The sequence below is a fragment of the Pseudorasbora parva genome, chromosome 15 (assembly GCF_024679245.1).
Source record: "Pseudorasbora parva isolate DD20220531a chromosome 15, ASM2467924v1, whole genome shotgun sequence".
NCBI lineage: Eukaryota > Metazoa > Chordata > Actinopteri > Cypriniformes > Gobionidae > Pseudorasbora > Pseudorasbora parva.
The window spans coordinates 40,714,035-40,858,213 of NC_090186.1; the positions used below are offsets into that span (position 1 = coordinate 40,714,035).

Consider the following 144,179-nt stretch of genomic DNA (forward strand, 5'->3'; position numbering starts at 1 on the left):
CCACATAGCTAAGCCTTCACAGTTATCACGTCAGTAATCAACTTGGTTGGCTTTTACTTGTGTCCAATATATATATATATATATATATATATAAAACACACATACTGGCTGTGCTCGTAATAACTTGCTCTGGCTTAGATTAATCTCACTTCAGCACAAACAGCCCCTTACGAAAAGTGTTTTTAGGTCACCATAATGAAAGCAGCATAAAAGAATAAAAACTTTTCAGTAAGGGCCTTAATGTTAAAAACGCTGCTTATTAACAAAGAAATCCAATTCAGCATCAGATAGAAAACAGAAAAACTAAAATACATTCTTACAAAAAGATGGTGTACCATGATACTAAATGAGCTATGAGCATACATTACTTACAAAAAAACGAGTACCGTAGAAACACCGTGTTTTCTTATGGACATTGCACCATGGTATTTTTGGAAACACACTGGAATAGCACCATGTAAATAAATACCATGGTACATGAATTTCAGTACCATGGTATAAAATAACTATGCAGGCTATAATAATATGAAACTTTTTTTTCTTTTTTGTAAAACACTGTTCCAATCCAAAGTACTTCAAAGTATTATTATCATTGTACATGGTAAAACATGGTAATACCATGGTATTGGTGTCAGTGCATTTTTTGAGTTTCTCTTTCTGACTTCCTACACAATGACAACGGAAACACAACACGACACACACGTACCAACTGAAAAAAAAATCTTCCATAAACACACAAATACACACGAAAAGCCGAAATCTCTCCTACGAACATCTGACGTTGAATAAGAAGTTGCAGTTTTAGGATGTTTCGCGTTTGTTGTTCGTTTAACGGAAACGGTTGCATGCGCAGGAACAGATTTGACCAATCTACATGTAAATAAACCCCCAACATCTACATGAGTATGTTATATAGTCAATAACTATTACAATGACTTTATGTCTTTAAGTTACAGGAATGAAGAGATGAAAGCGAGCAGCAGCCATGTTGTCAAACATTAGTTCACTTCATTCAGAGTTTCTTTCCTGCAGATGCGAGCACGTTTTTATAGTTTATAATGCTATATTTTCAGTTATAGCGGTATATTATCGTGTACAGTTCTAGGTTTTGGTTTGTAGTTGTGTGTTTAATGGAGATTTACTGAAGTGACGAGCAGAAGTTCGGTTTTGACTCACCGGAGCGAATTTCCGCCGCTCTGATCCCGTTAAAAGCCTCCAACATCAGACTCTCATCTCAGTCTGTAGTTTCTCATTATATTCTCATTGTATCAGATGATTCAGAGCTGTTGAGTCACGATTCATTCACGAGTTCTCCGGTGTAACGGCAGAGCGACTCTGAGTGAACGCCATACTGGTCTCTCTCTCTCTCTCTCTCTCTCTCTCTCTCTCTCTCTCTCTCTCTCTCTCTCTCTCTCTCTCTCTCTCTCTCACACACACACACACACACACACACACACACTGTTGCACTCCGTTATTACACATAATATTGCCAGAATATGACAAAATAGAGGCCATTATAATAAATAAATAAAATAATGTTATTTATTTTAGATTTTTTTAATTAAATATTTATTATTTCTTATATAGGATTTTTTTTAACATAAATTGTATTATATTAGCTAATAATAGGACAGTAGTGGAGTATTTTTACTTTCTACTCAAGTACATTTTTAAGTATATACTTAATCAGTGTTTTTCTTTGTAAAACTTTTACTTCACTGCATTCCAAAGCATAATATATAATGTCATACTTTTTACTGCACTACATTTCATAAATAAAAGTTGTTGTTTTCTTACCTCTAATACTTAATTACATTAAAAAAATTACTTAAAACTTACTCAAGTAAAACTTTGAATTACTTTTACATGCGTAAAAGTATACAGTACATTTTTATGTAATTAAGTATTAAATGATATTCATTATGAAATGTATGGCAGTAAAAAGTACAATATTATGTTTTGGAATGTTGTGAAGTAAAAGTTTTCCAAAGAAGAACACTGATAAAGTACATACAGTCCCTGACAAAAGTCTTGTCGCTTATCTATTTTCTAGAAATACCTGATATTAACCTGACTTTTAATTAATTCATTGGTGTTAGAAATAGCTCATATGAAAAGCTAAAACCCTCCCAAATGATGTTTAATGCACTGAAATAAATAATGTTCACAGAAAAAATATTTATCATTTAATCAAGACGGAAAGGTCAAATTTTGGCAAGACAAAAGTTTTGTCGCCTATACAGAAATTGAACAAATTTACTGCAAATACAAAAATATGTCAGCAAATTAAGTTGTGGTGCTTAATTAAAATCCAAATTTAATATCTTGTATGACTTCCATGAGCTTGAAGGACTGCATCCATGCGGTTTGGCAAGGATTCATACAATTACATACATACATACCCCAGACCATGATTTTTCCGCCACCAAACTTCACTGTTTTCTGGGTGAATCTCGGATCCATTCGGGCACTAGTAGGTCTCCTGCAATATTTGCGGCGACTGTGGTGTAATTCAACAGAAGATTCATCTGAAAAATCCACCTTTTGCCACTTTTCCTGCGTCCATTCTTTTAGCATGCTGTGGGCCTTGGCAAATGCCACACGGTTTTTCAATTGTCTTTTGTTTAGTGCTGGCTTCTGGGCACTGATTCGACCATGGAGGCCATTTCGAGACAGAATCCGACAAACTGTTCTGGTTGACACAGGGACTTCAGGTGACCAGGTCTCGTGGAGCTCTGCTGCAGTGGAAAATGGGCTGGCCTTGGATTTTCGAGCCAACAAACGGTCCTCTTGAGCAGTTGTCTTGCGGTGTCTGCCTGACCAGGGCTTGTCAAAAACGTCTCCAGTCTCTTCAAATCTTTTTTTTTATCCTCTGTACTTGACGCTGAGACACATTGAAGGTGTCTGCCACATCAGCAGTGGATCTGGTCTTCAGCCTCCTGATAATCAAAACTTTAGTCTCAGGGTGAATCTTAGGCATGTTTGCAGAGGTCTAGTTGCAGTTGATGTGAAGGTCTAGTGTACTGGGGTTCTTTTTATACACACTTGAGACCTAATTGATCCATTATTAGTCACAGGTGAAGCTCATATGACAAGGTGACAACACGTATGTCTTTGCAAAAATTGACTCAATGGGCTTTACCAAGCTGTGAATATTAGAATACTTTTTGAAAGTTTAGTTTTTCACTGAAACATTATCACAAAAGCTGGTGGGATTAAAATGAGCCATTTCTTGTAAAAAAAAAAAAAAATCTTGATTAGAAATATATTTCAGCGGCACTTTAGGTCAATTTGTACACAAGCGACAAGACTTTTGTCAGGGACTGTATACTTGAAAAACAACATTACTTGGAAAGAAAAAGTACTTCAATACTGTGTGTGTGTGTGTGTGTGTGTGTGTGTGTGTGTGTGTGTGTGTGTGTGTGTGTGTGTGTGTGTGTGTGTGTGTGTGTGTGTGTGTGTGTGTGTGTGTGTGTGTGTTGCTGTTGTTGTTCTTGAACCAGTAATATCTGGATGTATTATTAATATAACTGTCTGTATTGGTCAGTGTGAGTATAGCAGCAAAATGCAGTGCTTGTTTAGACTGCAAGAGGCTTATAAAGTAGATGTACTATTGTTCTTGTAAACCTCATGCAATTCCATTCCATTACTATTTCTGCATTATTTACGTTCTTCTGTGAAACACAAATGCAGATGTTATTCAGATTGTCCAATTGAAGAACAGATGATCACATTTACACTTTTTTACAATCGTTTTAAAAGTACTATTTTTAATTGAACACAATTGTGAAAGGCATTTGAGAGCTATGGCAGAGGTGAAGATGATTAGTGAATTAATATAACGCTATCGTATGCCTTGGAGTAATGAGCCATTGCTTTTATAGCGTTTCTTGGCTTTGGCATCTCCTTTTGTGTTTCAGTGGAGAAAGAAAATTATACCGGGTTGGACCAACATGAGTGTATTTTTGGGTGAACTCTTCTTCTGTGTTTATAATGCATGATGTCAGAGGCAGAGCTCACCCACCCATGCTGTGAGATATGTTTAGATTCAAGGGTCAGACTAATGACTGAGATGACAGAGATCTGCATGTTTACCAAACTTATATCTGAACTCAATGAGCCGAAACAATCATCATTACTGGGTAAACATCAGTACTGAGCGAGTTCAAAAGATGTTCTGTTTCATTTGTGTGTGTTTTTACAATGAAACAGCCTCAGTATAAAATCAAATCTTTGGGATCTTTCCCCCCAGAGCCTACAAATAGCCACAGATCAAAATTTTAAATATTTTTTTATTCATGTTATTTACTGATGTTGCTGTAAAAAAAAAAAAAAAAAGTATAATTTATCTATTTTGTAATGAAGTAAAGTAATGGGAAAAACCAAAGCAGCTTGCAAAGGGGGCGGTCATTGTTCTCTCAATTAGCCACTCCCCTTATAATTAGCCACACCCACCAGCATTCACAACATCTTCAGGATTGGCCGCACCCCTAATGTACATCAGTGACTGAAACCTGACCTGTGCAAAAGCCTGCAGTGCCATTCAAACATTCTTCTGTGTTACATGATATCACTTTTGAACATTTCTGATCATTAATCACAGTCCTCCTCTTGTGTGTGTGTGATTGTGTGTGTGTGTCTTCCTGTTGTTGTGTCTCGGGGTCTCTTCCTCTGTCTCTCTCTCTCTATGGTGAATCATTGTCTCAGTGAATAAGCTGCAACATCTCTATTTTGAACAGAAATGCATCAGCACATCTACAACTATACCTGTCCCGCAGGGCTAAGATTTCTACAAAGAAGAGATTATTTTCCTGAATCATGAACCTCAATGTTGTCATTATTTAAAAGATATTTTCTTGTTTGTAGATTGTAGGTTGTGTAACATCCCCAGATGAATTACTGATGAGAAGCGAGGTTATTTCTGTGTCCCCGTGACATCCTAGAAGGGCAAGAACCCGTGTAGAATGTGATCATGTGGATAGAGATCAACAAGGTTTCCCTTCAATCTCTTCACCTCACAGATGAGTTGAACATTAACTGTGCCGCTGCCCATAAACTGGAGCTTTCCAAGGGTTTGGCACAATAAAAACTGTTACATTTAAGGAAATCTGCAGAGCAGACAAGCAGGCTTTAGCTTCACACATGAAACTATCTGGAAAGCCTGTTATCTGGTTGGAGAATCAGTGCTTCTGTGAACACAGTACTAGTAGCTACTACTGCAAAATAAACAAGCCAACACAAAGGTTTTTCTGCAAATTAGATTGTAATGTACTGCAAATTAGATTGTAATGTACTGATTGTGGCCCTACTTTAGAAGATTATTTTGGTATACTAACACAATACAACAAGACAAAGGCGGACATTAAAAATTGCATCATTGATTCTTACTATGAGTGAAGAAACATTGACCGTTCCAATATGGCGGGCGCCATATTGGATGTGGCATTTTAGCACTTTTGATACTTTTTTAGCACACCAAGGAATAGGCCATATTGGAAGTCCAGCTTAAGCCAACCAAGACCAGTAAACTACGCTTGTTTAAGATGTTTCTGTCCCAACAAAGGAGATAAATGCCAAAATAGAATAATTTTTTTCTATGGTGCAGTGTTCACTGAAGGTCAGTCATGTCATGTTTGAATGTGTGCTGCCTTCTAGCGGTCAGAAGCGGTACCAGCACTTCATTAATGGGTCAATCAGGCAGTTTTTTTGTGTTGTTTTTTTTTTTTCTTCCAGGCAACACAGTTTTCAGGTAACATATATTTTATCCACTAAATATTGATATCTTCTTGTTAAAGATGTAAATATCTGTCTAAAATCAAAACCTGGCGAGATTATTTTCATGAACATTAGTCATTATGTGTTTTATCCAGCAGAGGGCACTGAAAGTTCGGTGGTTTTCAGTGAACTGATGTAGAATCATAAATAAACGTCAAATTAATACGCTTATTTATGCATTTGTTTTTAAAAATCACCATTGCTTTATTAATAATATGAAAAAAACTCTCAGACTAAATACCAATACAAAAATTAGGTTGTATTTCAATCATAAGAATTTTTATTTTACAATAGCCTATACATTAATCATTCATTTGCCTGTGTGTGTGTGTGTGAGAGAGAGAGATAAGGTGCGTGTGTGAGAGAGTGGGGGTTTATGAGAAAAATGTACAATCCAATGACCAAAAAACATGTTGTCATGGAAACAGCGATGGATTTCTGGCCCATTCCCATAGTGAGCAATTCATACCTGATCCTCTTGGATTTCCAGCCTTTTCCCCGTTTCCCTCATGGTAAGTTTTACTTGTATTACTTTAGTTCACTGTGGCAGCCTACGTGATAAGCAAAAATGTCACTCGGGGCATGGAACAATAAGGGCTTGAATGTGAAATTGACCTCGTTCAGTTCGGTCCAGATCTCCATCAGAGAACCCCTCCTTTCTTAAAGTGTCCCGTCAATCATGAAACCGACCCGCACGAGTGTTTAGTGAGCAGTCCTTTAGTCGGTGAAGTGACACTGATGAAAGGGAAATGACCCTCATGTGGGTTAAACAGAACATGACACCAGCACACCGTGTGCACGCGACCTCCAGCCTCTCCCGGTTAACCGTAACGGAAGGCGCCGCGTTGGCCCGTGCGTTAATTATTCAGAGAAGATCGAGATAAACTGCATCAGCAGCCCTACTGTAAACCTCCATCCAGACTGAGAGAGAGAGAGAGATTGTCTTACTCGTGTCCTCAATGACTCCATGTGACATTTAAAACGCTTCAGCCAAAATCATAGCCTATAGGCCTACTGTTCAACATTTTGGCCCTGATGCTCAAAGTAATTAACTGGTTTGAGTAGGGTAAACTTAAATTACACAAATTAGCTCATTCAAATGAACTTTTATGAGTATTTAGAACTTTTTCCTTTGAGTTCACAAAACGGATGGATTTTAGGTAATTTAATTGTTTAAAATTTTTGAGCTTTATGAAAATGATTACATTTTTGTTCATTATTATCCATATATTATATATAAATTATTTAACTGAAACTGGGCTGGGATTTCTATTTCCCAGCATGCTTTGCCATGACACTTGAAAGGGAGAGTAAATGCTAACAATAAGTGACGAGTTAGCATGAGCTTAGTTTGAGAGAACAGGTTTATATTAAATGTGAGTATATTAAATGTTATATTCCATGTGAGTGGCTAAAACTTAAAGGGTTAGTTCACCAAAAAATGAAAATTAGCCCATGATTTACCCACCCTCAAGCCATCCTAGGTGTTTATGACATTCTTCTTTCAGACAATAGTTATATTGAAAATGTCCTTGCTCCTCCCAGCTTTATAATGGTAGTGAATGGTTGTGTCGTCCATAAAAGTGCATCTATCCATCATAAAACTGCTCCAAATGTCTCTGGGGTTAATAAAGGCCTTCTGAAGCAAAGTGGGGCTTTTGTGTAAGAAAAATATACATATTTAAATCTTTATGGAGCTTCCGTCGGTCAGTGGTAGCAAGTCGACTGAAGTAATATTAAAGCGTTGTGTGACAAAAGCCTGCAATCGAATTTATTATTTACTGAAACTTACTGGTGCAATTTCAAGCATCTTGACAAGCCATATATGAACATTTGCATAAAAGAGTAATCCTATTTGAATAGGAAGAACTATCATTGTATTCTGGAGTAAGTTACTGTAATTATAATTTTATGATGCTATTGTCATATGTTGGGCTTTGCGGAAACATCCAGTGTGAGCACTAAACTACACATCTTCATTTTTGTTCCACAGGAGAAAGAAAGTCATAGGCTAAGGGTTAGGAATGACACAAATAAATGATGACACTGTTCTTTTTTTCGTTTTAGTACATACTGCATTGAGGAACGTTCACAAATAGTCTTTTGCGAGAGAAACGCTTTTTTAATTCCATCCAGTGAGAGCAGCTCCATTAGCCGATAACACACAGATCATCATCTGACACACATAAACACGCAGATCTCCTGTACATAAGGAAAGTCCACATATGTTCATAATTACAGGAGAGGGGCATCCGGCTGGAGAACATGGCTGCTGCTTTGAGTCAAGTAAATCAAGTAAGCAAGGCATGTGCGTGTGTGTGTGGTTGTGTGTATGAGTGTTTTTGTCTTGTAGGTCTATGGCGTCTCAATGCTTTAAGTTAGTGCAGTGGTTTAAAGGTCTAAGCAAAGGCCAGCTCATATAGTACATGCTCTGCTGTTTCTAGAGCTCATTCTAGAGCCTGGGTTCCCACAACTTTAACCAACAAATTTCCATAATTTTTATAATAATAAAGATGGGATTTTTGATTTTCACACACACACACGCGTTTGTTTTTGTGAAATGTGGGGACATTTCATAGGCGTAATGGTTTTTATACTGTATAAACCGTATTTTCTATCCCCATACACTGTCCATATCCCTAAACCTACCCATCACAGGAAACATTCTGCATTTTTACGTTCTCAAAAAAAATACTCATTCAGTCGCCTATGATTTATAAGCATTTTCTCCTTGTAACACACATTTGTGTCATGATATTTCACAAGCACGCACGCACGCGTGTGTGTGTGTATGTAAAAATCCAAATTCCCATCTTGTGTGTGAATTATATATATATATATATATATATATATATATATATATATATATATATATATATATATATATATATATACACACACACATGTAATGGCCACTTCATTATGTACACCTGTTCAACTGCTTATTAACACAAATATCTAATCAGCCAATCACCTGGCAGCAACTCAATCCATTTAGGCAAGTAGACCTGGTTAATGACGAATCAGAACAGGGAAGAAAGGAGATTTAAGTGACTTTGAATGTGTGTGTTTTTTGGTGCCAAACGGGCTGGTCTGAGTATTTCAGAAACTGTTGATCTGGGATTTTCACACACAACCAAAATCTCTAGAGTTTACAGAGAATGGTCAGAAAAAGAGAGAATATTTAGTGAGCAGCAGTTCTGTGGTAATGCTAGAGGTCAGAGAAGAATGGCCAGACTGGTTCAGATGATAGAAAGGCAACAGTAACTCCAATAAGCACTCGTCGTTACCACCAAAGTCTGCAGAAAAGCATCTCTGCATGCCTGAAGCAGACGGGCTACAGCAGCAGAATACACACCGGTGTTACTCCTGTCATCTGAGAACAGCAAACTAAGGCTAAAATTCACACACACTCACCAAAACTGGACAATAGATTTGGAAAAAAATCTCATGAGTCTCGATTTCTGCTGCAACATTCAGATGGGAGAGTCAGACTTTGGCGTAAACATAAAGAAAGCATGAGTCCATCCTCCTTTATATCAACGGTTCAGGCTGCTGGTGTAATGGCCTACCTGAGTATTGTTGCTGACCATGTTCGCCCTTTATGACCACTGGCTACTTCCAGCAGGATAACACCGCATCACAAAGCTCAAATCATCTCAAACTGGTTTCTCGAGCCTGACAGTGAGTTCACTAAACTCAAACGGCCTCCACAGTCATCAGATCTCAGTCCAATAGCGCAGTTTTGGGATGTGCTGGGACGGGATATTCGCATCATATGCAAATCTGCAGCAACTGTGAGAAGCTCTCATGACCATATGGACCAAAATATCTGAGGAATGTTTCCAGCACCTTGTTGAATCTGTGGCACAAAGAATTAAGGCAGTTCTGAAGGCAAAATGGGTGCAACCCGGTACTAGCAAAGTGTACCTAATAAAGTGGCCGGTGATTTTAAATAGATATATATCTTATGATACATGTCTGGAAATGTCTGGTATTTTTTTATTAAACATTTGTTTATTATATGTTTATATAATATTATGTTTTTGTTTTTTTAAATGCATAAATTAAATCTCCTCAACTTCTGACATTTTATTAATTTCCATGACTTTTCCAGGCCTGGAAAACCAATCAAAATCCCTGACTTTCCAGGTTTTCCATGAGCCCGTGGGAACCCTGTAGATCCTTCCTCCAGCCAGTCAGCCGCCTCCCATCCAGAACCCTGATCATAATCACAAAGACACACACATACAGTAAGACATGCAGATAGAAAGAGAGACGTTCCTCTTGCTCAGCTCTTTTCTTTACAGCAGGGTGAGCGATCGCAAAGCCCCGTCCGTTTTGGCTTCCATCATTCGAGGTGTGTGTGTGGCTCTACTCCTGGATCGGACTCGTGCAGGTCAGTACGTAAACACTGAGGTTGACCCACGGTTTCGGAAGCAGCAGAATTAATGAACATAACTAGTTTAACTAGCCTCAGGTATCGGGTGAGGCAACACTATCCAGTGCTGTTGATGGTGGTCATCAAAGTGTCTTCACTGTCCTGAGGAGCAAAGAGCAAGAGAGAGAAGGAAAGGGTGAATAATTTTACTAATATTGATCGTTTCATTGGTCCTTATGAGTTGTAATGGATCTAGTCCCACGTCCACTGTTATATGAAAGTGCAGATCAGATCGTGAGCAGGTTTCCATCGCTCCAGTCTTTGTTAATGGTGAAGGACGGTTCGTCTCACCCGTCTTCCTCGGTCTATGTTGGATTGATTGACTATTGTTTATGCCTTACTGGGGGCGAAAATATGGTAATTCCAAGTCTCATTCCTGGGCTGTTGCCATGGTGATGTTTTGTGGGTGTGGCAAGCTGTGGGACCCTGAGGATGCCAGAGAGAGGGCGGAGCTTGAGGAGGAGATGACTTGCGGAGACTGGCACCTGCGAACACAAATTATGTTATTTTGAGACCAACAACATACTCGTATTACTTTTATACACAGTTAGTACACAAATTAATGCACAAATACTCAGATGACCTACTATAATTTGCAAAATGTGCTACACAGTAAACCCTAATGCTCAAAATAATGAATTGGTTTGAGTAGAGCTAACTCAAATTCCAACAAATGAACTTTTATGAGTATTTAGAACTTTCTTTTTCTTTCGAGTTCACAAAACTGATTGATTTCAGTGTTTTGAGTTTTATGAACTTGTTTTGTTTTTTTTAAACTCAAATTCAACAAAACTTGGCTGGACGTTCTACTTCCCTTCTATTTTCCCTTTCCTTTGCCACTCAAAAGGGATAGTAAATTCCAAAATGAAGTGTTATATTATGTTTGTTTTTTTTGTGCCAGATTAATATTAAGTGAGAGATTTAGTGGTGTTTCATGTTTTCTTGTGCTCATTTAGAAGAGTTTCTGTTATGTGAAGTTTTTGTAGGTTTTCCATCATGGTGACGAGTGGAGAATGAGTTTAGTTTGAGAACAGATATTAAAGTATAAACTGCTGTCCTCATTCAGCAATTGCTATGCTAATGCTACCAAAGCCTTGTGTTACCAATTAGTAAGGTGGAATGTACTGAATTAGCTAGTCAAGTTTCCACTACTAAAAATGTTGCATTACATGATATTAAGTTAAATGTATGAATTAGCTTACTCAAATATTTCACGTTCAGAGCAATAAAATGATTACAAAATAAAATTCTGCCAGTTCTCCTTACTTAATATTTACATTTCTTAACTTAAAAAAAATTGATTTTGCCAACTTATTCAGTTTTAAAGTGTACAAGTGTTTAAAAATAATTGTAATTATGCAACACTGTGGTTTCATTTGGTTTGTGTAATGCGGCTACTGGAGCATCAAAGGGTTTTCGTTTCAATACAAAGGGGTTAATACAATTTTTAAATCAAATGGTCTTTATTTTTGGCAGCCCAATCAAAAAATATGATTTAAGAAATAGATATATACTGTAAAGGGGAGGTCAAGTCAAGCACACTGCATTGTGTAGCAGGTCTTAGTATTTGATGTGTAATAGTGTGATAGTATTATATATAATGTAATGTAATATTTTTACAAAAATGTGCAGAAATCGTATGAGAAATATGCAAGTATTCCATTCTAAAAATAGTGCATAAATACTTGAGAAATCTGCACTGAGATTCAACTATGTACACATGAGCACTATGTTATAGAGATTATAAATTAATCTTGGATTACCATATAGACCGTATCACACTATAATCCAAATCTAATCTTATCACACAAAAAATCCTTAAAAAACCCTAATCACTCAGTTTTATAAATTATATAACATTATATATATGTGTGTGTGTAAATATTTATATCACAAATGTAAACTTGTATATATATATATATATATATATATTTATGTGTGTGTGTGTAAATATTTATATCACAAATGTAAACTTGTGTGTGTATATATATATATATATATATATATATATATATATATATATATATATATATATATATATATATATATATATATATATATATATATATATATATATGAGACACTTTCAAAGTGGGATAAATCACCTTTCTTCCCCAATCTGAGTTTGAACTTCAGCAGATCGTCTTGACCATCGCTGCGTCCAAATATGCCTACTTTCATACTGTATAGTAGGCGAAAAACAGTATGTGACAAAAGAAGTATGTCCGAATTCATAGTATTCATAAAACAGTGTGTGAAAAGTACCCAGATGACCTACTACTTCCGGCGAGATTCTGTAAGTGTATTTGAATGCCACTTTACCATCCCATGAGGCCACGGGAGAGGATTTGTGAAAACAGTCAAGTGACACACCTGACACCGGCGGGTCACACGACAGTGACAACATGGCCAATCTAGTTTGTCTGATTTTCATTCATGCTACACACACTCGTACTATAGGTTGAATGCAGTTCCTACTATAGAATATGTTTTTGATTTTAATGAGTTGCTGCCATGTGATAGGCTGATTAGATATTTAACAAGCAGTTGAATATGCGTATCTTTGAAGTTTTACTGACCATGACTGAGATTTTCTGACCCGTCCAGACGCTGATTTCTCTCTGTAACTGCTGTTGTCCAACAGAACATCTCGAGATGGTTCCTCCTCTGATCCGGACCTCGAGAGGTCCAGCTGAAACACTACAGGGGGAGTCATGTCCAGTTCCAGAACCATTATATTCTCCGCCTATGGAGGGACACAAGGGACAAACAAGTTGAATGCACTTCTCTCAACTAGTATTAGCGCTTTTAAAAGTAAAAAAAAAATGTCTAAACATCCGTAGCACATTTTTTTGCAGTGCACGTAATCACATGGCTCCAGCACATGAACTCATTTCAACCATTTTATTTGACATTTTCTGGCTGCGTTCCACTTTTTCTTCCTACTCTTCCTTTTCTCTCTCTCTCTCCATAAACCTACCCTGTATCTGGAATGAGCTCCCATCGCTATGGCAACCCTGGCGTACTGGCTGATTGGTCGCTTGTATCCCACAGCGGAGATGGGTCTTCTCTTCATCTGCGTGAACTTACTGTCAGAAACACAGAAAACAGGCAAGAACATCAACGTCACTATCAGTATGTGAGCGGTTCTGCTCAATAATTCACTAAATCATAGCTACATAAAAATATTATTGGTTTAACTTAAAAAAGTAACCTGGTTGCCTTAATTGTGAGTTTATTGAAGTTAAAAATTTGAGTTGATACAATGAAGGAAATTGGTTTAATAAACAGAAACTCAAAATATTGTATCTGAACCACATAAAAATATAGATAAATCATGAAAATAGCACAATTTGGCATGTTTCACTGCGTCATCACAAATAAAACACACACAATTATCCAAAATGCTTACAAAATCTTTTAATAATATTTGAATAAAGGTTGTCAATTCTAAAAAAAAATCATTGTATTAACTCAATTTTTTTATTTCAATGAACTCAAAATTTTAAGGTAACCAGGTAACTTATTTTTTTAAACATTTTTTTACAGTGTGTACAGTAAAATAATGAGCTGGTTGTGTAAATGCTGATGTTATCATCTGATGCATCTCATATAAAGATGGACGTTCACTCACTTCTCTGCCGGGACGAGAGGCTGAAACTTCCACTGGTCTTCCTCGGTGTCGAACTGAAGTCTGTTCATTATTTTGTTCTTCTCTTCAGGAGGTATAAAGTTCTCTATAATCAGATATCTACAGAGACACAGACACATGAGCTGTAAGCTCTATATACCGCCGTATGGCCAAACGATGTCGTTTGGTCTTTTAGACTCACTTGAATTTGAGCTCTCTGGTCAGTTCATTCTGTGTTTGTTCCAGCTCCTGTCGGCTCCTCACGTGCTCATCATTCACATCCTGGATATCAGCCTTCAGAGACTGAAGCTTCGCATACAGCTGTGCGGAGAGAGAGGGAGAGGGGGAGAGAGAGAGGGAGAGGGTGAGGGAGAGAGGGTGAGGGAGAGAGAGAGACCATGTGATCATCCATCCACCCATCCCTCCTCCTCATCATCATCCTTTCATTCGTCTATCATCATCTATCCTTCATCATCATCATAATCATCATTATCATCCATCCTTTACTATTATCATCATCCATTCATCCATCAATCATCCATCCTTCTTCCTCTATCCTTCATTGTCTATCCTTCATGGATGGAGGATCCAAATGCAGTCCATTTATATAAATGCTGTCCATCCTTCATCATCATCATCATCCTTCATCATAATAATTATTCTGTTCTTCTTCATCATTATTATCCATCCATCATCTTCTGTCCTTCTTCAACATCATCAACGTCATCATCATCATCGTCATCATCCATCATCATCATCATCCATCCTTTATCAATTTATTTCCAACATCATCTATCCTTCATCATCATCATCATCATAAATCCTTGACTATTATCCATCCATCCATCCATCCATCCAATCATCATCTATCCTTCATCATCATCATCATTATCCATCCTTCATCATCATAATAATTATTCTGTTCTTCATCATCATCCATCCATCATCTTCTGTCCTTCATCATCCATCCTTTATCATCAACTGTCATCACATCTATCCTTCATCATCCTCACAATTATCTCTCCATCATCATCATCCATCCATCATCATCATAATCCATCCTTTATCATCATCGTCATCATCATCATCATACATATTTCATCATCATAATAATTATTCTGTTCTTCATCATCATTATCCATCATCAACTGTCCTTCATCATCATCCATCCTTTATCATCATCATCATCATCTGTCTTTGATCACCATCCATCATCAACGGTCCTTCATCATCATCCATCCTTTATCATCATCATCATCATCATCATCTGTCTTTGATCACCATCCATCATCAACTGTCCTTCATCATCATCCATCATCAACTGTCCTTCTTCATCATCATCATCATCATCATCATCTGTCTTTGATCACCATCCATCATCAACTGTCCTTCATCATCATCATCATCATCATCAGTCTTTGATCACCATCCATCATCAACTGTCCTTCATCATCATCCATCATCAACTGTCCTTCATCATCATCCATCATCAACTGTCTTTCATCATCATCCATCCTTTATCATCATCATCATCATCAGTCTTTGATCACCATCCATCATCAACGGTCCTTTATAATCATCATCATCATCATCATCATCATCATCATCATCATCCACCGTCATCTGTCTTTGCACCATCCATCCACAAACCATCATCCATCCTTTATCATTTTCATCATCTGTCCTTCATCATCATCCATCCTTTATCATCATCATCATCATCTGTCTTTGATCACCATCCATCATCAACTGTCCTTGATCATCATCATCATCATCATCCACCGTCATCTGTCTTTGATCACCATCCTTCCACAAACCATCATCCATCCTTTATCATTTTCATCATCTGTCCTTCATCATCATCATAATTTGTATTTTATCATCATCAATCCTTTATTATCTTTCCTTTATCCTCATCATCATCTGTCCATCATCATAACCATCTATCCTTCATCCTCATCATCATCCATTCTTCATCATCATCATACATACATACTTCTTCCTCCTCATCTTCTTCATCCATCTATCTCATGTCATCAGCAGCTCTCATGCTATGACTCAGTGCTCAGTCAGTGTTAGTGTGAGACGTCCAGTGTCACGCAGCAGGGGTTAAAGGTCAAGCTGAGGTCAGGAGCATGTACTACATTTAATCCATTACTGCTCAGAGTCAGAACCCAACAGGAAGTGGCGTGCAGATGGGAACGGTGAAGCTCAGTCCTGTTTTGCCTTCTACTATTGAGAATGAAATCTCTGACGTCATCAGAGATTCAGAAAGAGGGTTTGGTGGTTAGCATGCCAGCGGGAGCCATGAAGATTAATGCAGGTTGACTTGAATTAGTTGCTGTGAAAGCGTTTGTGCTTCGTGACGCTTTAATGCCAAGACTAGCGTTCAGCATTAACCTCGAAGCCTCTCACAGTCAGCAACCGAGCAAGTGTAAAACAAACTAACCTTCTTGTACTGATAAAAGGTGTTTTATTTTCACAGGGAGGTGGGGTCAGGGGTGTTCCAGGGGTCAAATGTCAAAGGTCCAGAATTAAAGGGGAGCAAGAGGAACAGAGGAGTTAGGGAACTCAGTGCTGTTATATTTATATATTATCACTCAATATTCAGTGGTTGCTACAGTCTCATTCAAATGAGTCGTGATGTAACGCTTGTTAATGAGCGGTACTGTTAATATTGGGATGGGCAAAGTTTAGGTCAGTAAGATTTTTTTAATGTTTTAGAAAGAAGTCTCTTCTGCTCACCAAGGCAGCATTTATTTGATAAAAAATACAGTAAAATTATGAAATTTTATTTTAAATATAATTAGAAATAACTTTTCTAATTAAATACATTTTGAAATGTAATTTATTCCTGACTTTTCTGCATCTTTAATGCATGTGATTGTTTTTCAGTTTAACACATCCAAAACATTTACTGCAATTAACACAGCATCCGTTTTTTTCTGTCATCCTTTGGCTAGCATTACATTATATATCACTCTCTTATTAATGCAAATGCCACCAAACCATTCAAGCGTGACAAGACAAAAGAGAACGCAGTGCAGTCGCACATCTGTGACACACGCACGACTCGTGTGTCCCTTGCAAGGAAAAAGACACACAATTATGCCAAAATGCCATTTGACAAGTATCCTTGCAAGCCTTTAGTCTTTAATGAGCGTTAAGACAAACTTAAAGTGACAGCAGCCTAATAAACCTGCTGCCAAACTAAAGGAAATGACTCGCTGCTCTTGACTGAATAACTTCTGTAGCTTTAGAAGGATTCATCTATATATTTTATGTATAATTTATAAAGTGAAGACTATGAAGTGTTTGATAACTTTAATCCATTTTGGTGTATTCCTACCTGTTGGACCCACCTGAAAAAGGCTGCATGGGTAAAAAACAAAAACTTTTTGTGCATTTTTGTGCACAGAAAAAAATTGCCCTGAAATATTAAAGGGCACAGAAAAATGTGGCATTTATTATAATTGGTTTATGTGAAGATTGTTTCACTTAAAGCTGCTGTCTGTAATTTTTAAAATAAAAATGTACAACATGAATCCATTTTCCAAACCGTGTTTTTGTCTTACCCTGAATCATTATGGTACGCTTATAATAAGTGTTTATATTGGGACTATTTCAGAGCGGTCTGGTAGGAGCCGCTGCGGAGGAGCACAGTCCCTGCGTGATCCGCCACAGACATTAAACAGAGAGAAGTAGATCCGGCTGCAATGTTCTTTCCGCAAGACGCATTCAGTTCTGTTTGTTATCCAGAGCACAAAAAGTTACGGACTGCAGCTTTAAGTTAAGAGTTGATATATTTTTTAAAGCCTAATAAATGTTAACATTTTTAGCTTTCAATTATACTGTAATGCAGAATGGCATTTATTAATGGATAAAATTGAGGGGGGAAATCAATTTCATAGACATTGGTATCAGTAATTCTGGCCTTTAAAAAAAAAAAGATGCCATTAAACAAACATTTAAAATATAGGCTATTATCTTTATGTACATTCATTAGGAGATTAAACGTTAAACGTTAAACGTAAAATTATTATAATATAAATATATATTTAAAAAAACTGTAATGTTAGGTGTGATTAATCACGATTAATTACAGAAAAATGTGCAATTAATTTGTTGTTTTTTAATCAATTGACAACACTAATGCATATATTATCTTTGTGGAAAGATTTATTTTTACATTATGTACATGTGGGAGCGATACATAAATATAGTGGACTGTAAAAAAAACAATATGGGACATTCATTTGTTCTGAATAATCTGCTTTGCATCCATCAAGTTCCAAATAAAAAAACAGAAAGTAATCAAATGAGATGAAGTATCTCACAGTTGTTTAATACTGAGAGCAGCTGGTGCCAAAAGAGCGATGTTCTCTTGATTAGCAACCTCTGAATGTGAAGCCATCAGCATATGAGCTTTTACTATCGACGCCACGCTTCCCCTTAGTTCAGCTGTGTGTGTGTGTGTGTGTGTGTCTCACCTTTTTGAGTTTCTTGGTCTTTGCTTCCACCTCCTGTTGCAGTGAGGAGAACGTTTCTCTGAGCTCTAATGTCTCCTCATCCTGATCCAGCATCTGCTGCTGTATTTCCCTCTCTCTGCGTGTCTGTTCTCACACACACACAGTGATGTTACAGAACACAGAATACCATATGCTAAAGGTGAAGTGTGCTGTTTTTGTGTGTAATGTAAAACATTAAACTGTGTGTGTTTTACCTGTTCAGCAATCTCATGTCTTTTCTGTTCAATCATCTTCTGTTGCTCATTAGTGTGATCAATAATGTTCTTCCCACCAACCAGCAGCTTGCTCTCCATCGCCTAGCAACCAGAAGATCACATGTAGAGGTCACACACACTAATTAGGACATATCATAGACTTCAACAGCTTTTGAATAAAGCGCCTTATAATGACTGAAGACATTACTAAACCTGAAGAATGATTTATTTTAGTCTCTTCTGCTCACCAAGCTGCATTTATTTGATCCAAACCATAGTAAAAACAGTACAATTTTGAAATATTATTACAAATTAAAATAATTGTTTTTCTATTTGAATATTTTTTTTAATGTAATTTATTTCTGGGATCAAAGCTGAATTTTCAGCATCATTACTCCAGTCTTCAGTGTCACATGATCCTTTAGATATGATTTGATATGTTTTTAACGAAAAATGTCTTATTATTATAATTTTTGTTATACCATTATTATATTTTAAATCAATTGTATTATTAAATTATTAATGACTAAAATGGACAAAATTATTAATTTAGAATAAAAAAAATTTTTTTACAAGAGAGGATAGGAACTTTGAACCAATGAGAGCTCGCTGTGGGCGGAGCTACCATTGCTCAGTGTGATGCTGCTCAAATATAAAAACTGCTCAAATTTGTTGCACCACAAAGAATCCCTGTCACTCACATCGTCTGAAATCAGCAACTTTCATTGATAACGGCTACAAATCGCTGTCAGTGTGAAGGACCTTTCCGAATGCGTGATGAAAATAACCTCGGCGTCCTCCCCCACCCGTCAACACAGAGCTCTCTTTGTGGACAGCAGCGGCTCTCAGCTTTAGCGACACACAAAGATTATTGTCAAAAGGCCACAACAGGGACAAGAACAAAGACTGAGTCCAGAACTACAGCTGACCCGCACGGCCCATCAAACCAGCCCTCATAACATCCAAAACACGCTGTCAGAATACATCACACGTCTCGTGGTTTACACACACAGAATACAATTCATTTCTCTCTCTGTCTTTGTGATCACGGGACTGGAACGGAGGAGATGAATAGACCAAAAATAACAGAGACATTGAAAGATGCAGAGAAAGTGCTTTTTGTCCCAAGGGATGAAACCAAAACCTTTCTGCGTTAATGTACAGCCACACAGAGGGGTGGAGGCAGTTCTAAACCTCATCATCATGCTCATGAATATTAATTAGGTGGCATAACATTCGGCCTAGTACCGCTAACTGGTCTTAAAGGGTTAGTTCACCCAAAAATGTAAATGATCCCATAATTTGCTCACCCTCAAGCCATTCTACGTGTATATGACATTCTTCTTTCTGTCGACGAACGCAATCAGAGTTATATTAAATAATGTCTTGGCTCTTTCAAGCTTTATAAAGGGACGGGAGTGACCTGACATGTGATGTAGCTCCTCTTCTCTTAAATCAAAAACCTCAGACATTTTTTATTTAAAACTCCTCGTTTTAGACTTCTAATTCCTGACCAGCATTATGTTTTTGCTCTATCCTCTGCGATCATCAATTCTCAACCAACCTGAAGCTACGCCTATGTCATAGGTCGGGTCAGAGGTCATCTCGTGAACGTGTGTACGGCTGCTGCCGGAAGCCAGGGATTATAGTTCATAAAGTTTTAAATATAGATATTTTTCTTTAAAAACTCATCACTTCGCTTCAGAATGCCTTTATGAATCCCGCTGGAGCCGTGTGGATTACTTTTATGATGGATGGATGCGTTTTTTGGAGATTCAAAAAGACACTCTGAAACTGAAGTAAATCATATTTTGAATTACGGTAATCTTTTTTTAATATTGTTGCTAAAATGTAATTTTATTATGTATTTTATTTGTATTTCAGTTTTAGTAACTGTTTTAAGTACCAAAACAATTACAAAACCAGTCTCACAGTATATTTGTGGCAATACCCAACAATACATAGTATGGGTCAAAAATTATAGATTTTTCTTTTATGCAAAAATCATTAGGATATTAAGTAAAGATCATGTTTCATGAAGATATTTAGAAAATGTCCTATCGTAAATATAGGCTATCAAAAGTTTATTATTAGTAGTAATATGCATCGCTAAGGACTTCATTTGCATGGACAACTTTAAAGACGATTTTCTCAATTTTTTTTTTTTTTTTGCACCAGATTCCAGATTTTCATCAAATATCCTAACAAAACATACATTAATGGAAAGCTTATTTATTCAACTTTCAGATGATGTATAAATCTCAATTTTTAAATAAAAAAAAGGACTCATGACTGGTTTTGTGGTCCAAGGTCACAAATGTTATTCACAAAATGAAATGGAAAATAAATTTAAATAAAATGGATCAAAGCCCTTTAGACTGCTTGTACATGATATTTAATATTACAATAGTGATGGAACATAACATACAGTATAGAGAAAGAGAGAAACAGAGAGATGCCTTTTCCTGCCAGTTTAAAATAGACGTTTGCCTCAGGGGAACCGTCAGCATGACGCTGCGTCATCACACACACACACACACACACACACACACACACACACACACACACACACACACACACACTCACTCATCTCAGCAGTGAAGATGCTCTCGTTTAACAGAGACCTTTCCATCCAGACCCCCCCACACTCCAGTCACCATGGCAACAGAGCTCAGGACGAGTCTGGCTCATTATGTATTCACACGGGTGAGAAATTCATTGGCCAGGAGCTTCAGACGGTAGCTCCGCCCATCTGCACATAGACGCTGACGCATCAATATTTCAGCAAAGCATCCTGGGAGAAAGCCAATGACTGATGTTTACTATCAGCACTCACAGACTATGTTTGGAATTGAGTACTAGCTCATACTATTATAACATATTATATAATGATATATTGTGAAAAACAGCTGTGTTTCATGTTAAATTCAGCAAGTGGTGTTCAGTTATAAAGGTTAAATGTACAATGGCTGTTTGTGTAACTTTTGGCTGCCTCATCAAATAAGTCAAGAAGGAAATGTTTAGTAGATCATCTGGAAACTCCATTTACAAAAATACAGCATAAATCAGTGTTATTCAGTTGAATTACCTATATATATATAACTTGAAGCCCTGCCCACAGCTCATTTGCATTTAAAGGGACACAAAAAAGGTGCATTTTTTGCTAACCCTTAAAAAGTGACAATTTTAACATGCTATAAAAAATTATCTTTAAGGTAAAACTTCACATATACACCTTGCGGACATCCGAGACTTGTTTTATATCTTGTAAAAAAAGGGCATTATAAGACCCCTTTTATATATTAACTATTCCCGGTTTCACAGACAAGGCTTAAGCTAGTCCTAGACTAAAAGACATGTAAAAAGCAACTTGCACTGACATATCTTAAAATATGCCAGTGCCATTGTTTTGTCTCAAGTTTTGTCTTTTTTTTTTCTAATACATGTTTAAAAAAAAGCCACTTAACTGCCCTAATTGAACCATGAGGCCTAATCTTGGCTTAATATAAGCCCTGTCTGCGGAACTGCTCTCTGGCTCAGCGGCAGATTTAATTGTTCTGCTGTGATCAGAATTGTCATTGGTTTAATAGACAAAGACGAATTGCTGTCATTTAGGAATAATATTGTGTGTTTGAATCAAGACTGCAACTCATGATTAATTCTGCAGCTCTTGTTTTGGTTTTGTTATATGTGTTAACCATAAATACACTGGTACTACATACTGTGTAAATAGTGAAAGTGAAGACCAAGGCATACTTGGAATTTGTCCTCTGCATCAAACCCATCCAAGTTAGTGCACACACATTAGGAGTAGTGAACACACACACACTGCAAACCGTGGACACACACAAACTGCGAGACGAATGGAGGATAGGTGTTGGTCATTTCCAGTCGATATTGAGAATCGAACCGGCAACTAGTCTGACTCTCTAACTATTAGTACTGTAGATACTCTGCTACTCCAAATACAGCCACACACACACAAACAACCCCAGAGAACACAGTATAATTAGGTTTCTTCCTGTCTGTCTGTCTCGCCCCCACGTCCTTTCCTTAAATGTTTTCTAGTTTATAATTAAACTAGAAAACAGCGTTGTAAACAGACATTAAAGGCTAAAAGTGTATGTGAAGTGGTTTAGTCTGATCCACAGGTAAAACAAGGACACGAGCGCTGGGGATTCTCAAATAAAGACAGGAGTAGCAGAATAAATCTGGGGCAAAAACTGAGTCATGAGCTATGTTTGGAACGGCACCATACTACTCATACTATATGTGCAGCATGTATACTGGCCATAGTATGCAAATATTACGTTAGCATACATTTCCTACTGTACATTTTCGTAAATAAACACTGATCAAAAATGTGTGTAGTTTACTATTTTTTTTGTATACAAAGAAACAGCAAGCAACACATTGAATAAAACATGACATTTTGAAGTAAAACGACTAATAGAAACACTAATAATCTTTGTTTTACTTATAACTTTGAAAAAAAAACTTTTAGGTAACAATATTTAAGAAAATATCACTACTGCACTGTTAAAAAAACAATGGTAAAATGTTTCGATAACAGCACATTTAAATAAAATTTTCAGCAAAGGTTTCTATTGACATCGTGTTTTTGCAGGATTGAGCACTGTAACATGTTTTTCTTGGCTTATTATTAGACTGGACAACCAAATGGTAAAATTTGTACACAAAAATGGATTTAAAATGTGAAATAACTTTTTATATTTCCAAGATGATAACTGGATGTCACACACATGCAGCTTTAAAATGTGTATAATCCCTTCTATTACTACTTTTTGTAATAAATATTTATATGATTTTTTTTTTTTAAATCAAAAACCCAGAAAATACACCATAATACCCAACATGTGAATCTTTAAAAAAAAAAAAGCTTATTCTTACAAGTAGCTAAATGGGACTACAGAGATTGCCTGCGACATTAAATGTGCCCTGCCACACAAAACCATTTTTACATGTATTTTTAAAAAAATATGTTAGGTCCATATGTGTTTGTGTTGTATCGTGAATGTGAAAATGAACTGCTACCTCCTCTTTCAGCTCTAAACACTAAAAAGAAATCAGTAATGCTCGTTGATCACGGCTCTTGTCCAGTAGAAAATACAGAGCAGTCTCCCCAGACCAATGTTCAATCTTAAATTGAGCTTGGTCTGGTGACAGCCAGTGTAGATTCGAGCATTAAGAACCCAAATTTATGAGACAACTGTTTTGAGATTTCATTGGTGATTTCAAATATGAAATTGAATCGTGAGCTTGGCAAACCATTTTGGAGAATTTGATGTTTCCCCTTCCCCATTCAGAAAGATAGGAGCTGCACTTACATGCCCGAGAGGCCTTTCAAAGATGGCCGCCGGGTGAAAGGACTTGTTTTAAAGCAGTGGTTCTCAAACCTGTCCTGGGGACCACTCACCACTGCACATTTTGGCCCTGTCCCAAATGGCACACTGCATGTGCACTTTCGGTCTTATGGACTTATAATGGCGATGCATGCGCGTGTCCATTAAGTCCACGAGACTGTATACGGGTCTAGGGTGTCCCATTTATCATTTCAGGTCTGAGAAGGGTGCTCGTGAGCGCCCCCTTTGCGGCCGTTATGCACACTCGATGCACACTTCTGCTGCAGTTACGCAGAGGACTTCTTCCCCGCAGACAAAGCGGCATTACTTCGTGAAAGTGCGGACGAAGACAGAGCTTTCCCAATCCGATTTTTTTCCCCCTCCTTTCAAGAAATATCTGCGTATACATGAGATCACTGAAACCGACTCAAAATGATGTCGTTTACATGCCAGACCAGTGTGTGGCGCTGTAATTCTGCAACAGAAATACACTAAAAACAGAGAAGAAGAGTTGTGGCTTGAAGGGTGTGGAAGGCGGTGAGGCAAAATCTCACAATAAAATAACAATAAACACATTTGTTACTAAATAGATGTGTTGTATTAACGCCTACACCTACTGCAACCCTAAACCTACCCTTACAATAATGCAAATACTGTAATTAAATGACGCAATATTGATGTGCGCATGACCAGTGCCCGTAGTTGTATCCCTTTAGTCTTTCACGTAGTGTGATGACATCACCGTTTCACAAAATATACGGATTGGCTGTACACACGAAAACTCAAGAATGTCGTTTTCAGATTTATCCGGACACGGTTTCAGAAAATATCATTCATGATTCATGCTTCCAAAATGCCTGATATGGTACAAAATTTTTATGTATACAGCTAAACGTGTCTCCCTGTGGACGGGGCCTCAGAGGAAGACTGTGAGGCTTTAGAGTGCCATTAGGGCCTTTGCATGTCTCCCTCATCACACATGCTGCGTCCCAATTCGCCTACTTATACTACGTCCTAAAAGTATGTACTCTTTTTGTGAAGAAAAAGTATATACTTTTGAGTGTGTAGCAGAAAAGTATGCAAGCTTCGGGACATACTACTTCGCCATCTTTAACGGACTCTGTCGCTTCGTTACGAGCATCCCGTCACCGTTTATCTGCCCTGTCAATCATCCTCAGATTCGTCACAGTTCAAATCCTCCACATGCAGATTAATCTCCTACCGTATCGGAGAGAAATGTAGCCGCTCGTTGATCTGCCATTTGTGGGTCTTTAATGCAGAGACTCTCCTCATGTATTTACAGTTGAAATATAATGATGCATTTAAAAGTTAATGGCCAAACGTGTCATTACAAAAGTTCTCAATGCTGCTGCGGGTGAAATATAATGTGAAAACACTGAATAAATATATTTTTGTCAGGTTAAATATTGATAGTTGGTCACTCAAACCCCTTTATCTAAACTTCTCTACTTAACCGTCGAACTCGCACATCCGTCATGTTTGTAGTTTTTTTAAACACTTTTTATCCGCGTTTGTAGTTCTAATCGAATCCTCGTCCAACTCGCAATGGGTTGTGGGCAATATCAGCCGTTAGAGTGCCCATCGATCCATACTGTGAATTCGGGCCGGAAATAGTAAACCATCCGGGAATCTTTGGAATACTCTTTTCAACATACTACGATTTGGGACATACTAATTCTATTTTCGAATACTATTTAGGATGGATAGTATGCGAATTGGGACGCAGGGACACACCCAATTCAAGTATTGCAGGTTTAACTAATGAGCTGATGAGTTGATTCAGGTGTGTTAGATGAGGTAGACATGCAAAAGGCGCATTGGTGGGGGGTCTCCAGGACAGGTTTGAGAACCACTATTTTAATGGTTTAGCTTTTTACTTCTGGTAATATACATATTTTGTATAATCCAAAAGCCAAAGGTAAAAATCGTACTGGGTTTTTGTCAAGGGAACCAGGGTGATGCGAACTTCCGGGCTGGCCCGCAAAAATACATCATGACCAATACTTCAGTCATGAGAAAAAATACGTCAGGAGAAACACGCCAGGTGTAGTCTATAAAAAAGGCATCTGAAATAATAAACTGAGGGCAATGTAGTACATTTTAACACTCATTTTCCTCAAAATAGATACACGACACCAGCTGCTCTTTCTCTCGCTCTCTCGTCTCTCCGACAGCGAGTTACACACAAACCCGCCTTCTCTCGTTTGTTCCAGATGAATATTGTTGGTGTTACAGGACTTGAATTTTGGCGTGGGAATTTGCATATTGTGCATAATTTTACTCATTCCCTTGACTTTGTGCTACACACAAAAGTGTTACACACATAAAGCCACACATCAGTACTAAACAGTGTTGTTTTTTGCTACGTATTGCTCTTAAACAATCGAATACACACAAAATAATGTCAACATGCTGGTCTCGTGGAGTATTCACATAAACAGTCAGTATTTTAAGTGAATGAAACAGTTAAGAAAGAAAACGCATGTGTGACAGTATAATAGATCCGTGCGTCAGTTCTTAAAGCAAGCTTAAATGCAATTATATGTATTATGTGATGTGTATACATAGATGTATATGTAAGTGTCTGAATGTACTGTATTTGTGAAATGTAAAGCGACCTTGAGCTATGGAAAGGCGCTAAATAAATAAAACTTCTTCTTCTTCTTCTTCTTCTTCTTCTTCTTCTTCTTCTTCTTAAAGTGACAGCAGTGACAAGCATATCTGATGCCAAATACTGAGATAATATAAAAAATATCTAAATGGCAGTTTTTCTCCATGGTATCTAACACAGAATTGTGGCCAGTGAAAATGTTGAGGGCTAACTTTGGAAAACTACGAGCCACAGTGGCTGTTGAGCAAAACAGTTCAAGTCGAGCCCCGGTCATGACTGCACAGCACTCACTCTACAGTGAGCAGTAAACTAATAAGCCATTCTGAACACAGTCCTGTTAGTGATCAGACATGCAGTGATGTGCGTCCTGTGTTGCTGTTATTGTTTGAGATTATGTGATGTGATTGGCTAACAGCACAGAGAACAGGATGAGGTCGTGATGAGTCATCACCTATCAGGAAATGACCCACCAATAATGATGGTTATTTATAAAACTAAACCCCTTTTAATCTTAAACCTCATCCTGTGTCTGCCCACAACTTCAGCAAACACCTTTGATATATAAATGTTATGAGAAAAGTTTTTTTGTGACACATATTTATACTAATACTGCACAAGTACACGTGAAGACGTGATGTCATGCATTCAGTCATCACAAAATGAATCCGATCACATGACTATTTCAGATAACAGTCTTCAGAAGAGCTAATTATTGCTGAATTGAACTTGGATGAACTTTACAGTTATTGAACTGAACGCTGAATATTGGATTTCCATGTTTTGTGGGGACTTTCCATAGACATAACAAACCACATATTCTGACCCATAACCCTAATAACAACCCTCACAGAAAACGTTCTGTATTTTTACATTAAAAAAATAAAATAATAGTGTGATTTATAAGCTGTTTTCCTCACTGGCACCAAAAACGTCATTTTGTCCCTGTAATATATAGGTTTACCAGTTCCACACACACACACACACATACACACACACACACACATAATCAATGCTTTTATACCACAGAGACTGCCTGGCTACTGTCTTTTGATTGGCTTAATGATGACCGAGAAAAAAGCTGTTAGGCCGTCTGTGATCGAGTCTGTTACCTCACACACACAGCCAAGGGCCTTTAACCTGTTATTTAATGCACTTTTCTTTTGTTGACTACATCAATAGGGAGAAACAAATGTGTGTGTGTGTTCAGCCAATATATAAAACAATTATTCATACCATTGTCATCCTCAAAAGTCAACAAACGATTGTGTTGAAACACGCATGAGAGCAGAGGTAAGGAATTCTCTCTGTCGTCATGGTTACGCTGTGATGTGACAGCCGAGATCAAAGCACATGGAAACTCACATGAGATTCTGTTCTCTGTTCTGAATCTCTGACACACAGAGTGTGTGTTGACCTCGATTTGATTCGATGCTGTCATTTGATCGATAACCAGCACGGCTGTGACAGACACGTCTGCTGCTCTGATTTTAACTTTTTGCAAGGCAGGATGAAATAGCGAAAGAACAATGGACATTACAGACATGCAGTTTTGTATCTATCTATCTATCTATCTATCTATCTATCTATCTATCTATCTATCTATCTATCTATCTATCATTATTAATGATTAAAAGCATTATTTCAACTTTAAATGGTATACAGTACATATTACTCATAACATATCTCTCTACCCAACAATATATATAATAACTTTTTGTGTAATATACAATTAAAACTCATTCTATACACACTAATCTGTGGAACTAATAAAGACACATTTGTTGATCACAACTCAAACACTCCTCAAGCATACTGACCTTGAACTTGGCTGTGAGGAGATCCGTGGCCTCCTGCTCCTTCTTCAGATGCCTCATCATCCTCTCTTTCTCCTCCAGGAGTCTCTGCTTCTCCTCCGCCACCAGAGAGTGGTCGTCTCTGATGGCCTCCTTCTCCCTCTCCAGGGTCTCCTGCTGCTCCTTCATGTAGTCCTGCGCCTCCTTCTCCACACTTTCCACTTCATCGTCATCGTCAACATCATCTTCCTCTTCTAGCTCTTCCTCGCCGTCTTCTCCAATCTTCCTCAGTCTCCTGCTCCTCCTCTTCCTCTTGGTGAGCATGCCACGTTTATCCAGCTGTGCTTTCAGCCGGGCGATCTCCTCCTGGAACTCCCTCAGGAGCGCGTCTTTGGGGTCTTCGTTGACGCGCGGTTTGTTCTTGATGTTCTTGGCACGGTTGGCGTAACGAAGGGTGGTCAGGGTCTCCTCGTAATTGTAGGAGGCCGGTCCCAGCGTGGCCACCATAATGGTCTTCGCGTTCCCCCCTAGTGAGTCCTGCAGCAACCGGGTGAGTTTGGAGTCACGGTAGGGCACGTGAGAACTTCGGCCATCCACCAGCGCAGAGATTACGTTTCCCAGAGCGGAGAGGGACAGGTTGATCTTAGTAGCTTCCTTCAGACGTTCACCTTGGGTGCCGGTCTTGGTCTGTCTCTCGCTGCCTGCCAAATCCACCAGGTTGAGTTTGCCCACGCGGATGTGGTTCTGTCCATCTGGCCCAAGCTGGCTGCACTCCACCGTGATGATAAAGATGGCATGCGACCGTGAGCTGTGCTCATTCATGTTGGTGAAGCCCACCGATCTGGTCTGGTTCCCAACATTCATCACATGCTCAATCTCCTTGACATTTTTGGTGACGAAGGAGGACAGATCTTTGATGTAGACCCCTGAGTCAGCGCTCTCCTTGAGCTCCAGCTTCTTGCTGTGGTCTTTGGTGAGCAGGTCACGGATCTCCTCTTGGTAGATCTCCAAATAGGAGGCCCGGACCAGGTACTGCTGGTTCTGAGAGCGCGAGATGTGCGTGAAGATGTGCTCGAACGAGTTCGGGATGACGCCGCGGCGCTCGGGGTCCAGCCACTGGCCTTGCATGGTGTACGTCTTCCCGGTTCCCGTCTGTCCGTACGCGAAGATGGTGCCGTTAAAGCCGCGCAGAACCGAGTCGATGAGCGGCCGGACCGTCTCGTCGTACAGGTCGCTCTGTTTGGAGCACGCATCGTAAACCGCATCGAACGTGAAGGTCTTGAGCAGCTCTCCCGGACCCGCCTTGGGGTTCCGCAGGGCAACCTGGCCCAGTTTCACATCCATCTGCACGATATTCTCATAACCCGTCGACTCTTCTTTACGGTTGATCGGGCGACAGCGAACCACCACCTTCACCGCCTCGCCGGTCTTTGCTTTCATGGACATATTGACTGAGATGAGATAAACGGATTACAAATGAGCGCAGTATTCCCGTTAAATCAGAAGGATGGTGGAAGATGGGAATGTCAGCAGCATCAGCATCCCCCGGTTACCGAGCGCATAATGTCAGTCACGGAGAAAATCTCTGCGCTCTCCACAAATCAATAAAATATAAACGCCCTTCCGTCATGAACACGTATGGATGAAATCATACGCTCAAAATATATCTCACCGATTTCCACTGAAACACAACCTCCACAAGCGCGTCTGACAGAGAGAGAATCACACACACATCAGCTGCGCTTCACTGCAGCCCTGCCCAAACACACACACACACACACACACACACACACACAAACACACACACACACACACACACACACACACACACACACACACACCAACACACAAACGCACACATTAGGGTTGCCAGATCTCGCATGAAAACAGCAACCTGAAAAATGCCTATTAATATTTCATATTTAGTCTTTTTTCTAAATGAAATGTATTCCTAAACAGATAGGATAGGATTCTGAAATGGGCCGGTTCCTTAAAGCTTATCCAATTCTATTAGCCTAAAGTCTTTACTTAATGTTAACAAATAAAAAATCTGAATTCAACAGAAATAAATTAAATTCGTGTGTTTACAGACTTTTTAATGATTTAAATGCATACATTCGAATCAATTCTTAATCAAGTATATTTGCTTTAAACACTAAACACCTATATCTAATAAGCAATAAAATAAAAAAGACCAATACTTTTTTATGTATATTAATCATCGGAACTCTTGCACTCTTCAGATTGATTCACTAAAAGGACAAGGTTCATTATTGCAAAGTAAATCACCGGAGACCTTTTTTTACACCTGTAACGTGATCATAATTAATAAGCAATTCATATAAATTAAATATAAATTAAAACAATATTAGAATATATAAACCACAAAGGGAATATAGACTGGCAAATGTCCCCACAAATATGGGCAAAAAGGTTATAAAGGATGAACATGGCAACACTGTAACACACACACACACACACACACACACACACACACACACGTTGCGTTTTCATGATTTATGCTTTCCATATACCTATAAAAAAAACTATGCATTTTCACATTTTCAAAACAAAAAACACTTGATTTTTATATGATTTTTTCCCACAGCTCTTCAAACAGTGACCACAGTCACATTTTTACATTCATATTTTGTACTAACATATGAATTATTAATTAGATGTAATGCACATATTGTACATGCATGTTTTACATTGTACATACATTTTAAAAATACCTGCATGTAATTACATCTTGTAATTCATTCTGTAAATACATTTTTAATTACACAGTTGACATGTCCCTTACACCTAACCCCTGAAACTACCCACACCTGACCCTAACTTTACCCTTAAACTACCCACACCACACCTGACCCTAACTTTACCCTTAAACTACCCACACCACACCTGACCCTAACTTTACCCTTAAACTACCCACACCACACCTGTCCGTAACTTTACCCTTAAACTACCCACACCACACCTGACCCTAACTTTACCCTTAAACTACCCACACCACACCTGTCCGTAACTTTACCCTTAAACTACCCACACCACACCTGTCCGTAACTTTACCCTTAAACTACCCACACCACACCTGTCCGTAACTTTACCCTTAAACTACCCACACCACACCTGTCCGTAACTTTACCCTTAAACTACCCACACCTGTCCCTAACTTTACCCTTAAACTGACCCACACCACACCTGACCCTAACTTTACCCTTAAACTACCCACACCACAACTGACCCTAACTTTACCCTTAAACTGACCCACACCACACCAGTCCCTAACTTTACCCTTAAACTACCCACACCTGACCCTAACTTTACCCTTAAACTACCCACACCACACCTGTCCGTAACTTTACCCTTAAACTACCCACACCACACCTGTCCGTAACTTTACCCTTAAACTACCCACACCACACCTGTCCGTAACTTTACCCTTAAACTACCCACACCACACCTGTCCCTTACTTTACCCTTAAACTACCCACACCACACCTGTCCCTAACTTTACCCTTAAACTACCCACACCTGTCCCTAACTTTACCCTTAAACTACCCACACCACCACACCTGTCCCTAACTTTACCCTTAAACTACCCACACCACACCTGACCCTAACTTTACCCTTAAACCCACACCACACCTGACCCTAACTTTACCCTTAAACCCACACCACACCTGTCCCTAACTTTACCCTTAAACTCACACACACACACACCACACCTGTCCCTAACTTTACCCTTAAACTACCCACACCACACCTGTCCCTAACTTTACCCTTAAACTCACACACACACACCACACCTGTCCCTAACTTTACCCTTAAACTACCCACACCACACCTAACCCTAACTTTACCCTTAAACTACCCACCACACCTAACCCTAACTTTACCCTTAAACTACCCACACCTGTCCCTAACTTTACCCTTAAACTACCCACACCACACCTAACCCTAACTTTACCCTTAAACTACCCACACCACACCTGACCCTAACTTTACCCTTAAACTACCCACACCACACCTGACCCTAACTTTACCCTTAAACTACCCACACCACACCTGACCCTAACTTTACCCTTAAACTACCCACACCACACCTGACCCTAACTTTACCCTTAAACTACCCACACCACACCTGACCCTAACTTTACCCTTAAACTGACCCACACCACCTCACCTGACCCTAACTTTACCCTTAAACTGACCCACACCACCACACCTGACTCTAACTTTACCCTTAAACTGACCCACACCACCACACCTGTCCCTAACTTTACCCTTATCCCACCTTAATATCAGCAAATGTGTTTTGCAATAAAATATGAAGACAATAAGTACATTGTACTTACTTTTTGATTTAAGTACATAGTAGTTAAAGCCACCTAATATTAAGCTTTCTCTTACTCCGACACAAACATAATAATAAAAAACGTATTATTATTATTATTATTATGTGTAATTTATTCTGATTATAAAAAATGAAATGCTATCAAAACTATTAGATGCAGCTGAACACCCACAAAAGTGTTAGTCTTTCAAATACATTAAAAGAGAAAACTTTATGAGTAATGTGTTACCCTAATGAGAATCACGGATCTATGTGGACTAACAGTGAATAATAATCGGTAACTGATGTCGTTCTTGTTTTGTTAAGACTGTTTACAAAAGAAAACATTGTATAATGTGTTGTGTTTTTAGGTTGTTGTTTTATTAATGACAGTGTGTTAGTTGGGTAAAACCCTTCGCTACATTGTAAAGAATAAAAATAAAAACGGAAAATGTCCTGGTAATTTTCTGCCAATAGCCTACATTATCCAGTAATTTCACGAAAATTTCCACTAACCCCTAAAACACAAACTAATGCAATGTGTAATTCAAAACACAGGTAAAACACCTGTAAAAAGAAATTAAAATAAAAATAAAATAAAAAATGGGAATTTCCTTCATATATACAGTAGTACATTGTGCTCTATTTTACGGACTTTTTTACAGTAGTGTTGAAGAAGGAGTTGATTTGAGACATGAATAAGTGTTCTGGTAGTTTTAGAGCATTTTAAATGTGACGTGACCTGAAAAAATGTCCCTCTACAATCAAATAGTTGTTGTGCTCTGGTTTGTGCATCAATGGCGCCATCTAGTGATTTTCTAAAGCAGTTTTCTTTTTCAACCACAAGAGGCTCCACATTTACAGTTTTTTAAGATTGCTTACGCACTGAAATTAAAATGAACACAGTTAGTGCACAACTATAAGCACATTTTCAGCACATTTACAGTTCGCCACATTAGACAGAAATCTAACCTGATGTCACTTCTTTGCCATTTCAAGGCACTGCTTTCCAGAATGCCACACCGATGAACCAGTTGATCAAACACATCCGTCAGGTGTGGAGACACAGAGGTGCTTACAGTTTTTCTCTGTTGTTTGCACACAAATAGGCCTAGACACAATGACCACAACATGTAACTTTTATTGCAACCCCCAGAACCAATTCTGCTAAACTACAAGCACAATTCCTGCTTTACACTCCAATTGCAGTTCTGGAACTCACTTTTTTCAAAACACTACACACAATTCTCTGCATTTGGCACAATTTTCATGCAGAAAATCTCTCGTTTTCACAAGGCCATTTAAATATGAAATATGCACACTGACTCATCACACGGGCAAACATCTGTCACAGTTTTACAATCAGTGAAAAGAGCTTTAGCATAAAATGGCAACAGGGGAGCTCTTCTGTTTTTGAGCAATAGTTGTTTTGTTTTTTACTGTAACTGTATTAGAGTAAATTATTCTGTTGTTTTGTATGTAGACCACTGTATGTTCTTATCTTTTTAATATTCATTATAAGTACAATGATTAATTATTTCAAGAGTCAAGAGATCCATACAGAGGATGCTTCAAGCACTTATATTAGCCTTACTGACTCTTCTGAGCCTTACACTATATGACCAGACCAGCTCTTGGGTTTCAAACGAGGGAAGAAGGTTTTGAGTAATCTATCAGAGGGAAGCCAAAGCACTTAGTGGAATATCTTGGATGAAATCAATCCACCATGAATTAAAGAAATTCAAGCTGATAGCAGGGCCTGTAATGACACTTCAAGACGATGCTCTTAGCAGTCAGAGATTCATGGTGATTCAACATATATACTTCACCTCAAAACCTTTAGACAATATCAAGCTATGTAAGGAAAGTATTTCAGTATACTATATTCTGTAGACTGCCAATTGTATAAGACACTGCTCTTTCTATAAAACAATACAGAACAATATGCATTGTGAAAAGTGCTTATACAAATAATGTGAAAACATTTCTGATAATTATTATATATCGAGAATATATCTATTTTTTATTGTTAATATTTTGTTGGTCCCCCTTTTGCTGCCAAAACAGCCCTGATTGAGGCATGGACTCCACTAGACCCCTGAAGGTGTGCTGTGGTATCTGGAACTAAGATGTTAGCAGCAGATCCATTAAGTACTGTGAGTTGTGAGGTGGGACCTCCATGGATCAGACTTGTTTGTTCAGCTCATCCCACAGATGCTCGATTGGATTGAGATCTGGAGAATTTGGAGGCCAAGTCAACACCTCAAACTCAATGTTGTGCTCCTCAAACCATTCCTGAACAAGTTTTGCTTTGTGGCAGGAGCATTATCCTGCTGAAAGAGCCACAGCCACCAGGGAATACCATTTCCATGAAAGGCTGCACATGATCTGCAAAAATGCTTAGGTACCCAGCCAACACACCCATGTGGGGCCCAAAGGGGTTGCACATGGGCTGATATCATGGGGCCCACCTGGGCTACCCAACTGGGACCCAGCTAATTTTGTCCTCAGTTTCCATGGAGGCCCTACATGGGTTAGCCCAGATGGGTTGATGACGGGTCTCTTGATGGGCTCATACTGGGCCCACATGGGTAACCCAGGTAGCCCCCATTTGGGGCCTGCATGGGTCTGCCCATACGGGTTAATGATGGGTCTCTTGATGGGCTCATACCAGGCCGATATGGGTAACCCAGGTCGCACCCATTTGGGGCGTACATGGGTCTGCCCATACGGGTTAATGATGGGTCTCTTTATGGGCTCATACCAGGCCGATATGGGTAACCCAGGTCGCACCCATTTGGGGCGTACATGGGTCTGCCCATACGGGTTAATGATGGGTCTCTTTATGGGCTCATACCAGGCCGATATGGGTAACCCAGGTCGCACCCATTTGGGGCGTACATGGGTCTGCCCATACGGGTTAATGATGGGTCTCTTGATGGGCTCATACCAGGCCGATATGGGTAACCCAGGTCGCACCCATTTGGGGCGTACATGGGTCTGCCCATGCGGGTTAATGATGGGTCTCTTTATGGGCTCATACCAGGCCGATATGGGTAACCCAGGTCGCACCCATTTGGGGCCTACATGGGTCTGCCCATATGGGTTAATGATGGGTCTCTTTATGGGCTCATACCAGGCCGATATGGGTAACCCAGGTCGCACCCATTTGGGGCGTACATGGGTCTGCCCATGCGGGTTAATGATGGGTCTCTTTATGGGCTCATACCAGGCCGATATGGGTAACCCAGGTCGCACCCATTTGGGGCCTACATGGGTCTGCCCATATGGGTTAATGACTGGACCCAGATAGGTTTTATGTAGGGCTCTTATGGGCTACAACGGGTATAAATAGTTGGGCTAGCATAGTTTCTGTATGAGTTATCTTATAGTGAACCCCATAATACAAACATTACAGGTAATCCTCTTAACCAGTGGTTTTCAAACCTGTCCTAGAGGACCACCAGTCCTGCAAATTTTGTATGTCTCCCTTATTCGACACACCAATTTAGTTCTTGCAGTCTCTACTAATGAGCTGATGAGTTGAATCAGGTGTGATAAATGAGGGAGACACAGGGCTGATGGTCCTCCAGGACAGGTTTGAAAACCACTGCTCTAAATTACACTAAAATGTTAAAGTTAATCAACAGAAACCAGTAGCTCATGCTATACTTTATCATGCAAGGGTTATTTAGAATAATTTGAAAACGATTAAATTACAGTTACAACTTTATTTGACAAAAGTACCACACACACACACACACAAAAAAGTAGAGCTCCTGACAGACATAATTTGACAAAACTTGTATTGTTTATATATGTACATCTGTCCACTCAAAGTTTATGTATTTCACAAACAAAAAGATAAAAACAGTGCAGCTCCTCACTCACTCCACCATAATCGCTCGCCCAAAAGCCCTTTCAAAATAATCAACCATTGTGTCACTTTTTTTTTTATTTATTCTCTTTTTCACATTTAAAGCTTTTTTGTGCCCTACATCCAGTTGATCTTGATGACATGGTCTGTAGGGTCAGACAAAAACAGATGGCAACGAAACGACACAAACTGCAAAATAATTAAGGTGAAGATTTAAGTGCCCACTTAATAAGAATCACAAGTGGATGTATTGTTAAAAGATGAAAATAAAAATAAATAAATTCGGTTATGGTTTCAAACCTGTCTTGGCGTACCACCAGCCCTGCAGATTTTGTACGTCTCACTATAGCTGACACACCCAGGTTTTGAAATCTCTACTAATGAGCTGATGAGTTGAATCAGGTGTGATTGATGATGGAGACACAAAATGTGTTAAGTATAAAGTAAAGATCCTGGTGTAACCTATTAACAATGACTCAGTATTACCTAACCCTGCAGAAGACATTCCAACTTATTTGGAACAGTATTCTAAAGCCATTACTAATCGGAAACTAGTGGTTCTGTGCCTAAATAAAATGTATTAAAGATTTATTCAAAATTAAACATTTGAGAAAGGAAATATTTCACTTAATGTGTACACTTTTATAATAAAAGCTAAAATTGACCCTGTATGGCACTGCTCTGTGATCACAAAATAAACCAAATAAAATTGCTATTGTGTTGGAATTTTTAAATTTTGATTAGATTAAAGTCACATTAATTGTGTTCAAGTGTCAAAATAACAATACATTTTTTTCAAGAGTACATATTTGTGTACTATCTACCCATGTAATCAACCTTTGAATTGTTTGACTGTGTTGTTTGACAAATTATTGACTGTGTTTGCACTTGTCTTGACTGTGAATGAATTACACCACTGAATAGCCCATTTTCCACCCATGTTCTCATTTCCCATTAGTGAACCAACTAGGTCCCACATGAGGAGCCCAGCTGGGTTTGCCCATGTGGGACCTACTTGGTTCACCCAAGTGGGCCCCAGATAAGATGCCCATTTTGAGCCCATGCCCACTCTGTACCCCTGTAGCCCATGTTTAATCCACGTGGGCCCCACATACACCTGTTGGCTGGGTAGGTGGAGCATGTCAAAGTAACATCCACATGGATGGCAGGACCCAAGGTTTGCCAGCAGAACATTGCCCAAAGCATCACACTGCCTTCGCCGGCTTGCCTTCTTCCCATAGTGCATCCTGGCGCCATGTGTTCCCCAGGTAAGCGACACACATGCTCGTCTGTTTGATCGGACCACACGGTCCAGCCTTTGCTCCCCACGTGCATCAATGAGCCTTGGCCGCCCATGACCCTGTCTCCGGTTCTCCACTGTTCTTTCCTTGGAGCACTTTTGATAGAGACTGACCACTGCAGACCAGGAACAGCCCACAAGAGCTGAAGTTTTGGAGATGCTCTGACCGTGGTCTAGCCATCACAATTTGGCCCTTGTCAAACTCGCTCAAATCCTTACGCTTGCCCAATGTTGGGTAAGTTACTCTAAAAAAGTATAATTAATTAGTTAATAATTACATCTTCAATAGTGTAATTAGATTACTGTACAAATTACTCTCTCCAAAAAGTATTTAATTACTTACGGTATTACTAATTACTTTTTAATTACTTTCTAAATCAAGTCAAGCAATTCAAGGTTAGACATGAAACAGCTCTTATTCATTCAAATACATAATATAAAACTACAAAAAATGACTCTTATTAACTGACCAAAGTATTACAAATGTGAGAAGGATACATAAAAACATGAATTTTAAAGTTAGACTTTAAATGTTGATGTTAAGTCCACTATTGAATTATGTATAATTATATTTAGTATTTAGTTCTATTACATCAGAAGTAACTGTAATTAAATTACAGAAAAAATAAGAGTAATCCCTTACTTTACTTTTTCAAAGGAAAAGCAATTAAATTACAGTAACAAATTACTTAGTAACTAGTTTAACCCAACACTGCACTTGCCCATTTTTTCTGCTTCTAACACGTCAACTTTGAGTACAAAATATTAAATTACTTAATATATCTCACCCACTAACCGGTGCCATGAGGAAGAGATAATCAGTGTTATTCACTTCACCGTTCATAATATTATGCCTGATATTGTGTGTGTGTGTATATTTAGACAATATATATATATATATATATATATATATATATATATATATATATATATATATATATATATATATATATATAATAAACTATATTTGCATGATTAAATGTTATGTAAATGGGAGTTAAAATTCTACTTAATAATTTGCATGTTAATGAGAAGTGAAATTCTGTTGAATTTGAAACTTTTGCCATGCACATTGGCACATCTCAGTTGCTGTGACTCAAACTCTGAATGACATCCGGTGTATTGAACAGAGCCAGATGTTTAAGTCCACTGTGACTCATATAGCAGCAGATTGACTTCCAGCCCTCACTACGCCTCTGCTGACTGTCTGTGTGTGTGTTCACTGGATTGTCGGACTAATTAAAACCCGTTCAAATGAGTTGAAGAATCCTGAGAGTGAGAAACTGAAAGAACTATTTAAAAGCTCACAAGTGGCATTTAGTGAGAAGAATGAGCACACAATAAAATAGAAAACATTCCTGTAATATTCCAGATTCATGCTGCGTTCGGCGGGACAGTTTAGAAAAAGGAAAATGGAGCTCCAGGAGTGACTCACTGACATATATAAAGGAACCAAATCTCCAGCAGCTCTGAGTCCCAGCAGGTTTCTGCATGTTTACAGCTGCATTTGGGAAAATATTGCCCAATGACTAACAAACAATAGCCAGATTCTTCAAATCTCACAGGACATGAGAACAGGACTCATTCCAAGCTAGTTTGTGGTCTGTTTTCCCCCATGAAAATGGTTTAAATGCATAGGTCATTTTGATTTATTCTCTTCATTTAGGATACAGTTGGTATCACGATACTTTGCACCTTTTAAAAAGAAAGGTTCCTTTATTGGCATCTACGGCTCCATGAAGAACCTAAAACATCTATGGATCCTTAACATTCCACTATAGTGAAAAAAATTTCATCACACACACACACACACACACACACACACACACACACACACACACACACACACACACACACACACACACACACACAAAAGAACAACAAAGAAGTGGACTTGTCACAACTCATTTAGGGCACATCACCTCTATTGTATGTCTGCAAAATGTTTAACTCACCCAAAAAATGTAAATCATGCTTCAAAATAGTCATTGTGTCAGTAATTTGGCATGCTGTTGTTGTTGTCATGTGAACACAAAAATGTTTCGCTGTTTTATTAGATTGGCAGTCAACCCTGGAAATGTTTGTAATATACAAACTGTGTTAAAATGTTATTTAGTCAATGAGTTTATTTAGCCCCAGAATTAGCTGAATTTAATTTGTAGTCCCTGGGCAGCAATAAAAGAACACAGGCACATATGGCATATAGTTCAAACGATACATAATACATTTAAAAAAACGCCTTAGACGTACATTACAGTTAATAACACAAGCTTACATCACCAATAAGGAAGAAATAAATAGATAAATACAATTATTTAGCAATATATTTAAAATACCATTTGTATTCTTTTCGTTAACTCTGTCAGTTTTGTCTAGTTGAATGTGTAGCACTGAGCTTTTTAGATTTTTATAAGCCTATATCTTTTGCACACAACACTTGCTTAGATAAACAAATCGTGTTAACAAAAAATGCTTTTTTTGAGAGAGAGAGAGAGAGAGAGAGAGAGAGAGAGAGAGAGAGAGAGAGAGAGAGAGAGAGAGAGAGAGAGAGAGAGAGAGAGAGAATCAAGGATTGGGCCAAGGCGATGGAGAAAAGGTTCTATAGGGATCCCAAAATTGCACTTTTAACGCCTTTATTTAAGAGTGCATGCTATGGTAGGCTACTGAAATGTGTGCCATGGTATTTGCAGAGGCTACTACACAAGTAAAGCATGTTAAATATACAAAGAAAATTAGTGTATGATAGTTTCATGGTTTTGACATGTACCATCGTGGTATTGCTATGTAGTAGCCTACCGCGTTTTAGCATTGTCAGCGGATAACTTTCGCCCTGTCGTATGGAAATGTTCTAAGAGGGACACACCCGGACTGACGTCACCCGGTTTGACTAAACATCTGGATTCGTCACGGTGACCCAATCACACCCCGCAGCTATGGTCCGGGCTGACGGAAACTAGCTGTCGGGCCACGAAGTGTCGTTTACGGGCCAGGTTCTGGGCTGCGCCAGCTGCATTCGCCCTCCCCGAAAGGCTACGTCAATGTCTCCGGACGGTTAGTGCTCCGTCCAATCAGCGTCCGAGATAGGTTTGAAAAACGGCGCGTTCGGCCAATCACAAACGCAGGCCCTGACGTAGGGGCGGGAAGAGAGGCGTGGCTCTGAAATCTAGGGTGTCGCCGTGGTGGCTCCATTCGAAGGCGACGGCGGTTGGTCGGTCGTCGGTGTGTTTGTCCTCTTCTAAACTCCATAAACGGACCCGGTAAGGACTGTCTTTTCGGAACCGGTTGTCAAACGAGATATATGCGGTTCGGCATCGCTGGGATGAAGCGGAATAGCTCACATTTGAATCAGATCGCTGGTGTAGTTTGAAGAAAGAGAGTCGGGCGGAGGAGCCATTTTGTCCCGACAGTGTGTGAGAGAAAGAAATACAGAGACATTAAAAACATCAAACACCACCATTTAAGAGGAAACACACATCGTAAACACCTCCTTAGGAATTTAAAAAGAGTCTACGGGGGAAATCAACGCAATTCAGCTGCGAAGAGACTGTCCGGTGTGTGTTTTAGGATAACACACACGCACACACACACACACTTTCCATTTAACACACACTTAGTCTCTATCCGCTTCTCATCAGTGTGTGTTTATAATAGCTCAGATGGCGAAGAAGACCTATGATCTGCTCTTTAAACTGCTTTTGATTGGTGATTCTGGGGTTGGAAAGACCTGCGTGCTGTTCCGATTTTCTGATGATGCCTTCAACACCACCTTTATCTCCACTATAGGTGAGTATCACACCGGCATCTACCCGGTCTGAGGGGTTTAGCTATTATTTTAGGTAAGAAATGCTGTTAAATGTGTGTATACATGGTGACTAGGCCTTGATTCTGGGCTTTAGCATGCTAACCGGCTAACTGATTCATATCAGCTGAGTGAATCACCTCAGTTGATTCAGAATCATGTTGCATAGTTGTGTTGGTTAAACGCCGTCCTGTCTGTTTGAAACAATGTTATTGATGAGGTTATTTGGATTAAGTTTGCGCCAACGTGCGAGTTGATTGACGATAAGCAAATTTTATGACAGAGAATGGTTTGTCGATGTGGTTATGTTGTCCAGATGAGATCGATGCATCGTGGATGGTTTAGGTTAAATGTTAAAGGTTCAAGCGGTTACATGCAGTAACTCCAAAAATCCATCAAATGGTTAAACCTGTTAACAGACCAGTACAAAACACATTTGCTGTGTCACTATTGCGTTTAACTTGCGTGTTTGTTGAAATAATCGATCATAAGATATTTTTAAAAAGCATAAACAATTCATTAATGTGGCGTCATCTGCTGCGCCAATGCGCATGCGCCTGTTGGCTCACGCCAATAGAGCTGTTGCCTAACTGTGTTCTCTATGCTAAACCTGTCGTTTCACTACTTCGCGGTGTTTTCTGTATGATATCATGGGGAATGCACATCTGATATGGGTTTTTTTTGGTCTGTGTGAATGTTTACTGTAGTTTTTGGATTATGGCCAGATGTGAGTTGCAAACTCTCAACACGTTCATTAAAAACAGGACTTTTGGAAGTGCCATTATATCACTTAAATTCTTATGCTAGGGTTTTTCCCAATGTACTTTTCGACTGGTCAGTGTCCAGAATCTATAGTAATACTGTGGTACTTTTTGTAAGCACCATAAAAAAGCCACATAAAATTTGATTTGTTGTATTTTGAGTGTAAAAATACACTCAAAATGCTTGGTTCATCATCTTGCATTTGCATGTGAATGCAAAATAGACAGCTTGTCTTGATTGTTGGACTGTGACACAATATAACAGACTTCCTATCCTCAATCTTCCTCTGTGTTCAGATGCCTGAAAGGTAAATGCAGTGTTAAAATGAGAAGCAGGCCGTACCTGTTAGATCACAGGAACTACATAAGTATGTCATTCAGCAGATGCTTTTGAACTCGGTTTACGTACGGCAGGGTCATTTCTCTGGGGGTAACAGGAGATCTCAGTGCCACACCAGTTCACAGGGCAAATTTAGACACAGCCGGCCCTGTCCGTTTTATCTTAAAGAACTGATCCTAGATGCTCTCTCTCTTTCGCTGACATTTTGTCTGATTTTTAAGAAGAAATATCCTGCAATTACGCAGAAGAAAAGCTTAGATTCCTGTTATTCACGTCAAGTCAAAATGAAAATCAAGCATTATTAGTATCATTTTATTAGGTATTCTATGTTGTAATTATTATTGTTTCTATATATTATAATTAAGGTCACTTTATTTTCTTTATATATTATTTTTGGAGATGATTATGTCTGTTAATAGTTCTTGTATGTTGGCCTATAACAAATTGGTTCTAATTTATGTGATGCATGTTCCTAAAAAGAAAAGATTCTGAAAGTAAGTTTAAAAGAAATCCAAATTACTTTCATGATACACATTTTCTTCCAGCCAGGCTGTTGTTAACGAGTCATCAGCGCTTGTTATACTCCAAAGTAAAAAGTTTTTCATCTGAAATGCCACCTCTGAAAGGACTTTACATTTTGGTTGACGTTAGTATTGGTTCATGTAAAATCGTTTTATGTTTGGAACAATCTGCTTGTTTTTTTAGCGAGGCATACTTCTAATAGCTCTTCTATAGAGGTTGACTGAAGTTACAGTCATTGGTTATGTTTTGGACTGGTAAAGTCCCCTCTAAAACCTGGATATAATTATGATTAGGAATGAAAACAAATATTGATCTGGTTTCAGGATGGGCAAGGGTGTGTGCCTGACCTTTACAATGGTGTTTTTATCTCCGTGCTGGTGAGTCACATGACTGCGCACGGTGTGTCAGGTGACCACATCATCAAACCTGTGGTTTCCTGTTACCATCAGCAAGTGTGTGTGATCAGGTGGCAGTTGTAAAGTGTGTTAGCACGAGGTTGATGTTCTGAACTGTCTGGAAACTGAAAATCCAGATTCACACTCGTATTTCTCGTCTAATCCATTTTTTTCGTTCTGTTTTTTTCTTTCTTTACTATTCCAAATAAATGTATAGTTTTTGCAGTCTATCATAAAAAAAGTAATAACTTGCACTGCAACCATTTTGTATTATAGCTGATGTCTCCAAGGCCATTTAAGTTTTGACCAATGACAATTTGTTTCGGAAACTTTCATTCCTGATGGATAAACTAAAGACCTGCCTTGCATTTTTCCCTTTTCGATACTGATAACTTTATTAATCCCCAAGGAGAAATTCACATGTCACAGCAGCACAACAAATAAGAAGAATACATAAATAACATTCGCAACAGCTACACACTTCTTCTCTAGTATCAATTTCACAAAGCATTATGATTGTATACAGCCAAGTAATCCTAGAATTGTACAACGTTTGTTGTACAATAGCGGTTGGTAAAAAAAAGACTTCCTAAAACGCTCCTTGTAACAGCGGGGGAGCTGTAAGTACTCACAAGAGCACTGTTTCATGAATATCCTGTCACTTAATAATAATATGGGTTATGAATGTCATTTCATGTTGATGTTAAGTCCATCACGCTCTCTCTTTCTTTCTGTAGTTCAGTGCCTTTAAATACTCACCGGAAACTCCCTGCAGTCCCAAGAGAAAGATCACCTTACACGCACACACACGTACACACATCTCAGCCATATTTGCCCTATTAAGCTCATGATTTATTGTCTTATAAACTTCGAAATGCATAAAAAGGAGCTCTTTTCCCCTCACTTTTCAACTTTCTGATTGGCAGTAGTGCATTCTTTTTCTTTGATTGACAGGATCTTGGCTCAGTTGGGCGGAGCTTTGCTCTTGACCCTTGAGGGGCCCCACAGCTGCAGAGGCTCATGGGAAGGGGTCTGATTGGCTGCCTGTCAGGAACCCTTCCATGTCCTTTGTGTTCAGAACTCGTATAACCCAAGTTTTAAACCAGACTCACATTTGGTGCTGTACTTTCTAGTATAAACCAGACTTCTCAAACAGTTTACTCTCCCTTATGACTCTTTAAACCGATGTATTATTTTCCTTTGTCGATGTAGGGCAGAAAATCCTGGCTGCTTTTTGTCATTTTTAAATCTCTTCACTTTCATTGAATGCAGTAGAATAGCATCTCTGAAACCTGCAGGTTTTGAAAGACGTGGAGGTGGAGTAAATGATGGCAGGATTGTCACATTTGCGAATGGTTCCTTTAAGGCCGTATGTAGCATTAGCGTGGCTCAAACTTTTTGCTCTTTAAGCTCGAAATATTAGACTGCTGTGTGTGTGAGCGAGTGTGACTTTGACATGCTTCCATAGGTTAAACTATGAGTGTGTGTCCTGTTTTTACATTCTCATGGTCATCTGCAGAGTTTTTACTTTTTAATTCGTTCCAACTCTGTTCTCTGTAGTGGTTTGTGTGTATTGTGTGAGAGTGACTCAGTCTTTGGCTGCTCATTTGTGTATCATTTCATAAAGCAGCTCCCACCCATAGTGCAGCTGTGTGTGTGTTTGGCGTTCTGTTAAGCATTACTGCTAAATATGTTGGTCAGTCTTTCTGCATGTTAGAACTTGGGGTGTAACGGTTCACACATTCATACCGATTTTTTATTTTTATTTTTTACAGGTCTTTTGTTTCGGCATGCATGTGTACTGAACGAATGCAGTTATTTTAATTACGATGCATGGAACTTTTTTGGAAACATTGGAAAAGTATGCTATCCAAGTTGTTATAAACATGAGACTTGCTTTATATTAAGTACATCAACGTTACAGATAAAGCGGCTGGCCAACGGAAGACTTGGTTTACAAGTGAAATGTAAAAGTGCCTTTAAATGAGTTTGTAATTTAGTGTAATTGAGTTTGTGTTGGGTGGGTCGACTAACACACTGTCCTAACTAGGGCTGGGCGATATGACGAAATATATCGTCTGGACGATAGAAAATGTCTATCATTTTATATTAGGCTCTATCACTTACGCCGCGATAAGGCGTTTACGGCAGAATTTTACTTAAAGATGCACCTCACGCCACGGCATGCCCATGCACGCTGCAATACATAAACAAACATGGAGGAAGACGGTAGTAGACGTGGTTCAGACCAGGGTAATTCTCAGAGTAATTATGCCAGAGTGGTGGCATATAAGCGCTCAAAACAAACTTCATACACAGACGCTGCAACGGGCTTTTACGTGTGGCACACCATATAGCCATATATTGAAATATTTTAATGGCAGGTGTAGGGATGGCGAAAACTAAACATTTTCTTGACCGACCACCGAGCCTCATTAGCCGGTTGAAACCGGTTAACCGATTAGTTTAAAATATGCTGCGCTATTTGAAATAACAGCCGCGAGCCGCGCTCCCTCTCTCTCTCTCTCTCTCTCTCACACACACACACACACACACACACACACACACACACACACAGTCCTAGCGCGTCCGCCTCCCTTCCACTCACATCACTTTTTTAAAATCCCTCACAGCGCGAAACACGAGTCCCGCAAACGCGCCGCCGAGGAGCTTGTTTGTAATCTGAGGACAATGGCTCCTTAGTTTCGAAATGGTTTGGGTACAAGGTGATCACGTTGAAAATAAAGAAATTTGTCTAGCCTTAGAAGCTCATTTGAAACATTGCCGCGGCTCATTTAAGAAAATGACAGCTCCGAAGAGACGCCGCTTTAGTGCTAACAATAATAAAGAAAGACGATCAACACCTTATGTGTTACCACTGAAATGTAGATGTATGTAGCCTACTATATTTCCAAAAGTAAGCCCATTTTAAGCGAAATGCATGCTTCATACTGTCGTCTGCCCTGGTTCAAACCTCGAGTGTTTTAGCCTGTTTACTTTTTGCAGTGTTTTAACCTTGTGAGCGTGCAAACCCAAACGCTGTGACCTCGCGTCAAATGTTTTTATTGGTTTATTAAGTACAAACAGACGAGTTATGAAAAATTGATTGCGAGGGATATGTTCACTTAACACAAAAAGATTTTGGAATGAGATGGCTAACTGTAGTAGCGTTTAGTCCACTGTCTATAATAGCCTAATTTAGAGATCACTTTTTTTTTTTTTTAAACCGACAACTTTGATCAGTTAACGTTGGTAGGGACCTAACATCCCTAGGCAGGTGTTAACTTTACCAACAGTCTTGCTTGAAAAAAAGGTTCTAAATAAAATAAAAATGTAGTCCATACTACCTTTATTTGTTTTGTATATTGTTTCAAACTGCATTTCCACATTGTAATTTTGTTTAGACTATTCATAAACTGAATTAACAGAAAAATTGCTGTATCGTCATGTATATCGTTATCGGGATATCAAATGAGCTATATCGGAATATGAAATTTTGGCCATATCGCCCAGCCCTAGTCCTAACTATGCGCGATACAAAGGTATCTTTTCCATGTTAAGAGTTTTTGTCCTAACCAGCCGCGGCACGCGACATCGTTGCTAGAATGACAACACAAAACATGGCAATGATAATCTCAGGTAATGTTTTTATGAGCTTAATTTAAAGTTATAAGTGTGTAATGTGACTTTGAATATCATTTAGTGCTCCCAGCTTTATACTGTTGTGGTACTTAAGCAACAATGGATAATTCACCTCAGAATGGAAACAAGAATTCAAATGGTTAACAAACAAGTATATTCTATGAAAGATTGTTTTAGTAACTCAGTATGTATTTTTTAGTAATGTTTAAATGGTGTAATATTTGTGAATTTGATTATGTAGGCTACTTATCCATTTCCTTGCGAGTGCTGTCAACAATAATCTCTGGTAGGAGTGTGCCATATCATACCATTCACGATAATACCGGTATACATTTTTACATGAGTGTCATATCGTGATATCAATGATATAGCGACGTGATGACGTATGCCGCATTTACTTACCCTAGCGCGCACAACAACACACTTCTGAGATTATACACAAAGAGCAGCATGTCCGCCTCCTTTGAATCAGACAGAGAGACAGTAGTGCGTAAGATTACATTTATTTGGATGAATAATAGCATTTATTTGAATTAATTATTGAGAGAGAGATTAGTGACTGCGTCTGTTCAGAGTCTATCTTAACAATGAAGATGTGTGTTTATTACTTAAATAGCAATGTAACCCCCATCATTGCTAAGAAATATAATGTAGTGATCCAGTGGCAAAGCTTAGCCTGGATGCCAGCCGAACTTAGTCCCGCCCACAACATATTTAGGTCGGGCAATTCGCTCTGGCATTGCTCCATAGAGGAGTAATTATCTCCGAACAGAAACTGTTCAGACCAATGAAATCATCAGGGCGGGCTTTAGACGATGACGGACAGATGATCAACAGTAACGTAATCATCATGCCATCAAAGGGGCTTGGATTATATTTACTCGAATCCTAAACGGAGAGCTTGTTTGTATCTGCATTCACCTTCACAATTTCTCTCAAAGATGATGATCATGTTGGGTAAGTACTCTGTGTATCATTTAATTATTTTATTTTTTTACAACATCGGCAAAGATTGTGTATTCCAGCGCGCGTGCAGACAGGGTTGCCAAGTTTTTACAACAAAATCCGCCAACTACTAGCCCTAAACTTCTCGGGGGGGTCTCCAGGGGAAAAATGGTGTTTGGGGGGTAAAATGTGTGTTATTTTGGCAAGGTTGCCTGCTAAAATCCCCACTCATGGGTCTATATATCACATAATAGTCGCTTCAACCCGCCGACATAGAAAACAACCGCGGAAAAAAACGCGGACTTGGCAACACAGTGCAGTTGAGCTCTGTTGACATTTGACAATGCGTCGCTTCGTTGCTCTGATTGGTTTGCTCCATTGGGCTGTGATTATGAGGCGTGTTTCAACCGAACCAGGAAAGACATCAATTGGATAGACCTACAAAGGTCTATCCAACTGAGGTCTTTCCTGGTTCGGTTGAAACACGGCCCATAATCACAGCCCAATGGAGCAGTTTCAGACTCATATTCTGACTAGAATTGAGTATGACCACGTCAGGCTAGGCAAAGCTATGTTATTGCTAAAAGTCATGGGCGGTGTTAAGTTTCTGTGCTCCTAAATCTGCAGCGCGATCTCCGCTCTCTGTATGCAAGTGACGTACGTGTGTGTGTGTGCGCGCATGCTTTATAATGAAAATAGCTCATTAAATATAGAACGATGATTCATCTGACTTGGGCATTAAACGATTTTATTGCACACCTTTCACCCAATTAGAATCGAGTATTCAGACAGACCATGGCATAAATTTATTATACTCTATACTTAACTAAAATGTTGTTATAGTTTTACTTTGTTAAATAGTTATAGTTTGTTATTAGTGTTTTCACTAAGATTTCCAGTGAAAACACTAATAACTTGTACCAAGGCTACTTTGCTTTCATTTAGGGATGCACCGATCATGATTTTACATGGCCGATTCCGATACCGATTTTTTTCAAGCAAAGTGGCCGATTCCGATACCGATTTCCGATTTTATTTTATTTTAAGCAACAAACAATAAAGAAAGAAAGTATACATGAACAAGATGTTTATTTGGTATTTAATAGGCCAATTTGGCTTTTGGCCAATGAAAACAAGTTTGCAATCTGAAATTAATAGGAAATTAAATTAGGTTGAACCTATTTAAAAATTAACATTACCTATTAACTTTAACATATGCATATTCTGCAATCCAAACAACACAATCAACACACATTGAACAATCCAAACAAAGAATTAACTTAAATCAGCATTTGTTTTTAAATTCAGTTTAAAGAAGAAAAAAAAGTCTTTACCAGTTAAATTAAAATAAATAATTAAATTAAATAATTTAAAAAAGTTTATAAATACATTGTTCCAAAAATGTTAAATCAAATAATGTTTAGTGCAACGAAAAAACAAAGAAAACAAAGATGCTACAGCAAATTAATTCAATGTAATTAAGGTAAGATAAAATAAAAAATAAAATAAAAATGATCATCCTTAACTGATAGTAGGCCTATTTCACTTCAAGTGCATGGATGTTCTTTTTTACAAACAGAAGCATTTCGGCTCTCACAAGTTAGTCTGTTTCGTTTCTCTTCCAACACGTGAGAAGCTGAGCTGAATAAGTGCTCACTATCTACGCTTGTGCACGGCGCAGAGAGGAGCTCGCGCAACTTCAGCGAGTGCAGGAAAGCGGCTCTTTCCGAATTTGTGTGCCCGTACACCAACGGCTGTTTGCTTCTTGGTATCTGTACTTCAGACAGTAGCTCTGCATTTCCAGTCCTGCTCGCATATTGCAAAATACTTCCACACAAGTGACGTTCGCGATCGCGAATGATTGTAATATAAGCGTATGTGGATTGCGCAAGCGGGCGCCCTTCCAGAAAAATCGGCGGAAAGAAAAAAAAAAACGTCCGGTTGCCGGTCGCGCGCCAGAAGCAAAAACCGGCCGGTTCCGATTTTGGGCCGGTCAACCGGTGCATCCCTACTTTCATTTGACTCTGACTATTATGCTGCTGCTACATTATGACAATGGATTTATTAATTAAATATTTTCTCATCAATGACAGTAGCTAATTGGACAAGGATGGAAAATAACTTGCTGTTTGTGATGCTGAAAAAAATATTAGAAAAAAATTTGGTGAATTGGAGGAAACTGGCTGGAGCCGGTATTAAATGAATGTGTGCATTGGTGGGAACTTACTGTCTACAGAAAAGTTTACATGGCGTGTTCCTTTCCTCTCACCTCAGTATAATTCCTATTAAAGTAGAGTTTATAAGGTGCTTTGTGTACAACGGTTACCAAGGAAACACACACACACACACACAATATATTATTTATTTATTTTTTATTTTTTATTTTTTTGTGCAGGCATGTTCTATTTATGGATACACCAAAAAGAAAATTCTTGGCCGAAACTGAAAATTCAGGAGGCACTTGGGGGGCACATAAGGCAGTTTTATATAAACTTTTTTATAACATAATTGTTTCTACTTTAGTTTGTTTTTTTGAATAAACATATGACAATAGACTAATAGCTTGATTCAATGACACAACTAAAAGGTTAAAGTTACAATAGGTCATTTTTCACTGCAAGAGGTCACTTATTCAAAACAAAGGTGTAGCTTGATGACGCATTGATTTCGCAGAGCTGTTATTATGCTGCAGAAGTCTGGAAAGCGCGGGTAACGTGGGTAGGATGCCATTAATAGGTGACGCACGGACATGGTCCTAAAATTGCTAATTTCTCTGGATTAAAACATTTGGGATAATGTAAGTACACAAGTCAACAAAATATATAATAGTGTTTTGTTGTTGTTATTTTCTTTAAGAATAATAGGCTAATGAACTCACAATTCAAGCAACCCACCCCCCAATTGGTGCTAATTCTAAACAGAAACTAAAATGAGCACGGCTGCTCAGGCATTCATTCATTCACGATCGCGCAGTCATTTACGGTGCTTGTCCAGTCTGGCGCGTTTTCAGTTCATGTCTATGGAAGCTTAATTTTAGGAATTCATTGAAAACTTTGCTCCGCATCGCTCTGTTCTGAATGACCAAGCGGCCGTGCGCATTTTACTTTTGGTTTAAAAGTAGCAATTTGAAAAGTCCCCTTTGGTGATACAGATTTCTTTATATATTTTTTATCAGTGTTGTCACACGTCAGTGGAAAAATGTCCTCACTGACACAGCCCTGCTACAAATGTTTATTGAAGTTTTGTTCATGCATCAACATAAAACTAGCCTGACAAGCCAGACCCACATCAAGATGTTTGGTCTGGAATCTCACCATTGACAGCTCAATCTGAGGGGCGGATAAACGGTTGTCTTTCAAACTCCCTCTGCACGCGATTGGATAGCGCTACAACCAACCAGAGCTAGCTAAATGATTAAACATTAGCTGTATGTGGTCGGCAAAAATCAGAACGCATCCCTTCTTAAGAATGACTTCAGTGCCGTTCTTTTCTCAGAGAAAAGCTTACCTCCAAGTCTTCCAGAGTCGCGGTCAAAGCTGATTCGAAAGTCCGCCGCCGTTCGCCAGTTTCTGTGTTAAGTAGAAGCATGCAAACGCAACCTCGGCCGTCATTGTTAAGCCCCGCCCACTGACTCTATACACGATGTGATTGGCCCTACCAGAGTTGGGCGTTTACAGCTCAGAAGGGTATTGAGAGTTGCTAGATGACACTCGCGGCAAATTTACATTTAATCATTTAGCAGACGCTTTTATCCAAAGCGACTTACAAAAAAAGGGGAGAGCAATAGTAGCAACGAAACAGACAAGGCCAACAACCTGTAAGAGCTGTAAGAAATCTCAATTAATTAGCACAGTATACTTTTTTTTCTTCTTTTTTTTTATATAGACATCTACAACACAAACTCACGTACGCAAAATACCAAACACTGGATTTTGATAGCTATGATAACAACCCATTAACACTAAGGCTGTTGCCCCAACTGTTGTCGTTAATGCAGATTCAGTGGCCCAATGGGTTGGTTTTGTATGGCATTCTAGCTAAACGCGCAGCAATAGCCATCTACAACAAAAACTCACGTCCGCAAAATACAGAACACTGGATTTTGATAGTTATGATAAATATGTAACATACCCGCCTGAAGGCACAAATCCGGATGAGAGACGTAGATATGATCCAGGAGTGTGCGCTTTTTGGTCGTTGCTGTGGTGATCAGTAAGTGCTATTCTGTATTGGTCAGGTGCAATTGGAAAAGATGTGTCTTAAGATGTTTTTTAAAAATGGCTACAGACTCGGCAGCACGAATTGAGGTCGGCAGGTCATTCCACCAGGTGGGAACGGTCCAGGAAAATGTCTGAGAGCGATTTCATGCCTCTTTGGGATGGAACCACGAGGCGCCGCTCGCTCGCAGAACGCAAGCTTCTGGAGGGCGTGTAAGTCTGAACAAGTGAGTTTAGGTATATTGGTGCAGAGCCAGTGATTGTTTTGTAGGCGAGAACTAGAGCCTTGAATTTGATGCGAGCAGCCATTGGCAACCAGTGCAGTTTGATGAAGAGAGGCGTAACATGCGCTCTCTTCGGCTCATTAAAGACCACTCTCGCCGCTGCATTCTGGATCAGCTGCAAGGGTTTGATAGTGCATGCTGGAAGCCCAGCCAGAAGAGCATTACAATAATCCAGTCTGGAGAGAACAAGAGCTTGAACCAGGAGTTGTGCAGCCTGTTCTGATAGGAAGGGTCTAATCTTTCTAATGTTGTATAAAGCAAATCTGCAGGACCGGGCTGTTGCAGTAATGTGGTCAGTGAAGTTTAACTGGTCATCAATCACAACTCCAAGGTTCCTGGCTGTCCTTGATGGAGTTATGGTCGATGAACCAAGCTGAATGGAGAAATTTTGATGAAGTGCTGGGTTCGTTGAGAAAACAAGTAATTCTGTCTTTGCAAGATTGAGTTTAAGATGATGCTCTTTTTGATGAAAATTAGATTTGCTGCCGCTAGGGTGCGTCTAGATTTCTAGGCTAACAGAAAACAGCACAGATGTGAAATGTGCTCGAAATAGACGCAAAGCCCTCATTAAACGTCTGTTTTTATCACTGATTTCGGCCCAATAAAACCATATCAGCCTGAAACCAAAAACGGCTGATTTGGATGAAAATTGTTGGTGCATCCCTAGTTTTATGTAGCTTAATTTCCAAAATCTAAAGGCAGATCATGCTGTTTTTGTTTAAATTCTTGAAATTATACAATCTAATTTAACCCCAAAACTACTGCTCATGTTACATTTGTAGAACATCTTTGTTTGGATTTTGATTAAAATGCAGTAGTATTTAATTAACTAATTCTAAGTAATTTCACATTTAAAAAGGATACTGATTTTTTTAGATCTGTATTACTGCAAATAAACAACAAATAAAAAAAAACTGTCCACCGGTGCATCCTTAATTTGAGGTGTTTTGATTGGATTAGGTTGTTGCTATGCAGTTGCTGAGGTGATTTAGGCTGTACTATGCCACAGGTTTTAGGTCATGGCTAAGTTTTTTGTTTTTTTTTGTTTAAACATTGCTTATGGTTGCCAGGGTATTGTAGGAGTTACTTTCTATTCCAAGTGTCTCTGCAAACATCAGTTTTTTTTGTGTGTGGCAAAGACAGACACAGTAGCTACCAGCGATCTGTTCAGGACATGTCCAGCGTGGATTTTTGTCTGAATGCTTTTACTGTGCGATTGGGCCTGTAAACTCTCTCAGCAGTTTCACAGATGAACCTTTCCATTCTGTCTGCCGGCTCGTGTTGGTCCGTGCTAGTCTCAACAACACACGCTGCTAGTGTTCCCTCTGAACGAACGGTAGAGATCTCTCTACCCTTTATCATCTACGTGAACAACTACTGTGATGCTACTTTCAGCCGCTCATATCTCTGAGAAACCTCATGTTTTTATTTTTATTTTTAAAATAAGAAACATGCTAGAAATGGCCAGTCGATGCTGCTATAGATAATGCAGCGTTTTCTTGATGCTTTTCTTTGTCAGTGAATGCATAGGCTTCTTTCTTATTTGGAAAAGCTGCTCCCACGCTAAAGGCTTTCACAAGTCCTGATTTTTTGTGTGTGTGATATTTTACAACAAATTAATATACCTGCACATCCCACACTTTTACACTGAATGACAAATTCAGTATAGGAGCCATTTAGTGCCAATTTTTTTGCTATGTATTTGGGCTGCCCCTGACTAAAGATTTTTTTAGTCGAATAGTGTAAAGGGGTAGGGTTGCCTATAGTCTCGTGTAGACCGACGGCAGAAGGTCTGGACTCTCCCAACAGGATGCTTGACTAACATGTAATGCAACCAATCACAGTTCATTTTGTGGCGTGAAAATTAGGGCTGTGTATTGCCAAGAATCTGGCGATACAATACGTATCACGATACAGGGGTTACGATACGATATATTGCGATTATTGTAAGAATGTTTTTTAGAAAGATTAATTTAAAAGAACAAAGAACAAAACCATATGCATAAAACATGAGTAACTGTTTTATTTAATTAATACAGCATCATTTATATCACTAATCACTATTTTGTGCAATCTAAGTAAAGGGAAATAGTAAAGTGCCTGCAGGATTCTTTATGTGTACATGTCTTAAAGGTTCGCACTATAGCAGTTTTTCATTTCTAAATTATTTAGCAACAGAAAGTGCATAGTTCATTCATTCCATGACTGAATGGCTGTTTGTTTTATATTTAATACTGTAAAGCTGTTTTCTTTAACGCAGTCTATTGTATAATGTGCCATTTCAAATAGGCTACTGAACTGCAGAACTGGTGCATTATATCCACATCGCTATGATCAGATGCTTTCGTTCTGCTGCCACCGCTGTCAGTTTTGGTGTGTGTTTATGTTACTGAGAGGAAAATGTGCTATATTCTATCGAAACGAGCAAGCTCTCAGATTCAAAGTTTCCCGAGTAGGCTACTGGACTTTAACTTGGCCTTTTCTGCAAACAAAATGACTCTTGTTGATTTCCTTAGTGGCTTCTTTGTAGCTGAAGCCAAAATGAGTCCACACTTCAGCTCTGTAAACAGCGGGAGTGGAATTATTCTATGGTCTTGTGAGGTTTGCTAATGCTAATGCATACAGAGTCACCATACGCTTCTCCGGCTCTACACGTCAGTTACGTTCTGAGATAACACTGCCATTTAGCGGTTTGGTTGTGTACAGTCTGGTTTAATTAGAACACAAATCCACGAATCTTGGATGTAAATAAATAAATATCATTACAGTGTTTTTGAGAATCGGTACAGTATCGCCAAACAAAATATTGTGATTCTCATTTGTATCAATATTTTCTTACACCCCTAGTGAAAATGTTAATTTGTTGTTCCTGCAATAACAGACCGCCAACGTTAAGCAAGTTTACTGCAACAATGGAGCCGCACACTTCACATACTTTTGAGAATCCAGCAATTAGTTGATCCTGGTAAGCGCTCATCGTAACATCATAAATCGACGGCATTCTTCTTTCATGAGGGAGTTTGGTGTTACAGCATTTGTTTCCAGGCAGACCATTAAAGAATGGACATCCTGTAGAATTGAACCTATCCTGAACCAATCAGATGACTACTTTGAAACTTCTGAAGTGTTTCCAGATAAGTGTGCCATTTGCATCAGACTTTCAGCCAATGGTCGACGGTGTGATGTCTGAGACTAACGCACCAAGAAATGCACCTTTCATACGGATTACATAATCAGAGTATTTGTTTTCTTAGACATTAAAAGTAGACATTTCCAGCTTCCTGTAGATAAAGTAGTTGAGTTTCAGTTCATTTTTGTGACGCGTGCTGCCTCTGAAACAAATTTGAATTTGTCAAAATAAGTCACAAAAATGACTCTGATTCAAATTAAATTTTGTTTAGACTAAGCCTCTTCTCTCCGACTTATGTTTAGTCGACTATTACGGGGCAGTCCTACAATGTTGTTTTATTGGTTAAGACTTGGTGCAAACAGGCCTTGAGGTCAGCAACATGAAATTAAAATAACCTCCAGATACATGTTCCTGGTCTTATTAGGGGCTTTAACGCCGGAGCAACCTTTTCATAGTTCCTTGAACTAATGGCGGTGTGTTTGCACCGTATGAACTGGGAAAGATTTTAGCTCTAGGAAGGGAACTAATTAAGCTCCTACTGTAGAGTAGGGTCTATCCCAGCACTATAGGAACTACCAGTGAAGTACATGTATGCAGTTTCTTTGTATAATAGTTCTGTCTAATAATGTATTAAGATCGGACTGTTAAACAGATCGTAAAGCAATGAAGACAGAGATTGTGATTGTGTTGTATGCTCTGGCGTTCTCAGCGCCTTTTTAAATAAAGCTGAGTCGTCAAAATAAGTCACAACAATAACGGCTTAGATCACTTCAGAGTTCCTACTGCTGGTGTAAATGCAACCAGGAAAATGTTCTTAGGGGAACTTTTAGTTCTCTGGGATCCACCCTGGTAGTTAGTTCCTAGAACTACCTGGTGCAAAAGTCCCTGTTGTGTATGATTGATTTATCAGTGCATGTTATTCCAAAGATGGAAAATGTGTCTTCAGACTGTCTTCAAATGTAATAACTTGTGCTGCCTCTGAAACAAATTTGCTTTTAAAGCTGCATATTAAAGGCGCAGTATGTAATATTCAAAATATTGGAGAGGGTTGTTTCTCCTGCCCTCTCCTCAGGCTGACGCTCGTGCTGGTTGCCAGATTGAGGAAATGCAAAAGGAATGAGTGGAATTCACAATAAAAGGTAGCACTGTATGTTGATAAGCTGTTTCATCTGCATTTAATATGCCTCTTTATAGAGGTTTTTTTAGGGTGGATAGCATCTGCGATCTCTGATTCTAGTTTGCTTGCTGGCTTCCATGGCTACAAAACTCTGTGTTTTACATCGACTGGCAACCCAGGTCTTCAATACTATTGGGTAAATTTGCAGTGGGCGGGACCAAAATAAAAACTGACATTGCGACACTGAAAACACAACTGTGAACTTAGCATGTTTCCTAAATCTCTGTAAACATATTACGGTATTTTTGTGCTTTATTACAGTCAACAAAATGACATACAATTTAGTCATTGTTGTAGATAATGCAAACTTTCTAAAATGTTACCAGGAGTAAAACAGACATTTTATTTAAACCAGTTAATGTGCTGAAGGTTGCAGTGATTTAAAGCAAATAACAAGTCACTTAAATAATTAGCACAACCATATGAGCTCTGGACCTTCAGCCTCAATGATGTGATCAAAATGCCACCTAAAGCAAAGCAAATCCCCCACAATCCACTGCAAACTCACGTTCAGATCTGTCTCCATTGAAATATGGAGAGCCTAGGTGGATCCAATCATGAATAATTTCCAATGAATAAAATCCAGTCCTGTCCTACTACATTTTCTGATTGAATATTCTGTTTTACTCAAGATTACAGGAATACAATGGGTTGTGAATGCAGCTTCTTTTAAGTGTCTTTCTTAAATCCCTGTCTTTATGTTCTGTCTCTTTAGGAATCGATTTTAAGATCAAAACAGTTGAATTGCAAGGAAAGAAGATAAAGCTACAGATATGGTAAGTACTTAGTGTGTGGGTGGATAAAACACATTATACAAATATATAACGTGATATGTAAATGCTTTGTCAAAATACAGTATATTTAAGAAGGGACAGTTCACCCAAAAATGAAATTTTGATGTTTATCTGCTGACCCCCAGGGCATTCAAGATGTTGGTGTTTGTTTCTTCAGTAGAACAGAAAGTTTCTGTCTTAAGACATCAATGTGTCGCCACGAGCCACAGGGTTTAATATGGATTCATATGTATGCGTTTCTACTCATAGTGGCTGTCATAAAAAAACACCCCATTGACATGCATTATACGAGCAACGGTTGGAGTTAAAAATCTTCATTTGTGTTCTAGTGAAGAAATAAACACACCTATATCTTGAATGCCCTGGGGGTAAGCAGATAAACATCAAACTTTCATTTTTGGGTGAACTATCCCTTTCAATGTTTAAAAACTGATAACCAACAAACAAATTATTTCTATGAGAAAGGGCTTTATAGATTTTAAAAGCAAACAGCAGTTTTACTGTAGCGTCACAAAAATGCTGCAAAAGGCCACTAATTTGACAATGTCATTTTACATCAGTTTACAAAAAACTACAACTATTTAAATATCAGCTACTTCATATGCAGGATACAAAATGAACACTTTATTCAAACATGAAGAAACTTGCTTAGCATGCAATTCAGAGATTGATCTTCTTGAGAAATGTTGTTCATTATAGTTTCATTTTTGGTGGCATGTGACCTGGAATGTGTTACCATTCTGGTATGACAACAGTAAAAGAAAAAAATTTTTTTGCCACCTTGGAAAACGGCTAAAAGTATCAGGTAGTGCAGCGATAGGCGAGTGTTTAAGACAGAGTTCACTGCTAATATAAAAGGTAAAAGCACCTAAATAATTCCATTGACATTGGAGCAAAAATGTTTTTAATGAAATTACAGCCTCATGTGTGACGTGTTTTGGGGATGTCAATTTATATAAATTCCCATAATGTTAATTTTAACAGCAAATTAAAAATTTTTGTTAGTCATTTGACTAAAAGGCCATTTAGCTTTAGTCATATCTTAGTCACCTGAATTGTTTTAGCTGAATAAAATGTAATGAGTTTAGTTAAAGATGCAGTCCGTAACTTTTTGCGCTCTGGATAATAAACAGAACTGCATGCGTCTTGCGGAAGAACCTTGCAGCCGGATCTACTTCTCTCTGTTTAATGTCTGTGGCGGATCACGCAGGGACTGTGCTCCTCCGCAGCGGCTCCTACCAGACCGCTCTGAAATAGTCCCAATATAAACACTTATTATAAGTGTACCATAATGATCTACCTAATCACCCTCCCTAACATTTCAATTTCGTTTTTATTCGTTGATGAAAATTATTTTCGTCATAGTTTGTTTCATTCAAAACACATTTAGTTAATGGGATACTCCACCGCTTTTTCATATTAAACTGTTATTCACTAAAACGAGTTGATACACACCTCTCTCGTCTGAGTGTGTGCATTTAATCGCTCTGACGATCTGATAGCATTTAGCTTAGCAGAGATCAAGTTAGAAGTGACCAAACACCTCCACGTTTTCCCTATTTAAATACAGTTACACCAATAAAACGATCAAGTATGGTGACACAAAATAAAACGTGGCGCTTTTCTAAGCGGATTAAAAAGGAGAACTACAATGTATGGTGGAATAGCACGTCTGAGAGTACTTCGACTCAGCGCAGTAAAAAGTCCCGGCTGAAACATCCTCCCTCACATCGCCCCCTCACCCCATAACAGAAATGAGAGGGGAAAGGGGAGACGTGAGGGAGGATGTTACAGCCAGGAGTCGAAGTACTCGGAGTCGAGCTGTAGTTGAGTGTAACTGTATTTAAATAGAGAAACGTGGAGGTGTTTGGTCACTTCTAACTTGATCTCTGTTTGGTACCATAGTGAATGAACTGGCTTAGTGGGCTAAGCTAAATGTTCACCAGGTATTGCCAACCGAAGTTAAATTTGGATCCTGTGTGATCTATGACCCACTCTGTGTCTGGGCTGCTGCAGTAGAGGTGGCCTGACTGAAGTGTTGATTGTGTTTGTGCAGGGATACAGCGGGACAGGAACGGTTTCACACCATCACTACCTCTTACTACAGAGGGGCCATGGGAATCATGCTCGTATATGACATCACCAACGCCAAGAGCTTCGAAAACATCAGCAAATGGCTCAGAAACATTGACGAGGTCAGTCTCCACACAACTTACTGCAACCCTCTGACAACATCAGAACAGACACAGTCATTCAGGAAGTGGTGTGTACGTTTGATATACAATAGTCAACAAAGATGGCTCTGCAGTGTTATTTTAGTATCATTGATATACACCGCACAACCAAAAAACGTCGCTGTTTGAATTTAAATAGTCAAATGTAGATCAGTGACTGGGTCATTATTAGTGTGATTATTGTTTCTAGCATGTTATATGTTTGGCAGCAGTTCTTCAACCCTAATAGATGAAGTAGCTTTTCATTTCTTAAACAACCATGTAGGACGACACATCATGGCCATATTCCAGGATGACACTATCAATTGTGAGAGAATGGTTGAGGGAGAATGAAGAATTATTTCCACTCATGAATCGACTCCTCTGAGTCCAGACCTTAAACTCATTGAAAGTCTTTGGGATGTGCTGGAGGAGACTTTACAGAGAGCTGGACTCTTGCATTGGAAATACTTATATTGTAAATAAATACTTTATTGACTATGAATCTCTTGATGGAAATAAATGTTGTGATGTTATTTCAACAATTTTAACATGCTGTAAATATAATGATCACTGTAATGATGATCTAGTCTTAGACTCCTAAGCATTTGGATCTGTTATTCAGCGAAAGTAAGAATGTTTTTCATGGACAAAGGAAAGGTACTCCTCTCTGAAAACACACAAAAACATGTTTAGATGTTCAATTTCTATTTGAGCACTGGGACCTCTAGGCGAGGGCTGAATGAACTGTACTTCGTGTACTTCATGTACTATCTTCAAAATAAAAAAAAATTCACTCGTTTTGCCTGTAGCTTGAAATTTATACCATGTGCATTTTGACTTATTTTGCCAGCTTTGGTCACATTAGCATTGTATATTAGCTTGCATATCATTGAGCCAGGGTTATTATTAAGTTATTAACATGAGATGAATAGGAAAATGTTGGCCAATAATTGACTGCACAAAACAAAAAAATGCTGTTTTCAAAAAAAATGTTTTCGTTAACCTTGCATGGTTTTGTTTTTATTTTTTGAGACCTGAATCTGTGCCTTAATTTGTCTAGTCTTCACTATGCATGATCATATGGCTAGTTGCTTATTATTATGTTATTATTATAAATAGAGCAGACCTGAGACCCAGTTTTGAGTTGAGAATCGCTGGTGTAGGACTTTAGAAGTTCCAGTCCTGTAAATACACCAACTTAAAGATATGTAGCCATGTAGGGGAACTGCTGACTGTTTGAATTTCAGTGTGATGATTCATGCAGAATTTCCCAACAATCAGCAATTTCGAGATTTCTTATAACGAGACTCCATAAGGGATGTGGTTGGGTTTGGCGTCACTCGCACCACTGATCCAGAACTGAGTACCTCTGTACTGTTTCTTCAAAGTATCCGAAGCAGCTTTAATTTGGGCCTGTCGGTCTGAACGCCACTGTTTGTAAGGATAGTATTCATCTAATAATGCATCGTCTCAAATGTATGTTTGTTGCAGCATGCTAACGAGGATGTGGAGAGGATGCTGCTAGGCAACAAGTGTGACATGGAGGACAAACGTATCGTACCAAAAGCCAAGGGTGAACAGGTGAGAGACTAATGCTGCATTCCAGGCAGGTTTTCTGTAAGTTCCAACTTCAAACCATGACTTAAGGCGGGCGTACACGGTGCGATTTTTGCTGTCGTACGAACTTGCAGATGATTTCTTTTTCTCGGGAGAAATCGCGTGGATATCGTGAATGCTTGTATGGTCGCGGCTCGCACCATGTGAGAGGAAATACGAGCCGAGCCGAGCACGTTAAGAGCACCTCCCGACCTTACGATAACTTTTAAACATGTTTAAAAAGTTCGGGGAGTCGGCCCGATTTGTACTAGCATATGACTGTCCCCTATTGCCAAATCATGCACAAGCACGTCACATAGACTCAATCTATGAGTATTATCAGCTCAGTGTTCTCACACACACACACTTTCTCTCTCTCACGTGCACTCTTCTCTCTCCCTCTGGTTGTTTCGGTTAAAAGGAATGGCTACTGTTCTCTGCTTTTCAACAAATCATTTGCACACATTTTTTCTTTATTTTTTGTATCTGAAGCTATAGCAGCAACATTGAAAGCTCCGGTGTCTGTGTTACACGAAAACTCTTGTGATCGCAGTCGTGCCGTGAACCAGCTGATTTGATGCGATGATCAAATAGAATGACTTGTAGCGTCTGCAATATCTCACGACCTTCTGAGTGTCCGAATTCACACAGTGTACGCCCGCCTTTAGTAGCAGCGTTCCAGGCAAAGTCATACCAAACTGCCTGAGCGTAAGGAATTGCAGTAGCTAGATGTAAACATAGCATGGCAGACCGTATGGGGCTTAACACTCTTTTACAATCATTTTGATCGCTAAAGGGGCTTACTTTGCTTATTTGAGGGAAACCGTGGAAAGAAAAACAGCGCATAAGGCTTAGAAGCTCTTATACCTTTTATTATTTGTGTATTTGGAGATGTATTAATGTATTTTTGCACTCAATGGACTGAAAACTAGCTAACGCTAGAAAAGCTGCTTATAATGCATAACATTTGCTGATAAATAACGTTAGAGCAATACCTTATTTTAATAAACAATTAAGTTTTTAATGTATGATTACCAAAAACACTGCATCCGTAGGGGCTGCCATTGCTGTTGTGGGCTATGTGACGTCAACTTGTAACTGGGTGTAGATCGATCTAGTAAGAGTTCATGGGTGGGAAGTCACAGGTTTGACTGCCTTTCCAGTGCACTTTCACGGGTAGAAAGGTCTGGAAAACACGGGTTACGGATTGCCTGGAACGCAGCATAAGCATAGATCAGGAATGGATGACCAATTTGTCCTCTAATTTTGGATTGACAAGGTTAAAGATAGTAAAAACATGTATAATAATTACTGAACTTTAAAGTTATTTATTAAATTAACATTTGTAACTTCTTGATTCTGTAATTATTTATTAGACAGTGTATTGCCCAGCTGTTTTCCATGCTTTCAAAATAAAAGTCCCACTTAATTTCAAAATAAAAGTTCCACACATTGGCCAAACAGAAAAAATGCCAATAATAAAAAAAAATGCCAAATATCGGCCTCGGCGAGGTATCAGTTGACAACTATTAACTGCTCTTGTGCTGATCCGTAGATCGCCAGAGAACACGGAATTCGCTTCTTCGAGACGAGTGCAAAAGCCAACATCAACATCGAGAAGGCGTTCCTCACGTTAGCAGAAGACATTCTCAGAAAGGTGAGTTCACCAGCTTGTTCTGTATGTTCTGAATCATAACTATGGTTAGCAACATGTTAATTCATGCTGTGCTGAAGCATGTTCGCAAAAACATGGCAATTCATGCTAGAAATGTGCTAAAATATGGAGCCAGAATGGTGACTTTAAAATTTGGCATCACAAATTAAAATTGTCATTGAAAACAAAAGCAGAACTGAAAAAGGAAACATTGGCATTGAAACATTTGCATTGAAAACAGTTGTATTGGCATTGAAACAAGTATTGGCACTGAAAAAATAAAATTATTAAAATATTACAATCTTATTCTTTTATTGTAGTGTAATTTATTTGTATTTTTCAATGACAATCTTCAGATTTTTTCTTCATGTCACTCTTTTTCAGTGACAGTTTTTTTTTACAATGTCAGTTTTTTTTCAATGTCACTGATTTTCAGTTTCAACTTTCTGTCACTGTTTTGGCGTGGAGAGGGGCGGGGTCTGAGGGGAGGGGTAAGTAGAGCGTAGTTTGCATATCATTGCATATAGGTATACTGAAGCAGTAGGCCGAGCGTCACTTTACTGGAACCCGTCACCAGCTCTGAAGCCGCATGACTAATGTCCAGTTTACCGGGAACTTCCAAGCCGCAAGTCTGTTTTTTTTATCTGCCATTTACATGTTTATTTACGTGCAACCTGGCCGGTTTGCTTAACTTTTAACGGCCGTTATGCTGTTTTTTTTTCCCCCGACGTCAACTGAAACATGTAAATTACTAACGCCGTGTTGGCTAACTTAACTGTGGTTAATGCAGGGTCAAATATAAACACCGGTCACCATATGCACAGAATAAGGCTAAAAGTCCGGTTTGGCAAAAAATAATTAACGTTAGGTGTCTGTCGAGTACATCACAACAGTGGCTAACAGTAACATAGCCTGTGACGTTAACACTGACATGATAATCAGCAGGGCGCCGGCTGTGTAACACTACTGACATCCCCAACCACACACACACACACAGGAGAGCCGCTAGTTCGGCTTAAACGCAGCGTTACACAGTAACTCCTAGGGCCGCGAATGTGCTTCTATCTATGGTGCTTCTATTTAATGGTGCTCATGTGACGGCACTGGATTCTGCTGTGCTGGTGTGATACTGCTGAACGTTTTGCGTTAGCACGTTTATGAGGTCTTGTGCAGCAGCACAACTAAATTAAATACAGATAAAAGCACACTCGCGGCCCTAGGAGTAACGTCTGTCTCCGGTGTGTGTGTGTGTGGTTGGGGATGTCAGTAGTGTAACTTACACAGCCGCATTAACCACAGTTAAGTTAGTCAACACGGCTAATGTTAGTAGGCTAATTTACATGTTCCAGTCGACGTCGGAAAAAACAAAACACCATAACGGCCGTTAAAAGTTAACCAAGCCGGCCAGGTTGCACGAAAAAACATATAAATGGCAGATAAAAAATATAAAAAAAGACTTAAACTTGCGGCTTGGAAGTTCCCGGTAAACTGGACATTAGTCATGCGGCTTCAGAGCTGGTGACGGCTTCAGTATACCTATATACAAATGATATGCAAACTACGCTCTACTTACCCCTCCCCTCAGACCCCGCCCCTCTCCACGCCAAAACAGTGACAGAAAGTTGAAACTGAAAATCAGTGACATTGAAAAAAAACTGACATTGTAAAAAAAAACTGTCACTGAAAAAGAGTGACATGAAGAAAAAATCTGAAGATTGTCATTGAAAAATACAAATAAATCCCAATTCAATAAAAGAATAAGATTGTAATATTTTAATAATTGTATTTTTTCAGTGCCAATACTTGTTTCAATGCCAATACAACTGTTTTCAATGCAAATGTTTCAATGCCAATGTTTCCTTTTTCAGTTCTGCTTTTGTTTTCAATGACAATTTTAATTTGTGATGCCAAATTTTAAAGTCACCATTCTGGCTCCATATACTAAAACTAGTAATGTCCTTCATTCCTTCATTTCTTTTTAAAGCTTGTCAAGCCAACATTAAAGTTTGTCCCAACAAACTTTACTTTCTAGCTTTTCTTGTTCATTTTAGTCTGATGTACGTCACAATAGTGAAGAAAAGACTACCGCACCTGTTTCATGCTGAATTTAATGTGCAGAAACTACTAGAAGTATTCCAGTGAAAAGTATAAAAACACTGCTCCGTTTGATTGAACATCGGCCGGACGACAGCAGTGACTGAACCAGTGGTGTGAGTTTGGTGCTGGAAACCAACCAAACGAAACCAAAGTGATCAAAACGATCTCGAGTGTGAAAGTTACAAAAGCAAAATCATTATTTTAAAGGTGGCATAAACTGACAGGTGTCATGAAAAAGTATACTGTTGTCTGAGGTCAACTAATGATGTTTGTGTGGTTTTTACATTCAAAAACATCATAACTAATAAGTAATAGGCTATTTTCTACACTGGTTTTGAGGCTGTCTCCTGAACGCTGGGTTTTGATGGGCGTGCAGCACTGGAGACTTGAAAGTTAACGCCCACGGCTAGGATTGGATAAGATTTGCATATTTAATGAGCTTCATCTCCTCGCATATCTATGCCCCTGTCAGTTCACATGAGGGAGAGATTATTAAAGTGGCAACGGCACAGATTCTCTCTCGACCACAGGGCTCGTAAACATCTTTATTTAAACAAACACAATGATTTATTTCTCATCCATCCACGATTGATTGGAATATTATTTTTGTATTACTTGGCCTGTCCGATCGGTGGATATAAGGGAGAACCACACACACACAAATCACCAAGAAAGGAATATTTTACTCTTTGAGACTCATTGGCCTGCCGACGGGTGTACGTTTTAGTAGCCCGTCTGGAAAAAACATAGCCCCGGGACTACTATTACGTATAAAAAATACATTTTACTCACTAAGTGTGTTGCACCATTCCTGTCGGATCCGATAAAGTAGAAACAGCCCTGTTTTTTAATCTCAATGTGTCTGTAAATCCAGCATAGACCTGAGACTTGTTTACAAATGATTCCGCAGTGAAATGAAGCGAACACGGTATAATGTCTTCCCCACGTCAGCTTAAACTTCTTAAAAAATAAATGAAGTATCACACATTCCTAATATTAAGATCTGAAGGAAGCTTATGTGGCGACTGTGTTCTTCCACAATATCTTGCTATCTTCTTCAGCATGTTTATTGCTGTTGGCTAGCGTGATCTGATTCTGAACAGCTCCATGAGTCGGTGGGCGGGGCTACTGAACTACACGTGCTTATTATTCTGTAAAGACGTTTCAACACACGATGACGTCAGGATGAAGCTCACGATCGTTTGCTGAGCCTCGTGTCTATAAAGCTTTTCTTTGACTAACAATGAAGTTTTCAGCTCTGAAACTTACAGGATATTCTTATATTACCATGACCTTTTATATATCAAAAGCTCAAGGGAAAGTTGATTTCTCAATTCATCACCCCTTTTTATATCCATTTTGCGTTCTCTCCCTCCTTTGCAGACGCCCGTAAAAGAGCCCAACAGTGAAAACGTGGACATCAGCACTGGAGGCGGAGTCACAGGGTGGAAGACCAAGTGCTGCAGTTGAACAGACACGCACAGTTACTCACACTTTACACAAACACACACACACACACACACACACAATCTGTTCTTCTCTCTCTCTCTCTCTCTCTCTCTCTCTCTCTCATCCCTCGTTTCTGTCTAACACTCTTCCGTTCTGTCCTCCTCATGGGATTCTCTGTAAAACACATCTCTAACGTTTCTCACACTCACGACTGCTTGCTGACATTTTATTTCTGAAAAAAGAAAAGAAAAAAAAAGTAAAGAGTAATTTCATGTTTTTTCGTACTTATTTTAAACATTAAAGAAAGAAAGAATGAAATGAATTTAAACGAAAAACAAACGTGCATTCACCACTACATGAAGAGCTCCGTCAGTGGACCTGGAGGCGCTGTCCGTCGGCACAGAGGAGCGGCGTGCCGTTCAGTATGACATCCTAGATGAACACTTTTGTCCAGTGTTTTGGGGTTAGTGTTGTGTGTTAGTGTGAGAGATCTTCTCTAGCTGTTTTTTTGTTTTGTTTGTTTGTTCTTTAATTTGATTTCTTTCGTCCGGTGCCTTAATGTAGAGCCTTAGAGCTCAGTCCCCCCAAACACATTTAAACACCACTTTTCTGTAACACAGACACACACACACACACACACACTGGTCCTCTCCTCTCTGCTTGACCTGCTAACTCAACCCCACACAACACACGCCCGAGTGGAACCATCTGGATTCAACCGTTTTGCTCAGAAGAGAATGGCATTATATATTTTTTTTGTTTTGTTTTTAAGTTTCGTTTGTTCTTTAATTTTTCAGAATGACTATCTCCTCGATTGTATTTTTGTTTTTTGTTTTCCCCCCTCACTCAGTTACTCATTCTCTCCTGCATGCTGGTTTCTTTGGGTTTTTTGGGGTCTTTTGTAAGTTTTGCCATGTTTGTAATTCACAGCAGTATCTCTTCTAGTCCAGATACGTGTCAGGGAGGGGAGCGTTCTCTTTGGAAATTCAAACGATTTTGCAGATCCATTAAAAATAAGCTTGTTTAAGTTACATGTTTGTCCCGTTTATTCAAGCGTGGAGGGTTTGCTGCGGCGAGTGTGTTTTTTTACAGTTACTTGTGAACGCTTCTAGTCTGTACGGCATCGAGAGAGTCGAGTTCAGGAAGGGTGACCTCTGACCCCATGCATGCCGTGACTTCTCTAATATTGAAATCCTCAAACGTTTCTTCATCCTTCCCTTCGGTCATTTTTGTATTTTCATTTTAAATTTTAAATGTTCTTCAGAGTGGTCAGGACTTTTGTCACACTTGAACCACAAATACACACAAAACTGACTGGATTTGAGTAGTTTGTGAAGTTGTAATAAAAAAAGTAACAAACTCTTCCCTCGTGGGTCAATTTAACCCCCTTAGGAATGAATGGATGGCGAGGAATGCTGCAGTATACATAGACAAAACAAAAAAGTTAAAACTTTACCGAAAGATTATTTTTATAATGTCTACATGTGTATCTGAAGGTAGCCTAGAAATCTAGACGCACCCTAGCGGCAGCAAATCTAATCTGCCGCGAGTGTCGTCTAGCAACTCTCAATACCCTTCTGAGCTGTAAACGCCAAACTCTGGTCGGGCCAATCACATCGTGTATAAACTGTATAGAGTCGGTGGGCGGGGCTTAACATAATGACGGCAGAGTTGCGTTTGTGTGCTTCTAGTAAACAGAAGCAGGCAAACGGTGGCTTTTTGAATCAGCTTTTACCGCAACTCTGGAAGACTTGGAGTTGAGCTTTTCTCTGAGAAAAGAACAAAGAACGGCACTGAAGTCATTCTTAAAAAGGAAAGTTGTATTCTGAGTTTCTCCAACCGGATACGGCGAAAGTTTAATCTATCAAAGAGCTCTGCTTCACCTTTAATGCTCTGGTTGGTTGTAGCGCTATCCTATCGGGTGCAGAGGGAGTTTGAAAGACAACCGTTTATCCACCCTCAGATTGAGCTGTCTATGGTGAGTTTCCAGACCAAACATCTTGATGTGGGTCTGGCTTGTCAGGCTAATCTGAAGGCATACTGAAGAGATAAACTCCAGAACTGACTTTAGGACTCAATGGAACAGCTCATTCGCTCCACATAGAGCTATAAGGCCATCTAGTGGCAAGAGTCATGAAATATTTGTTTTGGGCAAAGGTCGGCATAAAGCCAAATTGACCCAGTGTGAGATATTTTGAGCTGAATTAAAAGGGTTAGACATGGAATTGTTAGTTATTTTGAATTTAAGTTGAATGAATGTTTAAATCATTTTATTTATTAATCAAATCTAGTCATTCAAAGGTGAATAAAAGAGAAAACAATTATTTTTAAAAGTCTCAAAAAAAATATTTAAAATGAAATGATAGCTTATCTGCACAAAAAAATTGAAGCGCTTCGGTTATTTTGACCCACAAGGTACGCTAATGTAACTCGGGTCAGAGGTCATCCTCCACCGGAACTTGACTCTTATGAACGTGTGTAAGGAAGCCAGTGATTTATCCTTTATAAAGGTTTATTTTTATTTTTTTACAAAAGCTCATCGCTTCATTTCAGAAGGCCTTTATTAACCCACTGGAGCCGTGTGGTTTACTTTTGATTAATCTGTGCACTTTTTTGGAGCTTCAAAAACACTGCACTATTCACTCCATTATAAAGCTTGGAAGAGCCAGGATATTAAATATATAACTTTGTGTTCGGGTGAAAGAAGAAAATCATATACACTTATGGCTTGAGGCGGGTGAGTATCATTTCATTTTTGGGTGAACTATGCCTTTAAGTTTTTTAAATTGTGCTCAAGCAGTTTTTCGAATACAAATCTTTCAAAATTCAATAATGTTTTAGTAATATGATAAATGGAGAACTCTAGACCAGCAATGAAGTGAAATGGTCAAATCTTTCCCTTGAACATGACCCAGGCCATGAGGATTCCGCGCGGCGTGTCTCTGTCTCCTCCTGGTGGCTGGCGGTATGATTACACATCCGCTCCAAAACATTTCATTTTTATTATTTTATTTTTTTTGTATGTAGTCTAAAGACTCTAATATATTTCTGAAAGCCTCTATAAATTCCATAATTACTTCTATAGTGCCGTTTATAGTTCATTTCGCACGCCACTATGTTTCTAATGTATTAACAGTAGAAAAACAAGCTCGGTGGTCCGTTTATAAACTGCCAGATCTTAAAAGAATAATTTGTAATATGTTATACGGTCTACTATTAGCACTTTACAATAAGGTCTCATTTGTTAACAGTAGGCCTAGTTAATGTATTAACATGAACTAACAATGAGCAACTAATTTACAGTATTAATCTCTGTTAATGACAGTTAATAAAAATACATCCGGTCATTGTTAGTTCACAAAGCATTATATGTTAATAAATATAAATTGTTTCGATAGTAAATGTTAAATAATTTCACATCAATAAATGCTGTAAAATATTTGTTTAGGCCTATAGTTCATGCTAAAGTAGGAGTTCACTAAAGTTAAACGAAATCATATTGTTAAGTGCATCTGCTTAAGCCCGATCATAAAAGTAGGCTATATGGAAGTTATTTAAGATGACGGACAGGTGGTCTAACTTAATGGAAGTTTATTTCTTTATTAATGCTCCGCTCTGCCCATTATTATTTTCTCAGAAATGATCTTCTCTCAGTGCGTTCCTTTAGGCTATATTATTCCAGTTACAAACGAGAGGACAATTTATGAAAGCTATGCTATAGGCAAAAGAAGCGTAAAACTGTCTATTGGATGTTTTTGAATTGAATGTTTAACACATAAAAAGTTTAACAGATGTGTTCACAGTACTGTATTTATTTGCGTTCTCGTTGATTTCTGTATACGGTATCGGTCGTGCAATGCTGCTGTGCGTCGCGAATGAGAAGTTAAATAGTTATTTCAACTCATCTAGCACATGAATGTATCTTACAGTGACAGGTAAAATTATACTTATACATTATATAATGTTAGGCATGATAATGCATACTTAAGCAAAGAAAATATGAATAGCGAAATTACCTAGCCTACTAAATAATATCAATTAACCTTGTGTTTATTCGCGGTAGTTTTTAGACCACACGATGGCAGCACAGAAAAGACATTCAGACGAGGATCTGAACTAAAGCATATTAACTCAGCTGACAGCAGCCTTCAGCATCAGCTATACATTCATTGTCATTAATAATCAATAACAGATCTACATACACCATTGACAGGTGAAATAGCAGCTTTAGAGGAAGAGGCTGCACTGAAGAATGAAACTAAACTAATTCCCTTTATAGTCTGGAATATAAATAACATCATTAATAAAGGCGTAAGATATTTCGGTAACACTGTTTTACGGTGTAGTTGTTACAATTGTTACATGCAGTTATGCTAGGCTACTATAACATGCAAAAAAACCTCAACCAAACTTTAATCTTAAACCTTAAATATATAATTACACTGTAACAAAAACACCTTAAAACTAAGTGTAACCGATATATATGTTACCTTCCAAAAATATATTACACTACATTACAGAAGATATATGATACAGATGGCTATTCGATGGTTAGTTAAATCAAAAGAATTGTTCAAATGCAATAAATCTTAAATTGTTGTAGCCTACTTTTTTTTTATTTTATTCAGTCTGTGATTTTTAATTATTACAAAACAAAGCATTAGCAAAAAATGCAAGTCCCAAATAAGTGAGAACAGTTCGTTTAACTTCGATCTGTAGCTAATGCATTGAAACCTTTGAAGCAAAATTTAAACGAGGAAACTATAATGCCGGAGAAAATCATTCAAACCTCAAACAGGTCAAATGCAACATTTTGACCAGCGGATGTAAATGAAATAAAATTAAGAAATTACAACATGAAAAACGTGACAAGTTGGCATTTATGGTGAAAAATAGCTACTGAAAAATCATAAACATAGCCTACAAAACCAGAGAAAACAAGAATGTGTGCAACTAAACCGTATTGTTATAGGCTACCTGCAATCCCCTTAAAATGTGTAAGACAATTTAGTTTAGTTAAACACTAAAAAAGTAAGAGTTTCGCTAGCCTATATATATTTGAATTAGCCTATCACTGTTATATTAAAAACAAGAGGGTCTCTGACAAATGCACCTAATAGGCTAGTATTTAATTGTATATTGCAATAACGATAATAAGCATAGTTAATATAGGTTTTAGGCTATATAGTAAATAATAATAATATTTATTAATCAATACAATTAATAAATTGAATAGACATACAATAGTATCATTTTATTGTATTGGTATATCCTCAAGAATTAAGCGCTATAAAACACGCTTGTTTAATAAACAAAGACTATAAATAATGACATTTTTAAAACAACTATGAACATGCAAAAATATTAGCTATGGCAAAAAGAAAAATGTTTGGCCAAGTGCTAGCCTCGAGACTAGTTCAGTGGGGTTTTCCATATATTTGTATTAGGCTACATCCTTCATATTGAGTGGTTGGCCTTAAAAGTAGTTTTATAAAAACGAATAAATCTTGTGTTACATAATTATGACACAAACCATGTATGATTTGTGTAGGCTTTAGTCAACTGTACAGACAGACTGCACCATTTCATTATGCCCAGGAGATGGAGCAATACATTTCCCTCCCACACGTCCACGCACTAACGACTGCTGATCATATTCATATCGATTAGGCTTCTGTAAATTCTAAAGAACAGCATTGGGTTTTTATTCTCCTTGAAGCACGTAACGTCACATAAAAATATACACATCACAAACATCCGTGCTAAATATTTGAGTGAACACAAGCCTATTAGCTACATAAAATAGATACATCTAGAACACTACTCTGCTGAATATAGCAAATAAAAACTGTAGGTTTTGTTTTTGAAACAAACGTAAAGTTTCGTGAGTCTGCGCATGACAACTAGTTCCACTGGCGCGGTGTCTATGGAGGATGCGGCGAGCTGAGACGCTGAACGGAACCGGGAAGGCGCCGCCGTCACCCGCCGCCGCCGCAGACATCAACACAGCTGCGGAATAAACACGTAGGCCCGCACAGACACACCCGTGTTCCTGACGCCCCGGTAATGGCGGATGAAAGGTAAGATTGCGCATGTCGACACATGATGAAACTGCATTCCTGTAAAATCAATAGTGACTGATCATGATGTCCTTGGATTCAAAACACAGACATTCCCAGAACTGATGTCTCATCATCTGAATCTTGGATTTACAGTAGCCTAGAGTTTGTTTGAGTGTTACTGAAACACTTGATCGCATCAGACCAGAAGAGATCCCTATATATGGAAGGCCGTAGGGGCAATTTCAGCAGAAGAAATAATAAAAATAAAATAATAAAAATAATAATACAATCAAAACCGAGGCATTGTATCACTACTGGCAATATTTTTGTCATTAGTCCTCAACTTCACATTAACAAACTTTTATTTTGAACTGCCAACTTTTAAGATGTCATTCTTTACAGTTAGCAAAATGATAAAGGCCTACTTCTGATTTAAAAAAAACATCTCAATTATACTCCAGCATCATCACCTGTAGCTGAACCTCATCTCCCAAAACTGCAGAGCCGTCTCCCACGCTGACGCCATTACGCTGATTGGCAGCCAGGGGGCGCTGCTGGAAGTGAATTCTTCCTACTGTAACCATGAAGCAAATTAAACTACCAGTTTGATGAGTGCTATTTATTTGGCATTACGTGAAGACACGTGCGCTAGTGATTTTGATTAAAAGATAAGTCATAGATGAGATCACATTTAGTTAATTTGTTAGTTTCCTGGATTTTTGTCCTGAATTCCCCATGAAATTCATGGGGACTGAAATTTTGATTTCAGTCCCCATGAAATCAAAAATGTAAGTTTTTTTTTTTTTTAGTAGGCTATGAATATCTATATGCTATAGTGTGCTCCAAAATTCGCATTTAGAAGATATAAGCATTCAAAACTTACAGTCTCTCTCTTTTTGCCAATATGGATCAATGATTTTGATTACATTGCTGCAATAATTTCTGTCCAATCAAATGCTCTAAAATCGAAATAGTCCCGCCCCCCAACATTATAAACAGACACTGAAGCTGCAGCAAAAGGTGACTTGTTCACACATTTACTATTTTTACCTGGTGAATGGCAATATTAGAGGATATATAAACGATTCAGTGTAATATGCTTTTCATTGGGGCGAATTAACTCTGGTTTCTTGTCTCCAGAGTCCACGGACACAGCTCAGACAAAATGTAGCCTATTGGACACTTTCAATTCTGCACCCAACGCTGTATTTTAAAGCGGAATAGAGGAGAAACTGTTTAAGATGAGAAGGAAACTGCGACTTTACCGAGCTCAACGGCTCTGGCTGAGCTGTAAATTAAATGCTATTGGCTATTTTAATAAGGGGGCTGTTCGATATGTTCCGCTCTGTCTTCACTAAGTGGAAGTTATGTGAATGTATGTCCACACAAAATGGCTGCCAATTACAGCCCAATCATGTTCATTAGAATCATCTGTATACCCTCACTGTGAAAGCATAAGAGAAACATTAATGGACATTTATGGTTTAAGGAATATTTTTAATCACAATAAAGCTGATTTAGTTGAATGCAGTTTACACAAACCTAACAATCAAATAGGCTACTTTTTATTATAAAACACAAGAATTAGGCTGCAGTCTTAATGTCATAATTTCATTCAAGAATTACAAACAACATGGAATATCTGATGATTAGATTTAGGCTATATGTTTACAGATACTTTTTATTATTATTATTTTTATATAGGCTATATATAAACAGCCTATCAAAAGAGCAGGGATGACTCTTTGTTTTTTGTTTTTTCAACAGGTGTTTGCCGGATTTAACAGGGTATTTTGACGCTAATGAACTTTCCAAAGATTGTCGGGAGTTTTCTGAGAAGTTTCGTTTCATTATCCACATCATTCCGGATCTCTTCACATCATATAGCCATAGCCTACAGGTAGGCCTATGCCTGTATACAATTCATCTTTTTATGTAGGCCTAAACTGTTGACTTTTAGCCTACTTAAAAGCATCACAATAAAAAACGCGCCTAAATAATAATAGCCTATGAATAGGACTATTGTCATTAAATGTAGGCTAATGGACAGAATTACGGCGCGTGCTGTGCTTGTGCGCTCATTATTGGCTGTTTGGATTAAAGGAGCGATTTAAACTCTTCTTACATTTCACAGACTCTATGAAATATTCATGCTGGAAAATTCCTCCAATCGCGCATAAATGAACGCGCCACCAGCAGCGCAAAACAAAACTAACAGAAAGAGCCTCGGTCGGTGCATTAGCCTAAAACATGCAACAGAAGAATTTAGATATGAATCAAAAATAACCATCGCTCTATTTTGACTCATCCACAGGGTCAGACACGGAGTTCATACAGCATGGCCGTGCACTCCATTTCAGGTGAGTGAGATAGCCTATATAGAGACTATAAATAAATACATAACAGCTAACAATAATATATCCTTTGTGAGCGCATGAACATTACAGAATCAGATCAACGGTTTGAATGATCTGGGGGCTCGTGGATCTGTATTACGCAACAATCACAGGCTATAGCCTATAGCTAATATGATCATAACGTGATTAAACTAGTTAAACAAGAAAAGTGCAGTTTTACAAGCAGCAAGCGACTCAAAGTTAGACGGAAAGGAAAAGAATCCTCCAGAATGCTCCGTTCATACTTCCGTTCGACGTCATGATTTAATTGTGACGTAATGAAGGAGCTTTCAGGCTGAATTAGCCGCCAACATAAATAACCATGTTACTATTTATACAGGGAATACTGATGCGAGCTCTTAAAATGCGTATAATGCAAAGAGAATATTTTTAATGTGTTATAGCATGGTTATTAGTTATTTTGACGCGAAGATAACTGATGCGGTCAGTTCATTTAGCCTACTTTTTTTGTTGCAAAGATTAACCATGATAAAATAATAATACATTAAAATAAGTTAATAAAGCTTCCAGTTTTGTTTAACGATTCATTTTCATATATAGGCATATTTAAATCAATTAGACAAAATGCAATTTGTGGGTTAAGAAATTTATTAGGAAAAGCATAAAAACATAATTTTAAAGGCAGATAGCAAATCTGAAATCCAATAGCATTTTAAAAAACATTTTTTTGCAATTTAAGGGAAACGAAAAACAGGCATATAAAAACATTTGAAACTTAAGAAACAAATAAATAATAATAAGTCAATAGAAACAACTGATCATATGTGTGACAAAATGTCCCAAAATCACGATAAAGACGAATATTTTAATCTGAGATTGGAGTGGACTATGGTAATTCATCTACAGGAATCTGCATGTTGTAAAAAATCTCTTTCGTTTAAGATCTTTTATTTATCATCATAAAACTCGTTTGTGTCTGCTTTTAAAATGTATGTCTGTTTTAAGAACTCGGATATGTTTTGGAGAAGTCCTTACCTTCCAATGAAAGCACATTGTTAGAACAAAAGATGTAGCAGCAGCCTTCACATGAAATGGAGCATTTTAAATATCTCCCCATGTACTCGATATTTACCTCTGATCAGTAGCCTATTAAACGTCTCGTGGCTTCTAAGAACGGTCGGGTTTGTGTTGGCTTCGATGGCTAATTTCGGCGAGATGGATGAATTGAACGAATGCAACCAGAAGAAAAGAGAAGAGCTGAATAAACTCTTGTGAACTCTATTGACAAGTATGCGTTTCCTCAGGGGTTCGGCTGGCTGGGTGGGGGTGGGTGGGGGTGTGAGGTGAAGGGATGGCGGATCCGAACTGCTCAATACATCCAAAGAGTCCAAGAAACCTTCCAATCGGTTTGTTTGATTTAAGCACAAAGCATCTCTGAAACGATTCTGTTGTAAAGTCAGATTACTGATGGGTTAAACTGGGGTCTTGTCTGCTGGCAATGTTTAAAAAAATGATTTAAATTGAATTAGTTTAATTAAAGTTTAAACTAAGATTTATAGGCTAAACGACCATAGCTTTAGTTCACTATGATTTGTATAAGGCTAATTTAAATGTTGTGCATTTGAATGAAAATGACAATTGATAAGCCTTTCAGTAGCACCATTTCCAGCCCTGATTTAAAATTCAGGGCTATGATTTAAAATATTAAAATATAATTAATTTCACTTAATTATGAATAATCAGAAAAGTTGGTTTGTTCTAAAAAGGACACATTTAAACTTTAAAAGTTGAACCCTTGTTTATGAACTATTCAGGACTGAATAAATCTACACTCTTAAAAATAAAGGTTCCAAAAGCTCACTCTGAAAAATGCTGGGTTAAAAACAACCCAAGTTGGGTTGAAAATGGACAAACCCAGAAATTGGGTTGTTTGAACCCACTGAATGGACCCATTTAATGAACCCATTTTCTGAGTTTGTCCATTCTTGGGTTGTTTTTAACCCAGCATTTTTTCGTGGTGTCACTGAAGGATCATTTTGGGTTCCACAAAAGAATCTTTCCGTTTGAAAAATCTAAAGAACCTTTTGTGCAATGTAAAGGTTCCCTGGATGTAAAAGGTTCTTCATGAAACCATAAATGTCAATAAAGAACCATCATTTTTAAGAGTGATATCTGAACGCTTAAAATTAAAATGTAGCAATTGTATTTGCTTTAGTTTAACAGCTTTATCTCACATATGCTAAGTAGGTTATTGTTTTATTGATTTAATGAGAGCTTAATATTAAACCATGGCTATATAAATCTGCGTGTAGATTTTAGGAAGGGTTTTAGATTGATGTTATTCTGTCAAGCATTAAACTCAACAGGTCAAAATCAATATTGTGTTAGCCCACTTGAAATATTCATCGGAACTAAACCTGCTGCTGATTTACCTCTCGCTGATGCTTGTTTTATTTCAACTCTAAAATCAAACGCGTATGTTTTAAACCTCAGATCAATAGCCTCAGATAATAAACCTCAGTGCTGAGTTTGATATTTATCTCATGCGTTCCCGTTGCGCTTCCAATAAAAGATAAACTAGCGAGCATCTTTATTTATCAGTCTGTGTGGAGAACTTATTCGATGCTTTAACGGGATCAAACGGGGACATGTTGGGTGTGTCCGTGACCTCGTGGGACGTGTTTCCCGGCACTCACGGGGCTGTTTTATGAATGGTGGATGGGAAACCCTCGTCCAGGAAATGAGAAACTCCATAACATCTGACACCGGTGACCAGTTCCGTGACCTGCGCCGTAATGGCACGACCACCATCCCCACACACACACACACACACACACACACCATCTCCTCCACCAGCACTGCTGCAGGGGGGTGGGGGGATTGGGGGCAGGGGTGAATTCCGGAGGGTGGTCTGCATAGATGGGTAGGGGGTGGGTGGAAATGGGCGGGGCACAGAAGCGGTGGGGGTAGATGTTGATTCACTCCTTCAACGTGTTTTTCCTCTGACTCAAAAGACAGAAAAACATCCTCATCAGGTTTGACCAGGAGCTTGACAGAAACGTTTACCGAACGAATGTCTCAGAGAAATGAAAACATTCAGTTTTCATAACAGGAGAAAATTATTTCAGTTGTTAGTTTGAACTTATTTGCCATTAATCCTTGCATTTCAACTTGTTGGTTAAGTTTTTTTGTGTGTGTGTGAAAATAACTCAACACAAAGAATCATTGTGAAATGTGGTACCCTATTATATTTTATCCGGTCCATATAATCATTTTACAACATATTTTTATTTAAAATTTGTTTTACTAAAACACGTAATATAGCCAACTTAAATAGATAGGTTGTTTTGGACCAATGCTGCCTTTTCGTGAATGAACAGATAATGCAGCTGGTTTATATAGCTAAATACTGATCCAATGCTAAGTACATGCGTTTTTTAAGGTCTTTATGTTTGTTCTGTCAAGAGGTTTTTTGTAGTAATTTATTTAGGATATCTGTAAGTGCTCAAAGCTCATGTAAACCAGAAACAAATCCCTGTGTGTGTGTGTGTGTGTGTGTGTGTGTGTGTGTGCACGATCAATAAAGCTCTTCTTGTGTGATTCAGTCTCATTGACTTCTGTACTGCAGCAAACAACAAATGCAAACTGCAATGTGCTTCCACAGACGATAATATCTCATTTCTGTCAGACATCATGCGGAATGCGGTCACACGGACGGTTTGGGAAGCGGTTAAACAAAAACAAAGACAAAAAAAATAAATAATAAATAAATAAGGCGAAGGACACCTAATGCATGCAGAAGAAACGTTTTCGTCTTATTAGTTAATTACATAAAGTTATACATTTAATTACACCAGCTTTATATAATAGCTACGACTAGTATTATTAGTCTACTATTTAATAATAGCCTAAAGCAGACCTCTTGAAAAATCAATTAGCCTACACCCTTTTATAAAAAGATAAATACTGGAAACTGTTTGTATTTCGCTTCACCCAGCGAGAACATTAAAAATGAAGTGTTAAACATTTACTTTCATTATAGGCCTACTATAAAGTATAACGCCTTTGAATACTGAGGTTGGAATTTGGTAACTTAACGCATCATAAAAATTGCTACATAAATGCAAAAACAAAAATGCTTGACTTTCTACGGCCCCTCCAATGACTTCTAGAACATGCAAAAAAAAAAAAAAAAAAAAAAAGATTTAACACGCATTAAAAAACACCGGAAAAAAACAAACCCGAACCTTTTCAAACGGAGATGCGTTTACGTGACGCAGCAGTAGAGCTGAAGTCCAGCCCGGTTCCGAGTCCGCTCCCTCTCCCGGGCTCACGGAGGAGTCACGTGTGCAGCGCTGCGAGCGAGCGAATGAGAAACGGAGAGCGGGAGAGAGAGAGAGAGAGAGAGAGAGAGAGAGAGAGAGAGAGAGAGAGAGAGAGAGTGCGAGCGAATGTGCGAGGGAGGGAAAGAGAGAGAGTGAGGATAGGAGATGTTAAAAGAGACATGACAAAATATCCAAAAAGGAGATGCACGCTGTATCATGCGCGCTAAATTTGCACCCGCTGGAAATCGGGATGTCGGATCGACGGTGACGCGCATCACCCCATTTCACGGAGGAAACGTTTTCGCTGGAACTTTGGAACGGAGGGTCCGCGGGGAAACATGGCCGAAGGTTACGATGCTTTTTTTTTTTTTTTTTTTTTTTTTAAAGAAAATCTCTTCACGTTCAGATGGGAACTCTTATATTGTTGCACGCGCACCGCCTCGCTTTGTTTACGTTGATTGTCGCTACGCGTGATGAAGAGCCGTTTGCGCCAGTGGTAGTGGGGGGGCGGGTAACGTGTGCACACCTGCCCCACGCCAGGCGGTTCACATGCATTAGATGCACGATTCAATAAGTTACATAGTAGCTATAGCTTCTAATTAGACACACCGAGCATTCGCAAGGCACTACGCCATCCCATCTGAAGTGTAGCTCTACTTTTCATTGACTTTCTCCAGTTTTCCAGAGGGTGGGTTTTAAGTGGTTGTACACAATACACAAGGTTAGAGGAGAAAATGTAAAAGTGTAAGTGTCTGTCACTGATAAATCCCCTTTACTGATTGATCATAGAAAAGAGTGGTGTGGTCTGTGGTGGTTAGGGCCCTGGTTGTAGACAAATGAGAGACGCGTTGAACGCGTGTTGTTTTGTAGTAGGCTATAGTTGGGGATTTCCCTCACAAACGCTGCCCACGCAGACCCACGGTGTGCACCAGTGTGTGTAGCCAACAATGAGAACAAAGTATAGGCTTGATCTCATTAACGTACACAAGCAGGAGCGTACATCATGGGCTTTTCTCCCTTGACCGCACAGGAGGGCCGCGCAGAGGTGGCGGTGGCGGGTCGGACACAGCCAGGACTCCGCCGCAGATTCTGGCTGGCTCGGGTTACTGCAAGTGGTTTAATGTCCGCATGGGGTTTGGATTTATATCGATGACCAGCAGCGAGGGAAAGCCAGTGGACCCTCCACTAGACGTGTTCGTTCACCAAGTAAGTCCATTCAGCCCGTTTAAAATAGGCTACATCTTGGTTTCACTCGTTCTTCTGACTCTTTTTTTCCCCACGCTATCTGTCGCAACTCATTGACATCAGCAGATGTGTTCGAGGAAAGCAGAAGTAAACATGCGCTTGCGTTTTCATCTCCTGTCACTTTAAGAGCTGCACTACTCACGCCGCAAACACATCTCTACTCTGGATCACCTCCATTGATATAATCACACAAGAACGCTCTGTTAGTAGTAAACACTGAGGAATTTACGATGTAGTTCTCAAAGAAACCTTAAGACTTTATTAAGAAGAGAATGTACTCGCACAACAGTCGCCTCATGCTCACTGATAAACCTGCCAACATGTCGGAAAATCTGTTACACGTTGCACACGATGACTGCTTTCACAATCAGACTTTTGAAGAATGGCAAGCTATCTCTTTGTGGTGGACTGTTGTACTGAACATCATGTGCTCTCCTGTTTACATGGGTGTAGTTCAGCCCCCTTCACACGACATTTCGTCCTCTTCTCATGGACATTCAGAGCTAAATCAATACGGACACATATGTATTAAACCGGAACTTATCTCCTTTCATCATTTCCCAAGCCTTCTATGGCACCTTAAAACAGCATATGCAGATTAAAAGAACAAAAGCGGAGAGAACAAGAGGTTTCTTCCGAATTCACCGCACTGTTGTTCTGCTGTCAGCTTTGCTGATTTATGCTGCTTTCTGATACATTGTGTTCTTATTATCTGCTGCTGATAATATTGTCGAACATTGTTGGTGTTAATGAGATGTTAAAATGATTCTTGTGACTGAATAAGAATCTGCATAATCCTTTCAAATCTGAAATTCAATAACCTAGCTGCTAGTTTGCACAGTATGAATCTATCTATCTATCTATCTATCTATCTATCTATCTATCTATCTATCTATCTATCTATCTATCTATCTATCTATCTATCTATCTATCTATCTATCTATCTATCTATCTATCTATCTATCTATCTATCTATCTATCTATCTATCTATCTATCTATCATGTGTTTAACTGAATTACAAATGCTGAACTATGTTGAAGAAATATATTTTGCTTTCTGGATTCATATTCTGATTGTTTTCATGGACATATCATTGCCTGGAATTATACTGTTGCTTGTTTATTTGGGTGAAATTGTGAATCAACACATTATGGAATTAAATAACAGAGAGAAAGATGTGTTCTGCTAAATATTTGCTTTAAAAAAAAGAGAACATTTTTGCATCTTTTGTTGTTGGGTTTTTTTGTTGTTTAATTTCATAGTTTTTTTATTATTATTGACATACCTGAAATTTTGTTGACATAATTTTTGGTGTGTGTTTGTGCATGAGCTACAACATGAGCCCCTTGTGCTGGTAGCCCCTAAACCTGAGTGCATTCTGGGAAATGCAGTTCTCAAAAAAGAAACATTAACCAGAGACAGTTTTAACGTTATGTGGGCTGTTGAGCGTAATTACATATTGATAGCTGTTGTAATGCAAAATTTATTGGCCAAATAAACAGTTAGAAATAAGCAGATTGGAATGGATGAAATCAAAAGAAATCTCAATGTCTGTAGTTACCAATTCAACAGATCGTTCACTGAACTGTCAGTTAACATGCACAATAAATGCACTATAGTTACTAACTTCAACTATGCTGTCTTTGTGTTAAATCGTTATGTGAAATCTGTGCTGTAACTCATAAGCAAGACACATTTCCTGCCTTGTATGCATTTGAGTAGTTATTGTAAGAATGTTTTGTACTACTGATAAAACAGTTCTTCCGATAAGCGTGAAGTAAACATTTCTGTATTGAATGCATTTGGAAAATGAAGGCTGCTTTTTCCTCATGGCTCAAGCGTGTGAAAGCATATCGATTAGTCGTGTCTGTCGTCTGGTTTTATTTCCTTTTTATGACATATTTGTACATTTGTGTGCAGTCAATCCTGTTTTCTTTTTAATGTGTATGAAAGTCCCGATCCCCAGAGATCAGAGTGTGTAATATAAAGGCGATGTCTGATGATAGCAGATGAGTTTGCAGTAATTTCTTGGTGGTGGACTAATGGCACAAGCTGCTGTAATCCATAACGTCTGATAAAGATTTGCATTGCGCTGCTGTTGTGGAGGTTTGTTTGTGTTCGTTCTTTGTGTCTGAATGCTGCACCTACATGTGCGTTCTGCTACAGTGAAACTGAAAAAGCTTTTATGCTGTGCAGGGTGTGTGTTTATTAGGATGTGCAGCCGTTGTGCATTTTGTTTGTGATAAGAAGAGTGTGTGTACAGCTGATTATTCTCTGTGTGTGTGTGTCTGTCTAACCCTGATATTCTGTATTTTTAACAGAATTATGTGGCTTAACACATTATGTATTTGGCAGATGCTTTTATACATTTTTTTCTTTATCAGTTCATACAACCCTGGGAATCGAACCCATGACCTACAGCACATGCTCAGAAACTCAGACAAATTGGTGCTTTTTTTCCCTTTAAGAGATTTTCATCAAAACTGTTTTTGAGAAATAAATTGTTTTTTTATTCCTTTTTTCAATATGTGAAGAGCATAATTGTATTAGCATTCAGCTGAAGACACTTGTTGACTTAACAGCTGATTTAAATATTTTATTAAATCACGTTTCTCATTAAAAAAAAAATTATATATATATATATATATATATATATATATATATATATATATATATATATATATATATATATAGTTTCCCCTAAACTTTTTGTTTTTCTTTTTATGGCAGCTAAAATAATTAGTATCATATGAAAGAAGTAATATGAATTATTTGAGAGCATGTTCAACAAAATACTATTTCTAAATACTATTTTTATAATATTATGTTAGTGTTACTTGCCAATACTTTGCAACTATTAGTAAAATTTGCTAGCAATTTCGAAGTGAAAAATGTTTTATAAACCAGATTTTTTCTAGTGACATAAGTTAATATTGTTATTTTTCACTTGCACTCACTTGCAGCACTTGGACTTCTTGTATTCAATTTGAAAAGGCAGTTTTTCTCAGTGCATGTATATTAATTGTACTTTGACTTTTGGCACATGTATAGGTTTCTTACCAAAAGATGGCATGGCAGGCAGAATTGTAGGCATGAAGGAGATTGTTATAATAGCAGTCACTCTCTTAATTCAACTATTACATCAATGCAATATCCTGTAATCATTGACACACACACACACAGTTCCCCTGTGTTAAATCTTCTACAAATCCATGATCTTTTTGTGTCAATTCAGGACAGAAGTGAGAGTGTGAATCAGAGGAAAAGAGAACGCATGTCTGAGTGTGATTTTGTTTGTATATGTTTAAAGAGGATTTCAGTGTGCATAAGTGTGTGTGTGTGTGTGTGGTGGGGGTTGGGGTCCTCTAACATTCTTTAAAAGAGGAATTTCGTTAAAGACAAAAAAGGGAAAGGAGGCGTGGCTTTGTCCGGCCCTCACACTCCGAATCAACGCACTGCAGTGTGTGTGTGTGTGTGTGTGTGTTTCATTAGGAGCTTTGTGTTTGATTTTTCCGAACGCTGCACCTCCTGCAGTGTTTTTGCGTGTGCATTGTGTGCTTGTGCTAGTCTTCCTGCACGGATGCATATTGCTGTTTGCTGCGGTGTGTGACTTGATCATTATAGGTGTTTGTAGATTTTGTTTGTGCAATGATGTTATCCATTTACGTTTGGTGCTCATGTAGATGGCCACACTTTGCAATCTTAACAATAAAGATTCTTTATTGGCATTGGTGGCTTCATGAAGAACCTTTAACATCCATGGAAGTTTTCCATTGCACAAAAGGTTCTTAAGATTTTGAAAAATGGTTCTTTTTCACTGAAAGGTTCTTTGGGGAACCTAAAACGTTCCAAAATTTATTATTTTTAAGGGTCTTGTTTGTGTGCATATTTATCTCTAGAAGCGAGATAAAACCTCCCTTTAGGAATGTCTTTAGCTGGAAAAATGATTTTTATGTAAAATTAATTTTTATTTTTTTTATTCTTTTAAATGTTTTCTTTTAGGGTTAGGATCTGTGGTATGCCCTTATTTACATAGCTAGTGTGTGTGTGTGTTGTGAGGTTACTCTGGGCCCCTAGTGAGATTAACCTCTCATCCAGACTCCACCTCTCACTGCTGCAGATATCTGACTCCTCCTTTAACATACATGCTCCTCTCTTCCGTCTGTGCGGGACAGATTTGAGTTTCTTAATTGCTGATGACACGACTGATATCTTAATTTACAAAATAAAAAATAAAAATGGAAAATGACACTGCTGACAAGACTGTTGGTGAATTTTAAAATGCAAGGGAAAACTAATAATTAAACTATTAAAACGTTGATATTTTCATTCATGCTTGTATATTATACATTCATTTTTTTCTGTGCATATAAACTGAGAAGACAAAACATTATGAACACCTGCCTAATATGCTGTTAACAGCCAAAACAGCACCGTCCCACCGAGGCATAGCATCTACAAGAGCTCTGAAGGTGTCCTGTGGTCTCTGGCACCAACACATTAGCAGCAGATCCTTCAAGTCTTGTAGATTGCTGTAGATCGAACTTGTTGGTCCAGCACATCTCACAGATGATCAACTGGATGGAGATCTGGGGAATTTGGACTCTTCGTCGTGTTACTCAAACCATTCCTGAACAATGTGTGCAGTGTGCAGGTGCATTATCCTGCTAAAAGAGGTTACTGCCGTCAGGAAACATCATGTGTCAGTTTTACGTCCACATGAATGGTGAGACCCAGGGTTTCCCAGCAGAACACTGTCCAGAGCACCAAACTTCTTCCTAACCCTGCAGGTTAACGGATCACAGGTACTCGGCCGTCCACATGATGAACAATACACAGCAGATGCACTGTGTGTGACTTGTGCCACAGTAGACCTTCTGTTGCTCAGACCAAACGGGACAGCCTTCATTACCCTCGTGCATCAATGAGCCTTGGGCGCCCAACACCCTGTCGCCGGTTTGTGGTTTGTCCCTCCTCAGACACCGTTAGTATATTCTCATCACAGTTGACCAGGAGCAACACGCAAGCCTTGCCGTTTCAGAAATACTCTTAACTCGGTCGCCTTGCCATAATTTAGCCCTTGTCAAAGTCGCTCAGATCTTTATTCCTCCCCATTTCTCCTGTATCCAGCACGTTGATTATGAGAACTGATTGTTTGTGTATCATCTAATCTCCCAGAGCTTAATATATGAGGCCTTGTCAGATGATGATCAACATGTTCGCTTCGCCGGTGGCTGCTCATAATGTTTTGGCTCATCAGTGCATGCAATGAATATGCTTGTGTTTTTATTTAAGGAAGTGTAGAAGGGTTTAACGGTCCGAAAGCATTTTACGCTATTAATCATAACTCGATTTACACAATAACAAGAACAGGATGTAAATATAGATTTAGCCATTGCTCGTGATGATGGAACAGTTTGTGTACATGAGTTTGTCAACTTGGTGTTAATATTCAATATTATTTAATATCCTTTTGAAATTGTTAAATAATTATACTGCAATTTTATCAAACAGAAAAGAAAGTTTTATTGCGATACAAACCGATCAAAACCTTGCTAATGCTCACCACCATTTGTGCCGCTGTTTTTTCTCTAAAAATAATGACACTTCCCAGTTTTGTAAGTTAGATTGATGAAAAAAACAAACAAACATAAATGTATTACTAATTAAAACCATATTCTCAAGGACACACGTTTTGTTTGAAACCTTTTGATTATAAAGTAAAAATGTTGGAGCAGCTGGTTAACACTGCAGAAATATCTGCTTAAAATAAGGTTTATTTAAAAATAAATATACTCCCTATTTAATATTAATAATAGTATTATATTTGTATGTATAGTGATGCATGTAAACATGTTTTGTTTATTTTCTAGTTGTGACAAAAAGTAAACAAACTAATTAAAATAGAAATTTAACTTAGTACACTTTATTTAATAAAAATTATGTGTAAAAACAACCCAATGTTGGGTTAAATATAGACTAACCTAGCAGTTGGGTTGTCTTAAGCAAATATTTAACCCAACCGCAGGATTAAAACAACCCAATCGCTGAGTCAGTCCATATTTGACCCAACATTGGGTTAAAACAACCCAGCATTTTTTAGAGTGTATAAAGGTACTATTTTATCTATTATGTTAAAACACATGGAAATGTACTGCATAACAGGAAAGACTCAAACATTTTCATTATCGGTCTTAAATTCTTTCTCAGCTGCTGCTGTCATCTTATCTTCGGATTTAATTGAATTTCTCTGTTTTTACTTTGTTTTAATCTAAAATAAAGCACTCTTTATCGTTTCTTTTTCTCCAGAGCTCAGTTTGTTCAGCTTCCTGCACTTTTATTCTTCATTTGTTCAGTCCTTCATCTCTCCATCTCAACAGAAGCAGCAGGTCACATGACTTCCTCCTTCAGCTCTGCCCATATTAGGAGTGAGTGTGTGGGTGGAGCCAGCTGCCGATCTGTCACAAACAATTGCTCACTTAAGTTTAGTCAGAGCTGTGTAGTAAACTGAAAGAAGCACCGTTATAATTACTATTAACTTTATATTTTAAACATATTCATTAGTTTAATATATTTTAACAGAAAATATTTTTTAATTCAGTTATATAAAATAAATACATAATTAATATATATTTTATTGATCTCTAACTGGTTCTGTTGGTTCTTGCATGAAAATTTAAAAATCTAGGCATTTTATTATTTTGTTAGTTTAATTTTAGCACTTGATTTGTTGTCTCCTAAGACATGTTTGCCTGATTTAAAATCACAAAGAAATGAAAGTGTCTTGTTAGTTGCTTTTTAATAAGGAAATATGCCAAGAGCACAAATGTTAAACGCAAATATGTCCGTTTAGAATAGCTAAAAGTCGAGTCAAATGGTTTAAACTGATGAGAAAAGACCATTTAAACTATGACTACTTTTTCTTTTTTTAGAGTTTGATTTTTGTTTAACGTTTAATAAGAGACATTAAGTTAGAAATGGTGGTAACACTTTACAGTAAGGTTTCATTTGTTAACATTTATTGAACTACATTATTAACCTGAACAATACTTCTACAGCATTTATTCATCTTATTGTTAATCTCAACATTTACTAATCCATTTTTTAAAAATCAAAATCTGTTAACATTAGATAATGCACATGAACTAACACGAACATGAACATTTTTATTAACAAACATTAATAAAGGCTAATAAAATAATACTGGGAAAATATATAGTTCATGTTGGTTAATGCATGTTAACAAATAAGATCTTATTGTTAATTGTAACCAAAATGTTTTCAGTAAATTTTATTATAACTAATAAACACAAAGTAGCAAAGCAAAAGCTGACGAGTACAAATTGTTCCTTTTGTTCCTAAACAGTTTTGATTTAGTTTGGAATTTTCTGTGCATATACATTTTAAGTCAATTCAAAATGATTTTAAATATAGACAAACATAAAATCAATACCAGTATTTCATTCGTCTCTTTGAATGAATCGCTTCTGTTTAAATGTTTAGTTCTGTAAATTCACGCGTTTAACTCAAAGGTATTTCTAGAATGTAAAAATCATTTTTTTTCTATGAGACGCAACTTGACCGTGTACACTTTACACACACACACACACACACACACACACACACACCGAGAGAGCTCATATCCGGCCACTATCAGGGGTGTGTGTAGAGTGATGTAGTGTGTGTCAGCAGATCAAATACTGCGTGTGCGTCTTGTAGTCAGTGCAGAAGTGTGTTGTTAATTTAACACAGGGAAACGGGATGCCGGTGTGTGTGTGCATGTTTGAAGGGGGTTGGGCAGAGGTCAGAGGTCACAGTGAAAGATGAAAACATGTGGAGGAGGGGTGATGTGGAATACGTCCGGCCCTGTGGTGGCGCTCTCTGTATTTCTCTCTCCTGTTTCTGTCTTCCGTCTCTCGTGTTTCTGTCCCTGTGCTTTCCTGCAATATGACACACATCTCCCTCTGTGCTCACTCATCACGTACCTTAAGCCTGCATGCTTTTTTCAGATGAATTATCAGTAACATGAAGCACCTGGAAATAGAGCAGAAATGAAAAATATTCGTTAATCAACCCGGTCTTCACTATTGAGTTTCGGTTTAATCACATTTCAGAACAGAGGTTATGAATCATTTTAATAAAACCAAAATTCAGAACTTAAACTTTATTGATGTATTGAAAGTATTTACACTTCATTCTCACACTATGGATTAAATATTATATGCTAGATGTTTGTTTTTTGTGTGGTGTGTGCGTTTTGTTTCTTTTGAGCAAGATCTAATCCTATTAACTCTTATTGAAAATATCTGTGTGTGTGGGAAGAGTTTTGCTGCTGGCGTTTGCGTAATGCTCTATTCTCATTCATGCTATGGATTTTCAATTTCTTCCCGTCGTAAGTGTTAAATCAGAATGCTTTTGTGCCCATTATGGTAATTATGAGTAATTAAATGCATTATTTTTCCTCACACGACTCTATTTAATGTGACGGCGTGACAAAAACGAGGGTGTTTCTGTTTCACACACTCTTAAAAAGAATGGTTCCAAAAGGGATGAACTATTTTGCACTCTATAAAATGCTGGGTTAAAAACAAGCCAAGTTGGGTTAAAAATGGACAAACCCAGAACATGTGTTGTTTGAACCCATTGAATGGATTCATTCAAACAACCCAATTTCTGAGTTTGTCCATTTTCAACCCAACTTGGGTTGTTTTTAACCCAGCAGTTTTTAGAGTGTGGGTTCCACAAAGACCCTTTCAGTGAACAGTTCATAAAATAAAAATGTTGTTCTTAGTGTAAAAAACATTCTAAAAATCTACACTCTAAAAAATGTTGGGCTGTTTTAACCCAATGTTGGGTCAAATATGGACTAACCCAGCAGTTGGGTTGTTTTAACCAAGCGATTGGGTTGTTTTAATCCTGTGGTTGGGTTAAATATTTGCTTAAGACAACCCAATCGCTGGGTTAAAACAACCCAATTGCTGGGTTAGTCCATATTTGACCCAACATTGGGTTGTTTTTTACCCAGAATTTTTTAGAGTGTACAGATCCTTTTGTTGAATGTAAAGATTCCATGGATGTTGAAGGCACTTCATGAAATTATAGATGCAAATAAAGAACCATTCACTCTAAAAAATGCTGGGTTAAAAACAACCCAAATTGGGTTGAAAATGGACAAACCCAGAAATTGGGTTGTTTGAGCCCTAGTAAATGGACCCATTCAAACAACCCAATTTCTGGGTTTGTCCATTTTCAACCCAATTTGGGTTGTTTTTAACCCAGCATTTTTAAGAGTGTTAGAAGAGTTTCATTCAACAATAAATGAAAATATCATTCATCAATTCAGTTCTGATATGTGGGTGTAAATTCAGTTCTGATATGTGGGTGTGAATTCAGTTCTGATATGCAGAGACTTCTCTTTCCTGAGTGTAGTGAGGCATTCTCCATCATTTATTCTTTCGCTGCGGTGGTGTTGATCTATTGACTTTCTTTCTCTCTTGTATTGAGATGAGAATACTTCTGTGCTTTTCCTCTTGCATTTGATTCATGCATTGCATTATTGGAGTTTCAGTTGAATGAATAATCAAAATGTGAATCATATGATCATGTATCATGACACACCCTTGAGATGGTGTTCTGTTGCACCAGTGGCAGAAATAATCAGCCCTGTTTGTGTATTTAGAATCACAGTCGTTGATTTAAATGACTTGAATTAGTTGTATTTGTTTAGTTAAAGTTGCAAATGCCTAAACGTATAGATATATCTTCAGTATTTATTGTGTAATCTGAGATGTGTATTGTATTTGAACAGTAAATCTGCTCTGTGACCGTTAGAATCAATGCTAAATTACAGACGTACAGATTTTGTGGTGATTTTATTCATAGGAAGTTACATTTCGATTTCAGATGAACAGGCTTGCATCACTGTTATCATTTCCGATCATTTCTTTTTTTTTGGGTCTTCACTTTGCATTTATAATGGTGAATTTTTTTGAATAAGATTTGAATAAACTAACAAACACACTGTGTGAAGCTCTTGAATGATAAATGATAAACTGATGAATTTGATAAACTGCTTTTGATGTTCCTCAAAGCATCTGCTAAATGATTAAATGAATAATCTTTTTCTGGCATTGTGCTTTAAGTGGAGGATTTTTTACCCATTATATCACATTTGTTGAAATTGTATTTAACTGTAAAAGTCATACCCATTTTTATGTTATAAGTATTTGCAACAATATTTGCATGTTTGCATGACAGTTCACTGTTAAATGAAACATGCAGACGCTTTAAAATGATCACAGGGGTCATATGGTGCTTTTTATTTCAAATTATGTTAATTTGTCCTTTTATTAATTAAAGAATTTGCTTTTGTATTAACTCTAACTTCTAATGAAATCTAATGAAAAAGTTAAATGTATTAGCAGTAAGTGTGAAAACAATTACACTATTATTTATTGCAATTAAACCCATATTTGTAATATTATTTTTTAATAGTCTGATAAGTAAATGTATACTCAGTTTTAATACACTGTAAAAAGTTATTTAAGTTTAAGTTAAGTACATTTTTTTTGAAGTATAATCAGATTGAGTTTTATCTTGAATAACTACAAAAATTGCAATTGCTTTAATGATTTTTAATGAGTTAAAGTAATATAAAATCATCTGTGTTGACTGATTGATGATATCCTCCTGAGAACCAGGGAAAAAAGTTTTGTGAATTTAGTATTTTTTTCGTTTCATTACATTGTTAGAAAATATTATTCATATTTTTTTGTGCTAAATTATATTTTATTCTTATGTTATGCTATATGTCCTCTGTAGGGGACACACACGACTCAATTTTCTAATAAATAAAATTGACCAATCAATTTTTAGGTTTCATGATTTTTTTATACCAAACTTTGTATATAAAATCTTCTTAAGTATGTTATGAAAGATATGTTTTTTTTTTTGCTTTATGCAATATGTGTGTAAAAGGGCCATACGTTTTCCATTAAATACAAAGTATCTGTGTCTAATTTGTTTATTAACGTGTTCTTGGGGCAACATGTAATGAAAAAAGTGTAATAATCAGAGTAGTATTCTACAAGATTTTCATAATAATATCTAATATTTGATAGGAATATTGATATGTATTTTTTTCCCCCTGTTCACTTTCAAGTCCGGGTGTCCTCTACTGTGGATATTTATGAAATCTGTGACTCGTTTCATAGCAGAGAGTCATATTTAGATACAAAACCCCATAACATTGTTCTGAGATGTTGATTTGTGACGACAAATTCAAAAATTAGTCAACTTTAAATGAAAATTACAAAATATTATCATATTTCCATGAAAGTGTTCAATTTGATCACTAAATGGATGTCAGAGGCAGTTCCAAACCTTTGGTATCTCTGAAAAGCCCTGAATGTGCTGTTTACACTCTCAGAGAAACTCATTAAAAAATACAGAGGACAAACATCTATTACTGGGTCCTAGAGGATATGATATGATGTTTTTACAGTATACATATTAAAAGAAGCAAAATCTGTTTTTGATTTCAGCAATGAGGTCCTATTGTGCATTTTATGCTAGAAAAGAGATCAAATGTGTTTTTAAACCTCGCTTTCGTAATGCAGGTTAAGGGAATATTGACAGATTTGTAGCTGTAGTTTTTTCTAGAAAATCTCTTTATTTTTCTCTCCCTGATAAATTATGATATGAAATGTTTATTGCTATATGATGATCGGATTGATATTTAAATATTTCTCCCCCTCATAGATTATTAAATATTGTTGGAATGTTAAAGAATTTAAGGATCTCTCTGTAGATTTGACTGATCTGTTTGATATTTATAGACTATATAAGTAAATCTGAATGTGTATTAAATAAGATGTGTGTGTGTGTGTGTGTTTAGAGTAAGCTGGTGATGGAGGGCTTCAGGAGTCTACGGGAGGGCGAGCAGGTTGAATTCACCTTCAAGAGGTCGAGTAAAGGTCTGGAGTCGCTCAGGGTCACGGGGCCCGGCGGGGGCCCATGCTCCGGCAGTGACCGACGCCCCAAAGGGAAGGCCCCCCCCCTCAAACGCAAACCAAAGGGAGACCGGTGAGTCCGCTGAGCATGATGGGATATGTAGTTTAATATGTTCAGTTTAGTGAAAGCTGGACTAAACGGTTATTTTCAGTTAGAAGTAATTCACATTGTGCTGTATTTGTTCTGCAAAAATTTAAATACCTAATGGTTCAACTGTAGGTTGGTATCTTTGAGGATAAATGTAATTTGTGATTCAAATGTGATTTTATTCATTATAGGCCTTTAATTGTCTTCATTATATGACATGAAATGATATGTCTCATAATGCTTGGCTTTAGCAGCTGCCACTAATAACAGCAGTGATCAAATCTACGGTTTTGAATTTATAGTTACATTGATTCATTGAAACTATTGGAACTTTTAAAACCTTGCCTCATTTAAACTTGTAAATGTTTTACTTTCCATATTTTGATTATATGTCTCTGTTTTCTCTCTGAAACTTGGGTTATTGTTCATAATTGAATGCTAATCTTGTTTAATTTACTTTTGTTAATGGTTGTATTTGCAAAGGTGTTTAAGTAAATTTATAATTCTACAAAATGTAAAAGAAAGTGTTTATCTGCAAAAGGAAATTATCTACAGTCTAGCAAACACTTCAAACTAATAACTTAATGCTTATATATATATATATATATATATATATATATATATATATATATATATATATATATTTTTTTTTTTTTTTTTTTTTAATGTTTTATAATTCCAAAATATATAAGAAAATTACACAATAATACAAAATGATAATAGCATGAGTGAATATATAGAGCAGGGGAATTACATAATTACAATAATTCGTTTTTTAATAAAAATCAAACAAAAATAAAGACATTTTTTAAATCTTTTATTTCTGTTTTGAACAATAACTTCTCCTCAAACTTGCTTTTGAATTGCTGTAGACATGTTTAGGGTTAAAATGCACGATATTTATACCAGTTACACGGCATGTTTCTTCCTCTGTATAAGCCTAAAATAATTAATTTCAGTATTGATAATGTTTTTTGAAGCCACATTAATTACAGCAAGTCATTTTAAAGGTTGACGGGTCAGAGTTTGGTTTCGCCAAATGCTTTTCTGTTCACGACTCGCATTGATTGTGAGTCCGTCTTCTACTTCCTGTTGCCATGGTGATCAGAGCAAAAAAAACAACAAAAAAACACTGAATAAGTCTTTTCAGTCTGTTGTGTTAAAGCTATTTATAAGTATGTACGTGTGTGTGGGTGAGCGGTTTATCATATAGTCCGTCCTTATAGATGTGGAATAAGAAAAGTGTGGACATGAGATGATGGAAGTTTATTAACGATCACACCAACCCTGATGCCTTAACATATTCATATGAACATATTCTAAAATTCTTTCATTTTAAAAGTGCTTGATATCTGTTTGAATCAAAAGTACATTAAGGCATAAAATTAGCTCATAATGGGACCCTTAGAGCAATGCATGTTCTTTTTAACTGAATTAAAAATGGTAACTTATCAATGACAGTGTAAATTTATCTTATCAGTTTTAATACACGAATATTGCCAGTATATTCATTGAACACTGAGATGATGCAATTATGAGGTTAATGGAAATCTTTAGTTTAGATTAATAGTCCTTTAATTCAAGTAACTGTTCCGGTAAAGGTTCTTTGTGTCTGGATGTAATAAGGAAATTATACAGTTGAGATTTACAGATTTTTATGCAGTGTTGTTTATAAAAATAAATAAAAATCAATGGATGTTACCTTTTATTTTTAAAGGCTTAGTTCACCCAAAAATGATAATTACTCACTGTCATTCCAAACCCTTAACTTTCATTCATCTTTAAAACACAAATGAAGAAACTTTTAATGAAATCTGAGAGCTTTCGGTCCCTCCATTGACACAACTACCACTGTAACCCTTCAAAAAGTTCATAAAGAGATCATAAAACGAATCGATAACTGAGCAGTTTAGCCCAAATCTTCTAAAGAGGCTCAATCACTTTATATGATGAACAGACTGAATTTAGCTCAACTGAACATGCTTGACGCACAAGAACAAACCTCATTGGTTCTCGCTGAAGTTCAAACTTGCTGCGTATAACACGAGAATGAACCTCATTGGTTCTTGCGGTGCTTCGTAACACGAGAATGAACCTCATTGGTTCTTGCGGTGCTTCGTAACACGAGAATGAACCTCATTGGTTCTTGCGGTGCTTCGTAACACGAGAATGAACCTCATTGGTTCTTGCGGTGCTTCGTAACACGAGAATGAACCTCATTGGTTCTTGCTGAAGCTCAAACATGATGCGTAAAAAGAATGAACCTCTTTTTTTTTTTTTGAGGAAGCTCAAACGTGGTAGTTGTGTAGATGTTTAGTTTAGTTTAGTTTATTATAACGTGGACAGTCCCTTTTTTATAAAAAGAGCATCTTTAGCCTCTACAGCTCATTTCCATCTGTAGTCCCTGGCCAGTTGTTAATAGGCATTGGAATAGGCAGAATAGGCATACAGTTGTTAATAGACATGTCAACAGAAAGCTCTCAGATTTCATCAAAAAAGATCTTCTTTTGTCTTCTGAAGATTTGGTTTGGAACATGAAGATGAGAAATTAAAGACAGAATTTTACTTTTTGGGTGAACTAACCCTTTAAGGTTGTAAAAGGCCTCAGTTTTTCTCAAATATGTCTTTATAAATGTGAGTGTATGAGGTGCAGGTAAAGGTAGAAATGCAATGGAACTGCTTTCCATAAAATCAAAATGGTGATAAAATAATGTTCAGCTCTGAGTTTGTTCAGCACTAATTTCAGTTGATCTAATGTCTGATCGTCTGCTGCTGAAGCTCATCGCCACCTTGAGGCTCAAACCCGTCAGTGCAGAGACAGGAGCTGACTCAGACCAAAAGCCCAGTTTAACCAAATGCATGTTGATTTCCAAGCAGAGGTTCTTCTATATTGGTTTGAAACCTCTAGTTCAAAACCATATTAAATTAGAAGGTAACTTTTTATTTTAAGATGACGTAGTTGCACATTACATGTACTTATGCATAATAACAAACAATTACCTAACCCTAATGTAAATGTAGCCAATTCATATTTCTCAGAGCATATTTGTGTAATTGCACTGTAGCATAACCTTAAAATAATATTTAACTCTTCCTTTCATAACGGTCAGGTTGGAGCAAGTTGTGTTTCATATGTTTTATTTTTATGAATTTGATCAATTATGGCCAAAACAATGGTGTGTATGTAATTTATTCACTTCCATTTTTTTAGTTTCATTATTATTATTTTTTTTATAATTACTTTGCCTAAAATTCATTAAAGATAGTTTACTTTAGATAGGTTTCCTGCCATTAAAGGGTTAGTTCACCCAAAAATAAAAATGTGATGTTTCTCTGCTTACCCCCAGGGCATCCAAGAGATAGGTGTGTTTGTTTGGGTGAAGTATCCCTTTAACTTATTTTTTGCAGATGAATATTATTAGAGCAAGATATGAGAGGATGTAATATTTTTTGTGAGACCAAATAGACAGATTAGCAATATATACAAAAATATATGACGGCAGAAGGCTTTGATCGACCAATCAGAACCAACTAGTCCAGAGAACTGTGTCTCACTCACACACACACACACACACACACACACACACACACACACACACACACACACACACACACACACACACACACACACACACACAACATAGACGTAATGGTTTTTCTACTGTATAAACTGTATATTCTCTCCCCTTACACTAACCCTAAACCTACCGATATAAAACTTTATCCACTCATTGTGTGTAAATTTTATACGTTTGTTTCCCTAATGTGGACCTCAGTTTAGGTCCCCACACGAGTCCCCATGAATCAGTGTGCATTCAGGTTGAAGTCCCCACCAGGATATAAAAACATGAACACACACACACAGGTTCTCAGAGATCTGATTCGCTATATTTAGCGCTGTAATGTCATTTCCTACTCTCTCGTTTCTATGCACCGGAATTTCCTTGGCAACCATAGGCTCTGTACATATAATGTTTCTACTACTAAACAATTCCTCATGCTCACCGTAACTCAGTTTCCTCAAATCTAAGAAATATAGCTGGAAACAATATTCTTCCTATCTTATTATAATTTTTTTTGAGTGTGTGTAACTATAAATCATACAATGTGTTTACATTTTAATGTAGGAATTAATAGGCTGGGCCTACTTATCACTCCTGTATGATGAAAACTGATTTATTAAATACTGCAACTGCCACTTCTTGAGTATTTCTGGTAAGGATCTTATTATGGATCTTCTTATAATGCTATTGGAGTAAGTCTGGTCCTGTACTGCCCTCTAGTGACCAACACTGGGTTTCAGTTCATCTCTGCAAAATGTCCAGGTCACATTTAATCCAAAAAATACAGGAAATAATGTAAAGAAGCTTGTTTTTAGGATCATTACGGTTTTGCATACTATTTTCTTATCTAAAATTGTTTTGGTTGCATTATATTTTACAGTACATGCACATATAAGGTAACTGAAAGGGTTAAGGTTAGGTTTACAGCTAGTACCTAGTTATTACCTAGTAGGGATGGCTCGATACCACAATTTTGGATTCGGTACGGTACCACAATCTAATACCGAAGTACCGATATTAAATCGATACCACAAGGTCTGATATTAGCGCGGGTATATTGCACGCGAATGAGAACAATTATGCAAGTTTTGAGTTTATAAAGTGGGAAATTACCACAAATGTTTATTAGTAAATTAATCAGCGAAGCTTATCACACCAAATCAGTCATTTGAAAACTTTCTTGTGAGAAATAATTTCAGCAAAAATCTCTCAAAATTAGCTAATTGCTTCTGGTTTCAAAAGACATCGCACTACACTAAAGCAATCTGCATAATCCGATTCAACATTTCACGCTGGTCTCGGGATGGAGAACGGAAATCATTTGAACACGCAAGAGATTTTATAGCATTTCGTAATAACAGTTAAGTTACAGGAGATATGAGCTCATAACAACGACACACACACACACACACACACACACACACACACACACACACACACACACACACACGCCTGTCACTTAGTCACGCTCGCACATTACACATTAAGTTTCCTTAAACAGTCAAATACACAGAATTATGTACAAATGTCCGTCTTTAGTGAGTATTCACATAAACACAGTCGGCGGTGTCTAACGCGAATGTAAACAGTGCAATAGTATGCGTGCAAATATTATGAGATCTAAATGTCATTGGTTGAAACGAACGCTGGAGATTGTGATATTTGATCTTATGTTAGGCTGTGTGTGTGCGTTGATCAGTGTTAAAAAAACAAAAATGTCTAAATGAGATGGTTTGAATGATTCACTGACCTGTCGATCTCTTAAGAAGTCCTAAAGTCAGGATAGTGACAGATGCTTCTTGGCTAGGTTTGATGGTTCTTCATCAGTTTTATAAGCAAAGTCATTACAAATGTCACTTCTACTCCTCTCTTTATTCATTCGTTTTGGGCATCTTGAGTGAGATTCAACTGCTTTATCCATTTTGTCCGTCTATGTTGTTGTCACATTTGCCGGTTGTTTCGGGTCAGTTTGGGTAGCGCGCTGCCATCTAGCGGTGAACTTCGGAACAGCAGCATATACCGAAATGTGCCAAATCATGATATCGTACCGTTTTAAATAAAATATATACCGGTATTTTTCCAGTACCGGTATATCGCGCATCCCTATTACCTAGTATATTAGTATACTTGTGCTGCTTTAAACGTGATACACTACCATTCAAAAGTTTGAGCCAAGCAACAAAAACAAAAAAAAAGTAGAAAAGAAACTGACTGCATTAAATTTATCAAAAGTGACATTGAAGAATTTTTTTATTTTATGATTTAAATATCAAATAAATGCTTCATGTTCCCCCAAAAAATTAAGTAGCAAAAATGTTTCAACACTGATAAAAATGTATTAATCATTAATAGCCATGGATACATAAACGTAATGCAAAAGCTGAGCAGCAAATAATCATAATAGAATGATTTCTGAAGGATCATGTGACACTGAAGACTGGAGTAATGATGCTTTGATCACAGGAATAAATTGAATTAAAAAATGTTTTATATAAATTGTAATATTTCAAAATATTACTGTTTTTACTGTATTATTGATCAAATAAATGCAGCTTTGGTAAGCATTAGACACTAAAAATCATTCAGATATATATTATATTATAATATTAATATTGATATCATATTTATTCCAAACTTTTGATTGGTAGTTTAAATGCAGAACACCCTCTCTGAATTTTCTGTGCATCTAAATGTAAATCCTGTATTATATTATCACACAATTTATGGAGTAATCTTTTGTCCTTCCACAGGTGTTATAACTGTGGAGGTCTGGACCACCACGCTAAAGAGTGTGGCCTTCCACCCCAGCCAAAGAAGTGTCACTACTGTCAGAGTGTCACACACATGGTGGCCCAGTGTCCCCACAAGAGGGCACTGTCCCCCTCCACGTCTCAGGACCCCCAGCGACCCTCCACCTCGACTCAGTCCCAGGAAGAGGAGAGCCGGTCGGGCTCGTCGCCCCATGAGGGCCTGTCGTCCTCCCCGGAGGAAGCATCTCAACGGGGGACTCACTCCCAGCGCTGGAGGAAAAGCTGGGACTGAAATCCACCTCCCTCCCAGACCCGAAATCATCTACCTCACGTGGCCGGGTCAGAGAGGAGACCCTCCCTTCCCGTGCAGCTATGGTATCAGCCAATGGGGGTGTGTGTATGTGTGTTCTCACTGAGCAATCACAACAAACTCTGCGACTGACGTGTGTTTTGGAGCGAGTGTGTTTGAAGTGAATATTACAAGGCAAAATAGATTAAGAAAAACACGAACCAGTGTTTTAAAAACTCAACAAAAGTTGCAAAAGTTGAGTGAAACCGGAGTCAAAATGTAAGGAGGGACTTTTTTTTTTATCCGTCACGATTTGATTTGCTTTCTTAGTGCATGTTCTTCTTCTTAACGTGAACATTTTATTTTCAAGATGACGTGATAACTTTCCTCTGAAACTTTTGAATGTAGTGTGTCACAGTTTCCATAAAATTAGCACGCAGCAAAACTGTTTTCAGCATTGGTAATAAATCGGCATATCAGAATGATTTCTGAAGGATCTTGTGACACTGAAGACTGGAGGAATGATGCTGAAAATTCAGCTTTGATCACAGGAATATATTACATTTGAAAATATATTCAAATAGAAAACAGTTGTTTTAAATTGTAAAAATATTTCACAATATTACAGTCTAAATTAGTTTCAGAGGAAAATTCATTTCAAGATCAAGGGCACGCATTAAGATCGAGTTTGATTTCATGTTGACTTTAAACCAGATTCAGACATAATGACAAAAAAAACTTTGGGTTCTCCAGCATTTTGAATTTCTCACAATCAGGTTCACATCAAAACTCACGTGTCCCGGGACAGATCTGTTATGGCTGGGGTGGATATAGTCACACTCACTATATCCTATCAGTGATATTATTATGAGGTATAGAGGACATTTTCAAATCAGTTTATTTTTCTTTGTGGGTGGATGAGATTTATATGCGTCTCGCAGATCAGCTGCTGTCAGCCGCCTGGTCTTACATTTACTAAGAGTTTGTAACAATTGAAGAGCTAAATTAACCCGAGTCAGAGAGACTAACTGAGTATTGGCATTGTTTAGCTGCAGTGTAAAGCTGCCTTTTGCTTGATCACAGGCTGTTTCACAGCTCACGGTGATAATTTAAGGCATTAATATATGTTGAGATATTATAAGTGTAATTTATATAGAGCGCGTAGATAGATGAAGGTGATTCTCTATGATGGCGTTTTGATTTGATCCCTCTTCTCCCTTACGCATCTCTCGGCCTCACTGAAAGTGATCATCTTGTGGAGGACTTGATGCTGCTTTCACCGCGGAATTACGATACGATGAGATTCTGTCTGCAGAAAAATTCTCCAAGTTGTCTCATAGGAAAATCCGAAAAAAGCTTAATTTTCTCTCACTTCCCGTTGTGACGTCATGTAAAAAGAACCAAAAATGACAGCGGCCTTCAAAAGTTTGATCTTGGATGTGTAAAGTGGTGAGCTATTGTAGTGCTTTGACAGTCATTGAAGCATTTTGCTATAATCGATTCATCCATGTAGGCTATACTTTAGTTTTGACACGATTTATCATAAACGTGGCCGTGTATTATTCGGTAGTTTGTTGTCCAGTTTCTTTTGGAGCAACTGATTACTAAACAACTAATAAATAGCTAATACATTACCAGGCAAAATTGCTAGTAAATTTCACAAATAATTATTAAGAAATGAATTAGGCTACATGTGAAGCTTTGAAGTAGAATGACTGAAATGGTATTTCCTTGTAAATAATCATAATCCAATCATTTTTATTTCATTTTTAAAAAAATCAGTGTTTGCGCAATGACGAAATGAATGCTCAACGTGATTTTGCCAGGAAAGACGTTCCTGGAACAACATTCCTGACTGATAATTTTGTTCTATTCCTCAACCTAACCCTCCCCATTACTTATCCCTGAATTCAGAGAGAAGTGATAGGGGAATAGCACTGATGTAGAAGCACCTAACCCTGGTTGTAAACCTAAACTTGACGTAACTGATCCAGGAACATGCTGTACTTGCCCAGACAGCAACATGAGCCATTTCCACCGGAATTACCCGGAACAATTTGTCCCAGGAACTTCCCCCCCCACACCTGTTCCTGTCTGCGTTTCCATCGTAGTCTAAAGTACCGTGAAGATTAGTTTGGTGACGCAGGACTGTGCGCGGCTTTCTGGTTCCCGCTGGATTTCGTCCTCAACATGAGTCAACATGAGCAAATAAAATGCTGTGTGGAGTCAGCCAATCAGCATGTCAAACAAGTCCCACCCCGGAAAATTTCAGAACTTTGAAAAAGTACTACATCGTGAGCCGTTTGAAGGAGGAAATATTTACCCGGAACTTCATTTAGACCTTGGTTCCTGTGGTCCCGGGTACCATCCTATAATGTGGGAAACGTGGCTACAGTGTCTGTCCAGATCCGGCCCACATCTGGGACGTGTGGAATCGACGTGTGAAAGATTGTGGGCCGGATCTGGGCAGACACTATGTTGCTGTCTGGTGTGTGAAATCCCATTTAAATGCGTACAGTGCTGGTGAATATGATTGCACAAAGTACATGTTCCTGGATCAACATTTCATCAACCACTTAGATTTAAGGGACAGTTTTACAGTTTTTAGGCTAGTCTTCAGACCTTCAGACTGACAGTAGCTTTCATTGGGCAAGGACCCCCGAGTCTTTAGAGGCCGTCTGACTGACATGTAAAGCAACCAATCACAGTTCGTTTTGTTCTGCATTGTTTAACCCTGGGCGTCTTAACCATTGTGCATGGTTGGGAAAAGACCACCCCCCTCTTTTTACAACCCATGATATTGGACCCACACACTTTTATTGTCTTTAATTCAGCACATGTCTGCTTAACTACCCCTAACCGAGAAACACTTATTATTAAACACATGTTCGATGTTTGATTTCTAATTTTTCTAATATTTTCTTAATTTTTATTGAAAATAAATGCCTTTCTGATCTGATATATGATTGGAAAAGAGAGTAGAGCGAGTTCTGCAAAAGGCGGATTCAAACACTATAGCCACGGTAAATAACTCAGTGATTTCTGTAATTTTGTCTGGCCCAATCAATAGTTTAGAAAATGGCGGTATATTTCTATTTAATGTAAATGGCATCTAATGTTACTCCAGTAAAAAAAAAAAATCTGAGCGAAAGGACCCACCCACATTTTATTTGCTTCCGACGCCCATATGTTTAACAAGAAACATGAAACATGAATGTGAAAAATTAACTTGCATACTTTTGAAAATCAAGCGTTTAGTTGATCCTTATTAGCACTCATTGTAACAGTTGTAAATATACATCTCCCCAAACATTCTGTATAGTTCAAGCAATCAGATGACAACTTTTAAAAACCTGAAGTGTTTCCAGTTTATTGTGCAATCAGATGTTCAGTCATCAGTCTGTGGGCACCGTCTGAGACTAATGGCCCATTCACACCAAGCGGCAACTTCCGCCAGTTTCTGTTGAAGCCAATACGGAAGTGACTTAAACTGAAATTCATCGACTGGCCACTAGAGACAGGCTTCAGAAGGGAGTAGAATCTCATTGAGCCCCATGTCAAACTTTAGAGCAGAAAAAAAAAAATTACAGCATAATACAAATTGTGGTTGTGTTCTACACAGCTATTTTCGCCCTTCATGACAACTGTGGGGGAGGTGATATTTTTTTAATAACTCATTTGTTTACATTATATAAAGCCTTAAAGTTCTGCATAATTAAGGGCGTGGCCACTTTGAGTGACAGGTGGATTGTCATTTGTCCGCTGTGTGTTAGGGTGCGTTCACACTTGTAGTTCGGTTCATTTGGTCTGGACCAAAAAACAAAAACAAAACATATAGTCCTGGTCTGCTTAGCGTTCACACTGGCATTTTTAACAGCGAACCTAAAGTTACCGAACCAAAGGCATAGGGAGACGGTCACAACCTGATTGGTCAGCTTTTATGACGCATTTCACGACGGAGTTCACCGAACATTCAAAATAAAGCTGTGTGCTGGATTAAACGCAACGTTATCCGGGAGTGATGCGCTGGACACTACATCCAGATATATATATATTTTTTTACAGTCCATGGTTCACACCAAGAACGATAGCTATATTATCGTCCACACCAGTGGACGATATTTTTCTGTTCTTTCTAAAGGCGTGCTTGGCGGCTGTTTTAAATGCTTGAGCTCGGATGAATTCTGATTGGCTGTCAATGTTTTTATTGTTCATCACCTTGAAAAAAAAAATCACTTTGAAAGTGATTCCAATGATATCGTTTCTCTGTGCCATTATCGTTTTAGCTGTGGTGTGAACTCTGATTCGTTAATATTGAGAACTATATCGTTATCTTTATAGTTATCGTCCTTGAATGGGCCTTAAGTTTAGATAAGGTGTTCTAAATCAGTGTTATTCACCTATCATTTCTCTCTGAATTCAGGCATAAATTAGGGATTGGGTTAGGACTACATTTTTAGACAGGAATGTTGTTCCAGAACGGTGGAATGGTGACCCTGTACACATACCCTGATGTACACATATAAAACAAGGTGTACTTTAGAAACAAACTAAATCTTGAGGTATACCTTATTTTTATGCATATGCTTGAGTATGCATACAGTTTTACCCTATTTTAGCTAATGAATGTAGATGAACTTACGCCTTATAGAGACAGATCTCCTCATACAAAGCTGTTGGCGGAGATCTGAATGATCTGAAAGTTAAGCGCAAATCTGCTACAATCATCCATTGAACAAAAGTGCACTTGAACAAAGTAAGCGTTGTTTACCCAGAATGCCATGCTGTGGAGGTTTGCTGTGTAATGTCTTAATGTCAATGAACGATCCAGTGACTTTCAGCAATAATTTTAGGCCTTCAATCTGTGGAGCTTAAATACTGATGAGCTTTAGAAATCCAACAAAAGATTTCCAGCAACACCAAAGGTTCACAGTGCGTATAGTATGGCATCTGATGCGCCGATAATGAAGAAAACTTTTGCCTTGATGTTTCTCATTTTGTCTTGATCTGAAAGGAACGGGAGGGCGAATCTCATGAAAATTTAAATCAAATTAAATAAACCTTAAATATTATGATTTCAGAATTTTAAATGCTTAATGGTACAAGAGAATGGACCATTTAGTTTGTGATTCATTATATATAAGTTTTATATAATATGTTTAATTAAGCTCTATTTTAAATTTAATTCAATTTGATGGGATTTTACTATTGGGCTTAATTTTTTTGACTGTGTCAGAGCCATATTTTACCTTAAAATCAAAAGAAATAAATGATAAAGGAAAGTTATTTAATAGATTTTTTTTTAAAAGTTACAATTGAGCCTTTCTCACTGTAATGCAGACAAATGTAAGATATAATAATAGGTTTCTAATGTGTTTATACTTTGTGATTAGTCATTTAAAATTATTATTTTTAAATTAATTGTACATTTTGCAGTAAAAAAATGTATGCAGTAAGAATTATCACTGAAAAGAATGACAACTTTAAAAAAAAATCAAATTACAATTAATGACAATGAATTTATGACAATACTGTTATAAAATCTTAATTTTTCTTTTGACTTTAAGTTAAAATATGACATTGACCTGTTTCTGTGAGATTCAGCATGGAGTAAATCAAAAGTTTTTTTTTTTATAGATTTGAAGCTTTGAACGGTCTTAAGTTTCTTTATCTTCAAAACAAGCATTAAAACATATGTGTTAGTGTGTGTGTGTGTGTGTGTGTGTGTGTGTGTGTGTGTGTGTGTGTGTGCGCTCGCGCATAGGCAGAGATTTCTGAAAAGAGACCCGGGTCACATTATGACTTGACCGGCGCTCATCCTCCACTTGAGGTCTATAAGGACAAGACGACGCCTCTCTGACGATACTGAATGTGTAAAAGATTCAAAGCAAGCTCGCATGACTGTTCGCACAATGTGTGTTGACAAATCAAATGGCGTCACTCGCGTGCCGTGGTTTTATCGGAGGGCGTTAACTAACCGTGTGTTTTTGGTATAGATGTTTATACCAAAGACCGGCTGTGTTTGAAGGCATTAGAATTGTGATTGCGTGAAGTTCGACGCTCATGCTGTGAAACAGCCCTATGAATGTGTGTATGTGTGTTTGTGTGTGTGTGTGTCTGGCATCATATTTAATCAAGTGCACAGACGAAGAAAAACAATCTGACAGAAAGAAACTGACCAAATGACAGACATATAGCACAGACTCAGATCCCAAACCTCATACAGCAACTACAGATTTATACAGTGTATTTTTGTACATTTCTACCCACAATTCTTCTCAGGATGAACTTCTCTCAGGGAACGAACCAAATAAGTGTATTTGATGTTATTCTGTAGGGAAGCATTGACCATTAACTGAATCTATTGACTGTTGCTCATCAAACTCACCGACTCATGTTCTCGTACGTTAGAGCTACCTCCTTCCGTTTCACATAGGCGTACTTTTCCGTTCCGTTTATTTTCCTGAAGACTAACCGAGTGTTAGGTCCTTGTAGTTTGTTTTATTAGTCTTTAGTAATAATTTGCTTTGTGTTTACACAGAAGTCTACCTCATTTTCTCTCTCTTCATCTCCAGTTAAACTCACTCTGGTCCAGCTGCTGGTCTAGGCTGTTTTTATCTTTACGTAGGATTTTGTTGTTGTATTCCTCTCTGTTTTAGAGTAACTCTAGAGACTGAATGTGTAACGGTTCAGCATGGTCTAACACAGACGCCACATGTTCTCCATGACAGCGCAGTGCAAAGATTGTTTAGCTTTTGTGCCTTTATTTTTATTGCTTTATGGCTAGACTTTTAATCGGGAGGCATCTTATTATTTTGGGGCATTAGTTGCTATAAATATCATTCCAGTTGTGTTTATTTGTAACATCAGAACTAGAGAAGGACTTTAATACATTGGCAGCAGTATTTTTATATATATATATATATATATATATATATATATATATATATATATATATATATATATATATATATATATATATAATGCGATGTAAAATGAAATATGATGTTATAACTACTGATTTAACGCTGTTTATTTGAGAGATTTGCATCAAGACTGAATACATTTCTGAGCAGATCTTTTATATCTGTTTTGAAATCCGATCATTGTGCGGTTTGCCTCACGTTTAGCACTGAATGTATGAAACTGACCAAAGCCCAGGACTAATGAAAATAACAACTGTTGGTTGGCAAGTCTTGATTGTTATCGTAATGCCTAAATAATCACTGCAGTCTTAATAACCGAATCATGTTCTTATGAGTCACACTTCTCATGAAGACTTTTATTTTGACACATACCTCTGTTGCCATGCGGCTGCTGAACTTTGAATAACTTTGTCTCTCAGAGATTTTATATTTTATTCCCTGTGTATTTAAACTTTTGACGTGCTGTAAATCATTGTACGGCTCTTTGGTTCATAAACCCTCATTTTAACAATGTCATGCTTTTATGTTCCAGTGCATTTCTCCGTTCTGCTGTCGAAGTGTTTTCAGAACGGTGCTCATTTCTGTTTTTAACTTCATCGAAGCACTGATTGCCTCTTATGATATTATTTGAAGAACATATCACTCATTGTAACCACGTTTATATGCGTTTTGCCTTTTTGTCTGTGAATTTAGGACTTTTGAGTATGTTTAACTGTTCTACTTGATTGATATTAAACCTATTATGAAAACATTAAATATGTTGCATAAAAGTTCTCAACTGAAGTCGTCATTTTAGAAGAAAAATGTGTGGAAATTCTGGGGCTAATTGGTAGAAAATGAACAAAAAGTCAGTGAAAACAGATGCTTAACCTTCAGAAAATGTTAATCATGCTCAAATTATATTGAATATGAGTTGTTTAAATACAGTTTAAACTTCTGATTTGTGTGGTTTTTTTTGTTGTGTGCTATTTTACGGCAATAAACCTGTTATAAAGTTAGTATATATATATATATATAGAATATGCATATGGTGCAGTCCGTAAGTTTTGCCTCTTTGTTGCCATCTCTGTTTGAAACCTGCAATTGCAGTTATTTGTGGAATCATCATCTTTACATGAGTCGTGCACCAGCGGCTCCTCAGCGGGGATGAATCTAATGTTTTGAGGAGTGTGTGTGACTGTCAGTCATTCACCGCACCGGAGTGGATACTGTACTTCAGAATCACAGATTCTACGTCTTGGAAGTACGACCAAAAAAAATCATTTTCACCGGAAAATGTCCTCTGAACAAGTAACATGTCTGCCACTTTTGTTCCGACCAACTTAGATTTTTTTTTTTACAATAAATCGCTATAAAAACGGCGATTAAATCTAACAGTCGCTTCGCTCATATCATATCAAACCATGCAGATTATTATTACTGTTATACATTGTTCTCAAAATGTTTGTTAACAACATCAGCTTTGCGTGACTATGTGTATTTAGTGTGTGTTAGCTTTACCTGTAGATTTTAATTTCTGTACAGTCTAATATTTTGCTTTCGGGTGAATCTCCAGTTGTCACTGATGTCGTTTGGACCTTTCTGGACTACAATCCACCATCAAAATGACACTTTTAATTATTCCAGCTGCTGTGAGAAAAGGCTATAAATGATCCACCACCTGCATCATCCACACACCCCGGACTCCTTCTTTATGTATACGGACGTGACGTAAAGACATGCTTGAATTTCACATGGAAACCCACCAGTACCACTCACACTATAACACATTATTACAAGTTTACCGTTGTGAATCGGGCTAAGGTAAGGAGATAGTTTTGAACACAGGCTGGTTATGTATTTGATCAATTTTTTGATAATATTTAACCAAAAAAAAAGAAAAGAAGAAAAAGATATGGACTGCAGCTTTAAGTTTTCACTTTTAGGACTAGTTAGTTTGCCATGGTGAAGCCGAACTGTACGATTTAATGTAATTTATTCCTGTAAATCCAGTTTTAAGAGTCACATGCTCTTCAGAAATCATAATAATAGTATACTGATTTAGAAACATTTCTTCTTATTATCTTTTTTTTTAAAAACAATTTCATAAACAAATTTTTTTATCAATAGAAAGTTCAAAAGAACAGCATTTACTGTATTTGAAATAGAAAGTAACATTACAAATGTCTTTACTGTCGCTTTTGATCAACTGAATACGTTTTTTTATTTATTTTTACTGACCTCAAATATTTGTCCATTTATATTTTCAACTTATTTTATATAAAACATTGAAATATTTTGTAAGTATGATGTCACTTAAACCCGCATAACATGCTTATTTTCATACGAAATTATTCATAAGGGGTCATTAAATTATCCAATCGATTGTACACTTACTTTAATCTGTCAGCAGAGGTCGCTATAAAATCAGCCCATCTGCGCGCTCACGGGGACTTCAGTCAGAACAACTCGGGTGGGTTTTACTGGAATAAAGAAAAAAAAGAAGATATAAAACTTTGTTTATTATGATGATCTTCAGCGACCGCCGCCCTAACACACACACACACACACACACACACACACACACACACACACACACACACACACACACACACATCGTTACAGACACAAGCAGCATATTCGACAGGCTCCGAAACAAAAATCCAAAATGAATATCAGTCATGTTCGCTTCTCTCTCTCTCTCTCTCTCTCTCTCTCACACACACACACACACACAAACACACAAACCCAACTTCTCATCAATTTAACCACACACACACACACACACACACACACACACACACACACACACACACACACACACACACACACACACACACACACACACACACACACACACACACACACACACACGCACACACACACACACGCACACACACGCACACACACGCACACACACACACACCAACCAAATTAATGGGAACTGATAGGACTGCACAAGTTAAAAACGACCCCAAGTAAACAAACAACTGCAGCAGAAGAAACAGAATTATCCGGAGAAAGACAGAACGAGCGAGGAAGAGATGGATGGCTAACTGAAGTGGCCAGCAGCAAACGCGCAAAAATGATTAATACGGGTAGAAATAATTGCATTTCATTAAGATTGATGAGACACCATTTAACCTCTTCTCTTTCTCTCTCCCTCCCTCCAGCGTTCATCCTCCACCACTCTGAGCTCCTCACTATAGCAACGACAGACAGTGATGGAGTGTATGTTATCCTAACAGCCAATCAAAAGCTCTGTTACAGACACACACACTAACAGACTACTAGGGGTTATTTTTCTTGGCCAATGAGATGTCAGAATTCAATCACCACCGAATGACAGAGAGCGAGGCAATTACAATAATCCATTTGTATTAACAGTCATTCAGCATCGTGTTATCACTTTTCATAATGTTATGATTACTTGGAGGTGAATCAGGGATATGACTAAAGAGATTTGAATAGTTTTAGAAAATATATTGGCAGATAGATAGATTAGGATATTATATTATTACTTTTTTTATTTATTATTTTATTTAATGTTAGTGTGCACATGTATTTTGATTCTCTGTAAAATTAGAAATGTTTGGGCAATACATTGTAACAATGTTGACACATAGGATGGGTTAATCTGATCATTTGCATATTAGTTTTATGCAAAAACAGCAGAAGTATGCATTTAAGGGTGTCTCTCTAAAAAAACTGGATGAGAAAATAAAAATAAAACATTGCAAATATTACAAAATGTGACATTAAAGGGGTACTTCAGCGCTGGGAAGATGAATCTGTATTTAAACTGGGTCATCAATGTAGTAGAAATGTGAAATTAATTTTGAATTTGGTGCTTTCTAGACTGAGAAAAGACAGAAAATGTATTTGTCGTCTCATGGGGATGAAAGACTACAATTCCCAGAATGCTTTGCTGCCCTGTGAGGCCACTTCCAAAGCCACCACTACTGGATTACTGTGACTGAGTTGAAGACACTACAATTAAAACCTGAACGTGTGTGTTCAATATAAATGAGTGAGTCACCGCGCGAGTGTCACAGCACTGAGCACTAACTGCAGGAGTGAGATAAATGAGCTGATGAGCCCTCGTGATGAGAGCTGAGGTAATCACGACTACACGCGCGGCATACATTCACACTTCATGCCTTTGCAAGCTTAACTTTCATAGAAATTAATTTAAGAAGTTAAAAGACTTCCATTGCTCACCATAGCTCCGTTTAAATGAGTGCCTGTAGCTGAGCTGAGCTCTGAGTGTGATCTCTATCCCCCATGCACGGGTTCAAAACATGCGGAAATGGCTCCCTCTGCTGGCTGTAGTCTTTAGCCTTTGGCCAAACATTCCTCCTATGATGCAAATATCGTCAATTTGCATCATAGGAGGAATTTTTCCAGAAATAAAATGCATAAATCTCTTGTCTCAGGGGGATATGAGGGGGGAAGCACAATCATTTGAATATACTCCAGGCTTTCTACCACAGACTGTAAAAAAATATGGACGACTCGACATCATCCGTTTCCGCTTGCCATATTTGAAGCTTTCAGGCAGCCTTGCACGGCGCGGACATCTAGGGACCGAGTCTGCGCAGTAGCGATTTCGGGACTGGAGTTGCGCAGTAGAGGGCAGGAAGTAGAGCAGGAAGTACAGTCGCGATATCAAAAGCCCGCCCACACTCTTGCAGATGCAGAACAATTAATTATGTTGGCGTGAAATAAACAGTTATGGAAATGTAGAAATTAAAGCTAAAGCTCTAATCTGCTCCCAAAAATTTCGAAAAAAGTCCGTTAGCGCCTCAGTGACAACTTCACTCAGAGAAGCCGTCAGTCTCAGCTGTCAATCATGACGTCACACCCCCCGTTTTTATAGCATCAAATAACTAACTCAAAGTAAACTTATTTTTAAAACGAACACCTGAAATGAAATCATCGTGATGATAACTGCCTTCAGTGACATAAACTACCTTTGGGGGAAAATTTTTGAAGTGTAATTTTATTATTTAGTTTGCCTCGCGTCCATTAGAAATCACAGAGGGGCGGCTATACTGGGACCGGTCACCGGGGGGCGATCGAGGCGCGAAAGCTTCAGTAAATGAGAGGGAGACTGCAGGCTTGGTTTCTACTGATACAAAGCCATATGCTAATCGCTGAAGTAACCCTTTAAAAAGTGTAGTCACCAGTTTTGCTAAAGTAACACTGTCCAACAGCGACACCCGCTGCTCAAGTTACAGCGGGACACCGTGTCTCTCTTGCCTCCCCTGAGCCCATTGACTTTTAACAGACCCGCTAAAGCGCGCAGTGGATTTGGTGGGGAGTAATTGAGAACGAATGGGGGGGGAGTCACGTTAGAGGAGGAAATGCCTACATCACGCTATGCTTGGACATGATCGGTTGTGATTGGATATGATTGGTTCGTCTCGTTTTTGCGCGTGTTCGTGAAATGGCCTGAATGAAGACATTGGGAAAACAAATTAAAAAGCAAATAAACTTCTCAGCCACTTGGATATGGCTGTTTTATTGCGTGTCAAAATTAAACTTCAAATGTCCTGAAAAGATGATGAGTGCAGGGTTTTTAGTCAGCAATCATCTTCGTGTCTGTGACTGACCAGTGTGTCCAAGCATGATGATAAATCGACTATTAAAAATAAAAGCTAAACTTTAGTTCACAAATACTATTTATTGTTTAAATTGTTACAGTCTTTAGTTATTATTTTGAAATGTGTACAAAAAACACTAACTTGATGACATTTGTTTTTATTTACATAGTATAAAAACACAAAATAGAATTGTATTTGATCTTATTTATGTAATTTAGCCAGGAAAATGAAGAGTAACGGTCATAAATGAACATTTGATTGATACATAAAAAAGAGAGGACTCTGCCTTCTCATTTAAAAACCACCACACACCACTGATGTGTATGTGTTTTACAAATAACCAGAGACAGAAATCAGAGATATCTGAGTAAATTCGTTCACCTTCACTACCCCTGTGCAAATCAAACACACACACACACACACACACACACACACACACACACACACACACACACACACACACACACACACACACACACACACACACACACACACACACACACACACACACACATAGAGAGACTTTATAGCAGATTAGAAAGGAAGAGCAATGTGGAAACGCAACGTGGCCAAGGTTATTAAAAAAAGGATGTAGCAAAGCAAGATGGCGAGTGCATGGCCCGGGGCATTATGGGAGATAAATGGTTGACCCGGGCGGTGTCAGGCCTGGATTGATGCTACTATCAGCAGTGTGTTCTCCCAACGATTTCACTCTCGCTGATAGAGTGTGTTATCTAGTTACTAGCATGAGGGCTTCGGCCCGCGGGCAAACGCAAGGTCAATCTCCGAGGACAATCTTTGTTGGACTAAATGAGAAAAAGAGCAGAGCCCAAAAAAAGAGAAAAGAGGGGAAGAAGGGAGAGGAATCAAAAGGCAGCTGTGAGGTCTACGTGATAAGATAAGCCAAATTACTCTCTTTAGCAGGATGAGCCGCGGGCGGCGGAGGGAACACAACTGCAGGGAAAGTTAAGCAGAGCACATCTCACCTGAGAAACACTCTTTACCTGGAAAACACACACACACACACCGATGTTTATTCACAGACGCTGAATATATGTGCTCCTGATATGCACATGAAACATGTCTTGTCTCCTGACTCTCTCTGCATGGAGTAAAATCATTCACACTGATAATACTGGGTAAAGTGTCAGAAAGAAAAAAATCACTATGAAAGCGAAGAAACGAAACAGTTTTCCCCAAAATTAACATTTTGTTATCATTTATTATGACCCTATTTTGAAGCCCATGTAGATTTCACATGCATTATAAGGAGGAGAGTAGCTTGTACATTTTGCTAAACGTCTCCATGGATATGACTTGTTTGTTCAGCACATCCCACAGATGCTCGATTGGATTGAGATCTGGGGAATTTGGAGGCCAAGTCAACGCCTCAAACTCGATGCTCTGCTCCTCAAACCATTCCCATTATCCTGCTGAAAGAGCCACAGCCACCAGGGAATATTGTCTCCATGAAAGGGTGGACATGGTCTCCAACAATGCTAAGGTAGGTGGAGCGTGTCAAAGTAACATCCACATGGATGGAGGACCCAAAGTTTCCCAGCAGAACATTGCCCAAAGCATCACACTGCCTCCGCCGGCTTGTCTTTACGGTCCAGTTCTGATGCTCATGTTCTCACTTTTGACGGTAGACAGGGGTCAGCACGGAGCCCCATACGCACGCACACACACACACACACACACACACACACACACACACCCATAAGCAACAAACTGGAATACACGGTGTATTCTGACACATTTCTATCAGAACCAGCATTACCAGCATTAACATTAATTAGCAATCTGAAATACAGTAGCTCGTCTGTTTGATCGGACCACACAGTCCAGCCTTTGCTCCCCACGTGCATCAATGAGCCTTGGCCGCCCATGACCCTGTCTCCGGGTCTCCACTGTTCCTTCCTTGGAGCACTTTTGATAGAGACTGACCACTGCAGACCAGGAACAGCCTACAAGAGCTGCAGTTTTGGAGATGCTCTGACCGTCGTCTAACATCACAATCTGGCCCTTGTCAAAATTTGCTCAAATCCTTACACTTGCCCATTTTTCCTGCTTCTAACACACATCAACTTTGAGTACAAAATGTTCACTTGCTGCCTAATATATCCCACCCACTAATAGGAGCCGTGATGAAGAGATAATCAGTGTTCACTTCACCTGTCAGTGGTCATTAGGGCTGTTTCGAATGCCATTTTTTGAGCTTCGAAGCTTAGGTGGCAATCAATATCGAATAGTCGAAGCTTCGGTGGGTGGGGCTAAATATATAATAATAGTGTCGGTTTGCATTTGTATCATCTTTCACGACTTCACGTTTCACTCTTCGGCATCGTAAATGTGTTGCGGCAGACCCAGTGGAGTGCAGTGTTGCATTTGGTGCAATATGATCAGGTGGCACACATTCTTTAAATATTAATAAACATTTAATAATCTTTTAAATAGAACAGTTTCCGGTATGCATTACACGGGCAGGTTTATGCTCCGAAAACGCACAGTGCACAAGTGATACAAAACACAAAGTCTGTTGAGAGCAAGAACTTTAATAAGGTATTAATAACCTTTCTTTAAAACAAATGAATCCCAAAACAGAAATTAAATTAGTGTAACACAGTGATTTCAACGAACTGTAATAAATAAAGAACACGGTAGCATGCTTATAAACAGTTGAATAAGAATAAATGAATTGTTTTTAAAATGACACAAAATGTAATATCTATTACAATCAGTTTTATTCTATATAAGGGATTTATTTTGTCTTATTCTCACTTTTTGTTAATTTAAATCTTTAAAATGCGCGATGCTTTTATTGAAATCATGTTGCGGTGTTTTTTTATTTTATTTATTAGTATTATTTCAAGCATGAGTGAGAATGAGTCCGCGACGGAAGTCACGTGTTGAAAAAAACCCCTGAATATTCGAATCTCAAAACTGAAAATCGAATGCCACCTCACCGAACGAATATTCGAATATTCTAGTACAGCCCGAGTGGTCATCATAATGTTATGCCTGATTGGTGATGTATGGCTACCAGTATTATTGTAGTATAATTGTTGATATACTTTTATAGATTTTGTTAATATTTCTATTTAGATTTTATTTTTACATTTTCTGTTTTTTAATTAAAGTTTTAGTAATTTTGTGTCTTTTTTCAACTCTCTCTCTCTATATAAAGTTTCCTATTGTTTATTTAGTTGTAATTAATTTGGTACTTCAAATTGGTACTTAAGTAAACTGAGGTTAAACAAAAATGAGAAATACTGCCTTGGCAACTAAATTAAATTTAAATACTTTTTCTATATTTAATTAAACTTTATTTCAGTTAAAGTTTATTCTATTTTATTTCAAGTAAATATTTTTTACAAAAAATACGTTTTGTTTTTTTTTAGTTTGAGTGAGTGATTTTTTTGTGAGAAAGATTTGTGAGAAAAATTGAATAATAGCCTACATGTGGTGTGTATCTGTTTTGTATGAATGAAGTAACACTGGATCTGACAAGAACAAAACCTGATGATTCATGATTTTGTTCCAGAGAGCATCTGGAGCTTCAGTGTCCTGTACAAAGAGTCACGTGATCAATGACACCTACAATTGAAATGTGCACAATCTGAACGATTGCTTCTCAATGTTGCATTTTTTCCCCCAAAATCTGAAAACATTCTGTTTACTACCAGGTTTAGATTAGATTTTGAGTCTCTGATCAAGTGTCTCAGACTTTTGGACCGAACGCTATTCAGCTCGAGCTGCTCTCCTCCACCACTAGATGGCAGTGCTGACTATGGCGCAAACCGAGAACTTCCCAACCTCTGAACTCTGGCTGAATATGGCTGCATCCCAGTTCACATAATCGATTCTAAATAATATACAATGTTAATTATCCTTAATAAAATTTGGATAAGTGCATCACAAATCAGAGTACTCGAAAAAGTAGGCCAAAAATGCCTGGATGATATAGTTTACACTTTCCAGTGGATTTTTTCTGCATGCTGTTTGAACTAATATTGCCCACAATCCCTTGTGCTACAGGAGAGATAGTTTGTGAGTACTTTTAAAGATTTAGACAAATGCAAACACAGGCATGCTGAAATGCAGCACGAACCAATAATTATGTTATAATGCATTTATTATGGTCCTGTAACTCAACCAGCTGTAATACTGTCACAGGTTTTATATATTTTTTTTGCACATTAGTGCAATTTTTTTATACATTATAAAATGTATAGCTACACTGTAAGGTGCCTTTGATAAACGTGTCTGTCAAATACATAAATGAGCTCAGCAAGACCGTCAGTGTTTAAAAGCAGTCTGTCGAGAAACTTTTATGTCATATGTCCCAAATACATCATACTGTCAAATCATATTTAGTATTTATTTTCACCATCCTGTTCCATACAAACTCTTATATGACAGTGCAGTCTTGCCATCAGCGCTGTCCTGTTTGTCTTTCCTGTGTAATATTGAAGTTCATTTGACTTCCTGTGATCCCATGATCCAGCGTGGTCATCTAAAAAAAAGTGTATTAGTTCCCCATAAGACAGGCAGCCATTCCACTTTAAAAGCTCAACGAGGCCTCGCTGAGAAAAAGTGACACAATTTCCTGTGCTTTTGCCTAAAGAGATTTATGGCTTCTTCTTTTACTAGCATAACATTTTTCATAGTTTGGAATTGACTGTTTTATTATTAAACAGTTAGACAAGCTCAGTTATTAAACCTTCGTACAGAAATATTTTGAATGATACAACTTTTACAAATTTGGCTTTGACACTGACTTAAGATTTCATAAATCGGGGATGTTTTTCCTCTTCCTGTCAGCGCTTGTAAATATTAGCCAGAGGAGATCCAGAGAGATTGTGCGCTTTTCAATTTCAGCTCCGGCACGACTGGATTATTCACTGAATACTGATGGATTATTAATGTTAGAGTCATGTTATGATGAGATATTAATTCTTGTTGTCAGTTATTGTTAGAATAAATTATGTCAAAGAGGTGGCTTTGAGCATTAGCTAGTGTGTTTGTGTGCTTAGCAGTCCTTTGGAAACAAAACTGTCCTAAAAAATGAGTTATATGAGAACAAATCTTCCTTCTGGGACATTTTCAAAGGATGAGCTGATGAATAAGTAAACTAATATATACAAACACGTTGCTCAAAAATGTGAGGTCGGTAAGATAAAAAAAAAATGTTTTAGGAAGTCTCTTCTGCTCAACAAAGATGCATTTATTTGTTTAAAAAATACAGTAAAAACAGTAATATTGTGAAATATTGCCAATTACATTTTTACCCCGTTTTTTTTAATATATATTTATTATATTACACATTTCTTGAAACCTTCACCCATTTTCTCATGACATTAAACACCAAATCTTCAAACTACATTCACAAAACCACCAAACAATCGGCTTAAAAGCATTTCACCTGCACTTAAAATCAAACAAATCTTTCAGATCATACACACAGCTAGCCAATGGGCCTATCCAAATACACACACTTGCAGTGTTGGCCAACTGAAAGTGCATGTATGCGACAGAAAGTAAGTGCGAAAGACTGTCCCATGTCTTAAAAATGCCAAAGTGCAGTGCCCTGAACATAAGCTGCATCTGAAATCCCATACATCCCTATAATACAGCAGGTGAAGAACAGCTTGTGAAAAAATAATTATGTCAGAATTCACAGTACACACAAAAGAGTAGGAAAAAAGTATCCAGATGACATACTACTTCCAGAGAAATTTAGAAGTGTCCATAAAATGGACACTTTACCATCCCATGAGGCCGAGGGAGAGGATTTGTGAAGCCGGTAGGTCACGTGATAATGACAACGACAACAACTATACTCATACTACACATACTCATAATGAACATACTTTAAACGGCCGTGAAGAAATTATTCATTCAAAATACTACTCTGAGATTTCGGACGCAGCCAAATATTAAACCAGCACTATCTCGAATGCAGCTTCGAAGCTAAGCGCATCCCATCATGCATCATGATCAGGAACTCGCACCCCCGAAATCATGCAATGTTGAGGAAAACATTCAGATAATTCAGTATAATTCATTACAAAAGTATTTTTAATGCATTAGTTATGCCTAGTAATGTATCTTATAATGCATTGTATGGTCTTATGTATAATTGTAAGTACAGTTAAAATACATTATAATACACCTTTAGAAAGTATGTGGTTAAACGTATGAAACTGTGGTTAAAATTATTCATTAAAATATATAATACATTATGATGCACATTATGAATACCTTTATAATGGACTATATTGTCACCAAACATTTCACAGTAAGTTAAATTAATTTGAGGTATTTTATATAATTAAGTAGTAAAACAAGTGTTGCACATTTGATTGGTGCAAAACGAGTAGGCGATGTACTGTATATAGCATTTGCAAATGCTTTTTATTACTTAATTAGAAGCACAAATTGTGTCTTCTGTTCCATAGGGACTACTGAAGAGACATTCAGAAGTTTATTTCAAATTGCAAAGTATTGAAAATTAAAATAAAACTTTGTAAACATTTATAGGTCTTGATTTTTGCAGAACTATAAGTGTGTGTCCCATCGGGTAATCAAAATATCTACACACACTTGCGGTCTTCACGCCTACTTGAACATTTGGGCCAAATATAGGAAATACATCAGACAAGTGGACAAGAGCAAAGACCACACGTATGGGTATTTGGACAGGCTCATAACACGAAAAATCCCACTGTCTGGATTTAAATACAGGCAAATGCTTAAGAGTCAATGAGTGGATCATTATTGCAGTGAGTATTGTTTCTAGCATGTTATATGTTTGGCGGCAGTTCTTCAACCCTAATAGATGAAGTAGCTTTTCATTTCTTAAACAACCATGTAGGACGACACATCATGGCCATATTCCAGGATGACAATATCCCGATTCCTCAGCTCAGATTGTGAGAGAATGGTTGAGGGAGAATGAAGATTCATTTCCACTCATGAATCGACTCCTCTGAGTCCAGACCTTAAACTCATTGAAAGTCTTTGGGATGTGCTGGAGGAGACTTTACAGAGAGCTGGCCTCTTGCATCATTACACATATAACATGCTAGAAACAACAATCACTGCAATTATGATCCAATCAAACTCTTAAAGCTACACTTTGATATTTTCCCCCATCTAGCGGTGTAAAGGTTTATGACCATCCAGTGAATAATAGTTTCTGTTCCTCTCAATTCTGATTTCGTTTTAACTCCTACGGTGGCTGATTTAGTCCAAGATTAACATGACAATCCCCCTCTTCACATTCGACACGGTGCCATCGAGTGTTAAAACGCGAAAGGCGAAGCTTGAATTTACAGGTATGTCCCTCTTTGGCTAATGTACTTTCAAGATGGAGGGGCAACATGGCGACCGGCATTCGAACCCCTCACCCGTATGTATTTTCAATGGCATATTATAAACTTACGAGAATACTTTATTACTTGAAAGAAGTAAATATACATTAATGAGCACATATATTTTTAAAAGAACTAAGTGTTTTTAGCTAAGAATAAACTAAAAAAAGTTAGACAGTGTAGCTTTAAGCTTATTAAAGGTGGGGTGTGTTATTTCAAAACTGTTTTACAAAACATACTCAGGCCGAGTCCAATAACAAACTTGTAGCCAATCAGCAGGTAAGGGGCGTGTCTAGTAATGATGGTGAGAAGAGAGCGCTCAGTGCACATCATTATTCAAAACGCACGACACCCATGACGGACATTAGCTGAGAACTAATATATGCTGGCTTTTGCTTGAATATGCTCGTGTGTCACGTTCGCTTGTTTGTTCATTTGTGATCGTATTGTGTCTCACTTCAGCGACGAAAAGACCCGTTCATTTCCACCGTATGGAGCGTCTAAATCTCCTCACTGTCTGTTTCAAGCGTCAGCTCACAAAATGTGTCCAACAAGTAAGATACTATACTCCTAATATATGTTTGTTTCCTCTTTTCATGATCTATATAACCCTTATCCGGTCATAATTGTAATATGTTGTTAGCTGGACTGTCGTGCTCGTGTAGCTACTATCGAGCTGTTCATGAGAACAGGTTAGTGTTTTTGTGATGGAAGGGGAGACTTTTTCATTGAATATTTGACCTTGATTAGTAACAGATTCTGCCATAATCGTTGCCTGGTTACGTATGTGTGGGGCGGAGCTATCAAAATAGGGGCAAGATATTTCTGGGGGTAGGGGCGTGTTTGTTTTGGTGATTTTGAAATATCAACAACGGTTACCAGAAAGCACTTACCCCACCTTTAAGCCATTCGCCTATTTAAATCAAAACTTTTTTTTTTTTGGCCGGTATAAACACTATCGATCATAAAATAATTTAGTAGGGTGAAAATATTGTATACTCTGTGTACTGCAAGTATAGTATTGTATTGAATATTGTTTATTATTGAGTGTTTGTATATTCAGCACCTCCATACTGTAAAAAAAAAAAAAAATTCAATAGTTCAACTGTAAAAGGTCAAAGAAATCTCTAAATGAAAAAGGTTATAGTACAACTGAACTGAGTACAGAAACTCCTTCTGCTTCAGCAGCAATGAACATTTACTATTATTATCAATATTGAAAACATTTGAGCCGCTTCATATTTTTTAACTGTGATTTTTTTTCAGGATTCTTTGATGAATAGAAAGTTCAAAAGAACAGCATTTATTTGAAATAGAAATCTTTTGTAATATTATTAAATGTCTTTACTGCCACTTTTGATTTGACTTTTGAATTTAATGAATACTTGCTGAAAAAAAGCATTTCTTTAAAAAAAAAAGGGACTTTTATAATCATACTAGACATATAAAAGCTGACCTCTGACCTTTTTGACTTTGTGTGTGGGGGGGGCTGCTGCAGGTTACAGTGCAGTTTAAACTGACAACAGCTCAACACACACACACACACACACACACACGGTCCCGTCCATACTGTCAAAACTTCTGAAAAGTCTTGCTTTGTAATAAAGTCTCATTCCGGCATTCATCCATCTGACGCGTGAGGGGTCAGACAGCGTGAACTCTTGTGTGTGCGTGTGTGTGTCCCATGGTCTGGACATTGATAAATTCCCTCTGCCGAACGATCGATAAACGTCTGTTATGGGCCTGTGATAGCCTGCAGCGAGCCTCATAATTATACTGTCACACAGCACTGACACACACACACACACACACACACAAACACACACTCACTCACTCGCGCGCTGACGTCTGATTGGCAGGTGGACAGTTGTAACCGAGGGCAACGAGCCCGGCACCGGCTCCCGTGCGGACCTGCACCGTTCCTCCGTCTCGTGACCATCAGACGCAAAATAAACAGCAGCAGAAAACAATCAGCGTAAATATTAACCCGACACATTTCTGAAGTTTCGAGCTCTCCGTTCTCATGCACATTAAATGTGATGTTTGTGCAGTGATGCTCAGTGCTGATAACAGCGGGACGTTTTTGAGATGAATAATTCTGAATCCTAAACTTTGCGTCTGGGTGGTTGATTGCTGAAGCTCTTATCTGACATCTCTCTGCACAAACACCAGCTGATTGCATGAGTGACACTGCGAATCGTTCCCACTTGTAGTTGCCAGAGATATTTTCTGCTTCAGTGAGTGAATTTGACATGGATTTATTTATATTTAAAGTTCCCATGAAATTTTGAAGAATGAAGAATATGTTAGCCTTGACAAAACAATGACAAAATGCATTTAGAAGATAAAAGCATTTAAAACGTACAGTCTTTTCCTCTAATATGGATGAATGATTTTGATGACATCACTCTGCACTTCAGCTTCTTTTCAGATGTTCTGTCCAATCAAATGCTCTCTAGAATCTGAAGCCCCGCCCCCTACATTATAAACAGATGCAGAAGCTGCTGCTGAAATCATCACTTGTTCACATAATTAGTTTTCTACATGGTGAATGGCACATAGTGCACTATATAGGGGATAGGGAACGATTCAGACAGTGTAAATATGCTTTCCATTGGGGCGAATTAAGTCTGGTTTCACGTTGAAAACCGCTGCAGCTCCAGTCCAGAGACACGATAGCACTGACCGGATCACATGATCAAATCGACACAGACTACAAAACGTATCAGACACAATTGAATTCTGCACAGGATGCTGTATTTTAAAGTGATATGGAGGAGAAACAGTTAGCGATTAGGAGGAAACTACGGCTTTACCGATGATATAAACAAAACGCCACTAGCGATTTAAAAAAAGGGGAGGAGCTGTTCGATGTGCCCCGCCCTGTCTTCCTGTTTCAGTGGAAATTACGTCAACACATTGAATAATGCTGCGCGTTTCAAGGCACTTCAATTGCCTTTTAAAGGAGAAGTCTGTAGTTTTTTTCCTATTTTAAAATGCTTTCACATATATATACATTTTACAACTGCAATAGAGTTAAACTATTTCAAAAATGTTCCCAAAACATCTGTTGTTTGAGCATATCGACCAGCCCGACACAACAAGATTGGCTCAATGGTGTGAGTTTGGGGCGGCACTGTTTGACTGACCAATGGCAGACAGGATTGCCTGTGTAAAAACGGTCATTATTTTGGCTAATAGCTTTTAATATTTAGAAACTGATGCAAAAGAACTGCCATTCTGATATCAAGAAATGCTTGAGCGTTGTGTTTGATTGCCAGGTGTACACGTCTAAAACGTTTTGAGCGTGTCTAATTACGACCACTTCCAGAGGTAGTCGATTACACATTGGACCGGATTGCTTTCGTAGTTTAAACGCTCATGTGGTCGGATGAGTTAAACAGTCACAAAAGACGCCTCCTCTCCGCCTCCTGACCTAATACATGAACATTATGGGAAGCGTCTAGCCAGACAGGATTTAAACTTTTTCGGCTGGAGACCCAAGTTAGGTTTAAAGATAAAAACTTTACCAAGCACAGTGTTCTCTCTCTATTCCTGATTTCTAACACACACTCACAGCGTTCAGTTGGTCCTGCGTCTATCAGAGCAAAAACGAAAGCTGATGCTCTCCATGTTTTTTTCCCATCATCTCCTGTTGTTTTGTGTAAATTGCATGAAAAATCTGAAAAAAAACCCATACATTTACCTTTCCCTCAAAGAAATCAGGACAAAAGTGGTTAAAGTGGACAAAAGACACCAGATGTAAACGGGAACATGTCTACCTCGTCTCCTTGAGATCTGATCGACCAAAACGCATCTTAAAACCAGCTGCAAACAGGGCCTAAAGTAATCTGAGAGCTTGTTTCTATATGCTTTCTAGGAGGTTCCTGGACCAAATGAAAGGACTCCACCTCTCTAAGATATGCCACATTTGGCTAGCCTGACAAGCCAGACCCACATCAAGATGTTTGGTCTGGAAACTCACCAATGTTTTTATTTTATTTTTTATTTTTTTATTATGCAAACAGACAAGTACAATATTTACAAAAGAGAAGGTAGATGCAAAATACAAATACAAAGGCCAACAAAACATAACATGCCAGTGGAAACTCACCATTGACAGACAACCGTTTATCCCGCCCCTCGGATTGAGCCCTCTACATGCGATAGGATAGCGCTACAACCAACCAGAGCAACGAAGGTGAAGCAGATCTAGCTGACAGATTAAACTTTCACCGTATCCGGTCGGCAAACCTCAGAACACATCTTCCCTTTTTAAGAATGACTTCAGTGCCGTTCTTTGTTCTTTTCTCAGAGAAAAGCTTAACTCCAAGTCTTCCAGAGTCGCGGTCAAAGCTGATTCGAAAGACCGCCGTTCGCCAGTTTCTGTGTTTACTAGAACCACGCAAACGCAACTCGGCCATCATTATGTTAAGCCCCGCCCACCGACTCTATACACGATGTGATTGGCCCGACCAGAGTTTGGCTTTTACAGCTCAGACATGTATTGAGAGTTGCTAGACAACACTCGCGGCAGATTAGATTTGCTGCCGCTAGGGTGCGTCTAGATTTCTAGGTTAACATTTGGCCTCTGTCATGCCACAAAACACTTTCTCTAAGGTCACAGCTGCCCACAAACACCTGCATTTGACCTGCTGACCACTACCTACAGATGATCTTTGCCCCAACCTGACCTTTGACCTTCAGGACTCACACTGACCGGAGGGGAAGGGATGTGTGTGCAGTGGTTTTCAGCACAGATTTAGTTCCACTGTTTAGTATTAATAAATAAAAGTGTGATGCTTTAGGACAGTGTTTCTGAACTTATTTAGTCTTATATTCACCCCCACAGTAAGACCCGAGTATCTCTTCATCAACACCAGCCATTGTTTATAATTTAGCATCATCATGTAATATTATTAAAATGCCCCTTAGAACAATTATAAAATAAGCAATCGGTGTTGTGGGAGAAAATCTGATTCATCAAAGAGCTTTATATCAAATTGGAAGAGGTTAAGAAATATTCCGTCTGTTATTTTACTAAATGTAATGTTTTGATATTAGATCGGTTGGCTGACACATGTGATGAGATGTAAACTATATTATATGACTTATAGTTGACAAAATATATATGACTTTCACAGATATAAAAATGAAAGTTTCAGCCAACACGATTATATCTCAGTTTAGAGTTGAAACAATGATTATATCATTAGAAAGCCTCTTTTTTACCCTTAGAATACAAAGACTTTATTTTAGTGCACAATACTCAAAATGATAAAGAAAGAATTCACATTTTTTTGCACAAATTAGGAAAACATTATACAGTTACACACTATTTATTTTTAATACGTTATATAACATTTTACTTGATATGATCATATACGTTATATTATAAAATGTCTTTTGACATGCTTAATATTTTATTTTATATTCACTTTAAGGGTTCAAATGTGCCCTTGGTTGGAATTAATCATAATAATATATTTATATTATATGAAATATATAATATTAGGTCTGTCAAGTTTTTACAGTCCTAACAATATAAAGTTAAATATATTATATTTAATTTTAGATTAATTTTATATACTTCAGTATACAGTACATGTTCCCTTGGTTGTAATATATCATATTCATATGAAATATATTCTTAGGGCTCTTTTTATTTTATTTTATGTATTTTTTTCTGTTCTTTTATTGACACTGGTATACAAGTACTTCTGGTTGGAAATCACTGCTTAAAGACCTGACACTCATTCATTTCTCACTCTGAGAAAAAGTGCAGCATTTATTTCTGATTATTGACTATTGATTAGCTTTAACTTGATTTCAGTTTTAGGCCTTGCAGCCACACACACACACACACACACACACACACACATACACACACACACACACACACACACACACACACACACACACACACACACACACACACACACACACACACACACACACACACAAAGACTCTCAGGCAGCTGGTTGGACACCCTGCAGGGTCTTTGCGGAGTGTGTGTCTCTGTGTGTTAGCGAGCGAGCAGAGACACGGGCAGCTGCTGCCACTCACGTCTTTTGTCATGAGGACCACTTCCCAGCATGCACCACACAGCCGCCCCATTGTATTCTGGGAGAAGAAGATTTCACGCTTCGGCCCGTTAGAGTCCAGCTGCATCAGAACAGACGAACGCAAGTCTATGAGGGAGTGTGTGCATATCTGCATGAGAGTTTGTGTGTATCGTCATTATTAGCGTGTTGTGTTGGCGCCTGGCAGGCAAAGAGCCATGCATGGACAAACATTAGTGTAATGCCTCACGCTAACACACAGAGATAATAACGCTCTTATCCGTTAATTGAATAACGTCTTCAGACTCAAGCCTGCTGGGACACGAGCGCTTAAGAAAATGATCAGCGTCATCTGTCATTGACTGCCAACTCACTCAGACAGACCTAAAGATCTGATCCACGTCCTGCTGCGTGTGTGTGTGGTTATTCAGATAAAGTGTCCCCTGAAGTCGGTTCAATTTGACAGAACATCCTCAAAGGTAAAAATGACTACTAAAGTAGATCAGTATGAAAATGCAGTTTTCATTTAGCTTTCGGTTTGTCTATAGCCTCTCTCCCGAATACTCGATTCTGATGGCATTCAGCAGCCCATTCCTGAATAATCACAGACGTCCAGATAATAATTCTGCATGTCTGAGCGTTATTCCAGGAAAATGATACATAGCCTAGCCTACCGTACATTTGTTTAATACAAATGCAAATTAGAATCATAATCAGCACCATCTTGCATTTCAAACTTAAATCGCAGATAAACCCAAAAATATTGTAAGATCAGACAGACAGACAGACAGACAGACAGACAGACAGACAAATAGATGGATAGATGGATAGATGGATAGATAGATAGATAGATAGATAGATAGATAGATAGATAGATAGATAGATAGATAGATAGATAGATAGATAGATAGATAGATAGATAGATAGATAGATAGATAGATAGATAGATAGATAGATAGATAGATGTGTATGGCGTCTTCATTTAGACCGCTCCGTAAATGTGTGTTTGTGAAGGCGGAATGTCTTGACCTTCAGTGGGAGAGAAGAACAAATCATCATCACACTGAGAGACTGTGTCCGGTTTCGGTAGACTGCTGACTAACACACACACACACACACACACACACACACACACACACACACACACACACACACACATGCAGAGCCACATATATAGACAAACACACACACACACACACACAGACAGACAGACAGACAGACACTCATATACAGACAAACACACACGCACACACACAAATGCAGAGCCACATATATACACACACACACACACACACACACACACACACACACACACACACACACACACAGGCCTAGAGGTCATTAGCTCATTAGTGGTGGAAAAAAAGGAACAAACTGTTTCAACTTCACAGCCTTTAAACATCTAAATAATTCAAACATACACACACACACACGCACACACACACACAAAATTCTAAATTATTCACCAAAAGAAGAACAGAATTATTACAGGAAGAATTACAGAAGTACTGTGCTGTCAACATTAACAGGCAAGTGTGTGTGATGGTAGAAAAGTATGCTGTCGTGTTCTGTAACTCACTTAAGCACTCGTACAGTCTTCAACTATTCACAGAAGAGTATCACAGCTCTGTGATGTTTAGAATAATGACGCTTTAAATAACTTTAACCTCTCTCTCTCTTGCTCTCTCACACACACACACACTCCGAACGGCCCTCGGCAGTCGCCCTGAGGCAGTGTGCGCTCGTTTGCCAGGGGCGATGGCTCTGATACTCTAACTGCACTCTGTCAGGAAACATTAGAGTCCGTACGAGGTACTTAGAGTCCGATTACACACATATCACACACATGCATAAACACTGAGAAAAGCAGGAAAGGGGGACACTTGGATGACTGAAAAGATGGGAGCAGAAGTGTGTGTGGTAAGGGAGGCCAAACGCAACAGGAGGTTGAAATAAATACTTCTGTCCAACTTAATCCATTTACACAAGGCCAAACACACACAACACAAACAGATTTAGGAGAGTTTAGAGACATATTTCTACATGATTCATGAGCATTAGCAAAGGTTTGGATGTGCCAAAGACTCAGGAGTTTACCAGAGAGTGATCAGATCAGACCAGCACTTACAGCAACGCGGGTAGAATTCAGTCATTTATTCATGATTCAAGACACTGTTTATTCTTACAAGAAAACATATTTATTATAAAGCACTGCAAGAGGCTGAACTGAAAGGTGAGAACAGGATATCTATCTATCTATCTATCTATCCATCCATCCATCCATCCATCCATCCATCCGTCCGTCCGTCCGTCCGTCTATCTGTCTGTCATGCAGCCATATATAATCAGGATCATTTACATTTTTGATTTAATAATTTTAATAGAAATATTTATTTATTAATTTATTCAATTTTGATTAAAAAATATTATATTTATTGCAGATATTTATTTATGCATGTATTTAGTAAGTATAAATCATAAGCAGCATAAGATAAGATTATCACTATTTATTTCATTTATTTATTTATTTGATAAGTAGATATTTATTTATGTTGCAATTTTGTAAGTAACGTTTTACAACTTTTTAAACACCTTTTTTGTTGTTGTTGTTTTCAACAGTGTGGCTTCCCTGTTAATTATTATCAAAGATGGCTGTAAAATAAATCTGCATTGTTTATCCTTTTGATCTGTCATTAAAAAAAAATAGCAAAAAGTAATATAAACTTTCACTGAAGTGAAAGAATGGAATTTGGGGAAAAAAAGAAAAAAAATCACATTATCAAATAAATGTTTTTCTCTAAAACACGTTGGCCCCAATTGTTGGCACCCCTATAATTTTTTTCATGAGTAAAATTTCTCTGAAGTATATTCCTATTAATATTTTTTAGCATCACAGATGAAAATAAAAAAATAGCTTTTTGGCAGCAAATCCACCAGAGGGGTCCAAACAGGGATAAAAATACCCCATGCCCACAGTTAAATATACTGCTGGAACTCACATTTTTAATTTCAATAAACTCAAAATTAAGGCAACCAGGTTACTTACTTTTTCAAATTTTTACAGTGTAGCAACAAAACAAAAAAATCAAAACCTGTTGCTTCTGCTAGAAATCTTATAAAGGGCCGTGGTTGGATCTTCCATCAGGACAACGATCCAAAACAAACATCAACATCAACACACAGATGTGTCACTGAGCACTAAATGAAGCTTCTGCCATGGTCATCAGTCCCTGACCTGAACCCTGAGAATGAGTGAGTGATGAACTGAAGAGAAGAAGAAGAAGAAGAAGAGAAAAAGAAGAAGAAGAAGAGAGCTGACTGAAGTGAAGAAGAAGAGAGCTGACTGAAGAGAAGAAGAAGAAGAAGAAGAAGAAGAGAGCTGACTGAAGAGAAGAAGAAGAGAGCTGACTGAAGAGAAGAAGAAGAAGAAGAAGAAGAAAGCTGACTGAAGAGAAGAAGAAGAAGAAGAAGAAGAAGAAGAAAGCTGACTGAAGAGAAGAAGAAGAAGAAGAAGAAGAAGAAGAAGAAGAAGAAGAAGAAAGCTGACTGAAGAAGAAGAAAGCTGACTGAAGAGAAGAAGAAGAAGAAGAAGAAGAAGAAGAAGAAGAAGAAGAAGAAGAAAGCTGACTGAAGAGAAGAAGAAGAAGAAGAAGAAGAAGAGAGTTGACTGAAGAGAAGAAGAAGAAGAAGAAGAAGAAGAGAAGAAGAAGAGAGCTGACTGAAGAGAAGAAGAAGATAAAGAAGAAGAAGAAGAAGAAGAAGAAGAAGAAGAAGAGAGTTGACTGAAGAGAAGAAGAAGAAGAAGAAGAAGAAGAGAAGAAGAAGAGAGCTGACTGAAGAGAAGAAGAAGATAAAGAAGAAGAAGAAGAAGAAGAAGAAGAAGAGAGTTGACTGAAGAGAAGAAGAAGAAGAAGAGAAGAAGAAGAGAGCTGACTGAAGAGAAGAAGAAGATGAAGAAGAAGAAGAAGAAGAAGAAGAAGAAGAAGAAGAAGAAGAAGAAGAAGAGAGTTGACTGAAGAGAAGAAGAAGAAGAAGAAGAGAAGAAGAAGAGAGCTGACTGAAGAGAAGAAGAAGATAAAGAAGAAGAAGAAGAAGAAGAAGAAGAAGAAGAAGAAGAAGAAGAAGAAGAAGAGAGCTGACTGAAGAGAAGAAGAAGATAAAGAAGAAGAAAAGGAAGAAGAAGAAGAAGAAGAGAGCTGACTGAAGAGAAGAAGAAGAAGAAGAAGAAGAAGAAGAAGAAGAGAGCTGACTGAAGAGAAGAGAAGAAGAGAAGAAGAAGAGAGCTGACTGAAGAGAAGAGAAGAAGAGAAGAAGAAGAGAGCTGAGTGAAGAGAAGAAGAAGAAGAAGAACAAGAAGAAGAACAAGAAGAAGAATAAGAAGAAGAAGAAGAAGAAGAAAGCTGACTAAAGAGAAGAAGAAGAAGAAGAAGAAGAGAGCTGAGTGAAGAGAAGAGAAGAAGAGAAGAAGAAGAGAGCTGAGTGAAGAGAAGAAGAAGAAGAAGAAGAACAAGAAGAAGAGAAGAAGAAGAGAGCTGAGTGAAGAGAAGAGCGGTGGATCTGAAGGATCTGGAGGAATGGATGAATGATGTCTGATCTCTGGTCAGGTGTTCTCCAAACTCATCAGGCATTAGCAGAAGACTCAGAGCTTGGGAAAGGGAGATTGCGAAAAGTATTTAATAAAAGGGTGCCAATAATTTGGTCCAATGAGTTTGAGAGAAAAGCATTTCTTTCATAATGTGATTTCCCCCCAATGTCTATCCCTTTACTCCAATTAAAGTTAGATTTTTGCACATTTTTAGAATAAAAGATCAAAAGGATAAACAAAGCATATTTATCTGATCGTATTTACCAGGGGTGCCAATAATTCTGACCATATTTTTAATAGAATATTTGTATATATGTTTATTTTGTGTTAATAAGCATAATACGTTTTTTTTAATTATATATAAAAACGTTCTTAGGTTAAAGGTACATCGATATTTTAAATAAAGTCTGAAGTGCAGCTTTGAGCTCTTGGTGGCACTAGAGAGTTTGAGCTAAAGACCCTTCATCCTGCCGTAAGACTGTCCTCTCGAAGTTTACTAAATGTTCATTTTCTGCCGTTTGTTCCTGTGAGCTGGCATGCATGCCCATAGATGATATAATGATGCTTGGCTGAAATAAAGTCAGTGCTTTAGTGCTCCTGAACTGTAGCCGGTTTACAGGGGTAAGACCAATCGAAAGCCTTACAACTATTTTATTATTTAATGCAATGATAGACATTTTGAAGTGTGGCTTATCTGAATTTTAGCCTAAATACCTTGATATTTATTCAAATGCAATGGGCAGGTTAATGGGCAAGGCAACAGGCATTATATTGTGAGTTTGGTGGGACTGTGTGTGTGTGTGTGTGTGTGTGTGTGTGTGTGTGTGTGTGTGTGTGTGTGTGTGTGTGTGTGTGTGTGTGTGTGTGTGTGTGTGTGTGTGTAGGTACTGTTATAATCACAATCATCCTCTACTAAACATCCGGCTCAGCAATGAAAAAATTAACACGTGTCGTCCCTTCTCTCAGTCCCTGTCTGCTTTATTTTCTCTCTTCTCTTCTCTTTCTCTCTCTCACACACACACACACACTAACACACACACACACACCAGATGGAGACAGCGAGACTGACTGTTTTAATAAAAGATCATAGAGACTTTAGTGGCTTTTCCTACAATATTTTCTGCATCAAAGCAATAAAGCAAGTCTTTTGCTGCAAACAGATCAAGAGTTTCAGCTACACACACACACACACACACACACACACACACACACACACACACACACACACACACACACACACACACACACACACACACACACACACACACACACACACAGAGCTGATATTAGGCTTTAATCAAAGCCACGCTCTGTATGTTTATTTTGTGTTCGGTTCAGGCCTGGCATTGAGGAGTTGAGATGTTTCGATTCTCTCTTTATTACAATCTTGTTCTTTTCATCTGCTTTATTTTGTATTCTTTCACTTCGCAGAACTTTGCATGTTGTGTTTAGGTACGGTGTTAAATAGTTAAACCTAAAATGGTGCAGTACAAAAATAGTAATAGTAAAAAAACGTCACGTAACAATACTAAAATCAGCGCTTGTGCGCTTGCTCTGTGTGTGTAAGTGGGGTTTTGTTCAGAATAAGCTGCAATGAGGACGACCAGACATTGTGTCTAATGTCTCAAAATATGCACAAAATGGCCCCAAACGTGAACTAAATATGCCAAAATCTCTCTTTGATGACATTTGTGGACATGCTCAGTTGGAAAACGGATTCATAAACAATGTAAATAATGTTGTTTTCTAAAAATGCTAAAAGCTATCATTTAGGTTCAGGGTCTGAGTTAGACAAATCTATGTCCTCATTTAGACTAAACTTTAATAGACTTAATAGATTAAATGTGTGTGAGTTTGAGGGGAAATGTTGCATTTGTAGATATAAACGCACACACGGGCGTACGCACACACGCACACACACACACACACACAATCAGTGCTGAATAAGATGTTTACTGTCATATAATGTATTTGTGATGTCACTATAGTTTTTGTGTGTGTGTGTGTGTGTGTGTGTGTGTGTGTGCGTGTGTGTGTCACACAGGGTCAGCAGGTCTGCGTGAAAGGAACTCAAACAGGAAATGGACACATAAGGCTTTGATTTATTGGTTTGGCCTCTTCCCATTCTAATTTCATTACTAAAACACACACACATACATTTGCACACACAATCTCTCTTTTCTTCTTCTTTCGTCCAGTTCTGTCTGACACACATATTTAGATTTCATTCATACTAAACTGCACTTTTCTTACCAAATTTCAGCTTTTCCGCGAGTTGAAATAACACACCCTTGGCAGAGGAAAAAAATGGCTAACATAGGGTTGCCTGACCGCTAAATGAGAGTTTCAGCGCTTCTGATCGCAGCAGTTGAAGCGACGCAACTACCATTCAAGCTGAGACAGGAAGCGATAGGGGCCAGGATGCCCAAAGCAACGTTGCACTTTATGTCAGAGCGCTGCCCAAAAGGATATGGCTCTGACAGAGATAGTTTTAAACCTTGGTTTAAGTCCAAGAGATGATATACAGATGAATAGGTTGCCCTTTACATGAAGGATGGATGAAGGTCCCATGTTCTCTAACTACCTATGAATGTGATTAGACGAAATAGAGAAGGTGTATAAGCTGTGTTGAATCTGAATATGAGCACTACATATCTCAAAACACAGTCTGCCCTCTTCTCCACTACACCTGTACTGCACTTACTTTAAAATGTCTGTGTGAACGCGTTTTCGTGTGTGTGTGTGTGTGTGTGTGTGTAATTGGGTAGCTGGCCTGTGGCCGTGTTTAGTGTTAATGACTATCATCATAAATGAAGTTTCATTAAGTCATTAAAGGCACATTTCCATCCACTCATCAGTGCTAACCGCTAACCGCTAACCTGTGGGGTGTGACAGAGAGGCAGGAAATGTTCCCGGGGGATGGAGGAGAGGGGGGCGTCTCTTCCTCTCTCTGCTGCGGTGTGTGCCCGGTCATCCCTCGTTACACCAACTAGTTTGAACAATTGCTCTTACTGTTATCTAACACTGGGGAGTCATGGGAGTTGGGGAGAGTTAGCGTAGCATTAGCGCAGCGCCTCATTGCCAGGCTAATATACTCGCTTAAGCCCTCGGATGCTAACGCTAGGAGGGAGGACAAAACGCTATTTAATGTGCCTGCGTATTCATTATGGTTATTTTCAGTCAAACGGACTGTTAAATGATCACTTTCCTTAATCGTCTCAGTTATGACTGTCAGAAGCGTCATGCCCATTCAGACTGAGGCGGCACGTGCCCCCTAAGATTTCTAAACCCAGTGGATTATCAATGTAACTTCGAAAACAATTTCTCTTTTTTATCTTTGATTATTAAGTTGCAGTAATATTGCAAGAAAAAAAGCATCAGGATAAAACAGAAATCAACCATTTATATATGTCTAAATTACGTCTAAATGTGTGTGTGTGTGTGTGTGTGTGTGTATAATAATTATATTGTGTTATAATTTAAAAATAAATCAAACAAAAAAAAGTTTAAATGATAACAATATATTTATTACACACACACACACACACACACACACACACACACACACACACACACACACACACACACACACACACACACACACACACACACACACACACCATATTATTGTATTTTGTATTATTATTTATATAAAATATATAATGAAAAAATATTTATACAAATAAATAACAATTGTATATAATTATATTATAATATATCATTAAAAATATATTTACATGTATTATAATTAATATATACAAATATTTTATTGTATTTTTGTATATAATTATACTTTTAAAAAAATGTGATTTACCATGTTATTTTTAATAACAGTACCATCTGCGGGTCTAAGAGTGTATATTGTTTGTGGTAGACCTAGAGAGTTTTCTTACAAACGTTAGTAAAACAAAGTAAAAAAGACTCCCAGTTTGAGAGTTTGATGCTAACTGATCATCCATGGGATACTCAGAGCCCTGAGGGAGGTTCACACTGCGGGCGTTTGCCAGACAACGGCATAAAGCGACTGGAATATATAATCATTTCAATAGTGATCAATGGGGCAATGCACACGGCAGGCGATCCACAAGCAACAATTGCAGTCGCTGTGTTAAAAATCACTTGTGTGCTATTTCTGTGAGCTGATGGAAACGATGTCACACTCTCTGATGTTGATGAATGTCCATCATTAAAGCGCTGCATTTAACGGGTCACATTTATTAACTCATCTCTCCACTCAACTCGGCTTTGTCCGACGCTTTAACACTGTTCTAGAGCAGAAGTTAAAATGCAAGCAGGATGAGAAATGACTGACCAGCTCAAGCGAAAACATCTGCATATATTTTCCTCCATTTTATTTATCATCTGGTGTCCCATTTTTACTGAGAATAATTAGATATGTTAGTTTTAAACACAAAATACCCCCATACCCCTCTTAAAATGTGGATTTTAGCCTGTCCCGTCTGAGTGGTCTTTACCTTCTTGAACTGTATTCAAAAATTAAAATCATAATTCATAATTTATTGATATTTAATTTTATGAGTTTATATGACGTTTATATGAACTCATTTTGATTACAAATACAATCATCCTCCATTGTTTTTAAATGTTTGTTGTTAGAAAATAAGATTATTATATAAAATATGACAAATTCAGAGACATTAACCTTTGAAACTGTATATCCAATTTTATCTTTGGATTTTAAAGCTACAATTGACTTTTTGTATCACTGACATATTATTGTTTTTATTCATATTAAGAATGTTTGAATGTAGTTTATATATATAAATATATTTGTATGTGTCACTGTGATTTTAGCTGCAATTTCAGTCATTTTGTTATGCGTTTTTGTCATTTTATTTTAAAATATGTCTATATTCTTGTATTAATTTTTAGTTTGAGTTATTTTAAGTTAAACTAAATGAAAGTAAATTATTGGCAACTAGCTTTAGCTAAAATTATATTTCTAGTAACAATTTTATTTCATGTTTGTACTTTTATAGTTAAAAAAATCGTAATATTTATAGGCATTTTTTTCATATGGTTGAAATCTGCATTATGAAGCTGGCTTTTCTGTACGATATACACATATCAAATATCACATTTCTCAATAATGAATTATAATTAAGGAGGAAATGTCATATGTGTGTGTTTATCTTTGTGTGAAAGTGTGTGTGTTTGCCTAAGGCCACCGCTGCATTAGAGTCTGTAGTAAATGGAATAATGGGACACGATGAGAAATCCCAGTGTTGAGCAATAAGGTGCTGATGGGATTGTTTAATATCCCAAAGCCGGTAACCAGGTTTACACACACACACACACACACACACACACACACACACACACACACACACACACACACACACACACACACACACACACACACACACACACACACACACACACACACACACACAGCAGAGTGTGTGTGTGTGTGTGCTTGTGTGTATGTGTGTGATTTAATGGCTGTGTTTAATATCTCCTGTAACCAGGTTTGGGCATTTTGGACATCACCATTGGGGCCTCGTAAGCGTGTGTGTATGTGTGTGTCTTATTGGGCATGTTTAATATCCTCTGTAACCAGGTTTGTACATCACCACTGGGGCTGCCTGTATCGCTTCACACGAACGGCCCGTCTGAGGAATCTAATATGGCAGCCGAACCCTCCATCTCTCTCTCTTTATTTCTCTCTCTTTCTCTCAGTCTTTCACACAGAAGCCCAACGCCAATCAATTGCCCTCTCACCAATTCCCCTACACTGTGATCAATCGCTACGGCAACCGGCTGAGGCACCTGCACAACATCCCATAATTCAACGGCAATCATCACCTGTCCAATGCTAGCGCTTGATTGGTTGAGCAAATGAAGAGAGATGAAAACTCTCACCTGGAGAGATGTGGCCATAACTATAAGAAATCTGTGTGAATCCTGATGGAATATTTTGGCATTGCGACATTATTTTTGTCTGTAGCGTTATTGCTTTAAAAGGTTTGAAATTCTTTATTTATATATATATATATAATATATATATCTATATATATTATATATATATATAGACAATTGTCTCGAAAACAATTGTGTCCAGGACCGAGTGGCCATGAGCAAACATGTCAGATTTAACATTGCACACATCCAGGTCCTGCACCTTTGATATGGATGATTGGATGGAAATGCTAAAACGGATAACTTTCTCCAAGCATTACAGACCTCCTATCAGACAGACCTTTCCTAATGGGCGGTTCTTGGCCAGAATAAGCAGCAAATTGGACCAGACTTTATTCTGCAAGCCAAACGTCTGTCTGGCTACTGTACGGATCTAACAATGAGACGGACCACAAGGTCACAGTGAACTCAACACACTCTAATACAGGATTCATGTTCAACTGGATTGGCTGAATGAAATAGAGAAGAATCAAATCAGAGAGCCAGAGTTTCACCTGAACAGCAGCCCCAGTTTTATGAATCGACAGAAAAATCAATACTGCCATTCATCGGCGTCGGAAGCAAATAAAAAGTGGGTGGGTCCCAGTCGCTGCTGGTGAAAAATATGATAGGTGGGTTCTGGGTGTTCTCCTCCAGAATGTTTTTTTTTTGTAGATGTGATTTCCTGCATTATGGTGCGTTTGAGGCCATATCCCTTGCCTTTACCAATAAAAGACCTCAAACCAGTCAATACCAATAGTCTAATAAAAAGACAATATTAATTTAACTGCCATAGAAATCATCAGTTTCACAGATAATGATAGTGAACTTGCATGTTTATTATGCTCTGTGTCCAGATAAAAAAAGTGCCGTTTACTAAACGAATGATTGGGCCAAACAAAATTACAGAAATAACTGAGTTATTTTATTTTATTTATACTATGGCTATAGAGAAGGGGTAAGACTCTTGTCATCAAGTTGAGGCATATTAAACAGAGGTTCGAGGTCACTCGTTTGCTGCCAAAACAGCCCTGACCGAGGCATGGACTCCACTAGACCCCCGAAGGTGTGCTATGGTATCTGGCACTAAGATGTTAGCAGCAGATCCTTTAGGTTCTGTAAGTTGTGAGGTGGGGCCTCCATGGATCAGACTTGTTTGTTCAGCTCATCCCACAGATGCTCGATTGGATTGAGATCTGGGGAATTAGGAGGCCAAGTCAACGCCTCAAACTCGATGCTCTGCTCCTCAAACCATTCCCATTATCCTGCTGAAAGAGCCACAGGCATCAGGGAATATTGTCTCCATGAAAGGGTGGACATGGTCTGCAACAATGCTTAGGTAGGTGGAGCGTGTCAAAGTAACATCCACATGGATGGAGGACCCAAGGTTTGCCAGCAGAACATTGCCCAAAGCATCATACTGCCTCCGCCGGCTTGCCTTCTTCCCATAGTGCATCCTGGTGCCATGTGTTCCCCAGGTAAGTGATGCACACGGCCATCCATGTGGTATAAAAGAAAACGTGATTCATCAGACCAGGACACCTTCCATTGCTCTGTGGTCCAGTTCTGATGTAGCCTGACGTGGTCATACTCAATTCTAGTCAGAATATGAGTCTGAAACTGCTCCATTGGGCTGTGATTATGGGGCGTGTTTCAACCGAACCAGGAAAGACCTCAATTGGATAGACCTACAACCAATCAGAGCAACGAAGCGACGCACTGTCAACAGAGCTTAACTGCATTGTGTTGCCGAGTCCGCATTTTTTTCCTGCGGGTTGTTTTCTATGTCCGCGGGTTGAAGCGACTATTATGTGATATATAGACTCATGAGTGCGAATTGTAGCAGAAAATGTAAGTTTATCTGCTCCAAGAACACCGATATTATTACCTCACTAGTGTGAAATAATATTGTCAAAGTTAAACTATTATACCTGTCAGAGCAGCGCTGACAATACGTTTGAGTGTGTATCCGTGCGTTTGAGTGGGAGGGAGCGCGGGAGAAAGAAAGTGTGCTTTCTGTTCATTAAAATGTAATTTTGTAGTAAAAACATGTAAAAATGTGTTGTTTTTAACCTACTGTTTACTATATTTCTTTGGTCAGTGTCGCTGTGGGTTTTGGTTCTTTTTTTGTTGTCGGCTAGCCTAAAAATCTTGACGCACCCTAGCGGCAGCAAATCTAATCTGCTGCGAGTGTCGTCTAGCAACTCTCAATACCCTTCTGAGCTGTAAACGCCAAACTCTGGTCGGGCCAATCACATCGTGTATAGAGTCGGTGGGCGGGGCTTAACATAATGACGGCAGAGTTGTGCTTGCGTGCTTCTAGTAAACACAGAAGCAGGCAAACGGTGGCCTTTTGAATCAGCTTTGACTGCGACTCTGGAAGACTTGGAGTTCAGCTTTTCTCTGAGAAAAGAACAAAGAGCGGCACTGAAGTCATTCTTAAAAAGGGAAGATGTGTTCTGAGTTTTGCCGACCGGATACGGCGAATGTTTAATCTGTCAACGAGCTCTGCTTCACCTTCGTTGCTCTGGTTGGTTGTAGCGCTATCCTATCGCGTGCAGAGGGAGTTTGAAAGACAACCGTTTATCCGCCCCTCAGATTGAGCTGTCTATGGTGAGTTTCCAGACCAAACATCTTGATGTGAGTCTGGCTTGTCAGGCTAGTTGTCGGCTGTAAGTATAACTGTAAATAACTGTGATCATTTGGCGTAGTGATATGGAACTATAATGTGGTCAAGACCTACCTGGAACTACACTGTAAACATTTTTGGTTGTTTTTTGTTGGTTTAACTTAAAAAAGTAAGTAACCTGATTGCCTTAAAATTTTGAGTTTATTGAAATTAAAAATTTGAGTTGATACAATGAAGGAAATTTGTTTAATAAATAGAAACTCAAAATATTATTGTATCTGAACCACATAAAAAATTTGATAAATCATGAAAATAGCACTATTTGGCATGTTTCACTGCGTCATCAGAAATAAAACACACAATTATTGGCTAAAATCTTTTAATAATATTTTAATAAAGGTTGTCGAAGCTCAAAAAATGTTCAAATGTTCAAAAACTCAAAATTTTAAGTCAACCAGGTAACTTTTTTTTCTAAATAATTTTTTAAAGTGTACTTTAGTCATGCTTTTCAATAAAAATTATTTTAATTTCAAGTAGGCAAAAAACACTTTATCCAATAAAGCTTTTTGAATCTTTAATGTTTAATCTTGAAAGAAGATATAAATGAATATGGCCACATTATAAATGCCCCAAGGATGTTAGAAAAGGATAGTAAAACCTGAGATCTCTACACTGTAGAGACCAGCCAGCAGTCTCCATGAGGAAAATGGATTTGAAAATGTAAAAATGCTGAAAGTTTTATCTGATGGGTATGTTTAGGGTTTAGGCTTAGGGTTTGTAGTACAAAAATTGTTAAATCAATGGCGGGTCCCCACAAAGATAGCAAATCCTAGTGTGTGTGTGTATGAGACTGGTTTTAAGACAGCTAGGACGTTGATCTAATAGAAATAAAGAGTTAATTTTATAAGAGAATGTGATGCATATAAGACTCACTCACTGATACAATCAAATGACACGATCTACATGAGTGAACCTGTAATGTTTAATTCTGTCTCTCTCTCTATCGGTCTCTCTCTCTCTCTCTCTCTCTCTCTCTCTCCTCGACAAGCTGTTTCACGAGTTAGATTTGATTTGTTGTGTGTGTGTGTATTAGATTTTATTAAACCTTCTCCCAGTTCCTACATTCATATCACTGTCATTCACATTCCTCAGGCTAAAGAAAGTTATTACTCATCCATCCATCTGTCTCACTCTCTCTCTCTCTCTCTCTCTTTCTCTCTCTCACAGCTGGTGAAAAAACAAACATTAATTTAAAGGAAGTGATCGTTATCATATTATTCTAATTTTTAATTTGCTAAGGCATGCAAATGAAAAATTTCTAAAATGGTGGGGACTTTTATACTGATCTAGTGATATGTTATTACAATTTATATTAAGAAATTATATCTAATATTTAGAACTGTTTTTTTTTTTTTTTTAAACCTTGCCAACACTATATATTAAAGGTGAACTATGTAGTATTTTTGCAGTAAAATATCCAAAAACCACTAGGCCGGTGTTATATATTTTGTTCAGTTGAGTACCTACCAGTGGCGAGGCCAGAAATTTTTAACTGAGTGGACCTTGGTGGAATAGGGTGGACCTCAATGACTACTCTCAAATTACACACATTTAACAATATGGGACAAAATCACTTGACAGTAAATATAAGCTATATTTGATTTATTTTTTGCCAACAAATTCATAAAATTCATATACAAAATTAATTTATAACAAGCAGCTACAAAGCCTATTGCAAGGAAGACAAATATAGATATTGTGCTGCTATATGACCACTGTAACAAGACATCAGTGTTCAGTAATTGGGTTAATTTTAAAATGGAATAACCAGTTCTTGTCACTTATGCAACTCAGTATAACTGTTATCAAACATGTATTTGCAGCTTAACCTGTGAGAATTTCGTCTTGTGTTATGCACCGTGGCCCTTGTTAAAAGTTTATTTCACTAGCAGACGTAAACTTATCTTCCCATCCCCTCAACAATACGTGATTGGCTAAACATTACTACTAAGCTTATTGATTGGCTGTTGCAATAAGGCAGTTATATGAAAATGTTTTCGCTCTACCGTAATTATTTTTTAATAGGGCTGTCAATCGATTCAAATATTTAATAGCAATTTAATCGCACATTTTTAGCAATTGTAAATCTAAACTTAAGTTTTTAATACTCTAATCAACATGAGTATGGACAAATATGCATGCTTTATGCAAATGTACATTTATTATTAGTGAAACCATACTTATTCAATAATAATCAATACAGCATGAAGATTAGACGTATCAAAGGTCATAGATGTTTATCTAAGAAATTATTCATGTCTCTTAAGCCTAAAATTAAAAATTAAGTGTAAGTAGTGATTTCTCTCATTTTAAGAATATAAAGGGAGTTTTTACACAGGAAGTTTAATTCAGACCAGGGCAAAGTTCGTATGAAAAATTGGTAATGTGTACCAGTGAGCGCACCAGAGCCACACCACACCCGGAGGAGGTCCATAGTCAACGAGTAGGAATATAGTGCGGCCCCTTTAAGAGACGCGCGCTCCCTATTGAACTGCCGGTATTTTGCGTGTGCGCGCCGAACTGGGCTGCGATTTACGTGGACAGTGTGAAGAACATGGACTCGGGAGCGCGCTTGTTCAGGAAAGTAACCTGTGCATTCGTTTTAGCCGATTGTAATGTATTTAGTTCAATAAAACAGGTGTACTGTAATCGGTGATAATGATTTACCTCAGACATGAGCGAGAGTGAGCTGCAGTGCATCGCGCTCAGACTGCAGAGAATGCGCTCTGTGAAAAAAACGCACTTTTCTTTCTGGAGTCTAATAAAAGTTAAACAAAAAATGTGGTAGCTTATGTTGGCATTTGGCAATAACTGCTCTTTTGGTTTAGAATCTTAATGTCAACCCTTTTCTTTCCCTATTAATGTTTGGTGCTGCATCCTTTGCGTCTGACTGCTCTCACTTTTTCCAACTACGGGCTATGCCACAGATCAAACAGAAAATGCGCGCTGCGGTAAAAATAAATTTAGTGCTGTTAAAATGAATTTGCGTTAACGCGTTATTAACATATTTGACAGCCCTATTTTTTAATGAAACTTTTTGTACGTGTTTGTGTTGTCACATAGGCATATTCTTTCTGCTATCCCAATTTTTTTTTTTTTGTCTGTTCTGATTGGGTGGGCCAGCCGTCAATCTGAGTGGGCCAGTGCCACCCTGGCCCTTATGTAGCCTCGCCCCTGGTACCTACAATATCCCAGATGTTTCCAACTATTTGTAAATTGTGAGAAAATTGCTATTTTAACTAAGGACCGGGACGTGTCAGCATTGCGTTTGAGGGAGTCGCCTGTCAATCACGTCATATCTGCGTTACCCTCGGTTTCGGGTTATATTTGGCAGGAGCGCTTTACTCTTAGCAGTGTGAACAAGAGAACGCACGGAGTAAAGTCATAACATCGTTTTGAACACACTTAAATGTATCTAATGTGATAAACAGAGCTACATTACCTCAAAATCATAACCGGAAGAGCGGATCTGTGCAGGTGCCTGGCGACTGTGTCCCGTCCCGTCATAATAAAAGTCACGTTATTCGCGAGGCGGGTATTTGTTGAACAATCGCTCCAGCAGCTGTGCTCAGCTCCACAACACTCGGTCCTGCTCTGCTTTAGACTACAGTAACGTTAATAACCGCATCCATGAACGTGATTTCTGCCCGAGTCCTATTTTCCACCGGCTGTGATGAGAAGACCACATCTCCCAAGATGCTGCGCTCACACTTTGCGTCATCAAACTACGCATTTGTTTTGCATAGGCGAACTCCAGTGGACGGAAAGCTGCATAGTGCACCTTTAAAACATAACTTTAAATATACAGTCACTTTTTAAAGAGGTCATGACATGAAAGGTCAAATTAGCCTTGATCTTTTGACATATAAGAGGTATTTTTATGACCGCCATCAGCGAAGAGTATTATATCTTCACACCATAGGCTCCGCCTACTGGCGTTCAGTCTCTTATCCGCTGACACTTGACTACACTGGAGGTAAGTGTTGTGTCAAAAGCAAATAGAGCCCGTTATAAATCACTGAATGTCTACACAATTGATACTCAACTCTGTCAAGACAACAGGACAAATGGGAGAGTGAATGAACATTTGCTTTGACGTTTCCAGTTTAAACAGCTCGTTTGATTCTCTTTACAGACTTCAGAAGGAACAAGTGATAGTGTATTTTAATAGCGTCCCAGATCATGTCAGAGGATTATGTGTTTGTTCGGAGCGTTTTGCTTTTTAAAGATGAAGCATCTGATTATATTGTGCAATGGCGAGTAGGGCTGTCAAAATTGCTCAAAAATGACATTCGAATATTCCCTCTAAAAAAACATGAATATTCGAACTATTCGAACATCTGGTTGTGCATTTTGTCAATGACAGGCGTCATTACGTCAATAACAGGACAAATAATACAGAGACATAAATACTTGTATAGGTAGTCTATTTAAGTTTATACATATTTGACAACGTATTACTTACACAAAAACAAGTAAATCAACGAGATGAAGCTGTTCTCTGCGGGTACATGAGCGATGAACGCCGCTGATGGTCTGGAGCTCACATCATAATGGCCATAATGACCTCAATGAACAATTGAAATGAACACACTGAGTGCTGATCAAGAGTTGTGCAAGCAATTTAAGGTTGCGACTTGTCCCAAATATAGCAGGCTTCATTCAGTGATTGAAACAAATATTATTAATATTAACTGTATCTTACATAGCTTGCATACAGCTTTATCTTTATCGGCTCAACAATTTTACCTCCTACTGACCAAAATCCAAAGTACTTCCAGACATGGCTTTTAAAAAACTCTTTCTCTGCCGCGGTCGAGTTGGGCTCTGCAGTTTCTGCCATCTTCCTTGCAAGACACGTCAACTTTCAGCAGTGATTCCTGTGACCTGTCCCTCAACCCCATGAGCGCGCTCACTCGCAAAGCCTTTGAAATTCTTTTTTTTTTTTTTACTATTGTAATACATATATATTCGAATTTAGAAGATTCGTTGACAGCCCTAATGGCGAGTGGACATTGATGTGGTTTCCTATGCAATGATATAGCCAATCAAATTGTGCAAGTTGAAATTTTGATTTGAAAATATGGCCAATGGTAAATAGACTGCATTTATATAGCGCTTTTATCCAAAGCGCTTTACATTTTTGCCTCACATTCACCCATTCATACACTGACGGCGATGTCAGCCATGTAAGGCGCCATCCAGCTCGTCGGGAGCAGCTGGGGTTAGGTGTCTTGCTCATGGACACTTCGACACTTGGTCAGGTGGAACCGGGATTGAACCACCAACCTTCTGGTTTGTAGACAACCTACATGAACCACTGAGCCACTGCCGCCCCTGGTCGGCCACACAAAAGTGGATTTGGATGCGCCCTAAGTGCACCTGTGCTTCAGACCATGAGCTCAGATTGCTAATATAGGGCCCTTACAGGTCTCTTTGTTTAGATGTTG

General features: G+C 38.0%; 4 protein-coding genes and 1 long non-coding RNA gene across 11 annotated transcripts in view; 2 read left to right on the top strand and 3 right to left on the bottom strand.

The window, feature by feature from the left end:
• dtnba (dystrobrevin, beta a) overlaps window positions 1-1,381 on the bottom strand; it is a 29,271-nt gene extending 27,890 nt beyond the window's left edge. For all 3 annotated transcript variants that reach the window (XM_067418124.1, XM_067418123.1, XM_067418122.1), the window contains exon 1: window positions 1,177-1,381. The gene's annotated coding sequence lies outside the window, so the exon portion shown is untranslated. The remainder of the gene's footprint in view (window positions 1-1,176) is intronic.
• Window positions 1,382-9,834: 8,453 nt separating this feature from the next.
• Window positions 9,835-30,117, bottom strand: LOC137041620 (kinesin-like protein KIF3C). 2 transcript variants are annotated; one of them, XM_067418125.1, is made up of 9 exons: window positions 28,383-30,117; window positions 18,571-18,672; window positions 18,338-18,460; window positions 14,050-14,168; window positions 13,851-13,967; window positions 13,197-13,305; window positions 12,796-12,962; window positions 12,322-12,398; window positions 9,835-10,701 (listed from the first exon to the last, which is right to left on the bottom strand). In XM_067418125.1, exons 1-9 carry the CDS (start codon window positions 29,802-29,804, stop codon window positions 10,547-10,549), a joined length of 2,391 nt encoding a protein of 796 aa, XP_067274226.1. In that variant the 5' UTR covers window positions 29,805-30,117; the 3' UTR covers window positions 9,835-10,546. The 2 variants fall into 2 exon arrangements, with proteins under 2 accessions (XP_067274226.1, XP_067274227.1); XM_067418126.1 differs by lacking the exon at window positions 12,322-12,398.
• A 10,914-nt stretch (window positions 30,118-41,031) lies between these two features.
• On the top strand, window positions 41,032-67,926 carry rab10 (RAB10, member RAS oncogene family). 3 transcript variants are annotated; one of them, XM_067418128.1, is made up of 7 exons: window positions 41,032-41,428; window positions 41,529-41,660; window positions 57,805-57,865; window positions 59,940-60,078; window positions 61,591-61,680; window positions 63,251-63,352; window positions 66,830-67,926. In XM_067418128.1, the coding sequence occupies exons 2-7, from the start codon at window positions 41,534-41,536 to the stop codon at window positions 66,914-66,916; spliced, it is 606 nt and encodes a 201-aa protein (XP_067274229.1). In that variant the 5' UTR covers window positions 41,032-41,428; window positions 41,529-41,533; the 3' UTR covers window positions 66,917-67,926. The 3 variants fall into 3 exon arrangements, with proteins under 3 accessions (XP_067274229.1, XP_067274230.1, XP_067274228.1); XM_067418129.1 differs by having other exon boundaries at window positions 41,534-41,660; XM_067418127.1 differs by having other exon boundaries at window positions 41,032-41,660.
• Window positions 67,927-72,877: 4,951 nt separating this feature from the next.
• Window positions 72,878-103,569, top strand: lin28b (lin-28 homolog B (C. elegans)). 2 transcript variants are annotated; one of them, XM_067418130.1, is made up of 6 exons: window positions 72,878-72,975; window positions 74,725-74,857; window positions 75,272-75,317; window positions 80,670-80,845; window positions 92,782-92,969; window positions 99,298-103,569. In XM_067418130.1, the coding sequence occupies exons 1-6, from the start codon at window positions 72,962-72,964 to the stop codon at window positions 99,587-99,589; spliced, it is 849 nt and encodes a 282-aa protein (XP_067274231.1). In that variant the 5' UTR covers window positions 72,878-72,961; the 3' UTR covers window positions 99,590-103,569. The 2 variants fall into 2 exon arrangements, with proteins under 2 accessions (XP_067274231.1, XP_067274232.1); XM_067418131.1 differs by lacking the exons at window positions 72,878-72,975; window positions 74,725-74,857; window positions 75,272-75,317 and adding an exon at window positions 79,758-79,987.
• Window positions 86,989-108,976, bottom strand: LOC137041624 (uncharacterized). Its single transcript, XR_010898124.1, has 3 exons — window positions 108,889-108,976; window positions 88,871-88,919; window positions 86,989-87,343 (listed from the first exon to the last, which is right to left on the bottom strand). It is a non-coding gene; the product is annotated as an uncharacterized lncRNA (long non-coding RNA).
• Window positions 108,977-144,179: the final 35,203 nt, after the last annotated feature.

Coding starts and splice junctions, on each gene's coding strand:
- LOC137041620 (XM_067418125.1), bottom strand. CDS start 29,804: ATGTCCATGAAAGCAAAGACCGGCGAGGCGGTGAAGGTGGTGGTTCGC. Junction 18,461..18,570: donor GACATGAGATTGCTGAACAG/GTAAAACACACA, acceptor GTGTGAGAACAG/ACACGCAGAGAGAGGGAAAT. Junction 12,399..12,795: donor GTCAGAAAATCTCAGTCATG/GTCAGTAAAACT, acceptor CCTACTATACAG/TATGAAAGTAGGCATATTTG.
- rab10 (XM_067418127.1), top strand. CDS start 41,534: ATGGCGAAGAAGACCTATGATCTGCTCTTTAAACTGCTTTTGATTGGT. Junction 41,661..57,804: donor CACCTTTATCTCCACTATAG/GTGAGTATCACA, acceptor CTGTCTCTTTAG/GAATCGATTTTAAGATCAAA. Junction 60,079..61,590: donor GGCTCAGAAACATTGACGAG/GTCAGTCTCCAC, acceptor TGTTTGTTGCAG/CATGCTAACGAGGATGTGGA.
- lin28b (XM_067418130.1), top strand. Junction 80,846..92,781: donor TAGACGTGTTCGTTCACCAA/GTAAGTCCATTC, acceptor GTGTGTGTTTAG/AGTAAGCTGGTGATGGAGGG. Junction 92,970..99,297: donor CGCAAACCAAAGGGAGACCG/GTGAGTCCGCTG, acceptor GTCCTTCCACAG/GTGTTATAACTGTGGAGGTC.